The 119059-nt window shown below is 34.4% G+C and overlaps 3 protein-coding genes and 1 long non-coding RNA gene across 4 annotated transcripts in view; 3 read left to right on the top strand and 1 right to left on the bottom strand.

Annotated features, from left to right (window-relative positions):
• LOC128209718 (uncharacterized) overlaps positions 1-308 on the top strand; it is a 9684-nt gene extending 9376 nt beyond the window's left edge. The window contains exon 3 of the mRNA XM_052913886.1: positions 1-308. This exon is cut by the window's left edge and continues 1002 nt beyond it. The gene's annotated coding sequence lies outside the window, so the exon portion shown is untranslated.
• Positions 309-42495: 42187 nt separating this feature from the next.
• Positions 42496-45225, top strand: LOC128207958 (uncharacterized). The gene is made up of 3 exons (XR_008256788.1): positions 42496-42789; positions 43491-43575; positions 45090-45225. It is a non-coding gene; the product is annotated as an uncharacterized LOC128207958 (long non-coding RNA).
• Positions 45226-51619: 6394 nt separating this feature from the next.
• LOC128209463 (endoplasmic reticulum lectin 1-like) lies at positions 51620-75408 on the bottom strand. The gene is made up of 14 exons (XM_052913493.1): positions 75203-75408; positions 73881-73973; positions 73023-73103; positions 65098-65175; positions 63055-63127; positions 61946-62010; positions 61203-61426; positions 60104-60215; positions 58749-58946; positions 58380-58439; positions 57533-57642; positions 55698-55775; positions 54957-55035; positions 51620-54081 (listed from the first exon to the last, which is right to left on the bottom strand). The coding sequence occupies exons 1-14, from the start codon at positions 75323-75325 to the stop codon at positions 54007-54009; spliced, it is 1449 nt and encodes a 482-aa protein (XP_052769453.1). The 5' UTR covers positions 75326-75408; the 3' UTR covers positions 51620-54006.
• Positions 75409-75599: 191 nt separating this feature from the next.
• On the top strand, positions 75600-117359 carry LOC128207937 (transmembrane protein 87A-like). The gene is made up of 19 exons (XM_052911148.1): positions 75600-75732; positions 81221-81281; positions 86562-86653; positions 89393-89539; positions 95150-95188; positions 95806-96105; positions 96364-96463; positions 97940-98001; positions 98830-98950; positions 99346-99511; positions 100440-100533; positions 103568-103649; positions 105726-105830; positions 111421-111476; positions 111878-111981; positions 113161-113237; positions 113646-113704; positions 114004-114056; positions 114476-117359. Exons 1-19 carry the CDS (start codon positions 75637-75639, stop codon positions 114540-114542), a joined length of 1881 nt encoding a protein of 626 aa, XP_052767108.1. The 5' UTR covers positions 75600-75636; the 3' UTR covers positions 114543-117359.
• Positions 117360-119059: the final 1700 nt, after the last annotated feature.

The following is a 119059-nucleotide window of genomic DNA, read 5'->3' as shown; positions in this document are numbered from 1 at the left end:
AAGTTATTCAAGACAGTAAAAGTTTATAAAAAATACTTTTTTTCTAAAAAGCATTTTAGTATCAACTATCAACCTTGCTTATTCATGGTTAAATCATTTAAATGATGATGATGATAATGATAATGATGATACTATGTATAAAAATGTATTTCAAATGATATTATGAACTTTAGAATATTGTCCGATAGTAAATTGATGTGCTTGGTCCGATTCGATTGATTATCGATAGCAAATGAAGTCCGTTTTTGTACACTAGGAATCACATCGCTAAGAACGGTATAACAACGTCAGGACATCGTCAGAACATCGGCAAAATATAGCCAGGGGGTGGGGGGGGGAGGGGCGACGGTATGACTATTTAAACATACTTAAAAAGAGCTGCCATTGCGCTTCCCGTGTGAGCAACGCGACTACAGTGGAAGTATAACGTCAGTACTCCGGTACGGCTTCATTTATGTCGATAGAGCCCCGTAATGAATATGCGGCTCTCGGGTGGCCTCAATGTGTACCGTAATGGTAATGTGATACCGAAGTCCTGCCGATGTACTAACGCTGTACTACCATTCTTAGCGATGTGATACCGTTCTACTTCCGTACACCGGTAGTACAACGGCAGAACAACGGTACCACTCCGCAATAGCTTCAGTCAGCATATCGGTAGTGCAACGGCGTCTCCTTGGTATTACAGCGTTGACCGAAAAGAGGTATTTGATTGCACATCACCTCTTAAACCGGTACTACTTCGGTATTGCTACGTCCAACTGTTTTTTTTTTCAAGTGCTTTTCCGTCGGAGCCGATTGTTTTGCCGTTGTTAATTGTTATCTCCGGTGTAGTCCCGGCGAAATGCATCGGTAGTGTGTAACTGACACTTTACTACCTACGTAGAAGCCGTACATGATATCTAAAAGTAAGCATTTGCATGGGCACGGACCCAAGTAGTTATTCCGGAATCATTTAATATATGGCTTAGTGATTTGTGAAATAAGAATACCATTTAATCCGATAAAGGGGTGAGTTGACTATGTAGCATATATAGTAACTGTAAATGAGCAGTCTCTTTCCAACCGAGACTGCTGTTAATTTTTTATGTAACTTTGATAACATCGGTTGTAACGTCATCGTTGTAAGTTTTCAAATCTTTTCTGCTCTGGAAGTTTAATGGATACACTTGCAATCTGGCTGACTTTTCACTATATTTAAGAACATTGTTTATTGAACTTGTTTTTATTTAAACATGTGAGCATATATTAAAACATTTTACGTTTAGAGGTAAAACCGTTAATCACAGTTCTACGCTATTGGCCCATTTTTATATTGTGTGTTATTTTCCAAACTGTTTATATTAAGTTATATTGTAAAATATTAATTTCTTTAAATTAAAATGTGTTTGTTCGTTTTATTTTGTTCTATTTAATTATTCAACTTATATACAATTTCACAACATTTAATTGGAAATTGCTTTTTCCACTACATATACAAATCAAATTCTGTTATGGTTCTTTACAACGTGTTGCGAATATTTCGTTTGGCATTTGTATTCCCTCAATCTGTATTGTTACATTTGATACGTATACTTTATTAACCACATCACATAAATTGAATGGAGTTTACTATATGTATTTATACTGTTTTGTGTAGACACTGCTTATGTTGCCACATAAAGTGTCCTGATATGTTCAATAAAGTGTACTTGTCGTAGCCTCTTGTACATACACCTTCTTTGTATCCCCTTTTTGGTCAAATAAAACTATATAACAAGCAAATGCGTTAAATTAATTCCCCGCCTGATTAGGCAAAGTAGATGGAATGCTAATCAAAGGTTTCCAACAAAAACATGCAACACGGCTGCAGAGTGACGGATTGTTATGAAGATTGGATCAAATATGGCCTCTAGACTGTTCACAAGTATTTTCTAAGATTTTAACTAGTGACCTAGTTGTTGACCCATGTGACCTAGTTTCAAACTCATACAAGATTTCAACGGGGCAAATATTATTATTAAGCTTCATGAAGATTTGAGCGGATATATTGAATTTGTTTTTCCCAAGATTTCTCTAAGGTTTGACATAATGACCTTATTTCTAATAACAATTTGAACAAAGAAGTACCAATCAATACAATATTTTGTTTAAGATATGTGATCCACTTTAAAAATGTGGTGAGATTTCATCATGGGTATATTCTGTCCAAGTTCGAATAAAATCTGACTCATTATTACCATGATGAGGTTCCAGACAAATAATCTCAGATTTGACCTATTGTCATCATTTTTCTTCACATGCTGATTGAAGTTGATGAATAGTTGAACAGATCTAATGACTCTTCTGTGTTCTGAAGATGTTTCTTAGATTTGACCTTGTGAACTAGTGTATTTAGCAATGTGACCCACTTTACAAGCGGTTGAGATTTGATCAAGGGAAAATTCGACCAAGTTTGATCATAATCTAAACAATCTCTGCCAACCTATGATTCCGATGATATGGTTTCATACAAACAAATCTATGATTTGACAAACTGACCCCATGTGACCAACTGTTACGAGCGGTCGAAATTTGATCAAAGGGAAACATTCTGAAAAAGATTCTGTCTGTCGGACGTTCTCACATATCAGCCTCTGTTTGGTATTGTCCCGTTACTCCCATTATAAAAATAAACCAACTAATGCCCTACTTACACTAACTAGCCCTTACCAACAGGCACTATCTAACAAATTCATGTCCTATACGCTATGATGGATTTAGTACCCACTATATACCTACTATTTGTGTGTGCGGTATGACGGACAGACGGACAACACCAAAACCGTAGCATTCTCCCATATCCTTCGGTTCTGCAGAGGATATAAAATCCATAAAAGTGTTCACAATGTATATCTAAAATCTTATGACCGAGTTGTTGACGCCACGAATTAGTTTTAAACTTATACAGGAGTTCATCAAGGAAAACATTCTGATTAAGTTATATGAACATTTGAACAAATATAATGTTTCTAGTATATTTCAAAGTTTTGTCTTAGGTTTGACCTTGTCTTTGACCCCATGTGGCTCACTTTTACAAACGTCGAGCTATTATCAAGGGAACACTGTGAATTTTTTTGAAGAAATACCTACCCGGACAACACAAAAAAAACGGACGGACAAAATGACGGACGTACGTACAACGCCAAACGATTCCCTACTCCCAAAACGTTCGATTCGGCAGGGGCACATGACAGGTTTTATCGATTTTAGTATGCAAAGATGGCTTCCAAAATGATGAAAATGTCGTGCTTTGTGAATATTTTCAACTTGTCTAATGAGTTTAATGAATATATCTCTTGAATTACCATGATCACTCTTATAATGGCCCCTGCCCCTTCGAAGAAGCGGGTGTATAATGCTTTGCACATGACAATCCGTTTGTACGAAATTCGGTAGACAATCCTTGTCCGATTGATAACTAAAGAATGCTTGAATCTTTAATCTTTTTGGAAGGTAGGTTGGATATGACCCGCAGATGACCTCTTCTGACTTTAAGTTCAGTATGACAAGTGGCATTATCGTACTGACGATCAATACAAAAAGATTGTCCGATTTGTAATTTGAATATGCTTGGTCTACGTTGCTCAAACTTTGTAGATGTCAGTGACAAACTATTGATTATGATCTTGACAGATCTTTTGCACGATGTGTCCATATTGATTGATGGCGTGTGTCTGTATTTATATTAGCGGAAAATCCAACTGGCATCAATATTTTTCCAATGATTGAATTATGAATTTATATATTTTTGAAATTCGGTATCTATGCCAATTTCTGGATTTGAGGTGATTCGGCAAACGTGTAAGATTTTGTTTAGACGTTATTTATTTCCTTAATGTTCCTATTGTGTTACTCTTAATGTATTACTTATTGTTATTGCACGCCTTCATAATGCCATTACATTGCCTTTACTTTGGACTGAAGTGTTTAGGGACACATGTTACTCTATGGAAGGTTTTACGGTGCGATGATAATGACCCTTATACCCGCCTAACCCCCCAGTAAACGTATCAACAAAACAAATTTATTGAGATATTTAAAAGTACGTGTTTGAATGTGTAGTCTGTAAATGTTGTTTTGTGTTTTATCGGCATTCGTGAGCCCGTCGTCGAAGCGCGTATAAAAGACATTGTAGAATCCATTGTGTTTTATCGGCATTCGTGAGCCAGTCGTCGAAGCGCGTATAAAAGACATTGTAGAATCCATTGTGTTTTATCGGCATTCGTGAGCCAGTCGTCGAAGCGCGTATGAAAGACATTGTAGAATCCATTGTGTTTTATCGGCATTCGTGAGCCAGTCGTCGAAGCGCGTATGAAAGACATTGTAGAATCCATTGTGTTTTTTCGGCATTCGTGAGCCCGTCGTCGAAGGGCGTATAAAAGGCATTGTAGAATACATTGGATTAATATGTGTATAGGGACAATGACAAAAATAGCTGTTTGAATACAACTTCTGTGGTTTCAATTACCATGAATACGTAAATTCAATAATGGGTACTTAATGTAATTTCGATTTTTTTCACATGGGAAAAACAGTTATGAGTGTATTTCCCACTCTCCTCCATTTGATCGCTTGCTTCAGGCTCTTTTTGAGGTATACGGATGTCGAGTGTATTAAGGTCGGATTTCACTAATAGAAAAATCAGGATTTGAATTTCATTAATTAACACTTCAACCGTGGCACATTTGTAGTTTCGGAGAAGTTTAATCCAAGTCACGCCTTTTTATTCATAAGTAAACGTAAGTTGTTGTGTTCATGCTGAAAAACTTGTTACAAAGTGGCGACTTTGTTTGGTTCACCAAAACCACGTTGTTTGTGAGACAGAACTTGCCATTATAAGTCTTAACACAACAATATAAAGCACGGTTAATGTTGATGATATTGTGACGTACTGTGTTACGTTAAATGTGTACAATTACTGCATATATCAAGACCGTATAGTAAAATAAGTATCATTCTTGTTAGGTTGTGCACATAGTGCTTAGAGAGGAAGATTGCACTCTTGCATAATACAGTTAGTTTTGAATTGCTGAGGCAGGGGATCGAACCTTTTACATAAAGAATTGCAGTCATGTGCGTAATAGGTAGACAACAGACTCGCCACATTCCATTCTTTCCCGCTTTTAAAGATTTGGAAAATGCAAAAAGATGATTTAATCACGGTATTCTCTGAAAAATCTAGCTGTCGTACAGGAACAGATGTATTGAGGCATAAAAGAAACGATGTTCTTGTCAAAGATTGATGAAATTAACTACAATATTCAGAGGGTTCTTCTCGATTTGAGAGCATTATTATAAGCAAGTGAACAAACCATTAAAAAGAAGAATATGAAGCTCAAGCTTCAATGATTAGCAAAAATATTCTAAGCCTTCCTTTACGTTTTGAAAGGTACTCCACGCCAATAGAATTTATGGCTGCTAATTTTAGAATTAATGCCATTACGTGTCTTTTATTAAAGACAAACTTTCAGACACCTCTGTGTGTTGGGGTTTGTGTGATTAGTCAGACGGAACTAATTCGGTTACACAGAACTAATTAGGTTACACGGAACTAATTGGGTTACACAGAACTAATTATGTTACACGGAACTAATTGGGTTACACAGAACTAATTTGGTTAGACAGAACAAATAAGGCTACACAGGACAAATTGGGTTACACAGGACTAATCGTGTCACACAGAACTAATTGGGTTTCACATAACTAATTGGGTTACACATGACTAATTTGGTTACACAGAACTAATTCGGTAACAAAGGACTAATCGGGTTACACACGACTAATTGGGTTACACAAAACTAATTAGGTAACAAAGGACAAATTGGGTTAGTAATAAATATTAATGTATTTTATATAAGTTAACAATCAAAACAGTTTTAACACCAATAGAGACAATTCGATGATTAATCTAGAACTGCAGGTTCCTTCTTGTGTCTAGTGCAACTGTTGAACAAACCCGATTCATTGGACTGAAATGAAATATGATTTCTATCCCAATTTATATTGACTAATTGTGATTATGGAAATGCTGTTACGTACATCTAGGAACGCTTGACAAATGAATTTATTACACTTGTTCCTCATGTTGTTGATATTTTGAAACATTGTGTACATTTATAAAGAACTGCTGGAGGAACAATGGAGTTGAGGTTGAGGTCAGAATCTTAAATAAACATGGACGTTAGTTAAGTAAATCTGTTAAAGATATGTTTTTAAAGAAATATGATTCATTGGCATTAAGGTTGTAAACAAAAGTTTGAAATGTCATTACCAGTAAACAATGAGTATATTTGATAGTATTTTTTCACCATGTTAAGAATAATTATTTATATCAGTTAACCATTCATTAAATTTCATTGGTTTCCAAAGTGCTTCTCTATGAGATTTCCGAATAATAACATTGAAATGGTAATTATCATTATATCCGCTAAATACTTCATGTATTGTATTGAACATTTTGATAGTTGTTTTCAAGTATCAAACCTACTTAATAAATGAAGTGAGATAACACTGGTGTGTATATAATGTAAATTATTGGCCTTTATTATTCGACTAAGAAATTCTGTTTAAGGTTTTGCCTGTAAGCACATATAGGTTAATATATCTACAACCACTTAATTTATTGCATTGATACTTTATACAGTGATACTCAAACCTACTTAAATAATCAAGTTAGAGAACTCTCATATCATGTAATTTATGGCCCTTTATATTACTCGACCTAGACTGTTTGGTTTAGCTTTTGCATGTAATCACATTTAAGTCAATAGCTCAACAAAACATCATGTATAGCATTGGAACTCCATACAAGCGCGTATAACAATTAAACCTTTATTAATTAGTCCAGATATATAACATTAAGTATTATTGCATATTATTCGACAAAGTAATTATGGTTAAGGTTTTCCATGTAAGCACATATCAGTCGATAACTCGGCAACTTTTTTGACGTATTGCATTGGAACTATAAAAGATCAAATATGATTACTATACCTTGCATATAATGCAGAGTTTGCCCTTTTATTATTTGATTTAGAAATTCTGATTAAGGTTTTTCATTCAATATAATTTAACAGTGATCCATGCATTTTTCAATAAACTTTTGCAATTCTTAATCTTAAAAGCGGCGGAATAGTCGATCTCTGTGACAGCTTTTGTTTAAAGTTGGGTGGATGCAGCCAATGTTATCATAAATGATCTTATTAAAAATTGCATACTGTGCATTTTCAAAAGAATACCTTCAAAGAATTACAATGCCTATCGATTTTCAATTCATCGGATGTGATAATATGTCCTTAAACAATAGATCACGCTAAATATTTCAATAGAAATAACTGATCAATTAAAAATCATATACTAGTACACTCTAATTTTTGCAGATTTTTGAATGCAATCTTCATTGACCACTGAATTAAGGAAAAACAAAATTGTTTAAATTAATTTCATACAATATATTTATAAATAATATATAGCAATATATTGACAGTTCATGAAAAGCAAAAAATAACTTACTGTGTAGGTGCTTAACACGCAACGCTGAGCGCGCGCTCGAACCTACAATTTTATAGACCTGTTTTAAATGCACAGATATCAACCAACCCGAAATTTTCAGAATGCATACAGATTTCATAGACACCACAGGTTCTTTCATACGTATAGTACCGTCAATGTGACAAAGGTTTGAAACATTAATATGAGCGGCGGGTTAAAGCAGCGAGTTCTAGCACATTACCAGCCGAGTTCTAACACGTTACCACCCGATCATGGAATTGCTCTTAATACACTAATAAATTGCCACTATGTGAAATCAAATATTAGCTAGTCACCAAGTATGCCTTAAAGACATATATATAAATATTTCAAAGTCCATGCATGTACAAAAACCCATTTTCTAAGGTGGTGATAGCTTGAGAGTTCATTCGCACTGAGCGCCTGCAAAAACAACAAACAGCGCTATTACTAAATTGGAAGGTCTATTCGAATAAGGTACCCTCAGTTTCCAAACTTATCTGACGAGTATAAGCATAGATATGGCCATTGACTCAGCAAAAACATGTGTTTTTCAGAGTGTAGCACACCTTTCAACGTTTAAAACTGGTCCGACCTTATTTTGGTAGATATTCAATATTGGTCTTCATTGGATATAAGATTGATGTAGCCAATCGGATTGTGATTCTTACACTGAAGTATGATCAAATGGTTGATTACTTAATTATAGAATACCACCCTTGATTAATTTTCTTAGAGGGTCATTTTTGACGCAACTATGGGTAATAAATGAACGGTTGAGGTCAGTTTCAACGATTAAAATTTATCAGCCATCCGTTGAAAAATTACGCCTGCGGTCAATATTCAACGGGGTCAAAATTTAATGCTAATGTAAGGTAGCTGATTTCTACGAGAGAAAAAACTCAAGTGTTAATGGGACGTGGTATAATACAACAGGAAACTTCTTTTGGCCTTTGTCTATAGAATCCTGTTTCTACTAGGTCACGAAAATAACAACGAATATTCGAATGTACGAAGTCTATACCGAGTGTTTCGATTCAGAGTTATTTTGTAAAACGGAAAAAAGTAAACTAAATAATGAATCCAAACGTGTTATTTGTTTACTTTTTAAGTTTTCTAAATGCTTCTGCCAATACAGACAAAACTGAAAGCAGGGCAGTGAGTGTTCTGGAAATTGTGTCAACATCTGTTGAAATTGCCAATTTCGTTTACGGAATTGTTGACGGGAGCAATGACCAAGATACGACCTCTCCTGGAGATTTGGAAAAAGCAAAAAATGAAATAATCACTGCCTTCTCTGAAATAATAGAAGTCGTCCAAGCACAGTTGTATGGGAGCATAAAGGAAACGATGTCCTTGTCAAAGATTGATGAAATAAACTACAAGATTCAGAGTGCCCTTTTTGATTTGAAAGCATATATATTAGCGAGTGAAAATGCACAGATCGTTAAAACAGAAGACTTTGAAACGCAAGCTGCATTAATTATCGCAGATAATCCAAGCCTCCCTTCTTTTTTTAGAAAAGTCCCTTGCGAATGCAGATCAATCGCTGTTACAATTAATGACTACTACTTCTAAATGCAATATGTCTGGTATTAACGAATTTAAGGATTTCTTTTTCAATCTAACACAAACTGGCATAATAAGAAAATAAGGCAAAACAGCTCTCTTGAAACAGAATCGGAATGGTGGGACAGCCAGATTCGACAAATGATCGATTTTTTTAGACGAGAAGATTCAACGTGTAAAAGCAGATCCATACATTAATAAGAAGCGATATGGAGAACTTTGACAATATCAAAGAGTTATCAAATATAGTGCACCAGAAGTATGTTTGGTATATTATTGATGTATTTATCTTGCAACAAAAGAATGGTGGAGAAGAAATCTACATTGAGGGCAAGAAAACGAATATAATGACTATGAGTGTAATCGGTCTCCAGAAATACTTAATCTATATAGACAAACAAACGAGACTTAATGCCATAAAGTGTGTTTTATTAAAGACTCACATTCAGACGCCTCTTGGCGAAATCTTTATGCTAGACACTACATAAAACCAGGCGTTTTTTAATTGTGTGTCTCTGTTCGTGTGGATGTTTCTCGGGCGTGTATGTGTTCCGGTATTTTTGATTGACTTCGGCGTGTTAGAGTCCTTATCAATGTTTTACATTGGAATTGACATTAATTTAATACATAAAACAAACGGGGGTTACACAGACCAAATGCGGGTCACAATGATAAAAATGGGACACACATCACAAGTGTGTGTGGGGGGGGGGGGGCACACAGAACACAATGGGAGTCACACAAAACTTAATGGGTCACACAGCACAAATGGGGGTCACGTGGCACTAATGGGGGACACACATTACAAGTGGGGGACACACAGAACACAATGGATCACAACGAAAAAATGAGTGGTACACAGCACAAATGGAGGCTATACAGCACAGATGGGGGACACATAACACGATGGATCTCACTGAAGAAATGGGGGTCACATATCACAAATGGGATCACACATAACTCGATGGGTCAAAATGAAGAAACGTGTGTCACACAGCACAAATGGGGGACACACAGCACAGGTGGGGGACACAGAGTATTCTCATTTGCATATTGTTAATAAAAACAGAATGGTTCCAAGGTAAAGACCGTCTCTACGTGCAGTTATAACCTTTGATGTTTTTAATCTAAAAGTTAAATATTACTAATTCTGGAAGGAAACAATCAACTTAACAACAGCATGCGAACCATGTAAAATATTCTTAAATGATGTTAACAACATGTATACGAATCTAAATATTCTTAAAACCAATAAGTCAGCGATTAATAATATAACATAATTTATACTTAAATATGTAATGATATTTCAAATAAAGAAAATGTGTAACAATCATTGCGAAAAATCAATGTTCGTAATAGTTTTTCAATCTCACAAGAATCAGTCTTTTGATTCAGGGATGAACTCACTTTAACTAGTAGAACTTTATATGCAAGTAATCGTTAGTCATACTGATACCCTGGCGTGTGGGCGTTCATCTTTTGACAGCTGACAATGTTTGTAAACACATATATCAAGTTGTCCAGTATAAATAGTTGTATTAAACAATACAGGAACAAGTCCTGTTCAAAGGCACAGGGTCAACGCCAATTACACATAAAAGAAAACATACATTCACAAACCAGAAACACGTGTAAACATCACAAATGTTCACAAACAACACACTTCATAATTATATAATATATAAAACTATGGGTGTTTATATAAATTTATTAGGTACCGCCTTGTAACGGTCAATCAAATGCAAATTAAGTAGGGGATTACTCTAGTTAACCCAAAGCCACTTTAGATAGATGTCTAGAATAAAAATTACTCCAGATATTAATGATAAAGCTTTATAACTTAGTAAAAAATTCACTTTAACCAAATTGGTGACATTTGCAAAGGATAAGCCGTAAGGTTTTATACAAGTTTCTTTGTTTGCAATAGCTCGACATTTCCTATTTCTGTGGTTTGGTTCAGAATCCTGGTTCTCAAAAAAAACCTACGTACCTACCCTATTCGTTTTTGGAGATGTTAGTGGAAACAAAGTTATTTCTTTGGCCTTATTTCCTTATTTTCATTAAATATTATTTTGCGCACCGAATTATTCATAATTTATGTAATGATCTCAGTAATATTGAATTATTTTATTACATTTGCAATAAGACTATTATCAGTATCACATACTTGAAAAATATGTACAACATTTAAGCTATAATAAAAGAAAGTGAATGCATACTTAATACAAATCTAATACAAACTTTGTAATAAATATGCAAGGTATTGGAAAGTTTCCTAAACGTATTTTGATATTGGTTTGTTTGATGCTATTTCAAATCATGTTTAAATCACGTACACAGTACAAAGGAAGAAAGGGGAATGGGAATAAAAGGAAAATGCTGTAAAACTATCAATAAGTGGGACATAAAAAGGTAGATCTACTGCCATATGAGTAAACTTCATGACATTTGAAAAAAATACCCTTTATAAATTAGACAAATGTCATCAAATATTTCATGAACATGATTCAACCAAAGTTGTCTACATCTCTGTTCGACATTTGAAAATACCTGATTGGCATTACTTTTCACTTTGAGCGAGGCTATTCAATGATCACTATTAATAAAGCTATTTTATTTTGTGCCACCTGGAGTCTATTTTTAACTTTACGATGAGACCATGGCCGATGAATTCTTCCAAGCTTACTGTACGATAAATATAAACCACGACAACGTAGCATTTTGCTAGCGAATGTTCTACTCAGAGTCCACGGGAGACGTGACAAGAGCTTCCCAGATACCTGTCAATAACAGTATTATCATGACTAACGATCATGTGCATAATAGGAATATTTCAATTCAAACGCTACAAAGGAATACTCAGACCAAAGTCTGCACAAGTTATCGATGATAAGCCTTGAACAGAAATCTTAAGAACTTATTCAGACGTATAACCACAGGTATTTAATTACACCCTTTAACAAAAGTTTTTTGAAAAGCTTTCATAACTGAGTTTATTTTATTGAATGTTTGCTAAGTTCTGCAAACCAACAATATATTATCTGAAATTAGAATACCAACGGACACAAAATCGCTTCTGCATATAATTTACAAATAAACGACATAGACAGCTTTTTTTTATAACAAAATACAAATAAGGTCTACATTTAGCCATAATATTTAGTGATTGACCCGTTGGATACCTTTGTCTCCATTACATTATTAGACAAACTATTATATGAACACGTTAAGGTGCACTAGCTGATATATCAAATCAAGTACCTTTGCAGCTATCCCTAATAAAAACTAGGTAAATTAGCAGAAATACACTAGTATGTTAACAAATTAAAGTACATAAGCTGACATATCTAATCCAATTAACGTACATAACCAGACATGCATGTATAAATACAGGTACATTATCATTACATCATATATATGGCATCAGACATATATGATAAAATAAAGGTACATTAACAGCCATACCCAAACACATAAAGGTACATAACCAGACATGTTTACACAAAAAGTGCATTAGCAGACATTAATTGACAAATTCAGATACATTACCAGACAAATCTGGACAAATAAAAACAAGTATCTTCTATATTTTATCAAATATATTGCTTTGTGCTAACAAATAAAGACATTTCATTTTCATTCAAAGACAGCCCAGTACCTGGATATGTTTCCACAACTGAAGGGAACTTCAAAAAGACGACATTCTTGTACGATAAAACTGACAAAACAATGTCCTGTCACCCGGAGACTGTCCCGGTAGTTGCGGATGAGTACGTATGAATAATAGTTGTTATCTTTTTTATCAACACAATATGGCTTTATAGGAAGATTTACGTACACATTTTAAATATAATTAAAAAAAAATCTAAACCATTTGAAGAGTTTTCAACTATTCATTGTTTTATGTATACTTCCGTGTCCGCTCTGTATCCCTTGCATCACTTGGAGGATATTCATGAGACTCTGGTCACAACGTCCATACGATTGCTAAACTCACAATTCAGGTATGCAGGCTTAACATCAAGGTCAAAGTTCAACCACATTTTCATAGAACTTGTGTCCAATGTTCACTTATTGACACAACATCCACGATCTGCTCCATACCAAATGTCTTGGAAGGAATTAGACAATCATTTGTTTAAAAAAATCAGTATAGTTTCATACCGTTTAATACGCATTCTTTTAATTTACCAACATTTTTTACGATGCATGTGACTTTTCAGGGATCACGTGAATGAAGAAACAAAGAAAGGATTGAGCACCGGTGTAATTGTTGGGATTGTTTTGGGCTCACTGGGATTTATCGCTATTGCGTCTTATTGTTTTTGGTGCTGCAGAAAGATGTACACAAATTGTTAACGATGTTTGTACATTAGTATATAAGCCGTACACGATGTCAAAAAGGAACCATTTACATGGACACGGATCAATGACGTTATTTCGGAATTATTTTATGTAAGGCTTAGTGATGTGTGGAAATAGAATACTACATTTAATCCGATATAGGAGCGTGTTGACTCTGTAGCAAATAGTGTTACTGTGAATGAGCAGTCTCAATCGAACCGAGACTGCTGTTAATTTGTATATAATGTATGCTTCCGAGTGATCCTTTTTTCGAATGTATAGAAAGACAATGTGTGTTATTTTCCAAACTGTATACTGTATAAGTTGCTTGAATTATTTTTTTCTTTTCTTTTAGATATTTTTATGCTTTTGTGTGTTATTTGTTCTAAGTTGTAAAAATATTTAACGACGAGTTAAACTCAAATACAAGACAGTTCATTTGGATGTCCATAAAGTTTCCGTTCTTGTACATACGTTTTCTTTGTATCCTCTTTTACGGTGAAATAAAACCATAAAAATACGACTTTCAAACTATCATACTATGGTATACAAGGGAGAGCACGTATTAGGTTTTAAACGAATATTTTACTCTTCAATGATGGCGGCAAAAATGATAAAAACGCCGTGTTTTGATGGATATTTTCACCTATATTCATATTGTTTTGTGTGTTTAGTGAATATGTCCCTTTAATCACCATGATATTCTTTCGGGTATACATTCCTTTGTACATGTCGGTCCGTCTGTTTATCGGTCTGTAAACCAAATCTTTCCGATTGATAACTAGGGAATGATCGGTTCTTTGATCCTCAAACTAGGAAGGAATGTTGGTCATGATTAGCAGATGACCCCTGCTGTTTAAGGACAGTAGCTCAAAGGTCATTATCATGGTACCCGTGAACACAAAAATATTGATGACTTAGGCATGCTTTGGCCTACGGTCCTCAAACTTATTTGGAAGGTCAATCATGACCACCATATTACCCATATTAATTTGGAAGTCAGTAGGTCACAGATCACGGTCGCGTTGACCTTGAACACCATAGTAATTGTCTGTCATGCAAAAATGTGTTTATCTCGGCTCAAAGCTCAAGGTCACACTTCCGCGCGTTGCTTGGTCGCATTTTACGAGGCATACGTTACAAAAAGGCAAAACGTGAATAAAAAAATCGGCGCATTTTTTTAATATGATTATTCTTATCGTGAACTAAAAACATTTACCATTGAACTGTTTAGTATTTAATTAAAAACAAAAAAGTGGATGTCTCATCAAATGCTGAATACAATTTCAACAGGCGACATTCCATCGTCATCAGTATTTAGTTGAGAAGGTGACACTGATATTGTATTCTTTTTACGTTCTTCATCACAGCCCAGGTAAAACATCACATATATAAGGGCAAGCATTTAATCCAAAGTGATAACTCGGAGGAAGACTTCGACTACCTGCAATTCTAAGTGTAGCTTACGCTTCTTATTCGTATTTTTGGCTTTCACTTTCACTTCCATTCACTAATATTCAATCCCGCAAATCGAGTCTCGTCGATTTTAGATAGTGGCGGAGTCTCCCTTATTGTTGCGTACATTTGCGTCCGGACAACATCAAGTGTTCCGGAAAGCGATGCTATTATTTCTCTTTTGGTTATACTTAAATCTGTGGGAGAAACGGCGCGGTGCTCAGGCGTTATGATCTCATAAATCGCTGTTGACAATTACAACAGCGTTTGGGATAATTGGAAGAAGTTTGACCACGGTGTTTTTTCTTGGACTTTTGAAAATATCAATGATAAAAGGCAAACGCATTTTTAATCCATTTTTCAATTTAAGAAAGCGGTCAAGCAAATACACATTGTATTGAAGGGAATAAAAGGATATTTTCAAAATGATTGCAGAATTTGTCAATAGTCAATACTTATTTTGTATCTAGTGAAAATAATCAGATTTTTATGAAACCAATTTGCGTTAAATGTATTTTTGATACTTTAATAATGCTGTTTAAATTTACATTCAGCAATAACTAATCTTACATATAAAGTAAAGTATCACGCTGTATCACCTCGTGGCAGCTGTTCTTCCTGGCTAAAGTCACTTCCTGTTCACGGTTGTGGGTTTCTGGTAAAATATCACAAGTCAACCTCAGCCCTAGTTGTGACCAAAACTTATAAAGATAAGTATTTTAAATGAATTTCATTCATCTCTGAAATGAACGAGAAAGATTCGCAGCTTTGATAAACGCTCACATTTTGGTCACAATGCTGATATAAAAAGGTATGATGACGCCGCGCTCTTGGTTTTTATCTCAAATTTTAGAGTATGGAAGTATGTTTATTTGCGTGATCATTAGTTTATAACTGTTTCAGATAAAAAAAAGGAGGTAATATATTCTTTAATCAGTATTCAGTTCCTAAAAGTTGTACGAGTATATGTATTATGGATAAACATAACTACCGACAAACTGAGGATTTTACTTGTTCTTCAAGTGTATATATTTACACCTCAACTTCCATTCCTTCAATGAACTGCCTTTTTCGCAATTGCGTTTATCAATCGATGAACGCAACATCTTCGGATATGTTCGGATCGCAATTCATCCCATAAAAATATACATGAAACTTATTTATCGTGTTATTGTTTGTATTGTGTCAGCAGGTCCCGTAAAATATAAATCAACATTTGAGAAAGTGTTTATTTATTATATTTTAAATGTATTGTTGCCATAAGTGTTTCAATTTTACGTTTTAAAGTGATTCCAAGTGGTTGATCTTTTCCCGCGTTATTGTGAAGTCATTTGAAAAAATGTTTCCGGTTTCAGTCGGGTCGTTCTATTTACAAAATGGGATTACTGAAAGGTTTTCTTAAATGAAATGAAGTATTTTTTAAACAATTATTGAATGAAATAATAAAAAATTGGTGTAAATATAAGTAATGAATTGGGGGGTTGATGTCATTATCGGGGATATGAACGCACACACGCTTTGACCATCCCATTTGTGTTCATACCCCGATAATGACATTAACCCCGCAATTCATTCCTTAAATATACATACATGTTAAACATTAATTTAATTTTCAAATTCGAAGGGAAAGAAACACAAGGGAGACATATGTGTAGTTATTGGCATTTTAAACAAAAGTGTTGTTTTAATGAAGATTTCATGATAGATTGTATTGACAAAGTCGGTTATTTTTCAGATTTCATAAATTTTCGTTAGACTATATTTTCCAACGGTGAAAAAGGCAAAACAATATTTGAGTTCGCGTTTGGACTGACAGTTCCATGTCGTTTCAACCCATTTTTTTTGTCTCAATGCGCTCTATGTTTAGCAGAATGACGTCGACATCATAAAAATAGATTAGTTGTATTGCAGTCCGAGTATGAGTTCTTGCTTGTTCGGCTATTTCCGCGCTGTATTTCTGTATCCCGGCGTTTTATTTTTACAGAATATAACTATTTTTAGATCGTTATATTTATCAGATTAATGTTGGTCAAAATAATGGAGGCTCTGGTAGTAAGGTAACATAATGATATTCACTCTGAGTTTAGCCCAAGATGTTCCAGAAATTATTACCGACTGCAAGTGTCCAATCGCCTGCAGGGTTTGTTATTATAACCTGACGTGACACTGAAGCACGCTTATTTGTAATGGTGCATTTTTTATATTACTTTTATGAGATAAGAAACAAAAACGATTGTCTGAGTGACAAAATAGTTGTATCTCAGGTTTTGCGTGTATGTTCATAAAAGGAAATGGTATATATGATGTATTATACTTTCCTATCGTATGATATCTAATCAAAGCAACGAAAACAGTTTATAAACGATTGAAAGGGCATGCATTGTAACATTAAGTACATGCGGATGGGGGATTACAACGATTGGAGTGACGTTTACATAAACAAAATGACACAAGACTCCATAAAATAGATATAGATATGTTTGTTTCATCGTCCAATTTGTGCACAAGCGCTCTTGACCATCAGCACATTCTTCATTTTTATCTATGTGCCCTTCACCCACTCCCATTGTTCAAATAAAATTTGCAACTCTCACATATTTTCCCGCAGAAAGTCTTTCAGCGCATTCGCGCTTTGATTACCATACAGTTTGGAGCCACTCAAAATATTTTTTTGGATTTTAATTTCATTGTCTGGGAACAGAATTGTAAATTAAAGCAAAATACCTCTCGTCGCGCCTACAGCCTTTCAACGCCTTCAGTGCTTTCATTTTGGTTTTGTTGAGGTTAAACGCCCTATTGATAGCTCAATTAAAGGCGTTGTCAGTTCATATAAAATCTACATGGCCCCTTATCCAGTGCATTCCTCGGTTTCACTTCGCTTGACTTACAGCTTTCCGACTTCAGATATATATTATAATGGTTTGCCCGTCCAATCGTCTGTTCGTCCGCTCTCTTGCTAGACTGTGTTACATGTATCACACTAACTTTTTTCTAGGATCTAAATCAAGTGTATTGCAGGTCATCAGCTTTAAGGCCAGAACCCACTTTTGAAGTATATGTCACTTGTTCACTATTTTTTTTCTTCTTCGAAATTTGTGATATATGCAAGTGACACCTCATACATAAATTATTTTGTTTCGGTAATTTTGATTTAATAAACTAACTGTGTCAAAAATTTGTTTTTTCATTAATGTTTTTTATTTAGAAATAGTCATAATTGGTGTTTCTTATAGCAACGGAATACATCATATCGGAGAATACACACTCTTGATAACAACGTGTGCTAGTCAATAGATGAAGTAAAATCTCTTTACAGCTTATTTGGAAACACACACACACAAAACAAATGTTTTCATGTATTATCCAATCAGGGCAAATGGGCGAGTACTTTAGACATGGCCAGTAAAGTGAAGCAGTGCTCCTATTTCAGACGTAGAGCATATGCAGGGCTATAAATTCCACATCGTCACCGTGATGATTGCGTCACAATACGTTTCTGCTTATTACTTAATTAGGGAACAAAGTAATCACAAGGAACTGTAAATAGGGAGGAGTAAACACACAGCATGAGATACATAAAATTTCTGTATTTTGTAATCTTTGAATAAGAATGCCAAATATCAACACTGTGATTATATTGTTGTAGAGCGCATGCCAATGCCACAACTTTCCCCTGTACATAAAAAGGCTATACTCCGTAAAGTATCTGCGTTAAAATATCTATATTCAGTACATTACCACTGCGAAATTAAACCAGAAGTTCACAGATATCACTTAGAAGTTCTTAAAATGCTTTGAAACAGAGAATCTTGACTAACAAATAAAGAAACCCCTCAATTCAGATGTATGTTATTTGACGTTTACAAGCCAAATTATTAAAATAGTTAAGACACTTTGCCCGTGAGCTGTCTACTTTATATTGATGTATGTAGACCTGGACATGTCTATACCCGATTAACTGATACTTCATTGTGTCAATCTTAGTTTATATACTACAATAACAAGCCAAACCCTTACCGTCCCAGTGTTTACGTCTCACTTGTGCTACTTTATCCGGTGTACGGTGATTTAACGTGGTAATACACGTTAGTGTCTTTATGTCTACTTTACTGAACTATTTGCTTTTTTTTTTAAAAGATTCATTTTTCACACTTGCCAAACACGTTAAAATATACTCTAGGTTCGTGAGAATATTGTTCGCATCATGGCAAAACTATGAACGTATCTTTAATGACACATACATAAATGTATATCAAAAGCTAAAGTAATGCAAAAGAAATAGTTGAACACTGAATTTCGGCTAAAACTAGTTAAAGAAATGATGTTTGTTTAAATCGATTTAATACAAGTTAGTAATACTTATGTATATGTGTATAAAATATATGATAGGTTATTAAAAGCATCAATAAACTTTTTTGTATCATGAACGTTTTTACATCCCAAAGTCCAAGCGATTGAACGATATCGTTTTTTGATACGTAAAAAAATATAAAAAAAGAATGGAATATTTTGATAGTTTCAGGGGGTAAGAAATTTAAATTGTAAAATTATGTTGCTGTGCAATTGTAAGGTAGGAGATGATGATCTCAATTAGATAACCTACATCTTCATGTACTCCAGCATAGGGTTTTTAACACGCATCGAAATCGTAGGTGACATCTTTTTTTGACTTTTTGTCATTGAATTAACTCACCTTTGGTGATTTCATAGTTTTGTCATTTATTCTAAGTTATTGAAATGCTTACTAGGAATGTGAATACTTTTTACAGTCGGCTGTAAGGTAGCTGAGTTCTACATAAGAAATACACATGTTCCAATCGGACATGGTACCTGACAGCAATATACTTCTTTTACCATTTTTCGATAGAGTCCAATTTCTACAAGGTCAGGACAATAAAATAGAATATTCTAATTTACGTAATTTATTCTACCGAGTGTTTCGATTCAGAGACACACTGTTTTAATAGAAAATATGGATTTTAAAGTGTTATACTTTTTAAGTATTCTATATGTTATTGTCCAGGCCAAGAACACCGAAAGAAGAGCAGTGTATGTTCTGACAATTGTTTCTTCATGTGCTGATTATGCCAATTCAATATAAGATATTCTTGACGGAGAAAATAACCCAGGCACAGTCTCTCCTGAAGATCTGGAAAATGCAAAAATAAAATAATCACAGTCTTCTCTGAAAAGCTATCTGCCGTGCAAGCAGAGTTATATGGGAGCATAAAAGAAACGCTGGCATTGTCAAAGATTGATGAAGTTAATCACAATATTCAGAGTGTTCTGATCGATTTGGCAGCATATTTATCAGCGAATGGAACTGAACAGAGCATTTTTTTAAAAAAAAGAAGAATTTGAAGCACAGGGTGCATTGTACATTGCAACTATTCGAAGCCTCCCGTCTCGTTTAGAAAAGTCCCTTGCTACTGCAGATCAATCGCTGATACAATTAATGGCTGCTAATTCTAAATGCAATATGACTGGTATTAACCAATTCAGGGATTTCTTTTTCAATCTAACACAAACTGGAATAATTATTGAGCTTTCCTACAAGAAAATAAAGCACGGAAGCTCTCTTGAAACAGTAACGGAATGGTGGGATAGTAAGGTTCGACAAATGACCGTTTCTTTTGAAAAAAAAGAACATTTAAATTGTAAAAGCATGTTCCTTACATTACTTGAAAGCTACTTGGAGAAACTCGACAATCTCAAAGAGTTATCGAATACTGTGCACCAGAAGTATATTTGGTATATTATTGACGTATTTATCTTGCAACAAAATAGTGGCGACGAAATCTATATTGAAGGCAATGAAACAAATATAATGACGATGGTTGTAAACGGTCTTCGGAAATACCTAATCTTTGTAGACAAACAAACCAGAGCTAATACCATCAAATGTCTTTTATTAAAGAAAACACTCAGACGCCGCTTGACGAAATCTTTATTCTCGACACAGGTAAGAAATCAGTGTAACCAGGTGTTTTCAATTGTTTGTCTATGTTGGTGTGTTTCATAGTCGTGTATGTTTACCGGTATACTTGATTGGCTTAGGTATGTAAGCGTCTTCCTGGAGACGTTGTTACATGGCAGTGAACATTTTTGTAATACATAGAACAAATAGGGTCACTTAGCTCATACAACACACATGTTGTCACTCAGCTAAAGTGGGGTCACACAGCGCAAATGGGAGTCACGTAGAACACAAAATTTCACAAAGAAAAAATGAGAGTCACACAGAGCAAATTGTTTGCAACATAACAAAAATGGGGGGACAAACTGCACGAATGGATCAAGCAGAATATATCTATTTGGAGGTCACATAGTATAAAATAGGGGGAAACAGAACAATGGTTGTCAAACAAAAAATAGGGCCACATAGCTCAGATGCTGTCACTCAGAACAAATGGGGTCGCACTGACTTAAAGGAGCTCACGCAGAAAAAGCGGAGTCACACAAACCAAATGGTAGACACACAGAACACATGAGGGTCATACGGAAAAAATATCTTCACAACGATATCGGTCACACAAAACAAATATCTTCACAACGTGATGGGTCACACAGAACAAATATCTTCACAACGCAATGGGTCACACAGAACAAATATCTTCACAACGCAATCTGTCACACAGAATAAATATCTTCACAACACAATGGGTCACACAGAACAAATATCTTAAAAACGCAATGGGTCACACAAAACAAATATCTTCACAACGCAATGGGTCACACAGAACAATCGGGGTTATACTGACTAAACGGGGTCACATAGACATATGGGCGTCACACATACTAAATGGCATCGCACAAATCCATTGGGGAAAAACAAAACAAACTGGGGTATATGGTCACACGAAACCAATCGAGGACACACGAAAACATATGGTGGTCACATAGAAATTAGGATTTATATAGACCAGGTCACACAGAACAGGATGTCCACACAGCACAACTGTCAACAAAACGGAATGTTCACGAATTTACAATTGAAGCCGTAATACTATATCCATCAAAATATGTTTACCATATGCTTCTATTAAAACCTCCACGTCGTTTATACAAAATGTATCGGAAAAGAATGCTACAAAATGTCAATATATTTGCAAACCAAATGAAAATGCAGATTTAAAAAAATGGGTTTAAAAGTTGGAGGTGTAATGAGGACTGTTCCATCCATACATACAGATTGTTGTTTGTTGCTGACTGAATATGATGATATCAACAATAGTTTCAATCGGTATATCCAAAGCTTCAACTATATAGTGCTTAAATCTACCGCCATCTACAGCTCTTTTTATAGTAGTTCCAATTGTCTGCAACGCCTCTTAGAAGGTTATCACCAATGCCACCAGAGTTGGGTTTGTTTTGAGCAGAGACGATTAAATCATTCTAAGCTCTAAACAAGATGAATATAAAGTACCCCATGGAATAAAATTCCTCAACCAGATATCGACTATCAAATTCATAATGTAAAGATAAATAGACATTCAAGGGTGGTTTGGGGAAGTGTAAGCTGTGACCAATGTTGTAAATCGCATGTTATTACTAGATACTTTGTGTTCAGTTGCTATGATGCATGTTCAATATACTTTTAATCCGAGAGCCAACAATTTGCTTTATATCAAATGGATCAACGAAGTCGTTCTGTGGAGTCAGTAACATCTCTAAAGAGAAATAACATTCCTCCGAGTTTGTAACTAAATGTGTATACTCAGTTTGTTTCAAATGTTTGTTTTGAATCGTATTTAGTTTTTAGCAATTTGATAATCGGTCTAGGGTGGCCAAAGGATGGGCAAATTCCCTTTTATTTACCAGTAATAATTACTAAAGAACATAAGTATGTATACATTTGGCCAGTCATTCGCTAACTAATGTTGCAAATTACTCTCGTCTTTTATTAATTTATGCTTTCCAGTGGTTTATATAACTGTTTGTAAGATAAAGTTGATTAATCACTGTTTTAAAACAGTGATATAACATTCTGATATTAAACTGTTTGAAAATTGGGCACGTTTTGCCGTCCAAATACATCAACAGCGCGCACACAACTAGGACAAAATCAACGTTACGTGACGTTAACAATGTATTTGGCGCGCTGTTATGATTGTATGCCATTATGCCTGCTCTCGGGTTGACAATATCAATGTCACACATGCTGCCATATATTTATTTTATCATAACGAACAAAATTAAGTACATAAGTTTAAAAAAAAATCATTTAAGTTAACAAGTTTAACAAGGTAAACAATATATAACATAATAAAATAATTACATGTAGAACAAAATGTCACCGTTAATTATGCTAAAATACTTTCAAAAACTGTTTTTTACTGTATTTGTTTATGTTTACTTGCTGACAGTTCCTGTCGTCTGATGTTTTTGTGTATACATTGAATAGTGACGTCACTGCTGTATGTGTATAAGGGAGGCAATCACGTCATGATTTAGCTAAAACATTGAAGCAGTTATTTGCCATTATATAACATTCAAAATATCACTGCGGTCAAATGACCTGACTAAATTTTCGTTGGATCACGTGTCAAAAAGGTTGAAAATGTTTTTGATAGTCAAAATATCTCTTTTGGGTAATGGGGTTTTACCATTGTAGACAAAAGTGAGGTATAATAATGAAGCATATTTAGTTGACAGAAGAGTTGTTTATTTCTATGAGATATGTATAATATTTCATCTCGTGAGCACTGAAAGTTGATATTTTCACTCGTGGTGCAACTCGTGAAAATATAACTATCGGTACTCACTCAATGAAATATTATTGATCATTCATTAAATCAAACAATTTTCCTCTTTATTTTATCCAACTTATTTGTTCTATCAAATAAAGGATATGTCATTTTCATTCAAAGAAACCCTTGCACCTGGTTATTTTTCCACAACTGAAGGGAACATCAAAAAGACGACATTCATATACGATGAAGCAGACGAAACAAGGTCCTGTTTTCCGGAGGTTGTCCCGGTAGATGCAGAGAAGTACGTATAAATAATAGTTATTGTTCTTTAACAAAACAACTTGGCTATAGCCAGTAGTTTTTTTGTAAATATCCAAAGATATGAAAAAAACATCTCAATATTTTCCGTGGGTTTAAAAGGCCTCTCGTTATGTTTTTAGGGTCAAACATAATTTAAAAGAAAAAGTTTAATGTTGATCAACCGCTTTCAGCACTGTTATAATATTGCAGAAAGTGCTTAATCCATTCTTATTGTGGCATATAACTACCGTAAGATAACCAGTTAACGTTCGCGAATTGTTTCGCGATAATTATCTAGTCAACATTCGCGTTACCATTTTGGTAAGATAAATATCATAATACTAAAAACAGGCTTGAAAGTGCCCAGAACTGCCACCTATTACCTTTTTAAGCTGTACAACACTAACAGGTTAACTAGTTATGGTTTGCGAATTCCACTTAATAAGTAACATACTATCTGATTAACGTAATAAGATTCGTGTAATTACCACTAAGCTATAAATGCACTTTTGACTCCAAGACTCCAAGCAGTAACTGGTTAACTAGTTATGGTTTGCGAATTCCACTTAATAAGTAACATACTAACTGGTTAACGTAAATCGACAATTTTAACCTTGATTTAAAAAAAAAATGTCAACAAAATTATAATGATCGGTATTTTACTGTTTGATGCTTGACAACTTTTTTATTTTTTGTCTTGGAAAGAGCAAATTTTTGCGTAAATATCTGCAAACCAATGATATATGATTGCTGACAAAAAAATCAGATCGTAGATTTTCATATTTCCGTTCGAAAAGTAATGTTTTATGGCTTAAACCGTTACTAACGGTTTAAGAAAAATGCATAAACCATCACTTTTTGAACTTAAATATAAAAATCTGCAATCTATTGTTTTTGTCAGCAGTCTAATATAATTGGTTTCCATGGATTTTCGCAAATATTGGCTCGTTCCGAGTCAAAAAAATAAAAAAAAGTTGCTAACATGTTCAATCTGTGAGAGTGCAGCTTTAAGCTCTAACACTTGTGTCTAATGTCCACGTCATCGACACAATACCAACAATGCGCTCCATATCGCCAAACGTGAAATGTCTTTGAATATAATGAGACAAGCATGTGGGTAGGCATCTGTTTTGTTCCCAACAAACAACCGCCTAGAGTCATACTGTTTACGTTCATTATGTAAATTTTATTACCAATATTTACGATATATGTGTTGTTGTTTTCAGTGATGAAGGCGGTGAATCGAACGAAGGATTAAGCACTGGTGCTATTATCGGGATTGTTCTTGGTACACTGTCATTTCTCGCTACGGTAATTGCTGCTGTCCTTTGTTGCTGTAAAATGCGTAACGCAGGCTAACATAGAAGCCGTAGAAGCCGTACATGATGTTAAAAAAACAAGCAGTTTCATGTGCACGGATCAGTGTAGTTATTTCGGAATCTTAGTGTTACTGTGAATGAGCAGTCAAAACCGAGACTGCTGTTAATTGTATGTAATTTGTGATTCCGGTGAATATCTTTTTTTTTCAGAATGTAAATAAGGGCTGATTGCTCAGAGCTTTGTTAAAGATAACAACAGTGTAAAACGTCATCATTATAAGTTTTCAAATCGTTACTGCCCCGGGGACGTGTTCATGAAGTATCTTAAGTCATTGCCTTACTTAAGCCGATTACTTATTTTTCATAGTCAAATTAATAGAAATGTATAAATGTTTTAAACATTAAAGTATGTTGTTGTTGTTTTTCAATAACGTCATGAAAAATATATTTCTTGGAAATTCTTAAATTTTTATTTCATATGACTAAAGTGATACTAAAAATAGGAAAGTCGCTTAAGTAAGGAAATGACTTAAAACGTTTTATAAATACCGCCCATGGACTTTTAATTGATATACTTGTAATCTGCTGTTTTTGTAATAAAAGCTATGACAATTGTTTGCTGAATTTGGTTGAATTTTAAATATGTGAGCAAATAATCATATATTTCACGCTTAAAAACTAACAACGATTTCGTTAATCATGTTGTTAAAATTAATAAAGATCGGAACAATCGGCCCATTCTATTTTCCAAACTGTGTACTTTTTGGCTGTATTGAATTTCATTTATTATAGCAAACACATTTGTTTTTTTGTTGTTTGTTATAATTTGTTCTAGCATTTACGACGAGTTCAAATTAATTCTTCGACTAAAATTTACAACTCCGAATCGAATTGTTCAGTTGGATCCAATCTCAACTGCAATCATACTTTATAAAGGTAGTTCTTTAGGGATTCCAATGACAAAGATTAAAACATCGAAACATATATTGCAAGTTGAAACGGGATGATACATATATATATTGTCACTAGTCAAAGAAAATGTAATAACTGAAAAAGAGATATCGATGATGAATTTCATTAAATTCTTTCATGTACAGAATTAAATAATCCAAGAAATAAATTCATGTCCATGTATTACTACAATACAGAGCCTTAGACCGTGTAAAAGTCGTTTTAAAGACCAAAACATCAAATATTAAAACAATATTTTTTTTTAAATTTAGTTTTGAGGTTCTATATAAAGCAAGCATGGTACGTTTATCCTTGGGACATATGTACTGTTATTAGGAGTTGAGAAAGTTTTACGAAGGACGTTTTTATCCGATTTCTAATAGAAAAAACTATTTGCATTTTTTTCTGAAATATCTTTATACAAAATGAATATGTGTGTGTGTGTGTGTCAAAATAGTCAGTACTAATCAATCAACAATGTTTTGATGCCTTGTAGTGATTGCAGCTATTCTAAGAAAGATATTTGCATTTTTGTAACCAGAAAATTAATTAAATACACTATTTTTCATGATCTTGTATCTATTGTAACACTTCATTTCTTTTATTCGATACATGTGTTTGTTTTATATTTGTTCTATTGTGTTCTACTATTTACGACGAGTTCCAAATAACTCTTCGACTAATACATACAATTTTACAGATTTTAGGAGAAATGAATTGCAAACTGCTTTTCCCGATACATATACAAATTGAAATATGCTATTGTTATTAGCATCAGTTTGATTAGTTCATTTAACATTTGTTTTGTTTTAGCTGTTTTGTTGTGTACTTTATTTGTATACTTTATAGAAATTACCATTTCTTTCATGCTTTTCGATGAAATACGGTGAAATAGTTTTATCAGTGAAATAAGTCAAATAACAACAGTGAAAATCTCAACTTTAAGAACTACTTTTAAAATCCATTGTAAATACTACCCCTTCATCGAAACTTACGCAACACATTTGAACTAGAAAATGTTGCCAACAAATAATTTAAAATTTAAGAAAGGCTGTATTAGTTTAAATATAGATATATTTGGGAATCAAAATTATCGGTCATTAGAAAAATGGTAATCTTGTTTTTAAGCGTTTCCCTTGAACTTTGACGTTGAATGTTCGAACATATGTTTTCATACATAAAAAATAACAGACGAAAACAACTGTTCGAACATAAATAGGATTGTAAATCATCGTTTAAATATCATTTGAACTGTTTGTCGTTGTAAAACGTTATACAAGCTTCCAAGAAAATCTACACAACAATAAACAGATTCGCAATTGATATTTTACCCCATCCGTGCCTCAAAATTGGTCAACAACCTATCTCTTCTTTCTTTATCTGGAAAACGACTGTCTACAAGCGAATCAGACTGGTCTCTGACAGTGAGGGATGACTCAATACCCATATATCATGAAACAAACTTTAAAACTAAGAAAAATGTGTTTATCCAATGAGTATCCGCAACTGTTTTGCTAACAAGTTCGACTTTTCAAATTCTCATTCTTTAAATGGCGGCATAGTAATGCGGTCATGTATTAATTCTCTGTTTAATTTAAAAGTGCTCTCGTGCATTAACTGTTATAATTTGAAACATAGATGCATTAATAAAACATCATTGATTAATGTTCATATTTTTTGCACTAAACAACGAATGAATAAAAAACTAAATAAAAAACATCGGAGATCTTTTTATCCACGAACTGGACATAGAAAATTGACAGCTACGTCATCAGCTATAATCTTGAGGGAGGGGCGTCCCACGGGTAGCGGCGCAGAAAACCCTCCTTCTAAAAAGGGGGTATTTAGAAAAATAAATTCAAATACTAATAAAACTCAAATACTAAGCATACAAGAAACAGAACAATTGTTGATTTCAGTGTAAGATCGTTTTTAATTTCACTTGAGGTCATAGAAAAACTATTTTTGATAATATCACTATTTAAAAATATGTTTTTCTACGACACTCGTGAAATAAAATACGATCTTCAACAAAATCAACAAAAATCCTGAATGTAATGTAAATTTAATTGCAGTTTACTTTATAAAATATACTGTTTTGTATATATGCATTTCTCATGTTGTCCCACAAAGTGGCCTGAGATATTCAATAAAGTGTACTTGTCTTGGCCCATTTGTAAATATATGCTCTTTGTATCTAGTTTTCGTTTAAATACAAGTATATAACCAGCCAATTCGTTGAATTGATATCCCCCGCCTGATAATTAGCCAAAGTAAATGGAATGTAAATCGAGTGTTGGTGAAATTTTCCAACCGAAACATGAAATACGGCGGCAGAGTTGAACGTTGGATATGAAATATATGTTTGTTTTGCAATTGTTTGAAAAAAATAATAGTGTATATAGTGAAGTCTTTAAATTTGACTTTGTTAAATAGTTTTTTTTATTATGCGTGATCTAATTTCAAACTAAACATAAGAATCATAAGGGCGAACCTTACGAATAAATTTCATGAAGATTGAGTCAGAAATTATGAAAAAATATAATGACGGTAAAGTTGGAAGGTAGTTGGTAGTTGGTAGTTGGGGATTCGAATAATCAACTACTTACCAGTTGCCAGTTGGGTATTCAAATATGCAACTACCTGCTAGTTGCCAGTTGGGGATTCGACAAACACTGTTTTAATTCACTTTAATTGGTATATTCGCCAGTCGGATATTCGACCATTTCCAGTCGATTATTCGCGAATGTTCAACTGCAAACCAGTCAGTAGTTGGGGATTCAATTTATGTCTTTATGTATGGTTTTAAAGGTCACATATGGGAAATTAATCGCCAAATGTTTCTTTATGCATCAACACATATGTTTCTTTGCGACACACACTGTTTTTATTTACTTTTATTCGTATATTCGCCATTCGGATATTCGACCATTTCCAGTCGATTATTCGCGAATGTTCAACTGCAGACCAGTCAGTAGTTGGGGATTCAGATTATGTCTATATGTATGGTTTTAAAGGTCACATATGGGAAAATTAATCCCTAAATGTTTCTTTATGCATGCACACATATGTTTCTTTGCGACAAACACTGTTTTTATTTACTTTTATTCGTATATTCGTCAGTCGGATATTCGACCATTTCCAGTCAATTATTCGCGAATGTTCAACTGCAAACCAGTCAGTAGTTGGGGATTCAGTTTATGTCTTTATATATGGTTTTAAAGGTCACATATGGGAAATTAATCGCCAAATGTTTCTTTATGCATCTACACATATGTTTCTTTGCGACACACACTGTTTTTATTCACTTTTATTCGTATATTCGCCAGTCGGATATTCGACCATTTCCAGTCGATTATTCGCGAATGTTCAACTGCAAACCAGTCAGTAGTTGGGGATTCAGATTATGTCTATATGTATGGTTTTAAAGGTCACCTATGGGAAAATTAATCGCCAAATGTTTCTTTATGCATGTACACATATGTATCTTTGCGAAAAACACTGTTTTAATTCACTTTTATTCGTATATTCGCCAAACGGATATTCGACCATTTCCAGTCAATTATTCGCGAATGTTCAACTGCAAACCAGTCAGTAGTTGGGGATTCAGATTATGTCTATATATATGGTTTTAAAGGTCACATATGGGAAAATACACTGAATGCTATATACACAGAGAAATATATCGACTTAGTGCTATATATACTTTGGGCAGTATACAAAAAGTACGAAATACACAGAGTACTATAAACACAGAGCATTATATACACAGAGTACTATATACACGGAGTACTACATACAAAGAGTTCTATATTCCAAAACTATTATATACACAAACTACAACATACACAGAGTGTTATATACAAAGACTACTTTATACACATAGTTCTTTATACACAAAGTGCTATATACACAGAGTGCTGTATATAAAGAGTACTATATTCACAGAGTACTATATTCATAGAGCACTATATGCACAGAGTACTATTTACTCAGAGTACTACATATACTCAGAGTACTATATACCAAGTCTACTATATACACAGACTACCATATACAGAGTGCTGGTAGTCTACCAACTACCTTCCAACTTTACCGTCATAAAAATATAGCCTCTAGAGCATTCACAAGGTGTTTCTAACATTTGACCCTTGGTCTAGTTTTTGACCCCATATGACGTAGTTTCAAACTATACTTTCGGTTCGGTAGGAGATAAAAAAAGGCATCTTAAGTTTTGACAAGGTATTTTAGGGTCTTCATTATATAGTTGGCTACTGGACTTGTCCCCATATAGTTTCAATGTACCTTTTGAACTCCCGATTTGTAGTAGCCTAGAAAGGAACGATAATATATTTATGTTTGCGCATCCTAGCCTCTGAAGTTTAATTTACGTTCCAAGGAAGACTTAAGACAGGTTGGATTGAAAGATCTGGCTTTTATATTAAATGCCAGACGATTTATTAAAAAGCATGTACTATAATACACCAGTCACTGAGTACTACATACACAGAGAGTACAATATACACAGAGTACTATATACACGGAGTGTTATATACACAGATTACTATATACAAAGAGTGCTATATACCAAGTCTACTATATATACAGAGAACTACATACACTGGGTGTTATATACCCAGATTACTATATGCACATATTACTATATACACAGAGTACTATATACACATATTACTATATACACAGAGTACTATATACACAGAATACTATTATACACAGAGTACTATATACACAGAGTACTATATACACAGAGTACTATATACACAGAGTACTATATACACAGAGTACTATATACACATATTACTATATACACATATAACTATATACACATAAAACTATATACACATAGTACTACTTACACAGAGTGCTATATCCCAAGACTACTATATACACAGAGTACTGCATACACTGAGTAGTATATACCCAGAGTGCTATAAACACAGAGTACTATATACACAGAGTACTACCTACAATGAGAGTTAAATACCAAGATACTATGTACGCAGAGTACTATCTACATTGAGTGTACTACACCAAGAGTACTATATACACAGTCTACTACTTACACTGTGTACTACCTACACAGAGAGTACAATATACACAGAGTACTATATGCACAGAATTTTAAATACGAAGATAACTTTATACACTGAGCAATCAATACACTGAATGCTATATACACAGAGTGCTCTATACACAGAGAAATATATCGACTTAGTGCTATATATACTTTGGGCAGTATACAAAAAGTACGAAATACACAGAGTACTATAAACACAGAGCATTATATACACAGAGTACTATATACACGGAGTACTACATACAAAGAGTTCTATATTCCAAGATTATTATATACACAAACTACAACATACACAGAGTGTTATATACAAAGACTACTTTATACACATAGTTCTTTATACACAAAGTGCTATATACACAGAGTGCTGTATATAAAGAGTACTATATTCACAGAGTACTATATTCATAGAGCACTATATGCACAGAGTACTATTTACTCAGAGTACTACATATACTCAGAGTACTATATACCAAGTCTACTATATACACAGACTGCCATATACAGAGTGCTTAATACCAGGACTACAATATATACACAGACTTCTATATATGCACATAGTGTTATATACCAAGACTACAATATACACAGAGTGCTATATACCCAGACTACGAAATACACCGAGTGCTGTATACAAAGAGTACTATATACACAGAGTACTTAATACACAGAGTACTACTTACACAGAGTACAATATACAATGAGAACTATAAACACAGAGTGCTACGTACACAGAGTATGGTATACACAGAGTACTATAAACACAGAGTGCTTAATACCAAGACTACTTTATACACAAAGTACTATATTTACAGAATATTATATACACAGAGTGCTACATACACAGAGTGCAATATTCACAGGGGTCTATATACACAGACTACAATATACACAGAGTACTTTATACACAGAGTTTACTATACACTGAGTACTGTACACACAGAGTTTCATATGCACTGAGTGATATATACACAGAGAGCGATATACACAGAATATTATATTCAGAGAGTACTATTTACACTGAGTGCTTTACACACAGAGTACTATATACACAGACTTTGATATACACTAAGTGCTATTCACACAGAGTGTTATATACAAAGAGTACTATACAAACAAAGTACTAAATACACAGATTACTATATACACATAGTTATATTCCCACTGAGTGCTTTACACACAGAGTACTTTAGAAACTTTGTGCTATATACACAGAGTACTGTATACACAGAGTACTCTATACACAGAATACTATTTACACCGAATCCTACATGCACAAAATGCTATAAACACAGAACACTATATACACAGAGTTTGATATACACCGAGAGCTAAACACGCTGAGTGTTATATACACAGAGTGCTCTACAAACAGAGTGCTTGTACACAGAGTACTATATACACAGAGTTCTGAATACACTGATTGCTTTACACAGACTGCTAAACACACAGAGTAATATATAGACAGAGTACTATATACACAGAATACGAAACACATAGAACGTTATACACAGAGTACTAAACACACTGAGTCCTACAAACACAGAGGACTACATACACAGAGTAAAATATACACAGAGAACTACTTTTACAGAATACTTTATACACAGAGTATATGCACAAAGTCATACATACACGGAGTGATATATACACAAAGAACTACATACACAAAATAATACATACACAGAGTTCAATATACCAAGATAACTTCATGCAAAGAGCACTACTTACACATAGTAATATACACACATAGAACTACATACACAGAGTAATATACACACAGAGAACTACATACACAGAGTAATATACACACAGAGAACTACATACACAAAGTAATATACACACAGAGAACTACATACACAAAGTAATATACACACAGAGAACTACATACTCAGAGTAGTATACACACAGAGAACTACATACACAGAGTAATATACACACAGAGGACAACATACACAGAGCACAACATACACATAGTTCTATATACAAAGAGTACTATATAAACAGAGGTGCTATACATACAGATAACTATTTTCACAGAGTATTATAAACACAGAGTTCTACATACACAGAGTACTATATACACAGAGTACTACATACAAAGATTACTACATACAAAGAAAGCAACAAACACAAAAATTATACATGCACAGAGTTATACACACATGTATATACAGAGAGTACTATATACACAGAGAACTATATACGCAGAGTATTTTATACACAGAGAACTACATACACAGCGTACTACTTACAAAGAGAACTACATACACAAAATCCTACATGCACATAGTACTATATACAGACAACTACATACACAGAGTTCTGTTTACCAAGAATACTTTATACACAGAGCACTATATATACAGAGATAAATATACACAAAGTACTATTTACACAGAGTAATACATACACAGAGTACTTTATATACAGAGATAAATATACAAAAAGTACTATATACACAGAGTACTACATACACAGAGTACTACATACACAGAGTACTACATACACAGAGTACTGCATGCGCAAAAATGTAAATACACTAAAATGATAGTAACTAATGATAACTTGACTGTTCAAGTTGTGAACATGAAAAGACAACCACGATGGTGGAAACGGAATTTCTTTAGGGTTTGTTAACAGTCAATGAATAATTGAAAGATTGGCTGGCGCTTTTCACGATTATCACTGTCACGGCCATTATCATCCAGGTACTCAACAGTGTGACACAAAAAAGAACATCCAGCACGAGATGGATGCGTAAACAAAGTGGTATCAATTAGCCGTTTATTCAGATCTTAACAACGTTGTAAGCAGCATCAAGTTTAACTTTAAAAGTTCATATATTTAATGATATTCACATACATTTAATAAAAACATGTAAAGCTGAAACGCTTGTTTCGAACTTTACAAGAAAAACTGCAAATCCGAATGTGCCCATCAAGAAATAAAGCATTAAATATTTGAATGTTAACAACGAAGACTGTCACATAATTATTTAATTAAACGAAGTTTTGAATAGTTGGCCCAATGTTTGACATAGTAACTTATAAACATAGCTCTGAATAATCGGCCCAATGTTTGACATAGTAATTTAGGAATATAGTTCTGAATAATTGGCCCAATGTTTGACACAGTAACTCAGTAACATAGTTCTAGGTAATTGGCCATATGTTTGACACAGTAACTTAGAAACATAGTTCTGAATAATCGGTCCAATGTTTGACACAGTTACTCAGTAACATAGTTCTGAGTAATTGGCCATATGTTTGACACAGTAACTTAGAAACATAGTTCTAAATAATTGGCCCAATGTTTGACACAGTAACTTAGTAACATAGTTGTGAATAATCGGCCTAATGATGGACACAGTCACTTAGTAACATAGTTCTGAATAATCGGCCCAATGTTTGACACAGTAACTAAGTAACATAGTTTTGAATAATCGGCCAAACGTTTGACACAGTAACTTAGTAGCATAGTTCTGAATAATCGGCCATCTGTTTGACACAGTAACATAGTAGCATTGTTGTGAAAATCGGCCTAATGCTTGACACTGTAACTTAGTAGCAATGTCGCTCGGTAACCGAGTTTTTCCTCTTAGTTTCCTCTTTGAAAATGATGAAAATAACCAACTTACAGCGATAATCATTTTCGAGTCGAGCGGTATTTTGCTTCACGTTATAACCAAGTGTGACGTCACAAACCACGTGGTATGTCCACACTGTATATAATAGCTACCAAAGCGTTATGCACTCTGGTTATGGATGAGACTTAGGAAGACTATAGATTACTCTGATGTCACAACAAACGTATGTGGTAAATAAATACATTTTAATATATTTTTTTTTTAAAAAGTCCCAACGAAATATCCTTCCTGTGAGATTTCTTGGACTTTGGTTAATGAGAACCTCGATCGTGGTGAAGTGTGCTCCTAGGAGAACGATTGTTTGACCAAACCGCCGCGGAGCGAACGCACACACTTGTCTGTTGTGAGGTGTGTTTTTTTTACAAACAAGGGGCATAACTCAACAATTATTACATTCAGAGTTATGAGCATTGCTTTACGTGTGCGTACTATGTTTGGCAACATGTATACCGTGTTTCACTCAATTGTCTTGAACGTTTTTTTTATTTGAGGCCAAGCTTAAAGTATTTGGACAAAAACTCAGACACCGACGCCGCCGACAAAAGCTTTCGTTACACCTCGCGTCTTATCTTCAAATACAGAAATTATGGCTTTTGAAATGCTCACATTGTATACCGCATAACGTATTAATGTACTAGTCAATAATCATTGACTTATTCTGGATTTTTGTAACCATTCAATTTTGTATAAAAAAGCGCTATTATTTATTCACGTGTTTATTCGAGCAAAAGAATACGCTCGGCTTGTTTCAATAAACGAGTGGCATTGAAGAAAGTGTTGCGTGCATCCGTAGACGATGTTTAGCAAAAGAAGACCAAATTAAAGCGAAAAACTATTGTATACTTGGGCCAGTTTTCATTTGGTCTGCAATTGATACAAATACTTCTTCATGTGATTATAAACACTATACAATATGTGAAAATACCCCCTTACACAAAAAACACTTTGGGAGAGGTGGAGTGTCTATTTTATGGCATAAACGTATGGACAATTTCGTTGTACCTTTAAATATTGATGATGATAGAATTATAGGAATTCAGTTGCAAATTATGCAAGGAAAATATTTATTTATTTTTCAGGTATATCTCCCTTGAATAAATCACCCGATTGAATTTTATTATGAGTATTTAGATAAGATGTATGATTTGTATAACATGTACTGTGATAAAGGTATGCCTATATTTATGGGTGACTTTAATGTCAAACTAAATGCACATATGTTTAGAACTAGAGACCGTAGGTTATATAATTTTGTTTCTGACTGTAATCTGTGTGCCGTGAATTTGCTTGATACATGTTTTGGGTCTATTGATACTTATGTGTCTTATGACGACTGCGCTTCGTCAACCCTTGACTTCCAGGGTGAGGAATCACGTGACTTCAACGGGGTTCTCACATGTGTCACCACGGTTAAAACTGATGTAAACAAGCAAGAAAGTGACAATTATTACTAAATTACTTTTTTGAGAGAAAATATTGGAAAATATTTCTTAGCCTATAAAAGACTATACTATTTTTTGCTTCTACAAGTGTGAAATATTTTAGATTTACTTGTATTTTAACGATGGAATCCTTGGCCAAACTTTCGAATCGACGGGATTTTGTAGAACGATTCTACGCTGTGCGCGCCGTGATTCTTTGTTTTGTACATATTTCTTATTTATCTGTAATAGTTAAGATATCAGACATGCGTTAAAAAGTTAATTTTGCTCATTACTCTCATAAAACGAATTGTTCGTTAAATGTTAAATTAGTTTTTTAGCCTCTCTTGAAATATCGATATTCATAAAAGAACTAAAATAAATTTTACAAACAATTCGTTTAATGAATGAAATGAGTAAAATCAACATTTTAACACATGTTTGAGTTCTTAAATATTACTAATTACTAAGAAATGTATACAAAACGAAGAATCACGGCGCACACAGCGTTGCATCGTTCTACAAAATCCTGTCGATTCGAAATTTTGGCCAAGGAATCCATCGTTAAAATACAAGTAAATCCAAAATATTTCAAACTTGTAGAAGCAGAAAATAGTATAGTCTTTTTTAGGCTAAGAAATATTTTCCCATCTTTTCTCCTTTAAAAAGTTATTTAATAACTGTCACTTTCTTGCTTGTTTACATCGGATTTGAACCGTAGTGACACATGTGAGAACCCCGTTGAAGTCACGTGATTCCTCACCCTGACTACATTTGTATACCAGTTGAATTTGTTGATTGGCTCATACATTGCGAAGTGGCTGATGAGTGTTGTCTAAACATGTCAAGGCATAGACCTATTTTATGTTGTGTGAGTATTACGTGTGATGAGAGCCCCTATGATAATAATGCAGATTCAACGAATCGTATTAATTGGGAAAAGGTGAATAACGATGTTAATATGTTATATTTGTATAATAGTGCATTAAGAAATGATATTGAAGTACTTAATAACTCATTATTAGATTAACGGACGTTGATCGCTTCTATGAATAGTTATGTGAATCGTTGCGTCAAAATGCATTTAATAGTTTGCCTGTCAAAAAGTTTCGAACATTCTTAAAACCGTACTGGTGTGAAGAACTTACAAAAATCCATGACCATATGAAATTAACACGTGATTTGTGGTGTCGAGCTGGACGGCCTCGGAACTCCCAGGATCCAATAACGGCGCGTTATAAAACCGAGAAAGCATTGTTCAGACGAAGACATATATTTCACGCTGAACAGTATTTAATACTCCTGAACAATAGACTAGAACATTGGGTAGGAACAGATTCCGTCTATTTCTGGAAAACGATAAAAGCTAGGAAAGAACAATCAAAGATGAAAGTAGGAGACGGAATTATATTTAACGGTGTTACATATCGAAACCGTGAGGATATTGTGAAACAATGGGGCGAGTATTTCAAAACACTTTACATGCCGTCTGAAATAGCAGATTTCGAAACCGACTGGAAACAAATAGTTGAAGCTACTGTTCATCAAGCAATAACAGATATTACTCTTGACCCGGATGTTAGAGTATCACCGGAAGTAGTTGTTGAGTGTATAAAAGCTTTACCAACTGGAAAAGCCTGTGGTCCCGATGGAATTAGTCATGAACACTTATTATATGGCAAAGAGGTACTTGCACAAGCCCTAGCTACTTTGTACACTGCGATGCTGAAATTTGGCTACATACCTGCGAAAATGAAAGAAGGGGAGACCATAACACTACATAAAGGTGGAAACAAGAGGAAAGACGATCCTAACAATTATAGAGCAATCACCCTGTCATCTACAATTATCAAAATCTATTAATCTGTTCTGCTTAACCCCTGTAAGAGAAATATTATGGAAAAACTGAATAGACAACAAGGCGGATTCCAAGATTAGTTAGGATGCATCAAGACCAGTTTTCCACTGAGAGAATCTCTGCATTACGCAAAGGAATTTTCATCTCCAGTATATCTCTGCTTTTTGGACGCTCGACAAGCCTTTGATCGGGTCTGGCACGATGGGCTGTTTTATAAATTACTGAAAATGAACTTGGACTGCAATTCTCCCAACCCAACGATCGACGCGAACACTGTACGAGGGCGCCAAAAGCCGTGTGAGGTATCGGGGGCTCTTCTCGGAGGAACTTCCGGTACTGCAGGGGACCCGCCAAGGTGGCAATAGTTCTCCGATCTTGAATGTAATCTATATCAACGACTTGATTAATGAACTACAACAAAGTAACAACGGACTATGTTTGTATGACATTAATATGAGTGCGCCTACAGTTGCCGATGACATGGTACTTGTTTCCTTCTCGAAGACCGGCATGGACAAAATGTTACAAATTTGCTCAAATTACTCAAAACGTTGGCGATTTCTATATAACTCGAGTGAATGTGCTATTGTTGTGTTTAACAAATCAGGTGTGCTAGTACAATCTGTAAAACCGTCCTTTTCTTTAGGACACGACCTCGTCCCAACACAGAAGAAATACACCCATCTTGGTATTATTTGCAATGAGACTCTCTCTGTGCAGGAATGTGTTCAAGAAGCATGTACAAAACTACGTGGATCTTATCTAAATATATGCAGCAGTGGTATAAACCCTGATACTGTCAGTGCCAAAACCCTTAGGACATATGACAAGTCAGCGATCCTACCATAGGCCCTGAACGGGTGTGAACTATGGACTAATATATCAAAGAATGAAATTCAGAGACTAGAAGTTGCGCATAAGTTTTGTGTAAAACACATGCAAGGATTTCAAAGAAATGTTGCTACTAAATTCGTTTTATCTACTTTGAACATTACATCTATTGAAGTACTTATCGATTGTAAAAAAACTTCAATTTTTCGGTCAAATGTGCAGACTTCCGTGTCAATATTTAGCGAAGATCATCTTCAATAGTAGACTAATACATCAACTTTGATAGACAAACTGTAGGTTTTGTACCTGACATTTATCGCTTGTGCCAAAAATACCTTTTAGTCGATTATATAACGCAATATATAAATACTGGGCAATTTTCATCCAAGTATGAATGAAAAAAAAATCTATTAATAAAAGTGTGTTACTCCCAGCTAGACAAACTACTTTTGAACTAACCGTGAACGAAAATCGAGCAATGCAAAATATGATATATTTTAATAATTGTTCGCCACTGTGGATTATTGCAAGAAATAAACCCAAACTGCGATCAATCTGTAAGCAGATTCTAATTGATTTTGGTCTATTTGTGTCACGCTCATATTTACAAATTTGTAAATGCTGTAATTTAAGGACATACAATATTATTGTTCATCTCTTACTTTATTGTCATGCGAAGGAAGAGTACCGTAATTCCCTTTGGGGTACAATTTACGAACAGTGTGGGATCAACATTTTTAAGTCGATAATGACAATGACATGTACTGATCAATGTGCGTATTCATTTTCACTTAGTACCGATATTTATGATGAAAGCTTTGTCAACTATCCTGTCACAGTTGCAATAGTCAGACTCTTGCGGAGGGTGTAACTTTAGATTACTAAATAGCTTCAAAAACGGTTTTCACTATAAACTGTCTTAATTTTCGTTTTGTTTAAGGCAACCTTAGTGTTTACTTTGCTAGGCTATTACTAATCTGGACAAATGTGCTTTACTTGTATTTTACACAGAAAGCGCCATGTAGAGATTGTATGTAATACATCTTGAGTAGATGATTCTGAATAATTATCGTTCATATATTTTGCCAATTTAGACTACATCTGACTATCTATACATAATTGTATGTGCATGGAAGATGTTGGTTTTGAAAATGATTACTCGAAATGTTTAATGTTCGTAATCTCCATCTATATTATATCACAGTATTCTTTTGATGTTCGTGTTTATAATATCATCGATGTCTGTATATATTCTTTGTTACATCTGTATATATGTTAATCTCTTTACTTATGGAGGAATAAAAAGTATCTATCTCTCTATTCTATCCCAAACAATGATTCAAAGCACGTGTTTTGCAATTTGAAAGAGCATCTTAAGGAAGCAAAAGTATTAATTGTGGTAGAACGTTCTCTTTAAAAAAGAATGAAGCGAAATCCATTGACCTACTGATAATGATAATAATGGTTTGCTTATAGAATTTAAATTTTCAAAGCAGATTTTAACTAGAAGCGCCGCAATGCGACGAAACCAGGTTTTTGTTATGGGCAATCAGAAATTATAGCCAATTAATTTGTTGTATGACTTTACCTTTACTTTTATCAAAAATAGACATAACTGAAAATTACTGTTGGCGGAAACCATTTTTCTATTTTTAGTAATAGTGACCTTGACCTTAGCCCCTCCCCACTCCAAAGCAATTCCAAGCTAGCTCTTCACATAAGCTACCTACACACTAAGTTTCATCAACATCTATCAATGCTAACTTATGTTATTGGGCAGAAACCATTTTTCTATTTTTAGTAACAGGCGAACTTGGCTTTAGCACCCCCCCCCCCCCTCAAAAGCAATCCCAAGCTAGCTCTGTACATAAGCTACCTACACACTAAGTTTCATCAATATCTGTCAATGCTACCTAAATTTATTGGGCAGATACCATTTTCTATTTTAAGTAACAGTGACCTTGACCATTTTTCTATTTTAAGAAATAGTGACCTTGACCTTAGCCACTCCCCACTCAAAAGCAATCCCAAGCTAGCTCTTCACATAAGCAACTTACACACCAAGTTTCATCAATATCGGTCAATGTTAACTAAAGTTATTTGGCAGAAACAATTTTTCTATTTTAAGTAACAGTGACCTTGACCTTAGCCCCTTCCCCCTCAAAAGCAATCCCAAGCTAGCTATTCACATAAGCTACCTACACACCAACTTTCGTCAATATCTATCAATCCTAACTAAGGTTATTGGGCAGAAACCATTTTTCTATTTTTAGTAACAGGCGACCTTGACCTTAGCCCAACCCCCTAAAAAACAACCCCAAGCTAGCTCTTTACATAAGCTACCTACACAACACGACCGCCCGCCCGCCCGCACGCCCAACGACAACCTCATTCTAATAACCCGGTTTTCGTTGAAAACCTGGTTAAAAACGCTAGTTTTACTTGCAGTACCAGACCGAATGTTCAGGAAATGTGAAGCTAGACCGGGCCACAAATTCTCGAAAAAGAAGTGGCGAGTGCTGTACAGACTGAGATACAGGGTCACTTCTCAACACCTACATAGCTAACGGTACCGTTTCACATGTACCTAAACGACACGTCTGAAAAACGTACGCAATTTACGTTCACGCTAACATGAAATGTGAACAAAATGCTTTTAACAACGCTAACGCGTGATCAAAAGCTTAAAACGAGTTGGGTCATAATCATTTATTTAAAACATATGACAGTAAATGGTGTTGTTTTTTTTTTCGCAATTGGTAAAGATTAGTTTGAATCTGCTCCATCCTTTAGATAGTTATATATTAATGCGAAAACGCTTCCCATAGGACCGTAATCGTTTTAAAATTATAATAAAAATGCCTAATTGACCTTCGCATAATGAAGGGACGAATCAGATTGATGGTCGTGAACATGACAAGGTGTTCCTGCATGAAAGTTGGTGTTATGGAAGGAGCGGTGGAGAACTCAAAAGTCCAGCTGAGAAGTTTTGAAAATATACTGTGTAAGTCTACAAGTGACTAGCCCCAGCAGGCAAGTACTTAACTACGATTTATGCTTGGAACAAAAGAATCAATGAGAGACACAACGCGCAATTGGATTGCAAATACAGGTATATTTGAACAGGACAAACATAAACTATTCAACATCATGTTAATATTTTCCTATGTTCATTTTAAGCCATTGATTTATAAAGTAGTTAAGGGCAGGCAATCAGACATGCAAGAGTGGGTAGAAAGTCCCAACAGTAAAATACGGTGCATAACCCATGAATTGGATCGTTGAACCTGAAAATGAAATCCCAAACTAATTAATTATTATAATCACTTGAAGCAGTGACTTGATAATAGGAACAGGACAGATCGGACATTTAATTTAGACTTGTACAACGAACATCGACTACAATACACAAGTTACCTTATGAAAGTTCAGGGGACATGTTTTTTAAATGCAATTCCTACCAATAGGAATATCCTCAGTATGATCATTTTGACTATACTTACATTGTTTACTAGTATAACGGCTTTAAAAGTGACAATATTTTCGGAATGTATAGAAAACACTGGTGACGTTTTTCGTTATTCAAGCCTTTCGTTACAATCTTGTTCGACACTTTGCGCTCAGCGACCATGGTGTAAACTATTGTCTTATCACAGACGGATGCATCTATGCTCTCTTTACCAAGAAAACTCTGTTTTGGACGAGGAGAACCAGAATGATGGCAGTGAACATAATACGTGTGCCTACATTAAAAGGGAAGATTTGGAAGGAGCGGTAAGAAATTAGCTTACGTCGAATTCACAATAAGAACCATTCAGTCTGTTTCAACGTGTTCCGATTGTTTTATTGTAAAGCACTACTTTCAAATTTATTAGAACGACGTTCAATGAGTTTTTTTAACAAGGGATGACAATGCTTATTCATGTTTATGCAAGCACATGAATTGATTTAGGCATTGCAAATAATTATTTTTCATCTTCAATATCTCAGTTATGTGTTTACGTACACTGTATTACTATTTGTATCCCCTTGTTGATAACATGAAAACTTAAATAATGCAAGTAATAAAGTCAGTTCATAGTATTATATAACTGCGAATGCACATGATATTCAACCCCAGATTCTCCCACCCCAGATAAGTAAATCCAAATATTTGTCCATGCTTGAAATCCTTATCTTGCCCGTGGGCAAAGATTAAAAAGTACCTGTATGTTAAAAATACAATTCATGTATTTATTAAGCTGGGGTGGGAGAAAAGGCACTTTCTTGTACCAATATGGCTGCTCGTGAACGATAGTTCATCCAAACCCTCACGCTGGGACTGTTCTGCGGAAACTCGATAAGCCTCGTTTTCGCTTGGATTGGGATTAACCTTTCTAGCACACGGCCATGGAATACATTTATAATCTTAATAAAACTAGAGAATACTACTTTTTCAAGTGAACATACATTCGAAATTGATCATCAAAATACAGGAGGCCCAGCTATGTGACGCACTCTGCCCTTACTTAGATGGTCGGCATCTCCAAGTTTGTGCAGACAACGCCTGCTACGACCATGGTATTGCTTTTACGTTGTTGTTTTTTCTTGAAATATTCCTGTATAAACCAGTTACTATTATCATATTAGCCGATAAAGAAATTACGCTAGAGGGGGTAAAAAGCATATTATCCAGAACCATATCTTAAGATGATGTACTTCCGGCGAAGCAGCTTAAGCTCGGTGTCGAACTAAATTTTGGACGAATCAAATGTTGTTAATTAAGCGCGGTATTTAGATACACCGAAAAATAAAGTTTGATTGTTATTTAAACAAAGAGACACTTAATGAGTGTATTTAGTATAATAAACATTTAACAAAGTATCTTTTAATACTGAATGCAAGTATAAAACATACCAAATCAAGTATCTATGTCAAACACACAACATTCATGAAAGTACATTATCTAGTATTCATACTTAAGAAAAACAGTAGCTGCGTTTCTATTTTTCTTAACAACAAAAGTGCATTATCTCTAAATACGATGATAACATGACAATTACTTGCGTAAAATGTCATGCATATAAATGTTCTGATAATAGTAAAATGACCAAATTGAGGCAAAGACACATGTAAGTGGGGTATGTATGTGTCCAACATTTTGCTTCATGAAAAACGCTTGAAAACTGGTTACAAAACCGAATTGCCGGATACTAGTCCTTCTGTGTACAGTTCGCAAAGCAACATATACTATGAACTTACAATGGATTGTTATGACATATACGACGTGATATATAGAAGATCTATGACATTCTGATGTGATGGATTTATTTTTATTGGAAACGCTCTCTCTTTGCAATAACATTGTTTAACATGACACGCACATTTAGTTGAAGAAGACATCTATTGAAGTCTGTTACACATATCCATTTATATGTAAAAATGATGCGTATGTGGTGATAAAAATAAGATAGAAGTTTCACCTGATTTAAGAAGTGTACAGTAGTTCGGTGTTGAGTTCATATGCATCATAGAAGTGTACTACCTTAAAGCAATCGAGGAACGAAATTTTGTCGTTGGGGAAAAGGCAACATAATGTTCGCCGGGAAAAAAGTTCTAGCCGGATCAATTTATATGTTCTTTATGTGTTTTTTCCAAAAATATTCAACTGTGTTTTCTGTGCAACTTCAACATCCTTAGACGACACTTTATTCCCCGATTTTCGAAAAAAAACTCCCCTTTTCTTTAAGGAAAAAGAGAAATAAAAGTCATATTCACTTTTTGTGAACAAAACAGCCCGTCCGCTCTAGACCGGAAGTGACTTTTGCTCGTTTTGCTATGTTTTTTTTGTTGTAGTGCGAAGGTTTACCAGGCGTGTTTAATACTTGTTTCAAAAGACATTCATTTCATACAATAAAAAATAAAGAGTTTTACACTAAAAGCTCATATTTATCATTTATGCATTATGACTAATTATTCATTAATGTTAGTTGAACTTCTTACTTTAATTGAACAATTGATATATGTGCATGTATATACAATTATAAACACTTCATTTCCATCCGAGAGTAAACATCCTCTCTCATTATCACCAGATTGTTTGCCAATTGGTACTAATGTAAATGGACAATTGGTTGGCAATGTAAATACGGAGGGTGGCGCAAAGACAATCCATTGTGACGAGCCATATTGGCCGAGAAACGACGTGACGAGAAGCGTTTGCACAAAGGGACGCTGGACTCCTTTGCTACAATGTGACACTGGTAGTTTTATGTTGACTTTTAAACCCTCATCCCCAGCCCGCTGCTCTATAGATCAATTAAAAAACTGTATTCATAAAGAAATAATTGTCATTTAAATAATTGAACGAATATTTCGCATAAAACTCACAGTAAAGCATACAAATGATCAGGAAATTTACTGTCTTTCAAATCAATGCGTAACGCTTGTCTCGTACTAAAACTCATGTTATAAATGTTGCCATATCCAGTAGTCTAAACATAGACAGGGGTCGTATTCAATTAGCTTGGGGATAAAAGTAAACTCTGGCTGTTTTGATTTGACTATAACAGTAAATGGCCAATAGAAACACTCAGATTTCTCCCCTAAGATCAATGTAATTGGCCAATAAAAACACTCAGATTTCCCCCTAAGATCAAGGTAAATGGCCAATAGAAACACTCAGATTTTCCTCCTAAGATCAATGTAATTGGCCGATAGAAACACTCAGATTTTACTCATAAGATCAAGGTAAATGGCCAATAGAAACACTCAGATTTTCCTCCTAAGATCAATGTAATTGGCCAATAAAAACACTCAGATTTCCCCCTAAGATCAAGGTAAATGGCCAATAGAAACACTCAGATTTTCCTCCTAAGATCAATGTAATTGGCCGATAGAAACACTCAGATTTTTCTCATAAGATCAAGGTAAATGGCCAATAGAAACACTCAGATTTTTCTCCTAAGATCAATGTAATTGGCCGATAGAAACACTCAGATTTTCCTCATAAGATCAATGTAATTGGCCGATAGAAACACTCAGATTTTCCTCCTAAGATCAATGTAATTGGCCGATAGAAACACTCAGATTTTCCTCTTAAGATTAAGGTAAATGGCAAATAGAAACACTCAGATTTTCCTCCTAAGATCAATGTAGTTGGCCGATAGAAACACTCAGATTTTCCTCCTAAGATCAATGTTATTGGCCGATAGAAACACTCAGATTTTGTAATTGGCCGATAGAAACACTCAGATTTTGTAATTGGCCGATAGAAACACTCAGATTTTCCTCCTAAGATCAATCTGAGATGCATACTGAAATACTGCCTATTCATTAACTACTTTCTAGCTGTAGCTGACAACGTTTGCTGGGAGGGCGGGGCACCGTTCATGTTCTACGGTGGAAAGGTGGATATGACGAGAACAGGCAACCAGTGTCAGAACTGGATTCAGGTAAAAAAACGAACTACATATATTGACAAGTCGGGTATTTGAAATCGAACCGCTATTGATAAAATGAAAATGGTTATTTTGAAATTTATCTTATTTCGTATTGGATTGAATTCCGCCAAGCTGACGTACCTCATGTTTATGTTTTTATTTTATTTAAAGCAATATATACTGTTGCACGAAGAAGTAAACTGTCTCTCCTATGACTTGTGCACTTTTAAAACTTCATCTTCAAAGTATCTACTAAACTAAACGTACTCGATTTTAGGATTATCCACACAGTCATTCATACCATGGTGACAACAAATTTCCCACCGACGGATCGGAACTGGCAGCAGATAATTTGTGTAGGGACCCAAGCAACAGTTCATTTCTGTGGTGTTATACAATTGATCCAAACACTCGATGGGAAAAGTGCGATGTTCCTTATTGTTACGGTAGGTTATGAGTTTATCTGGTTGGTATTAGTCTATAGACTTTAAGATTTGGTTATTAACCGAAGTTCGGGCAGAACAATATTTAGAATATTCGTTATGTTAATGGCATATTATATTACTTTATACAATTCAGGCGCGTAGCTGTCTGTATGCAAATCCGCATTTGCCTAATAAAGTTTCGACAGATCTAAGTTTTTGTTATACTAAATACCCCGATTTTGAAACAAAAACCGAAGTGGGTAGGGGACGATGCTGTCCGTCAATAAACAAATTTCGATCTGCGTTATCCCAAATTGGCCATAGCTACGTGCCTGCAATGTGCATTGATCGTACAATCTTTAAACGTTTTGTAACAAGCACGGTCACAGAAGATAACTTAAAACATTTCGAACTGATATTTCAAAACCGCCGAAACCCTTGAAACCAAAACTGAAACTAGTTAGGTATCAACGAATACGCCCTAAGTGACATGCAAAGTAAACGTACAGTACTTGTGGACTTTTCGCGTTCATTCCCGCATTTGGAGCTAGGTTTTTCATTGGAGCTAGGGTTAATTCATTTCCTTACTTATTACAGCTTCACAAACATACCAATGGGTATCGGGGGTAATCAGCTTCTCTTCTCAGTTGAGTAACCCGGGGTAAGTAATAACTTTGTTCTGTTGTTACTTCCAAATATTAGAGCATTAACAATTAACCATCTCTCATTATTCGGATCAATACCGTTTGCATGCGCAGTGGCTCAACTCTTCCTTCTTATCCCATTTATTTGGAGCAATGGTTCCGAAATATAGATTAACAATTAAATACAATATATATTCAATTGTTTAGAGGGACTAGACACCAGATGATACAATTGCAAGAATAAAAGAAAAATGTCAAAAACTATTATACAATTGATATGGTTGTGTTCAACGCATTGAATCTTACTTACTGATATGACATATTTCTTGAGACACACTTATCGTTCGCAGTCAATGCGTATTTTTCCAATTTGAAGTTTGCTCGGTTTATCTTATACCACGTAAATCCCAATAAATTTAAAAATAAAAACGGTATATGTATCTATACTTATCATGTGACCTTCAAATGCTGAAAATACACACTATATAAACTAAAAACAGCGACAAAATATTATTTTATCCATGTAAAATGATGCATTAATTATCGACCTCATACTGGCATTGACAATGATAGGCTTGCTTTGCCGATAATGTTTTTGCCAATTTTGGTGTCTAGCCCCTTTAAGTTTAAAAGTTAATCGTTGTTTTATATTCTAGAAATGGAGCCAACCAGGTGATAGGTGAAGCCGATGTATATCCAGCTTATAAGCAGAGCAACCTGTCTTGGGCACCCTCATATGCCCATATATATGGAAGCCAATACATTGAGGTATCATGGGTTTTTTGTGTGCAGTATTATTATTGGATAATTTTACAAAAAGTGATTTCCCGTTGTATCAGAAACACTCATGAAAATATTACTTTCAATGAGCACGCCGAGTCTCGGTGAAATAAATTTAAATCTTTTACGAAAAAATAACAAATTTTCTGCGTCTTTTAAGCTACAAAATATGAAAAATATCAAAAGAATTGCCGTTAATTGGAAAATCGCGTGATATAAATAACGTCGTGACATTATGTTAATAACATCATTTCAAAAATAATTAGGTACAGGGTACGCTTTTGTTTAACAAAACGGAAAACAACATTTTCAAAAGCAGTGAAAATAGCAGCAGTGGAAATAACAGGCTATTTCACCGAAAAAAAATATTGTTTAGTTTCACAAAAAGTTATATCCCATTGACAAAATATTTTAGGTGAACGTTTATGAACAAGGACATGTAGTCAAGACTATTTCTTTCGTGTGAAATATACGACACACGAGTTTTGTATTATTACAGTGTGTGTATACCGCGTGATAAATTGCGTCATAAATGCTACGTCGGAACACAGGGGCAGGTTGCGTTGTTTTGACACACCTTATTGGAGGGGGGGGGGTAGTTAAATGTCACATAAGTGTTTTAAGAAACTAAACGCTCAATCAACCTTGGGTAAAAGACCAAAGGCGGGGCTCCGTTAGCGGCGTAGACTGCGCTATGTTTCATTTAAAATGGTGAAAAAATAGTCAAGTTATCTGTGTTTAAAGTCTTCATTTTAAGCAAAATATTGCCTTCCGACGCACAGGGGCAGGTTGAAGTCCTTATAACCTCGGGAAATATTTCGTGATAACGAACTTTCGGTATAACCGAAATACAAAACATATCTAGCTGAACACTAAATATTCGGAAAACAAAGTTCGAAATAACCGGAACATCGGGATAACAGAGTTCGACATAGCGAGTGTTACAACTAATTGGTTTGCTCCAGAAAAGATGTGAACATAATTGTGTTCACTAGGATCGCCGGGCGGATTCCCTACTTAAATCTAATTGTGGTAAAAGATAGCTATTCGTTCTCGTAGGGTTTTAGCTCAAGAGGTATGGAAGGGTACTGCACCCTGTCCTTTTTTGGTAGAACCCTTCTGCCCTCGTGGGGCCAGCTTTATAAAGAACCTTCTACCTTCATAGAATTAAATGCTTATGATAATAAAACATATTTTGTTTTGATAAAAGTTTAAAATATTATTAAAATTTCATACAAATTTGACATATTTTGAAGCTGAACCCTACTATTACTTCAGCTAAGCACAAGTCCTACGATATTTTTCGTTAAATTCATAATGCACAAATTCTTCAATGCCAGACACAATGTGCCGTTTTCTTCCTTAGTAATTCACACCATGTTCTCGTTCCTCTGTAGGTCATATATCCAACCCAAGTGCACGTTGCTAGACTTGAAATCTACGAAACCTTCCATGGTGGCGCTGTGTCAAATATTATATGTTTCCACTTCGGCGGAGCTCCAAGAATCATTTGGCAAGATTCTACCATCCAGAACATTGAAGAAGCGAGAATATTCAGTCCAACTCTTGTAAGAATTTCACTCATTATCAGAACATTGTACTACGTTTTGTTTTAAAGCTGCACTCTCACAGATTTAACGTTTTGACAACTTTTTTGTGTTGGAACGAGCCAATTTGTGCGAAAATGCATGGAAACCAGTGATAATAAGACAGCTAATAAAAAATCAGTTTGCAGATTGTCATATTAAAGTTTAAAAAAATGATGTTTTATGCATTTTCTTAAACCGTTAGTAACGTTTTTAGCCATAAAACATTATTTTTCGAACTGAAATATGAAAATCTGCGATCTGATTTTTGTCAGCAGTCTTATATCACTTCTTTAAAGATATTTACTTTTTGATGTCATCAATTCAGAGTGTTAAAATGGCTTAAATTTGTTCTTGCAGACCGGTTATTGTTTCTCCAACCAAATTCGTCTGGAGTTCACAAGCAACTTGCATCAGTACCAGATTGACGCTATAGTTCTTCGTGGATATCCATTGGGTTCATAAGCAACGGACATCCTTGGATTCCTAGACAATGTGCATCGATAAGGGCAACGTAGATTCTTCCTAAGTATTCATGGATATCCATTGTGTGGACATGAATAACCGGTGTCAAGAGTAGTGTTAATATTAGAAGAATGAATGTTAAAGTTTGCGACGTTTCAATAAATATTCAATGCCCAGAACTGCAACCTGTTACATTTTTTATTTGTACAACATTAACCGGTTAACTAGTTATGGTTTGCGAATTCCACATACATGTACTAAGTAACATAATAACTAGATAAGATTTGTGTTACCACTTATCTATAAATGCATTTTGGCTTTTAGCAGTAACTGGTTACCTAGTTATGATTAGCGAATTCAACTTAGTAAATAACTTACTAACTGGTTAACAAGGTAAGATCCGTGTTACCAGTTAGCTATAAATGCATTCCAGATTCAGGCGCTAACAGGTTATCTAGTTATGGTTTGCGAATTCCACTTAATAAGTAACATACTAACTGGTTAACGTAATAAGAATTGTGTTACCACTTAGCTATAAATGCACGTTATCACGTTAAAAAGTTATTATGTTACTTATTAAGTGGAATTTATAAATCATAACTATTAACCAAGGTAATAGGTGGCAGGTCTGGACAAGTTCAAGCGAATATTAACTAGATAGCTAGATAATTATCGCGAAAATTAAGTGGTTAACACGAAACAATTCGCGAACGTTAACAAGTTATCTTACGGCAGTTTCATGCCACCATCAGATATACCGTGTTTTATAGACCTTTCTTTCAAATTAAACTAGGTATCCTTCATAAGAATCATTGTTTGTGATATGCATTCATCCTTTGCGGTGAATTAGAACAATTGTATTAATTGTGGTACATCATATTTGGGGGGTAAGAGTGCATCTGGGTCAAATGAGTGAGACACGATAATGCATTTAAATTATAAACAATCTTTTTTGCACCAACCTATACTGTGCGCTGTTGATGCTTTTTTGCAGTGAAACAAAAGACATAACATGGTAATGATTACAGCCTGTATTTTGGGCCTTGCTATTCATATACCAAGTTTCAGTGAATAACTTGAATATTTTGAACTATTTATGAGTAATGATAACGGTTCAAGTGTCTGGCCAATGTCATCAAAATACCCCATGTGTTTTTCTAGACAGACGAGGTAAAAATAAACTGAACTGATTCTTCTTCAGCCGTTGTAGTACTTGAAACACTGAGTAACCTTACCTTACCTGCCTGAATCTTATCTTTATTATACATGCATTATATACAACAAATTAAAATTTCTCTTTGATCATTTATTATTTGTTTTTCAATAATATGTTTCATGACATACATATGCATCAATACTTCAAATGATATAATTATATTTTATACAGAGCTTTTACACTGAATATCTTGTTAACAAAAAGCCATATTCTTTAAGTATCCTTATGTTTATAAGAACAATATTACTCATGTATCAGAGTGGGAAAATATGTTTTTACTTCAGTTCAGAATTTAATAAAGCTTTATTCATTATAAAAATAAACTTGTGAATAAAATAGTTATATGTGTATGATTTATTACATGTAATCATATTAATAAAAAACCTATGTGTTGTGTACAGTCATTGATGTTTCTACCAGACAAAATGAACAGTTTTAAGCTTCACATGAGGATTTTCACTGTGACCTTGACATTTTCACTGTGACCTTATCATTTACAGTGACCTTGACATTTAAATACACATGGATTTCAAACAATAAATAACGTAAATGTAAAGTAAATGTTTATATGGTAAAAAGGCAAATAATAATGAAAAACTAATGTTTTACCATTATCAATTATTCTTTGAAGTTTATCAGAGTAATTCTAAAGAGATGCAAACTAACAAAAAGCATTTAAACTGGAATTTTACATTAAAAAGCATCTTCATACACTCTGAGTTAACATTTAAAAAAATAATAAAAGCATATTCGTACACTAACATAACATTAAAAGGTTAATAAAAGCATATTTGTAGTAAACCTGCATCCCATTTATTAGGAATATACTGATACAGTACATGTACACATATAACAAAACTTTTGCAGGGAGAAAAAAGGAAAATGTAACATGGTTTGAAGATTTTTCAATTATTTATTTTTTATTATGCTTGCTGTAAGTTGTATTACATTTTGGTTGTAACCAATTACCATTTTCCTAATTTCCCTGCAAAAGATCAACAAAACAAATCACAATACACCATATATCATTGAGCACAATGTTAAAGAAAAGAGCCATCACCAGGAATTAATGCAACCACCGTTTGGCTCACACATATCCAATATCTTAGAGTTTTCTGAGATTTCAAAATAGTTTAATTGGGCCTATTATTTTTTACTTTCTGTAACACTTCATATCAATTAATGCATACATATTTATATTTATATATTTGTCAATCTTTTAACAAAGGCCATGATGGCCCTATATCGCTTACCTGATTAGATATCAAAGATTTTTATATTTGTCAGTTATTCTTTTAACAAGAGGGCCATGATGGCCCTATATCACTCACCTTGTTACCTATATCAAAGAAATAATCCCTAGGGCCAGACAGGGTTACCATTTGAGTAGATTTCGTAGAGAACCTCTAGATAATGCTGTTTTTTTTCACAATACTATTACTCTAGCCAAAGCAGATCATTACAAGACGTTCAAAGTTGTCCGTTCATTATCAGGTGAAAAATATACTTCATCTGGTTGATGTTGTAAACATAGACATTTCAGCAATGTGTTACACAGCAATGTGTAAACATTAAGAAAAAGTGTATCACTCAAGCAATCAGGACCAAATTACTATTGATATAAGAAAACGGTGGTGATAATTGACTATAGAGACTTCTTCTTCTTAAAATAGTCCCTTTAATATGAGGTCTAATCAGGGTGAAGGTACAGAAGGGTAAAGCAACGATGGTTTTTAATGTCACAATGATGAACGAGTAACATAAACTCTGTTGAGCCTTTAAAGCAGCCAACATTTGAACACATTTAATATCTGCTATATTATGTACTTGTGAATAAGAATCATCTATCATTACCGGGTAATAACCGGTATGAATCATCGATGAAGCTACAAGTTAGGATTGAACCATGAACCCTCGCATCCAGGGTCCAGCATGCTAACCACACTGCCATAACCACAGATTCGATAGACAACACATCAGCAACAAAAAGAAAATAGGATAATAAAATATTTGAACGCAGTAAATATATATATATATTATTGCATTTGTAAGGAATGATAAGTGTCATACACCAACTTCTTCGCCTACCAGAGTCATAAGCCTCAGTTCATGCAAAGAAACACTAATGCATTCAGAATCAAATTGAACTACATGAATAAGACTAATGTTAATAATTCCTTAGATGCCAAATAAAAAGGTGTCACACTACATAGTTTAAAGATTATGTGAGCTATCCAGGCCGGTGAGCTCAGCTGGCAGTGAACTTGACTTGTGAGCAGACGGTCCTGGGATGGATCCCAAGATTGGCTGCATACTTTTCTTCTTTGTCTGTGAAAATCACTTCGGGCCAAAGGTGCTTCACAGAATTGCTACACATACTGTTTAAAATAATGATAATGTCAAAGAGGAAGTCAATGACAAAAATTTGACACACACAAATAAATATTTTTTTCCTCAGACTTCGATGTGATCCAATAATCCATTGTCGTCAGCTTTGTCCAAAATATCACAGAATAATGGAGATTCTACCTGAAATTACAATAAGGGGTTACAATACACCAGTTTCCTATACATCTGACACAATAAGGGGTTACATTACACCATATGACACAATAAAGGGTTACACTACACCAGTTTGCTATAAATATGACACAATAAGGGATTACACTACACCAGTTTGCTATAAATATGACACAATAAGGGGTTACATTACACCAGTTTGCTATAAATATGATATGTTACGTATTGTATATATGTAAATGTGTATATTTAGATTTTGAGACAATTTCCTTAATCAAAATACTTGAATCAGGAATTCCCTACGGCTTGACGGTCCCCTAATTTATAGCAAAGATTTCAACAACACCCTGCACTTAATAGAACAAAGAGAGTTAACAAAATTTTATAACTGTCATATGACTTTAAAAAATTTGTGCCAAGATTAAACACACCATGAAAAAAACTTTATTACTTGATTTATTTTCATATCATTGATATCTACAAAACCAAAACTTCCTCTATGTTTTAGAACATAAACTATTATTAATTATAAAGATTTTGAAAAAATCCACAAGAGTCGAATACGAAATTCCGGATCAAAACGCAGTACTAATAACCCTTTTATTATATATATATTACTTGTTAGATCACTTAAAAGCCACATGTTTTTATAATAAATTTCATTTTAACAACACACTATTTTGTTTTATGACGTCATTTTAACATTGCGCAACGATACTTTTAACGTAACGTCACAAGAGTGGAATACGGCCTTATTGCACTGAGGTGGGATACAGACTACCGTATTTTGCGACATATTATTACGTATTGCATGTGGATATATGATGGGTATTTAATAAAATTTAATACTTAGCAAACTCTTCCTTAAACAAATATTGACCTACCCCAAGAACATATTCACAAGGTTGTGGTTCCACTAAGTATATAGAGACTGCATGAGGTTGGTTTGAACCTTTTAAACATCTGAAATAGAGGGAAGTATGTTTATATAAACATTTATGGTTGATGCTATAATAAATGAACAAAGTTTACACTAACTATATGAAATTAATGTTTTAAGATACAGTAATACTAATCTGGTTGCAACGAGGATGTTTCCTACAATATGATATTTACACTCCTTCTTGCGATTGCTTCAATGAATGTTTAGCAAATCTTGAAAGCAACATCATCAGAAATCAGACACTATGGAATCCATGTTAAAGTAAAACGGTTGCTCTAATGACCTTTATTACAATTAAAGACATCAATGAAACAATTGACGTCATTGACGTCCTCGCTGTTCAGCTTATTTTCACAATGTTTCATCTCATTATTTTCAGGATATTGGTTGAGTCTTCACATAATTTATTTAAAATAAAAAAAGAGAGTGTTTATGTGTTTAAATATATTTCAAGAATGTCTGTAAAGAATCGCTCCATCTGTATATGAATTTTTCTGTGCACGGATAATCATGAAGTCCTTCGAAACTTATTACTTTTTTTTAATTGTAAGTGATATTCGTTAACAGTATTGTTGTAAATTTATGTTTTCTCAAAAAGCATATTGATATTGACAACAGTTAGTCAGCCTTCATTAAACACTTAAGATAGCTTTAATCAAGTCAAATATTTCAGTTCACTTACTTTAATTTGACCTCTACAAAACGAGGTTTTCCAGTCAGATCACAAACATCTCCATTAGTGTAATACATTGATACACTCCTGAAACAGAAGAAGTCATGAAATTTATTAACTCCTGAAGAAGAGAAGTCATGAACAATATATTATCTCCTGAAGAAGATAAATCATGATCAATCTATTAACTCATGAAGAATGTATTTCATGATCCATCTATTAACTCTTAAAGAAGAGAAGTCATGAACAATCTATTAACTCATGAAGAAGAGAAGTCATGAACAATCTATTATCTCCTGTAGACGAGAAGTCATGAACAATCTATTAACTCATGAAGAAGAGAAGTCATGAACAATCTATTAACTCATGAAGAAGAGAAGTCATGAACAATCTATTAACTCATGAAGAAGAGAAGTCATGAACAATCTATTAACTCATGAAGAAGAGAAGTCATGAACAATCTATTAACTCCTGTAGAAGAGAAGTCATGAACAATCTATTAACTCTTAAAAAAGATAAGTCATTAACAATCTATAAACTCATGAAGAAGAGAAGTCATGAACAATATATTAACTCATGAAGAAGAGAAGTCATGAACAATCTATTAACTCATGAAGAAGAGAAGCCATGAACAATCTATTAACTCTTAAAGAAGAGAAGTCATGAACAATCTATTAACTCTTAAAGAAGAGAAGTCATGAACAATCTATTAACTCTTGAAGAATATAATTCATGAACAATCTATTAACTCTTAAAGAAGAGAAGTCATTAACAATCTATTAACTCATGAAGAAGAGAAGTCATGGACAATCTATTAACTCTTAAAGAAGAGAAGTCATGAACAATATTTTAACTCTTGAAGAATACAATTCATGAACAATCTATTAACTCTTAAAGAAGAGAAGTCATTAACAATCTATTAACTAATGAAGATGAGAAGTCATGAACAATCTATAACTCTTAAAGAAGAGAATTCATTAACAATCAATTAACTCATGAAGAAGAGAAGTCATGATCAATCTAGTAACTCATGAGGAAGAGAAGTCATGAACAATCTATTAACTCTTAAAGAAGAGAAGTCATGAACAATCTATTAACTCTTAAAGAAGAGAAGTCATGAACAATCTATTAACTCTTAAAGAACAGAAGTCATGAACAATCTATTAACTCTTAAAGAACAGAAGTCATGAACAATCTATTAACTCTTAAAGAAGAGAAGTCATTAACAATCTATTAACTCTTGAAGAATATAATTCATGAACAATCTATTAACTCTTAAAGAAGAGAAGTCATTAACAATCTATAAACTCATGAAGAAGAGAAGTCATGAACAATCTTTTATCTCCTATAGAAGAGAAGTCATGAACAATCTTTTAACTCTTGAAGAATATAATTCATGAACAATCTATTATCTCAAGAAGAAGGGAAGTCATGAAAAATCTATTAACTCAAGAAGAAGAAAAGTCATTAACAATCTCCTAACCAGGTTGGTACCAATATTTGGAGTATATCAAGTGAGGCAAAGAATATCACTGTGCACATTTAAACAATACTTTCCTAAAGGAAGTTGGTGACTTGAAAAGTTTTATCAAAGCACTCATCCCCACAAAGCATTTTGCATTTTGTGTCCAAAAACTGATTCATCCAATCTGGGACTAGATATCTAACAGTATGAGAAATGGCTACAACAGCGTAACATGATGTTGTAGATTCATAACAAAGGTGTGACTCATGTATATACATGCGCGCTTTGTGAAGCACTCAAATTCTTAGTTGGCTGAGTTTTAATTTAGTGTTACTGTTACTCCAGCAGTAGTCACAGAAGCATGTGAGAAACAACCTACTTTCTCTGGCCGATGGGTTTAGGACGTTTCCCGGGGTTCTGTTGAAGCCAATTAAGGTGCTTCCCGCTGTCCCAGAGTCCAAGATAGATAATTGTGTCACCATTCTGGTCCTGTTGGGATAAATCTCATTGGTAAGAGCACAGATTAGGAAGTGTGAAACTTAAAAACTTTGGAAATTAATTAAATATTTCAATTAAAACTATGATGGATACTTGTCTGCCAGTAACAAACCTTTACTGACAAGAATGACAATGGTCACAATCAGGGCTTCTTAAATTATGAAAACTCAATATGTTTGGGCGGACATCGAGTCCATCCATCCCCTTACACCATAAAACAAGAGGCCCAAGAGGGCCTATGCTCTACTGGCATGGCTCTTGTGGTCATTTTCATTGGCATTTTTTTTATACTTTCAAGACCCATAATCTAGGCATGCATGGGCAGATCTGGCTAGTTTTCAAAAGGAACAGAGCTTTAATGGATATCTAAATACTGTACAAGTTTCATCGAGATACAACAAAACTGAAAACTGTATCGTGTTCACAAGAAATTGTTTACAGACACATGGATGCATGAACACACGGACGCACATACTACGTACACATTACCATCGCATAAGCTCTTCTGGCCTTTGGCCAGTAGAGCTAAAAACAAAGCTGTTTTTTATTTAATCAAGAAAAATATGACTTGCTTACCAAGTTTAAATTAAATAACATTTATGTTTTCTGAGTTATGGGATTAAGGTTTGAGTTTTTGCACGTTAAGGCTGCCAATGACAATGACGCCTAATATGTCAATACAAAAACAGACCAGCTAAAAATAAGACGATGTTTTTTACTTGTATTACCTCATGATATTGTTTGGCGTGTTTCTTGTAGCAGAACTCGTGTCTCCACCAACCTGTGCCCTGTAATTCAAGGATTAAAATATAAAACAGCCCTCATATATCATTGTATTGATAATTTCCATGATTTTTTATTATCTATTTTTTTGGGGGGGAGGGGGGGTTGATATAACTGTTATGTTGTCTGGCAATCCTTTTTTACATATAAGTTATCCGAGAATATTTTAGCTACCATTTAGTGAATTATTTTTTTATATATTCTGGGTAAGTCTGAACAGTAATTATTATTACATATCATTTGTTTTTAATTTTCACAGTCACAGTTGTGTTACAAGAATATTTATAGTAATATCATTTTCTAAATTAACGTACCCCATGGATACAATAATCTCCGGCCAGGAAGTCCCTGAGAAGTGACTTGTCTGCCTGCACCCCTATCTTTGTTTCTGGCCTGGGGTCGACATGCTGTGGGGTGGATCCCCCGGGCTTTGTCCCCTGGGGTTGGGTACTGGTGGGATGGGTCCCACCTTTGTGTGTGTGGCTGGGAGCGCTGGGGAATTCATTTTCTTCCTGGATAACATTAGCAGAGGTTTAAGTTTTATAAATGAAAAGACAAAAACATATATTAATCAGTTACTTACTTTAAGTAAAAGTAAGAAGAGATTAAGAAACATCTTATTGATTAAGAATGAGTGGATTTTAACCAGCAAGATTTTACTTAATATCTTCCAATTGACTAAGAATGTAATCACAAGCTGTATTCATGCATCTAGCGTTGCTGTTTGAATTTGGGCGCCCGTTTAACTATGTTGCATTGCATACTTTCTTCCATTTCAATGTATATCAGGGTACCCAATTGCATTGGAAAGAGTTTTTTAAAAGGACGACTAAAAAGATTATTTGTTGAATAGGATATTTTTAGACTTTGAAGCACTATTTCCTTCCATGTCCTTCCATTTGAATTTTTCTTAGTTTACAGTGATTTAAATAAGAAGAAAATCTACATGCTATGCCACTGCAGTATACCAAACATTTAATCATCGCCATTTTGGTATGAAAATGTTTGACAACAGATTCTCATGAATTTCAATTACACATCTGACAGTGGTTCCTATTATTTTTCAAGATTGTTGCTGACAGTAAGTTGTACATTCTTTTTTTAATGCAAATTAAAAACAATTACCACCAAGACTAACATACGTGAATTTAAATCACAAAACAAGAGTATCATTTAAACAAATAAAAACACTTTTAATATAATTATTTATTTTATTATTATTATTTTGTTTTCAAGGGCTTATATAAACACACAAATAAATATCTTCTGAATAATGTTAACAAAACAATGTACAATACGATAAATCAATGTGTTTTTGAAAAGGCAGAAATGATAATGGACAGGCAAATGAGTACAGGCTAATGAGCTGTTTCATTGGCTGAAAATGTAGGTTGTATTCTTGAATTAGATTTTGCTATGTGTTACAAACATTTGAAAAAGTCAAGAACATTTTTCTGTCAGACAAAAAAAGTCCCATCAGGTGACATTATAGGCTGAATGAAGGCAAGGTTCATCTGAAGGTCACATCCTTTTAACATCATATCAAAGTGATTTCATAGTTATTTTGATAACACTAAAAAAAGAAGGTAATCTTCCACTTTTCAGTAAACTGAAGAAAAAAATCATTATTTCTCTCTAAAAACAATATTCACTTCCCTCCAAGCCTTACCTGTTCAAGGGAGATTTCAGACTCGACTTGAATTTCAGTTAGCCGAGTGGGTCTTGTTGGAGATCCTTCGACAGAGTGACAGCTAATTTGGCTTACAGGAGGGTCTTTTGGCCTACAATGAATGTTACTTACATGAAATCGTATTAATATTTAAACTCGTTTTCAAAAATTAAATAATAAATTTTGCATACACTGGCCTATCAAGGAGATCCATCTATGATTCAGCTAGAAAATTCACTCACTTTATACAATGATTGCTATTTGTTATTTGGGCATGATTTTATATTTTTCATTTTTTTTCAAAGTCTTGAAAGTAGTTCTTCATAAATTGTAGCCAACAATGGTTGTGAAATGAGGCTTTTTAGGGCTAGTGGAGAATAGATTTAAACAAACAGCTAACACCAACACTTGCCTGCCATTGTTTTTCAGTTGAATAATGGGATAACGCAATAATTGTTAAAGCCATAGTTATTATCTTAGCTACACATGGTTATTATCTGTAGCAACTAGCCACAATTATGCGCGTTTAGGGAACTTTTTTAACATTTGGATATTCATTTTGTTTCCTAAATGCCACAAGTCAACTGAGCAGTACCAATGTAAAATATATTCTTCAACTGTTACTCCACAATACTGAACACTTCACTGTTAAATTTAAACACAAAAGTTACACTTTCATTATTATAGCCAATACCTTTTACTTATTACACTTAAGTGTTTAATGAAACACAAATAATTAGTTTAATTTAGATCGACTTCTGTCAATAACGCATCGCCATTTTGAAACCATCTAGCAGGTTCCCGTTATCTTTCAGCTCAATATACTTAGCGCTGGGATCTGTCATTCTTGGCTAGGAAAACATCAAGTGGGTTATGGACGCGTAGAGTCACAAAATAAAAAAATCGTCAAAGACTCTGAAGCGGCTGTTATGGACTACTGTAGGAACATGTTTATCAAGTTTTTTATGAATTTCTTGAAAGAATTTTAATACATTGCCACAGTTGAAGTTGCTTCACGATGCAGATGTCAACCCTGCTGACAACAACACCTTATACAGAATGAAAGTATCATCATCATGATAGTCACTACAAATCTTACTTGAATGCTGGATGTTGACACAGTACCGCGGTAAGTACAATGATGTCATATTCACAACTAGATGTCTCCTTAAGTTGGTAAATCTCGCCTCGACCATTTGGCTGACAGATATACATCACATGACTCTTTCTCGGCTGTCCCGTCACATCACAATTAGATCCTCCGCCCATCGTAACAGCGTAATATGGTAAATCAAGGCCATCCAATTTAATGCTTTTTATAATCTGTGAAAAATGTTAGAATGGTTAAACAACTAGTAATATTATTCATATAAAATGTGATAATAAGATGTCTTCAAATTGTGTTCAATATTATATTATATTTCAGTCTTTAGAAATACAAGCGGAATAAAGAAACTGTGCATTAAATTTTTTTTTTTTTTAAATAAACTCAGATATAGCATTTTGGAATGAAACAAATAAGGACATTATTGAAAAAGTTATGGAGAGGTACGTATATGTATCATAGTTACATTCAAATGTCGTATAATTGTCAATTTCAGATAAACACACCGTATATGGAATCATTGAATGACGCATTATAGAAATATTCACAGTTTTTTTATTGTTATAGTTTATATTTCAGGCTGAGTTTTACACAAGGATTAGCCTTTCCCCATAAGCAAAGATAACTTAATAGCTCAAATAGATTGACAGTTTAGGCATCTTTTTATAATTTGTTTTGTCTCAGAATTAGCTGATTTTGGAGGAGGAGGAGTGGGAGGAAAAGAAGAAGAAGAATACCTGTTCTGCTGATTTCTGTTTTTCTGGGACTTTCACATCTGTTTCTTGTGTCTCCTCTTTACCATCTGAAGAAAAACAATGGCAAATGAACGAAAAGAAAATTCTTTTCAGACACAATATGTGTAAGGCCATAACAAAACTAAGTCTGGTTCCAGTGACTTGTCACTGACCCTTAAATTTAGGTGCTGACCCTAATATTTAAAGCACAGTGGTTAGTGCAATCAACCTCACCTAGGCGCCCTTGGTTCGATTCCCGGCATGGGCGCATGTGAGTTTGGTTTGTGGTCACCAAGTCGGACAAGTGGGTTTCCTTTTGGTACTCCAGTTTTCCCACACAACACAAGACCACACTCTCATGTCACATCGTGCCAACAAGAGTGATTAATATGAGTTGCAATAGCTTGTTTCACAATTGTTGTAAATGTAAATAATTTTAAACTAAAGGCCAGTACATGAAAGCTTACAGGGTTTTATTAGAAAACAGAATAATAACTTGTTTTGGCCTCATGCTTTACTTACAAACTTGTACATTATTGGAATGTGTGATTTGTTTTTTTATTCATTAATTTATTCTCAGAATGGTACACAAAGTATACAGAGCAGTGTTATAAGAAGTGTGCAAATAAATAACAACTCTATTCACTTATACTCCCGCTGGTTATTGAACACTGTCCTTGACAACAAGACATGTTCAACATCTGAATCTTATTTTTACACTATAAACATGTACCGGTATGTAATTTCTTTATGCAGTATTCCTAAATTTTGACAAAACTTCTGCTAGCAAGCTTTGTACTTTCCCCCTTAACATAGAGGTTGAGGGACCTTTCTCCAAAGATAGAGGAAAATATGATAATGCATGTACATGTACAAACATGTTTAAACCTGTTACAAATACTAGTTATACATGATCATCTAACCACCAGGTGTAGAGCAAAATATTGATATGAAAAAGTGCACACCCATTGGTAAGATGACTCTTTCATAATGGCTTGTATTGGTTACTATGTTAAAACATGTTTAAACATGAAACATGCATGATTCACACTTACGAGAATTGTCTTATTTCCCAAATACCTTATTCTACAATTCTGGAACACTCGATATACCTGATTTTGTAGTTTTCTTATCTTCCTCCTTATCCATTCGTCCTAAGTAATATTCCTGAAGCTTGGGCTTTTGCTGAAGAAAGAAGAAGTCAATGTAAAGCTTATTGGCGAGATTTGAGATTGTTACAGTTCAAAACTTTGATAACATCACCATTTTTTACTTCATTACGATTCTTTACTTTCAATTCATAACAACTCTGGAAGTTTAAAATCATCAAACTTATAATAGTTCTCCAAGTCAGCAATGATGCCATTTACAGCATTGTTATCTTTATCAAAATTCTGCATTTACAGCATTGTTCACTATATTTTAAGTTCAGCATTTACAGCATTGTTAACTTTATCAATGTCCTGCATTTTCAGCATTGTTCACTCTATAAATGTCCTGCATTTTCAGCATTGTTAACTTTATCAATGTCCTGCATTTTCAGCATTGTTAACTTTATCAATGTCCTGCATTTTCATCATTGTTAACTTTATCAATGTCCTGCATGTTCAGCATTGTTATCTTTATCAATGTCCTGCATTTTCATCATTGTTAACTTTGAAATAGTTGTGAACAATCTGTCAAAACTCATTTTTTAAAAATAAATTGTTGATAGGTTCAGTCTTAACTCTATAATTATAAATGTTCAGCTGTCACTTTTAAATACTGTTCTGAGTTCGATCACTGGCCATAGCACCCAGCCTCCATCTTATGATTCATATATTAACTGACACAAGACCTGCTACCTCTCCAGGAAAGGGGCTCTTAAATTGCCATTTAAATCATAATAATTAGCATGTACAAACACAAACATTTATATACATAAATGGCTTTACTTAACTTTAAGCTAGACTGGCAGTCACCTATATAGACTCTTTTGTACAATATGTTTTTGCATGTGATGTCACTCATACATAAAACCCCCCAAATATTATGTAATACAAATAAAAAGTACACTATATAAAAGTCTCAATTATATGTAAATATATATATCTTTGCAATGTGCTTTGTTGTATAATATTTGTTAATATTGAATAATAAAATGGGTAAGCTGATGAGTAATAGGGGGGTGCTGCACCCTGCCCTTTTTGGTAGCATCCCAAAGTCCTCATGGAGACCAACATGTGCACCCTTTTGCTTTCTTACAACTCAATATAATCAAAAATTGTCTTTTTTTTTGTTTATGTTGATTAAAAATACTTATAAACTTAGAATATCTGGCAGTTAAAACCTAAAACTACTTCAATAAAATGCAATTCTATAATTTGTTGTCAAATACGATACGATGTGTGTCATTTCTCCCTGAGCTCCCTGTCCTTTTCCTGCAGCACCCTATCCTTTCCAAATCTAAGCTTATACCTATTTTCTTTTTTTATACTTCATAAATATATCAAACATTTCCAGTTGATAAAGCAACCTATGGCAATACTATATAATATTAAACATTATGTTATAAACTTTAATGTGCTTTATAAACTGCCTTAGGTAATGTACATGTAAACCAGATGGCAAAGGTTTTAAGGGCACATACAATGTAACTTTACATATAATAAAGAATGTTTAAGTACAAAATTAATGTAGTTAACATAAATGTACTTTTAACATGTCATTTAACTGACTTTTTCGGAAATCGTTTTTTCCGTGTTTGCCAGTAAATTCAGCACATCACATGTTGTACAAACAATGATACATTACCACATGTATTATGTTAAACATAAGGTTAACTTGTCAGAAAAAATATTAAATCATTTTTAAATACATATTTCACATGATTGCTATATATATCAATATCACCGTCAGATTTCAGTTTAATGACAGACAAAGTGAAATTTTAAAAATATCATAATTTTAATGAAATATCGTCTGCTTTCACTTAGAACACAGGTATATTTACCTCAGTAAATGATCACTATAACATATACTTAAATCATGCTTCCTAATGCAAATTAGCAGAAACTTTTTTATATTTATTTGATGGTCAGTGTGTGCTTAAATTTTGGAAAACCTCACCAATTTTGAGTTTTAAATAAAAACTATAAAATAAAAGTTCATTTTACCAGCCCTAGTTCCTTGTTTTCATGGTACTGCTTCACATGTTTGCCATGACATAGTTCATATGTCCAGTAACTTTCAATCTGAAATATGAGTAAAAAAACATGGATATGTTAGTAAAGATTTAAATTAAAACTTCCCTGCAAATTAAAGAACTGTCAGGGCATAGAAAAATGACACCTGATTTAAGGCTTCCAGTAATTGGTCCTAAATTTGTATTATAAGTATCTATCATGCGTTACCGTTACGGATGGAAAAATCCTACCCGAAGGCACGTGCGTAAGCCGGACCGGAAACACATGATTGATACTTTTTCTTGCATATCTAAATTTATCAATTTGTGGAAAAAATGATGTTGAAAACAAACTTTTGTACAATTACACCAAAAAGCACGTGCGATGTTGCTTATACCAACGTCATAGAGTGTTTTTCCAGCACTAGTCACATGACCAGAAACACATGTCCAGTCAATCTCATTAAAATCATATTGTGACGTTCACTTCATTTCATTACATAGCGTAACGTCGTGAAGCGTGTATTGGGGATCTGATTTTAATGAGATTGATGTCCAGTATGCAAGAAAATTTAATCTAACATATTTATCATATTGACTATTTTCTTGATGGCAGTGTTTCTCCCAGGGCCTCATCGGGATTTGATACCAATATCCCTTCAAAAGCCAGTGATTTTCTTCCACTTTTAAGAAATGTTGACGGGACCCTTTAACAGGGAAAAAATACCGTCAGTCTGACCAAAAGCGGAAAAATACAAACATGATTCATATAGTTATTTAACAAACTTATCGACATATTCATGAATGGCACTATATTGCTATGTTTGCTAATGTTAAAAGGTCAGTGCTCTTTCAAACACAAAACAAGAGGCACATCAGTGCGTGTGCTCCACTGGCCAAAAGGTTCAAGCAAAGACCACCTAACGAACATTTTCGTCAAGTTTCATAGAAATACAATCATCAATTTTTGAGGAGAAGTTATTTAAAAAAATTTTTTTACTTTAATAGCTCTGGCTGCCATGTTGTGCAGTGGACCGAAATGATTTGGGCAATTTGAGTAAAGGAGCACCAAACAAACATTTCTGTCAAGTTTTATCGAAAAAAGGTCATCGGTTTCGACGACAAGTCGTATAAAGTTTTTTTATTTTTTAGCTCTGGCAGCCATGGTGTGCAGTGGACTGGAACCATTTAACAAATTTTGGTTAATGACCACCCAAGGAACATTTCTGTCAAGTTTCATCAAAATCTGATCATCGGTTAACATTTAATCTGAATAGATTATGAAGCAAATATTTAACCTGAAAAAGAACTGATGAGATAGAATCGACTTGGTGTTTCACTTACACTTTTCGGCCATTTAAGTTACTAAAAATAGCTGTTTCATAAACTTTCAGAATGTCACTTAAACGAAAATTAATGTTCAGTCTATATATACTTTCCTATGTATAAATGTAAGGTTTTTAAATTGATCTTTTTGTGAGAACTTTATGCTTATATGTTTACTCATAAATTATTATTGTTTAAAAATTATTTAAAGATGCTATACGTGAAAAATTAAGACATTATTTTTTTTTCTATTAAAGGGAGGTAATTCAGTAGTAAAATGTAATCAAAGCTATTAAGCATGGCATTTCTTTTCTAACCATGTTGATATTATTACAGTCTATTCAAGCAAGATGCCTTTTGTTTTTAGCTCACCTGTCACGTAGTGACAAGGTGAGCTTTTGTGATCACTCTTCGTCCGTCGTCCGTCCGTCCGTCCGTCCGTCCGTCCACAATTGCTTGTGAACACAATAGAGGTCACAATTTTGACCTAATCTTTATGAAACTTGGTCAGACTGATCATCTCTATAAAATCTAGGTCAAGTTCGATATTGGGTCATCTGGGGTCAAAAACTAGGTCACTAGGTCAATTAGTAGAAAAACCTTGTGAACACAATAGAGGTCACAATTTTAGCCTAATCTCAATGCAACTTGGTCAGAATGGTCATCTCTATAAAATCTAGGTCAAGTTCGATATTGGGTCATCCGCGGTCAATAATTAGGTCACTAGGTCAATTAGTAGAAAAACCTTGTGAACACAATAGAGGTCACAATTTTAGCCTAATCTCAATGCAACTTGGTCAGAATGATCATCTCTATAAAATGTAGGTCAAGTTCGATATTGGGTCATCCGCGGTCAACAACTAGGTCACTAGGTCAATTAGTACAAAAACCTTGTGAACACAATAGAGGTCACAATTTTAGCCTAATCTCAATGCAACTTGGTCAGAATAATCATCTCTATAAAATCTAGGCCAAGTTCGATATTGGGTCATCCGCAGTCAATAACTAGGTCACTAGGTCAATTATTAGAAAAACCTTGTGAACACAACAGAGGTCACAATTTTGACCTAATCTTTATGAAACTTGGTCAGACTGATCATCTCTATGAAATCTAGGTCAAGTTCGATATTGGGTCATCTGGGGTCAAAAACTAGGTCAGTAGGTCAATTAGTAGAAATACCTTGTGAACACATTAGAGGTCACAATTTTAGCCTAATCTCAATGCAACTTGGTCAGAATGATCATCTCTATAAAATCTAGGTCAAGTTCGATATTGGGTCATCCGCGGTCAATAACTAGGTCACTAGGTCAATTAGTAGAAAAACCTTGTGAACACAATAGAGGTCACAATTTTAGCCTAATCTCAATGCAACTTGGTCAGAATGATCATCTCTATAAAATGTAGGTCAAGTTCGATATTGGGTCATCCGCGGTCAACAACTAGGTCACTAGGTCAATTAGTACAAAAACCTTGTGAACACAATAGAGGTCACAATTTTAGCCTAATCTCAATGCAACTTGGTCAGAATAATCATCTCTATAAAATCTAGGCCAAGTTCGATATTGGGTCATCCGCAGTCAATAACTAAGTCACTAGGTCAATTATTAGAAAAACCTTGTGAACACAACAGAGGTCACAATTTTGACCTAATCTTTATGAAACTTGGTCAGACTGATCATCTCTATGAAATCTAGGTCAAGTTCGATATTGGGTCATCTGGGGTCAAAAACTAGGTCAGTAGGTCAATTAGTAGAAATACCTTGTGAACACATTAGAGGTCACAATTTTAGCCTAATCTCAATGCAACTTGGTCAGAATGATCATCTCTATAAAATCTAGGTCAAGTTCGATATTGGGTCATCCGCGGTCAATAACTAGGTCACTAGGTCAATTAGTAGAAAAACCTTGTGAACACAATAGAGGTCACAATTTTAGCCTAATCTCAATGCAAATTGGTCAGAATGATCATCGCTGTAAAATGTAGGTCAAGTTTGATATTGGGTCATTCACGGTCAATAACTAGGTCACTAGGTCAATTAGTACAAAAACCTTGTGAACACAATAGAGGTCACAATTTTAGCCTAATCTCAATGCAACTTGGTCAGAATGATCATCTCTATAAAATGTAGGTCAAGTTCGATATTGGGTCATCCGCGGTCAATAACTAGGTCACTAGGTCAATTAGTACAAAAACCTTGTGAACACAATAGAGGTCACAATTTTAGGCTAATCTTAATGCAACTTGGTCAGAATGATCATCTCTATAAAATCTGGGTCAAGTTCGATATTGGGTCATACGCAGTCAATAACTAGGTCACTAGGTCAATTATTAGAAAAACCTTGTGAACAAAATAGAGGTCACAATTTTAGGCTAATCTTAATGCAACTTGGTCAGAATGATCATCTTAACATAAGCTAGGTCAAGTTCCATATTGGGTCAACCCAGGTCAAAAACTAGGTTACTAGGTCAATTAGTAGAAAAACCTTGTGAACACAATAGAGGTCACAATTTTAGCCTAATCTCAATGCAACTTGGTCAGAATGATCATCTCTATAAAATGTAGGTCAAGTTTGATATTGGGTCATCCGCGGTCAACAACTAGGTCACTAGGTCAATTAGTACAAAAACCTTGTGAACACAATAGAGGTCACAATTTTATCCTAATCTCAATGCAAGTTGGTCAGAATAATCATCTCTATAAAATCTAGGTCAAGTTCGATATTGGGTCATCCGCAGTCAATAACTAGGTCACTAGGTCAATTATTAGAAAAACCTTGTGAACACAACAGAGGTCACAATTTTGACCTAATCTTTATGAAACTTGGTCAGACTGATCATCTCTATGAAATCTAGGTCAAGTTCGATATTGGGTCATCTGGGGTCAAAAACTAGGTCAGTAGGTCAATTAGTAGAAATACCTTGTGAACACATTAGAGGTCACAATTTTAGCCTAATCTCAAAGCAACTTGGTCAGAATGATCATCTCTATAAAATTTAGGTCAAGTTCGATATTGGGTCATCCGCGGTCAATAACTAGGTCACTAGGTCAATTAGTAGAAAAACCTTGTGAACACAATAGAGGTCACAATTTTAGCCTAATCTCAATGCAACTTGGTCAGAATGATCATCGCTATAAAATGTAGGTCAAGTTTGATATTGGGTCATTCACGGTCAATAACTAGGTCACTAGGTCAATTAGTACAAAAACCTTGTGAACACAATAGAGGTCACAATTTTAGCCTAATCTCAATGCAACTTGGTCAGAATGATCATCTCTATAAAATCTAGGTCAAGTTCGATATTGGGTCATCTGCGGTCAATAACTAGGTCACTAGGTCAATTAGTACAAAAACCTTGTGAACACAATAGAGGTCACAATTTTAGGCTAATCTTAATGCAACTTGGTCAGAATGATCATCTCTATAAAATCTGGGTCAAGTTCGATATTGGGTCATACGCAGTCAATAACTAGGTCACTAGGTCAATTATTAGAAAAACCTTGTGAACAAAATAGAGGTCACAATTTTAGCCTTATCTTAATGAAACTTGGTCAGAATGATCATCTTAACATAAGCTAGGTCAAGTTCCATATTGGGTCAACCCAGGTCAAAAACTAGGTCACTAGGTCAATTAGTAGAAAAACCTTGTGAACACAATAGAGGTCATAATTTTAGGCTTAACTCAATTCAACTTGGTCAGAATTATCATCTCTAGAAAAATATAGGTCAAGTTCGATATTGGTTCATTCGCGGTCAATAACTAGGTCACTAGGTCAATTAGTATAAAAACCTTGTGAACACAATAGAGGTCACAACTTAAGCCTAATCTAAATGTAACTTGGTCAGAATCATCATCTCTATAAAATCTAGGTCAAGTTCGATATTGGGTCATTTACCGTCAATAACTAGGTCAATAGGTCAATTAGTAGAAAAACCTTGTGAACACAATAGAGGTCACAATTTTAGCCTAATGTTAATGCAACTTGGTCAGAATGATCATCTCTATAAAATCTGGGTCATGTTCGATATTGGGTCATCCGCAGTCAATAACTAGGTCACTAGGTCAGATATTAGAAAAACCTTATGAAGACAATACCAATGTGCAGTATATCACAGGTGAGCGATTCAGGGCCATTTGGCCCTCTTGTTACATAGTACCCATAGGTTCTGAAAAACAAGGAGCACTATTCCCAACAGAAGGATGTCACTCCCTATCACTGCATGAGCATCACAATAAAGAAATGTTTACTCAAACTGCAAGCTGCTCAATTGAAATAGGTATTTACCTCAAGCATACAGTTTTATAATGTGGCAAAATAGTCGGACTACTAGATTGTCATTCGGACTAGTAAAATATGCCATTATGCTAGTCCAACTGGCTAGTAGGTTAAAATGTTTTTCGTGAAGACTGCGGACGAGAAGTCCTTAAAGGTTTTTCTATTTTTAACTCTCGCAGCCATGTTGTGCAGCGGATTGGAACCATTTGGGCAATTTTGGTTAAAGGGCATCCCGATGAACATTTATGTAAAGTTTCATCAAAATCTGATAATCGGTTTCTGAGAAGATGTAGTTTAACGTTTTTTTTCTATTCTTAGCTCTGGTGCCCATGTTGTGCAGCAGACCAGAACTGTTTGGGCTATTTTGGTTAAGGACTACCCAAGTAACATTTCTGTCAAGTTTCATTGCAATACGATCATCGGTTTCTGAGGAGAAGTCGTTTAAAGGTTTTTCTATTTTTACCTCTGGGGGCCATCTTGTGCAGTGGACCGAAACCATTGAAGCAAATTTGATAAAGGACCATCCAAGGAACATTTCTATTAAGTTTCATCAAAATCTGATCATCGGTTTCTGAGAAGATGTTCTTTAAAGGTTTTTCTATTTTTTTGCCCTGGCAGCCATGTTGTGCAGCGGACCGGAACCATTTGAGCAATTTTGGTTAAGGACCACCCAAGGAACAATTCTGTTAAGTTTCATCAAAATCTGCCTATCCGTTTCAGAGGAGATGTCGTTTAAAGATTTTGCTATTTTTAGCTGTGGTGGCCATATTGTGCAATGGACCAGAACCATTTGATCAATTTTAATAAAGGACCACCCAAGGAACATTACTGTCAAGTTTCATCAAAATCTGCCGAACCGTTTCAGAGGAGAATGTCGTTTAAAGATTTTGCTATTTTTAGCTCTGGCGGCCATATTGTGCAATGGACCTGAACCATTTGAGCAATTTTGGTAAAGGACCACCAAAGGAACATTCCTGTGAAGTTTTGTCAAAATCCGCTTATCAGTTTCAGAGGAGATGTCGTTTAAAGTAAAAGTTTACGCATGCACGCACGCACGCACTCACGACGGACAATCTGTGACGACATAAGCTCCATGGCCTTCGGCCAGTGGAGCTAAAAATTGAGGGGGATTTTTCAACTGGTAAGGGGAAAATATTTACTTTTTCAGGAAGGGAATGGGGCTGAATTTCCGTACAAAAAAAGGGTTGAAAAACACCACTGCATGCAGAGCTGGATTTCAGAGAAGGCTTAATTTATGTCTACCATGCCTAATCCAGCAGGCACATGACATTTCATAATAGTTACGCAATACATCATGAAACTGATCTTAATTCTGCCTGCTGGAAGCTTAATTATCCATTCAGTGTTTAAGGTGTTAACCCATTGAATAATGGTGCTCCATTTAGTTGGGGTGTCCCGGGTTATGAATTTATAAGAGATTACAGTGCACCATAAAATATCTGCAAACTAGAAAAACAATAAATTTGAAATAACTGTATCATTAAAATCAAATAATGAAGATTTAATGAGTTTCCCAATATGAAATTAAGAAAATCCATGATGACCTCCATAGAGGTGGCTCATGTAGAGAAGTTGGACTATGACATGACTATGACGCAGTAGGCACGAGGCAAATAATAGCCACTTCCTGTGTTACCTGAGACTTTAAAATGATGCGGTCATGTGCCTACTGATGTATTGATGGTGACTCATTGTGACAACGTGTTAACATTTTGTTTCACCTATATATGTTGATACTATGTTAGGAATATTTAACTATGAAACTACCCGCTATTATTACCAGCCACAACATTTATTAACATCATTGTGTCTGAGAATCATTTTTGAGTGGGATTTTATTACACTTTGTGATCTTAAAAGATCTTGAAATATTTGTCAAATTGCATTATTGGTGAATGATATACTTAAAAAAGGGCGGACACCCCTCCCTGCCCCACCCTATTCAGTCTGACATCCCTTAAATAAATCCTAAAGGAAACCCTGCTTGATAAGGCTCAAAGCACATTAAATTTCTTAAAAATATGAAATGAAAATTCAATCAATACTGGTATGTAACGGTAATAATTGATGTTTCTTTTTTTTCTTCAATAAGTTTTAGTTTTCTTAGCAACCACCATCATTCTACACTAGCAAACCACATGTAAATGACTTTAAACTTACTATGTAAGACAGAAGCTATCTAATAATCAACAAGAGTGGGTCAGGCAATCATACTGGTTTAGATTTAATACCAAAGCTTAAAATATAATACATACGTGGGTCCGATAAACAAAGGAATAAAACAATTGTTACCCTATATGAGCATGACGACATAGAAAATAGGCCTTGGATTAGCTCATCTGGTGTGGCTCCATTATATGTTGCTTTTCTTGACTGCAAAGGAGAATGACTAATTTATAATAACATTTGTACAAGACACCAAAATGTTGTAATAGTCTTAACCTGGTATACATGTATATGTATAAGAAGGAGTGTTGTTTTTTTATAATATAAAAAAGTAACAATTTGGCATGGACATTTTACCATATCTTTAAACATAAGACAGCAGAATGTAATTCAAAACACATTGGTAATACGATGTTTGCAATTTAATTATAAACCCATCAAAAATCCAAACACAATACTTGTATCGCAAAAAACGGTCGTATTCCACTCTGCTGATGTCATGTCATATCAAGCATCATTGCACGTATTAAAATGATGTAATAAAATCAAAATAATGTGTCATCAAAATAGTATTAATCATGATACCATGTGTCTATTAAGTGGTTCAAACTAGTAATGAATATATATAACTGATCCAGATGTTATATTTGACTCTTGTGGATTTCTGTAGATATTGATTTCCCTTGGCTAGCGTGAAATCCAACTCAAATCCAACTTACCAGACCCAAATGCAGTAGTAATTTTATAACACTATCATCTACTTAAAATATCTAAAATATCTAGCCTGATGTCAGCCATGACTGCAACATTTCAAATTCGTAGGAATACCTGTAGGGGGATAGATCTAAGTGTCCAAGCTCTATATAATATATATAATGCTCCAGCTGGTACAAAAAATTATCAAGTTATCATAAAAAACACCCTCAAAAAAACACCTATCAGTTCACTGAATGAAAACATATAAAAAAAACCTGTTTTACTTACAGCATCAATGGAAGCCTGGGATTCAGGGATGACACACTGGTATTTTTCATAGGCCGCAGTTTGTACAGACACATAGTCAAGATCCTCATTCTCCTGTAAGAGACAGGGAAATATACATGTATCATCACATCTATAATTCAACAGATGATAAAAATTAGGGTCATAAAAGTCAAGTGTTTGGCTTCCGATCAAGTTCTTAAATATTTAATTAGAAATATATGATGTCATTTGTTTCTTTTCAGAAAATAAATATGTTTAATCCAATTGAGGTCAGAATCCATTCTAACCTGGTCAAATGCATCCTTAAAAAATGACAAAAAGGCCTGGTTCATATCAAGGGGTCCAACGTAAATAAAGTTTGCGGATTTTTAAGTGTGGGACATGTTCTATGCAGAACAAAATGGCAGATTCTTGGAGTATTTTGGTGCGTTCAAAGAATATTTCGACCTGGTAAGTAAGTATATCACTTAATATTGCAGTATAAATATCCCTACCCGGAGCCAGAGTTAAAAGCTCCTCTCGGTTATTTATGTTTCTAATATTTAGTCAAAATATACCATTCTTGGGCCTGTTTTAGCTAAAAAAAATCAAAGTGAAATTAGAAAATAATGTGACTTGAAACTGTGTTTTTAGTCAAAATATACCATTTTTGGGCCTGTTTTAGCTAAATTTTATAGTTTTTGCATCTATTTCTTTCTGATAGCTCGTTCACTGAACATGGGTACTATATAGACAGTTTTATTATGTTTAAACACCTTTGACGTTTGCCGTGGAAGGTTTATGCAGTGTTTGTTCTCTGCAGAATCAGAATAAGTGTGTGTTAATATAAGTGGTATTAAGACCAAGCTGTAATAAATGTTAAAATTTATAACAAAAGACAATTTATTACCAATACGAGCCTTTCCTGTATTTCCAGATACACATGTATACTATTCTAGAACTTCATAAAATCTGTGCCTTTTAAAATCATAGAGGCGATCAATAAACTTAATTCCTTGCATCAACAAAGTTTTAAAGAAAGGTTGCATGCTATTAAGTTTAATAAAAGAGTTATTCCAAAGTATTTGTTACAAGAAAGATTTCAGATTTTGGTTATCGATGTCCAACCTATGCAAGGTTTCTAAACCCTGATAGATGATTTCAATCTAATGAGGCAGTGACTTCCACTGAAGTAATGATGAGTGTTTACTTGATTGCTATCTTTAAATATATGAAGTGCTTTTCAATAAAAAGCAAAAAAAAGAATAATTATCATTTGTGTTACAATTTACCAGCAGTGAAATGCCAATGTCATACAAACTTCTATACAATAATACACATACCAATTTCAGCTTATCAAAGTCAATGGGACCTGCCCAGTTAATGGAATAGAGATCATCATCAGAAAATGGGTTAAAATCACCCAATATTATAGGTATAAGGCTTAGCAGAGCAAAATACAACATTATTTTATAGAAATATATGTAAACTAATCAAAAGAAATCAGATGACGTTGATGTATATGTAAACACTCCATGGGCGCAGCCATATTGTGATTCGGGAGTAAAGAGGATGTTATTTTGTTCATTTCATTGGATAAAATTAAAATGATTTCCAAATGTAGACCTGTAAATTATGTTCTCTCTATTACATAATTTGACAAACAATAGCTGATAATATCAATATTATTATCTTTCATGTTCGATTTATTTTATATGTTTTTCCACGTTTCAGTGTTCATTAACCCCGGTCCAGTTACTTGTCAAATCAGGAAAACATGGAATTACTCAGAGTTTTTACAAGTTTGGCTGCAGTAAGCCTAGTTGTCGGGTTTTCAGAGCCAGGGCTTTGGAAGAATACTAAATTTTCCCAGGTACTGTATGTAGATTGTATTCGTCCTCAGTTCAACTCTTATTAGGAAAAGCTATGTTGCGTCGGTATTGACTTACCCCACCCACCAGATAATCATGTAGCAATTGTGTAGCTCATAGTTAAAACTGTGTCTCTGTCAAAATGCAGTGCTGAAGAGACTGTAAGTTTATTTTGGCTATTATTGACTAATCTCATCAATCTGATAATGTAATAATGAATAGTAGTGACATATCAATGTAAGTTGTGATTCATTGTCGAGGAAATAGTCCAAATAATTGTACGTTGACAGATTTTTTTTAGATTTTTGATATGGCAAATCCTTCACGTACAAATTGTTTAGTATCAAAAGTGGGTAGTTGTTCCGATCAGGATTCAGGGTTAAAGCATATAGCGTCTATAAAATATCATAAAAACAAGAAATATTACCAGATAATGTTATTTTATATTAGTTCCGTACACATTTTTTTTTTATCCAACTTATAATTATGAATTTGACGGTTTTCTTCATTTCATTCTGTCAAAACATAACGATATATACATGAAGGGCACCTGCAAGGCTTCAGGGAACAGTTTTAAATCGCTCGGAACATTTCGGCCATGGCCGAGTTGTTACGATTGTATCGAGTTGTTCCCATTCGCATAATTGTTTTCTGTGTCAGTCAACTTTCGTTTTATTGGATAGGTAAACAACTTGTTTTAATGCATTAAATGCTTGTTTAGTGCAAAATAGCATTTCACTTACATGGTAAAATATGAATATAACTCTTTATGATTAATTTCAACCATAAAATACTTCACTTAAAACAATTTCAATATTTTTAAAACACCCCCGTTTTTTGCACATTCCCGTTTAGACGTTAGGGATTGGAAGAATCCCGTATAATACGTCTAATATTTTAGACTATCGAGGAAAGTGCACTCTGATTGTAATTAAATAGTTTTCTTCCTATATTAAACCTAAGGTCTTGAATTTAAGATCGAACTGTGTTGCAAATTGTTATGAATGCTGAAAATTTCAACTTGCTAAGTCTGAACTTCTCTCCCAGTTGTTTAGTTCACCCCTTTGTATTTGTTAGGAAAATGTAATGTAATTAATAAAATCTCTGTTTTCTGTATCATAACAATTTACTTTTTAAAGCAATGTCAGAGAGGTACATGTAGAATTGGGTCTCCAAGTCAGTAGAATGGGTTCATAAGCAGTAGAATTTCTAAATCGCTTTCATTTTCACAATGATGGATACATTGTAAACAAAAACTTGATGGATGTTACTATTCTAGATTTTCAGAAAATACGCATAGAATATGTCATGGTTCAGGATCTTGTCAAGTGTCAGTGTTTTGATTGTGAAACAGAAGGAATATTACGTCTGGCTAGTAGTGATGTTCCGATGATCGATTATAATCGAAAATCGATTGGTTGGGCCTGAAATCGGCGACAATCGATAGTATTTAGTTATAATCGATTATCGAAAAAAATAAAATATTAGTAAGTGTTCAGATGTTATCTTTAACAAAATGGCTGATGAAAGCCACAATGAGCAAGAAAATGAACTATTTTTTATACAACAACACTTAATAACTTCAATCATAGACTTAAGGATAATGTATATAATGATTAAGATTTTAATACTGTACATGAATAAAACTACAACTCAGGTACTATCTAGTATTTTAAAAACCGATTGTACTATCGATAATCGGTTATTTGAGTGGAACCGATCATCGATAGTAAAATTGCAACCGATTCCCAACACTACTGGCTAGTGAAAATTCTTTTAAAAGTTTATTTTTAGTATAGCTGCTGAAAAATCAATCATATTGTCTAACAGGTCTAGTGCAGAATGGAAGAGCAGACAACTGTAAAATTGTGTATGTTAATTTTCGCTCCAAAATGTTATAAAATTTTATACATTGATTGAAGATAATGCTAATTTATACCACTCAGTCTGCATGTATTATGCAAAGCCCACTCTTTACTTGAATAACAGTCATTATATGCCCCTTTTTCACATGAAAAAAAACAAACAAAAACAGATGAGCATTGGCATATGCTATGTTAAAATTTAATTCTATTTGTCATTTTCTATGTTAATTGTGATGAAAGCATATATTTCATGTCAATGTAACAAAACTTTTAAAGGCTTAAATAAAGTGTAAAAGTCTTAGATATATATATATTATAATAATTGATATAAAAATGCAATATCTTTTTCAGAAATGATTCAAGTATTAATAATTCAGTGATTCTATTTTAACTGCTGCGCTCGCTAAAAATCAACTCAACTTTTACTTGTACCTAAAAGTGTTAACACAGAGTTTAGAATTATAACCAGGTTATGCAATTGTGAATGTAATGATTTTTAGCTCTACTGGCCAAAGGCCAGAAGAGCTTATGCGATGGTATTGTGTACGTAGTATGTGCATCCGTGCGGTCGTGCGTTCGTGCGTCTGTAAACAATTGCTTGTGAACACGATACAGTCTTCAGTTTTGATTGTATCTCGATGAAACTTGTACAGTATCTAGATATCCATTAGAGCTCGGTTCCTTTCGAAAACCAGCCAGATCCGCCCATAAATGCCTAGATTATGGGCCATGAAAGTTTTAAAGAAATGCTCTCTATTTTTAGCCAGGTCTGCATGAGCGAATTCTATTTTTAGCCAAGTTTACATGTACATGTAAATTCAAGTCTAGAGTTAAGGGAGACAATTTGCAAGTCTAGGATTTTGAGAGACAATTTGCTTTTTGCTTCTGCAGTTGATTTTGTGAATTACTCTGCCTTGTTCTTGTTGAAAGCCCAAAGGCCATTTTTTAGCTTTAAGTTCTGTAGTTTGCGCATTTATCTTAACAAAATTGGTTGTGAATGTTTAAGTTATGCACCTGGTGTCATTACTGGCCACACCCAGGGTTCACAGGTTTGGTAAACATAAATCTGGAAAGATTTGAAAATCTTTTTGTGTGTTCGTGCATCCATCTCAGCACAATTGATTGTGAATGTTTGTTCAAATTGATCAATGTTGTCCTAGGATGCCCTTGACTTTGACCTTTTGACCAACTTTTTTTAACTTTTAAAACTACAGAAATTTTGACTATGAGTACAGTTTTGAAAGCATTTTTTATGCCCCCACAAAGTGGCGGTATATAGGGTTGCCCTTGTCCGTACGTACGTCTGTCCGTACGTACGTACGTACGTCCCGAAGATTGTTTCCGATCTAAATCTTGAAAACCGTTTGTCCAATCCTCACCAAACTTTAAACACATGTTTGTGACCATAATACAGTACACTCCACGCGGAACTACCACTTTCCTCGGTGACTCGGAGGCGTTTTTAATTTATCGCGGATTTCCGCCGAGTACGCAACCTTTTTCCTCGCTAAATTTCGCCGAGTTGCACCGAGTTAATCGTTTTCTATGGAGGGTTTTATTGCCGGTAGCGCCGGTGATCGTATCGATTTATTGACCTAATCGCGGAACTCGGCGTTTTGTGCATAGCTACTACAGTACATTGCTCTGTTATTAAATAATTATTTTTTTCAAAGTACCGTCAGTTTCTTTTTAAAAACAGTTATTGTAAATTTCCATATCAATTTTCATCAGCATCGTCAAACAAATGTTGTTTTTCACATTATGTAATTAAAAGATATACCATAGCGTGTATTTGTGTTTGTTATTGTCATCTTTCTCTTACTATATTAAGGTGTTGAGAACTTAATTAGATTGGAGTATTATGAAGGTGTTGAGAACTTTGTAAGTGTGAATATTTTTCGGTCATTCTTTCTTAATTTGCATTTTACCACTTATTAATTTATCCGTAGTTATCAATGGTTCTAAACTTATTCATTACGCATATAAGTGTAAATCCTTCATCAAGTTAATTAAATTCCCATTAAACACCATTGTATACATGCATTGAAATGAATAACACATTCTATCGGCTTCAGATCAAACAGTCTCACTGTGTGACGTCACATAACTCACAGTTTTACCCACGAGGATCTCATGGAGAGCATGTATATTGTTATGCAGGATTAATGTGTCTGAGTGGTGTTTTCGAATGTAACTTAAGTATTGCATTTCCAACTTTATTTCATCACATTAATTAGTTACCTATAAATCATTGAATGTGTTGACTTTTATTGATGATTCAATAAGTATAACTGTACATAATTGCTTCTTACAGTCTACAAGTGTGGTACACGTTAAACTTTATTGGCAGATCGTTTTACAAAAATGTCATGTCTTTGTTTTCTTAATCCCATGATTGCCCTTGCTGTTTATTTAATTCTCCAATAAATATTTCACTCTTCCTCTTTCTACATGCAATACATCGTTTAGGATGGTTATTTACTAATTAACTTGTCAACAGTTGCGTATACGGTTAGGTAGATAATCTTAGTCTGTTAAACTTGGTAAGTGTGAAAGTTATGATTGATGTCCTTTGGATGTCCTAAAATTAGGTACGCGAAATAAATTATTTTTATAAATAATTACTGGTGTAGCAAAAAATATCAAATAAATTAAACAAAATTAGATATAGTGGGAGATTCTTATCGGCTTTCCTCCGAGTTTCGCGGTGTTTTTACCTCCGAGTAACGCGGCGATTGTAATTATACGGTCCACTGATCAGCCTCGGTGGGTGAACGAGTAAAAACGCCGAGGAAAGAGGATTATGATCAATTGGATGTCGTGTCCGCGATGACCAAAATCCGCCGAGGAAAACGGAAAGTGGTAGTTCCGCGTGGAGTGTACTGTATCTTGATCAAGTTCGATAGTCATGGAAATCGCTTTAGTCATTTAGGAGTTACGGCTCTTTTTTGCCAAAAATACTTCAAAAATATACGTTTCCAATCTAATTCTTGAAAAGTATGTGTCCAATCCTCACCAAACTTTACATACATGATTGTGACCATAATATCTTGATCAAGTTCGATAGCCATGGAAATCGCTTTTGTCATTTAGGAGTTACAGCCCTTTATTTGCAAAAAAAGACTTGAAAAATACGTCCCGAAGATTGTTTCCGATCTAATTCTTGAAAACTGTTTGTCCAATCCTCACCAAACTTTAAACACATGTTTGTGACCATAATATCTTGATCAAGTTCGATAGTCATGGAAATCGCTTTAGTCATTTAGGAGTTACGGCCGTTTTTTGCCAAAAATACTTCAAAAATCATTATGGCTTATTTTCTGTGACAAAAAACCGAAGTGGGGGCATCCGTGTCCTATGGACACATTTCTAGTTTTTTGTCAGATGACTTTTACTTGGCACATATTAAAAGAGTTCATGCAACTAATCTGCTTACAATACTTTCTGGGCTCAGATGTTGAACGTGCTACGTTTTCAGGTAACCCAAACACAAAACATAAAGTATATGTCTGTTGCCTTTTACCCATACATACATGCTCTGGATTGATATGACCACAAAAGCCATGCCAGTAGAGCATAGGCCCTTTTGGGCCTCTTGTTTAATTTCCATTATTGTGCATTGCAGGATACAAACTATTTAGTTTTCCGGAAAAGTATGTACAAGACCACAGATGTCTATGTTACAAGTAAGTGTGTAGCATTAATTTAGTGATCAGATTAGTCCATAGAATACTTTTATTTTATTGTTGAAGTTTAACCTATATAATCATGCAAGCAGACATCGCGAAAGTTCAGAAAACTTCTGGTCATTCAGACCGACAGCCTCTGATATTTTGTCGGTCCGAAAGAAAATAACCTTTCAGCAGGGCTCTCACTAGGATGAATATTTTGGGAGAAGTGACTTCTCCCTCCAGCCAAATTAGGGAGAAGTGAGGAGACTTTTAGGAGAAGTGATACTTCACCTTCACCATTGTTAAGATTTGATCATTCCCGTTACATGGTATACTATATAATTGGATGTTTTTGTCCATTGGATACCTTTTTTTATGCCCCCGAAGGTGGGCATATTAAAATCTCACCGTCCGTCCGTCCGTCCGTCCGTCCGGCTCTGTAACTTTCCCTTGTATGGACAGATTTTAAAATAACTTGCCACATGTGTTCCACATACCAAGATGACGTGTGGCGTGCAAGACTCGTGTCCCTACATCAAAGGTCAAGGTCACACTTAGTGTTTATTCACAATGGAGTGCTGCATATAAGGACATATAGTATAGGTTGTCGTGTCCGTGCTGTAACTTTCTCTTGTATGGACAGATTTTAAAATAACTTGCCACATGTGTACCACATACCAAGACGACGTGTCGCGTGCAAGACCCGTGTCCCTACCTCAAAGGTCAAGGTCACACTTAGTGTTTATTCACAATGGAGTGCTGCATATAAGGACATAGAGTATAGGTTGTCGTGTCCGGGCTGTAACTTTCCCTTGTATGGACAGATTTTAAAATAACTTGCCACGTGTTTTCCACATACCAAGACGACGTGTCGCGTGCAAGACCCGTGTCCCTTCCTCAAAGGTCAAGGTCACACTTAGTGTTTATTCACAATGGATTGCTGCATATAAGGACATAGAGTATAGGTTGTCGTGTCCGGGCTGTAACTTTCTCTTGTATGGACAGATTTTAAAATAACTTGCCACATGTGTTCCACATACCAAGACGACGTGTCGTGTGCAAGACCTGTGTCCCTACCTCAAAGGTCAAGGTCATACTTAGTGTTTATTTACAATGGAGTGCTGCATATAAGGACATAGAGTATAGGTTGTCGTGTCCGGGCTGTAACTTTCCCTTGTATGGACAGATTTTAAAATAACTTGCCACATGTGTTCCAAATACCAAGACGACGTGTCGCGTGCAAGACCCGTGTCCCTACCTCAAAGGTCAAGGTCACACTTAGTGTTTATTCACAATGGAGGGCTGCATATAAGGACATAGAGTATAGGTTGTCGTGTCCGGGCTGTAACTTTCTCTTGTATGGACAGATTTTAAGATAACTTGCCACATGTGTTCCACATACCAAGACGACGTGTCGCGTGCAAGACCCGTGTCCCTGCCTCAAAGGTCAAGGTCACACATAATGTTTATTCACAATGGAGTGCTGCATATAAGGACATAGAGTATAGGTTGTCGTGTCCGGGCTGTATATTTCCCTTGTATGGACAGATTTTAAATTAACTTGCCACATGTGTTTGGCATACCAAGACGACGTGTCGCGTGCAAGACCCGTGTCCCTACCTCAAAGGTCAAGGTCACACTTAGTGTTTATTCACAATGGAGTGCTGCATACAAGGACATAGAGTATAGGTTGTCGTGTCCGGGCTGTAACTTTCTCTTGTATGGACAGATTTTAAAATAACTTGCTACATGTGTTCCACATACGAAGACGGCGTGTCGTGTGCAAGTGGGTTCGAATTTAGACTCGCATACTCGCAAAATGCGAGCGACATTTGGAAATTGCGAGTGACTTTTATTCAAGCTCGCAAAATTCTGCGAGTGGCTTTTTCTAGACCACAAAATGTTAAAAGGAAAGTAGAATAAACATGAACTTAATTCCGCTATGTAGTCGAGTGTAAACAGCCTATAAGTGGCATGTTTACACTACTGGTATAAAGAAGACAGTACGGAGTCACGCTCTAGTAGGTTTTCAAAAATAGAACAAATACGGAAAAGGCCGAGTTTTATCTCGAATCTTTCCGGGATGCTCCGAGGCGTGCATAATACAAAGTAAATACGAATGACGTATTTATCACCTAGCTAAATCATTGGCTAAATTTAGCGCTTTTGCGCACTATATGTAAACCCCATCATCCTTTAAATACATTTCCGCCCAACTGTCAAAATGAATAGACTTCGTTGATCGATATATTTCATGGTCCAAAGTATCCACGCTACATTTACTGTTGCTTTTTTATTTTAAATTTATTATTTAATTGTTTTTAATACTTATAGACTTAATGAAATCTGTAGCGTGCTTGTCGAATGGGTATTAAATTACCCGATGGCGAGGGTAAATATACAAAGTGAACAATGTCAAATTATTGGACAGCTTTGTTATCAAAAAGCTGCCAGCATCAGACGAGTCTTTCCATACCCCCCAAATAGAATAAGCCATCAACAAGTGCGAGTAGTCGAGTCACTCAAGATTGATACTTTTTAATATTCATAATATGTCTTAGGTGTTAATTTCTACTTTAATTAGACAATATTATAAGGGAATAAAGCAAATAATAAAATTGCAAGTTGATTTGTCATTTTGCGAGTTGCCTCAAAATGCACTCGCAAAATTTTGCGAGTGCTCCTCAAAGTTAAATTCGAACCCTGACCCATGTCCCTACCTCTAAGGTGAAAGGTACACTAAGTGTTTATTCACAAGGGAATTCTGAATATAAGGACATAACAGTGTAGGTTGTCAAGTATGGGTGGTATTTTTTTATGTTCAGAGGCAATTTAAAATAACTTGCCATATGTATTTGACACGTAAAGGCAAGATCAACTTTTCATGTACTGACCTTGTTCGTAGGTCAATGTCACATTCGGGGGCATTCGTCACATACTGTGACAGCTCTTGTTATTGATATGAAATAAACACAGATAATTATTACATATTTTTATTGCTAAAACTTTATTTTAAATAAGCACTTACAACAACTCAAAAGTGAAAATCATTTAAGCTATGTATGAACATTTCAAACAATGGTAATATAAGGAAGTTACATATATGAAAGAAAACAATGGTAATCTAACAGGGTTACATAAAAAAATACATTTGTTCTGTACTGCAGCTACAAACATCACTCAGAAATTCAGTAATCCTTTCTGACCCATTCTGTAAATAGAACGACCTGACTGTAACCGGAAACATTTTTTTTCAAATGACTTCACAATAACGCGGGAAAAGATCAACCACTTGAAATCACTTTAAAACGTAAAATTGAAACACTTATGGCAACAATACATTTAAAATATAATAAATAAACACTTTCTCAAATGTTGATTTATATTTTACGGGACCTGCTGACACAATACAAACAATAACACGATAAATAAGTTTCATGTACATTGTTATGCGATGAATTGCGATAGGAATATATCCGAAGATGTTGCGTTCATCGATTGATGAATGCAATTGCCGAAAAGCAGTTCATTTAAGGGATGGAAGTTGAGGTGTAAATATTAAGATATTAACCAGTTAAACTTGAACACAAATAACAGTTCACAGAGCTTCATTTGCCAGATTTTGCCCCAGAATATAGAATTTTAAGGTAGCCATTTTTTGACACTCGCACTTAATCGTAATGCAAATTCTGATTGGTCGATTTGTTGGCAATGTGTAATTTTTTAACCATTCCGGTTCCGGTTTCGTAATCGAATAACATGTTCCTAAGGATAAGATTATTGTTTGGAAAATTTGGAAATATCATTTAAAACATTCCAATGTTCATGCGAAATTTTATCATTTTAGCCTTTAAAAACATCGCGCGATAATATATTCACAGTAGAAAACATTATTTGGTAATGTATTGCAAAGGGAGGCAAATGCTGCATGGTGTTTGACTTAGTGCAGTATGCATTCCGACATCTGCACTACCGGAAAATGACATTGGATTCGTAAACAAATGGTTATTTGTCAATATCATTGATAAAAACGCAATTTTCTGTCAAACTAAATAAATTATTCTTACTTTGAGAAGTGTTTAATAATTGATAAAGATTAAATCTTCATTATTTTTTACATCTGTCCGTGAAAACTTTTGGTGAACATACCAAGTATGTACGTAAACTAATATTTACAAACACTCTTAGATAAAATTAATACACGATAAAGAGTCTCTATATACATGTAACAAAAGTTGGAATAGATAGTAGCAATCTGCAGGGATTTTCTTAAGCGGACGCCCGCTTGCCCGGGCCGGGTTAAAATCGCCGCGGACAAGTGATTTTTCAAAGCTGGTAGCCCGCCGGGCAAGTGAGCTTTCGTAGTGAATGGTTTCCGGTAGTTTTCTTTAATTTTTCTTTGGGTTAAAATATTTCCTAACTAGCGTATGTTAAACTGATTTTGATTGGTTATTGGAGTTTAGAAAGCTAATCAAACGAATTGTAACTTAAAGCGTTCATCGGACTTGGCAAGATGGCGGACGGAGACGAACTTTTCTCAATTTTCTCAAAAAGTAAAACAAAACTAAAGCCAAAAACAACCGAAAATGAAAGAATATTCCAGTCTTCCTGGTTGAACAAATATATTAACTTATGAAAACAATCTCATGAAATGTAAAGTTTGTACGAAATATGATGATGTTGGCTCTTTTGTTACGGGTTCAAACTTCTTTCGGAAAGACTCTTTAAATGCTCATGAAGAATCACAAGGTGATTGTAAAAATGAAAAGATAGAAAATGCAAAAAATCGACCAGAAAATTCCGAAGCATTGAAAGCATTAGCAAAGCTTAAGACAATTAATCAATTGAAATTCAAGTTCAGAAACGTTCACTATCTGTCAAAAAAATGCAGACCATTTACCGACTATGTTGATCTTTGTAATCTCAATAAGGCTTATTTCGTTTGAAAATAAAATGTAGCATTTAAGATCTTAAGTTATTTTTGTGTTTATTAATAAATATCATTGCCTTTAATACAGATTGACTAAAATGGTATACATATAAACATTATCAAAGATCGGGCAACCCAATTTCAGAGGGGGCAAGTAGATTTTCAAATTGACTTACCCCCAGGGCAAGTGAAAGTCAAATTGTTAGGAAAATCCCTGAATCTGATTGGCTTTTTATAATGTATTAATTTATCCTTTTCATAGATTCATGTATGCAGTATGCCTGTTAACAATAACAAATGTTTTGAAGATATTATTTATGAATTTATTCTAGTGAATAGTAAAGAATATCTATCCATATTTGCAGTTTCCTGTCCTGAAAATAAAGACGTGCACTTCACCATTAAATGGATTTTACGCTTCTCGCCATGTGCTGAGGAGTATGTGATGTTTGATGAGGTTTGCTTATTTAATTTCTTCCTTTTAGTAAAGTCTTTTAGATATTGGCTTCAATTAAAAACCCTTTTCAAATTATTATCCTCTAAAAGTTCGAATAAAATAAATAAATTTGGAGGTCAGGTACTGCTGAGGCCTAAAAAAAAGTTGTTTGGTTAGGGTTACAGCCCAATTTTTATGCCCCCGAAGGTGGGCATATTAAAATCGCACCGTCCGTCCGTCCGGCTCTGTAACTTTCCCTTGTATGGACAGATTTTAAAATAACTTGCCACATGTGTTCCACATACCAAGACGACGTGTGGCGTGCAAGACTCGTGTCCCTACCTCAAAGGTCAAGGTCACACTTAGTGTTTATTCACAATGGAGTGCTGCATATAAGGACATACAGTATAGGTTGTCGTGTCCGGGCTGTAACTTTCTCTTGTATGGACAGATTTTAAAATAACTTGCCACATGTGTACCACATACCAAGACGACGTGTCGCGTGCAAGACCCGTGTCACTACCTCAAAGGTCAAGGTCACACTTAGTGTTTATTCACAATGGAGTGCTGCATATAAGGACATAGAGTATAGGTTGTCGTGTCCGGGCTGTAACTTTCCCTTGTATGGACAGATTTTAAAATAACTTGCCACATGTGTTCCACATACCAAGACGACGTGTCGCGTGCAAGACCCGTGTCCCTACCTCAAAGGTCAAGGTCACACTTAGTGTTTATTCACAATGGAGGGCTGCATATAAGGACATAGAGTATAGGTTGTCATGTCCGGGCTGTAACTTTATCTTGTATGGACAGATTTTAAAATAACTTGCCACATGTGTTGCACATACCAAGACGACGTGTCACCTGCAAGACCCGTGTCCCTACCTCAAAGGTCAAGGTCACACTTAGTGTTTATTCACAATGGAGTGCTGCATATAAGGACATAGAGTATAGTTTGTCGTGTCCGGGCTGTAACTTTCCCTTGTATGGACAGATTTTAAAATAACTTGCCAAATGTGTTCCACATACCAAGACGACGTGTCGCGTGCAAAACCTGTGTCCCTACCTCAAAGGTCAAGGTCAGACTTAGTGTTTATTCACAATGGAGTGCTGCATATAAGGACATAGAGTATAGGTTGTCGTGTCCAGGCTGTAACTTTCTCTTGTATGGACAGATTTTAAAATAACTTGCCACATGTGTTCCACATACCAAGACAACGTGTCGTGTGCAAGACCCGTGTCCCTACCTCAAAGGTCAAGGTCACACTTAGTGTTTATTCACAATGGAGTGCTGCATATAAGGACATAGAGTATAGGTTGTCGTGTCCGGGCTGTAACTTTCCCTTGTATGGACAGATTTTAAAATAACTTGCCACGTGTGTTCCACATACCAAGACGACGTGTTGCGTGCAAGACCCGTGTCCCTACCTCAAAGGTCAAGGTCACACTTCGGTGTTTATTCACAATGGAGTGCTGCATACAAGGACATAGGGTATAGGTTGTCGTGTCCGGGCTGTAACTTTCTCTTGTATGGACAGATTTTAAAATAACTTGCTACATGTGTTCCACATACGAAGACGACGTGTCGTGTGCAAGACCCATGTCCCTACCTCTAAGGTGAAAGATACACTAAGTGTTTATTCACAAGGGAATTCTGAATATAAGGACATAACAGTGTAGGTTGTCAAGTATGGGTGGTATTTTTTTATGTTCAGAGGCAATTTAATATAACTTGCCATATGTATTTGACACGTAAAGGCAAGATCAACTTTTCATGTACTGACCTTGTTCGTAGGTCAATGTCTTATTCGGGGGCATTCGTCACATACTGTGACAGCTCTTGTTTTTTTTGTTTTTTTAGTTTTTCATTATTTTTTTCAAACTGACTATAAAAATGGTAGGGTCGGCGCCTATTTCGTAGGTAGGGTCGGGATACCCGAACCAAATGTATTTTTTTTTTAGGCCTGAGGTAGATGAAAGTATATATATTTTTAACTAGTTGAAATAAAAATGAATTACTTAGCTAATTTTACTTTGCAATTAGCTATTGATTGATTATGACTATATATTTTTACCTTTCATCTTAGTTTGCTTTATAAAATACAGTCAGTCAGCATGGTTTATCTGATTCTTTCTTAAATTGTTTAGTGCATGTATATGACAAGACTATGATATTTATATGAAATGGTATTAGAGGAAAAAAGGGACGGGATTGTGTTTGTTTTGGTGCTGTTGTTGGCATCTGTTAACTTCCTCATCGTTGTGTAAAACTTAAACCTTCTTAAGAAGATGATCTTTATAAGCTTTTAGCTTTCGATCAAATTCTTAAATATTGAGAATGAAATATATATTGTCACTTGTATCTTTTTATGAAATTAATATGTTAAAACCAAAACTTTAACCTTACCTTTAATCAAAAGCTGTTTAAGATATTCAACTGAAACTTGGTGCACATGTTGGCATAGACAATGCCCACGTTATAAAGCAAGGGTCCATAACCAGGCCCCAATTTCTCGAAACTTCTTAAGCTTAACAGGCTTAAACTTGTAGCTTATTTCAAGAAGTCAGAATACATACTGAAATTGATTTTTTATAAATAAAAAATGGTTAATTGTGATTATCATAAACATAACTCCTATCTTAAGTGTAAAAACTCTTAAAGAAGTAAATATTGTGCAAATTATTGGAAATCTAAAAAAGTGAGCTTAGCTTAATCCTGTTGAAAAGTCATTAATCTTATTGCATACCAATTGTTTTCAGAAGTCTCAGTTTGACCACCTTGCCAAGATTTATCTGGATGATCCCCAGAGGCAGTATATGAAGTTTGACTACCCAGAAGTCGAGTTTATAGCAGACACAACACATGCTAATTGTTCGAAAGATGGAGTCCATAAAGTGTACCTGGTGGTATGTACATGCAAGATTTGAATTAAGAGGCACACAATAGGTTGATGCCAAAAAAAGAACAAATGAATATGAGTTGTGTACAGATAAAAAAAATATTAGCCTTTAGGCCACACCAAATGGATGTTTCGTTTTGCATATTTACCGCACCTATTTTTTGAAAATGTAAAAAATGTTTATTTTCATGTTTTTTGGGCTGCTGCACATTTTCAACAGGAACCAAATTTTTGGGGGGTTATCAGCTTTATTGAAAGCTGCAATATATTTGTTTTTCTGCAGCTTTATAATTGATTTTCTGCAGCTTTATAATTTGTAAAAGTGATTAATGGATGCATAGAGTTTTATACTGTACATGTATGTCAACCTGTTTAGCAATGGTAACAATAAATTCAAACAAGATGGCAGCTTCCAGCATTTTTAATTTGTAACTTTTAACAGAGGTGAAATGTTGTTTTCACCCAAAAAGGAAAACTTTACTTTGTATATAAAAAAAAAATCAACAGTTCTCCAATCAAATACTTTTTATTTGGCTGTGAAATGTGTGTCATTATGATAAAAGCACAATTAAGTTAATGTTTGTGCAAGTATTTTAGTTTTACTATTTTTGCTCAAAAGGCCATTATCTGATTCATGTTGTCGTATACACTGGTGCACATTAAGGAACCAGAGTTGCCCTAACCAGGGTAACATTCTGTCTGTGCACTGTCCTATAAAACATTAATGACCTACAAGACTAATCAGAGCAGAATGGGCCTTGCCCTAGTGCGGATATAAATAAACTTAATAAAACCACCAAGGTTGTGTTACTCATGACTAGAATTTGACCTGACAGATATTTTTCATAGTTTTGTCTGAAATGATGTTTCAAATTTATTTTTTACCAAATACTGACAAACACAACAGATGCGAATAAAAAAAAAATTAAGCCTACTTTGATATTTGTTTTAGAAATTTGGTTTATTCTTATCTGTGCTTACTCAAAACCGATTAGTTATTAGTATGTATTGGAACATTTTTCCATTATCCAGTAGAGAATCAGGTCAAGATTGTGCTCAAATGGATTAAAGGGCAACAATATTGATTAATCTTTCTTATGTTATATTTTCCGATCTTCCCTGATTTCCAGTTTTATGAAAAATGATAAAATTGTATTTATTTATTTTTTAGGCTGGATTGCTTCTATTTGTTTTGGCAAAAATCAGAGGAATATATTTTAAATTTGGTGTGGCCTTATCAGGGATGGTAAAATTCCGGATTAATCCGGAATTCCGGATTTAAGGTCTCACGGATCGATTTTGAGATTTATGTAAATCTGTTGATTTTTTTCTGGGGGGGTGGGGTACAGGGAGCGATTCTAGCTCAGATCGAACAATATGGGTACGAAAGGTGAGTTTTCCGGAAGTGTAAAGCCGGAAATTATCGAACCTATTTACGTCTTGGCAGTCGAGCTATATGATTGGTTAAGCTATCATCGGGTGATTACGGAAATTACCGATGGGACTAGAAGACAGTATCCGGATATGACAGACGACGAAGACGAATAAACGAGTATTGGAAAAAAAACGACCACCACCAACTTCTAAAAACATTGATTCGTCGATTTAAAGGTATAGTTGCTATTTATTTTTAAGAGAAATTCCCGAAACGTTTCTTTTTAAGTTAATAGAATGTGATCAAACTGAGAATGGCTTTTGCGCATGTAGCAATATTTTGGACATCGCGATTCGGATTGTGTCATAATAATCGATTTTTATTTTACAAATTTTATTTGGCCGATTGAAGTTTACGCTGTTAAACCGTTTCTTTATTGTTCCCATAATGTTTGAAGCATTGTTCTCAATAAGAAGTGGCTGTTGACTATTTATAATGGAAGGTTCAAATGAAAATTAAAAAAAAATGAATACATATTTTGTAGTAGTAATATATATTAAGTAGGAGCAGTCAGTTTATTTTCTATTTGAGACAGTTTAACAAAACTTCTTGAGGACCCAGTTTGAGTGAGATTTAATTTCTATAGTTGTAATTTGAATTTCCAGGTATGTTGATGGTTCCAAAAGTCAGGGATGAACAGACACCTCGGCCAGTGCATCAAGTTGTTCTTGTCAATGACTGACAATTCAATACAGAGGCCATGATACTTGGATATATGGCTGAACATGACCTTCCATACTCCCTGGCACCACATGTAGTGAGTCTTACTTAAGACACTTGCCAAAGATACAAAAGCTCTCAGCGAATTAAAACTTCAAAGGTGTACAGCATCATATAAGATGACTTAGGGAGAGGCAAGTCATTTCAATGATGAACTTTTGGAGGAGTTAAGTGAAACTCGGTTTTGTTTGAACTTAGACAGGTCAACAAACACAAACTATGAGAAAACTGTTGCAGCTATTTTTGTGCTAGAAAGAAATAGTGTTGAGACATTTGGCATCCTTAAAAATCACAAGGGCTGATTCTGAATCAATTTTCAAGGAATTTGAAAGCCTGTTTGAGAGACTTGAACTGACGTGGAACAATCTGGACAATCTAATTTGTGTGCTTCTGGACTCCTGTAACACCATGAGGGGAAATGGTTTTGGCTTTGAGACCAGAATACGTCAACTTGTCCCTCACCTCATAGACATTGATGGCGACACAGTCCAACATGACCACAACGGCTCACTGCCGAAGCATTTACAGTCCCGTTTGGATATAACTTGGAATAATAATTAATAATATTATATTCTCATCAAATGTGCAGATAATGGAATAAATACGTTTTATGATATATAAAAATTGAATAAATAACACTTTTACAATAAACATTTGCAAGTTTGATAATCGATATGTTGTTCATTATTATAAATCAAACATCCCACAGTGTAGACTGTTCATACACAGGCATTTGATCATAGCCAGTTGAGTTTTATGGGAAGTGGACAACTGAACCAAAATGTCAGGTACATGTCTTATGCCTGTGACTTCAGGTAAAAAAGTAAATTTAACTTTGTTTGAAGACAAAGGTGTTTAACTTCACTGCTAAGATTCCTGATAATTGTTCTGATTGCGGATGTCTCCTGTTGAACATAATTGTATCTACCAAACCGAAAGGTGTACTCCTTGAACACTATTCAGGGATGATAACAGAGCCAAGTTGCCAATCCTGAAAATGTCTGCGTGGGGTTCAGGGGGCCGCCGAAGGCCCCCGATGGGTCCAGGGCAAAGCCCTGGTGGGGGGACAAGGGGGGCGAAGCCCCCCCCCCCCCCGAAGCTTTCCGTATTTCAGGGATTCTAATACCCTTTTTTGCCTTAGAATATTGTTCAAGGAGTACACCTTTCGGTTTGGTAGATATAATTATGTACAACACGAGACATCCACAATCAGAACAATTATCAGGAATCTTAGCAGTGAAGTTTAACATCTTTGTCTTTAAACAAAGTTAAATTTACTTTTTTTTACCTGAAGTCACAGGCATTAGACATGTACCTGACATTTTGGTTCAGTTGTCCACTTCCCATAAAACTCAACTGGCTATGATCAAATGCCTGTGTATGAACAGTCTACACTGTGGGATGTTTGATTTATAATAATGAACAACATATCGATTATCATGCTTGCAAATGTTCATTGTAAAAGTGTTAATTATTCAATTTTTATGTATCATAAAAAGAGTATTTATTCCATTTTCTGCACATTTGATGAGAATATAGTGTTATTAATTATTATATATATTATTCCAAGTAATATCCAAACGGGACTTAAATGCTTTGGCAGCGTAGCCGTTGTGGACATGGTGGAGTTGTGGACATGGTGGACTTTGACGTATTCTGGTCCCTAAGTCAGATTTTTTCCCCTCATGGTGTTACATGAGTCGAGTAGAACACAAACTAGATTATCCCACGGCAGTTCAAGTCTCTCAAACAGGCTTTCAAATTCTATGAAAATTGATTCAGAATCAGCCCTAGTGATTTTTAAGGAGGCCAAATGTCTCAACACTATTTTTTTCTCTATAGCAGAAAAATAGCTGCAACAGTTTTCTCATTGTGTTTGTTGACTTGTCTTAGTTGAAACAAAACCGAGATCCATTTACTCTTCCACATGTTCATCATTGAAATTGCTAGCCACTCCGTAAGTCATCTTGTATGATACTGTACACCTTTGAAGTTTTAATTCGCTGAGAGATTTTGTATCTTTGGCAAGTGTCTTAAGTAAGACACACTACTGTGGTGCCAGGGAGCATGTTCAGCCATAAATCCAAGTATCATGGCCTCTGGATTGAATTGTCAGTCATTGACAGGAACAACTGGATGCACTGGCTGAGATGTCTGTTCATCCCTGACTTTTGTAACCATCAACATAACTGGAAATACAAATTACAACTAAAGAATTTAAATCTCACTCAGACTGGGTCCTCAAGAAGTTTTGTTGAACTGTCTCAAATAGAAAATAAATGACTGCCTCTACGTAATATGTATTACTACTACAAAATATTTATTCATTTTTTTTGGTTTAAATTTGAACCAAACCAATTTTCATTTGAACCTCCCATTTTGGTCAACAGCCACTTCTTATTGAGAACAATGCTTCAAACATTATGAGAATAATAAAGAAACGGTTTACAGCGTAAACTTCAATCGGCCAAATAAAATTTGTAAAATAAAAATCGATTATTATGACACAATCCGAATCGGAATGTCCGAAATAATGCTACATGCGCAAAATTCATAATCAGTTTGATCACTTTCTATTAACTTAAAAAGAAACGTTTCGGGAATTTCTCTTAAAAATAAATGGCAAATATACCCTTTAAATCGACGAATCGATGATTTTAGAAGTTGGTGGTGGTCGTTTTTTTCCAATTTTCCAATACCCGTTTATTCGTCTTCGTCGTCTGTCATATCCGGATACGACCATCCGGATACTGTCTTCTAGTCCCATCGGTAATTTCCGTAATCACCGGATGCTATCTTAACCAATCATATAGCTCGATTGCCAAGACGTAAATATGTTCGTTAATTTCCGACTTTACGCTTCCGGAAAACTCACCTTTCGTACCCATATTGTTCGAACTGAGCTCGATTCGCTCCCTGTACCCCTCCCCCCTAGAAAAAAACTCAACGGATTTACATTAATCTCAAAATCGATCCGTGAGGCCTTAAATCCGGAATTCCGGATTAATCCGGAATTTTATCATCCCTGACTATTCTAAGGCAAAAAAGGGTATGAGAAACCCTGAAATACTGAAAGCTTCGGGGGGCTTTGCCCCCCTTGTCCCCCCACCAGGGCTTTGCCCTGGACCCATCGGGGGCCTTTAGCGGCCCCCTGAACCCCACGCAGACATTTTCAGGATTGGCAACTTGGCTCTGTTATCATCCCTGCCTTATAGATGTTTGTTTTATGAATCACTATGGCAACAATATCCCATCTTAACTCCAAAGTATCACTTATATTTTTTCTTACCTGTAAACATATCTTATAAATCATTGACTTATATGCTCTTTTATGTTACCGTAAACTGATTCATCTGAGATCAACCTTTGACAGTTCTTGAAAAAAATAAGCTTTTTCAAATTTAAGAAATTGAACTATTGAACTAAAGAAAATATTTATAACTTCAATCATTGTTTTTCCAGGATGGAATACCACCAAAGATGAAGAAACTGAACATGACAGTGAGTAATTTAGAGCCATAGATTTTGAAGAAACGTTGTTAGTGCGGAATGCTGTTGAATCAATCATGTTTTTTATTCAATGTTGTTCTTTCACTGACAAAACACCGTATTTCATCGAAAAGCGTTAACTTCTGTATAAAGGCTATTAACTTAAAAAAAAAATAAAGAAATAAAGAAATAAAAATTACCAACTATAAAAACAGTAAGGTCGGCGCCTTATTTGTAGGTAGGGTCGGGTAACCTGAACCAAGTTTTATTTATTTTTTGCCTGACTGATGTAGGAAACAATTTCAGTCTAGGCTTTTTCTGGGAGTCGCTTGCATGTACTCTATCCATGGGGCAATGTTGCCGATTCTTTTTGAAGTGTCATGGGGCAATTAATTTCTCATCAGATAGGGATCTGCAAATGTATATGACCTTGTATGGTAAAATCTACATAGCGCTAGTGGTATAAGAAACTATAAACTTATGGCTGATTCCTTTTGTTCCCCAAAGACATTGTGTGTTTTTTCCTGCTTGGTTGAGGTAGGTTTCTACATTGGAATTGGACACCAAACATAAAATGAATGTGGTATTGTCTGATGCTTCTCATTGCATGAATAATTATTCTTTTTTAGAATGTTCAATTGGTGACAGCAGACAAAGAAGGTAAAAAGGACAACACAGAAACAGACACAGATGAAAATGGAGGAGACGACAACGAAGTTCCACCTCCTGAGGACGCTGATGAGACTGGCGACGAGACTAATGAGGGTGCAGGAACTTCAGCATCCCAACAACCAGCCAAACCTGGTAGCGCTCAGAGAAAAAAGAGGGCAGATCCTGCTGCTGGTCAAAAGACAGACACTAAATCCACATCTACACCAGCCAAAACTATCTCGACCACCACACCAGCACCTGCTGTAACAGCTAAAACAGTGGGTGATTTATATTATGTCCATTTCCTTTAACAAACTAAACAGGCTGTTGTGTAATGGTATGGAAATATTTTCACTAGTTTTTTTTTTTAATTGAGGTTGTTCTTCAACCAATTCAATATAAATTTTGCTTCTTAACATAAATTGAGAACTTTGGCTAACTGACCGAATTTAAAAGATTAACAACAAACAAAAAAGCACTAAAAACATACGGTAACCATTTTTAGTCACTATTTATCTCCTATATTTTCCACAAAGGAGCAGCATTCAGCGATAGTTGGCCGCACATGGAGAAGCGGCTACTATGTTCTCATTCTGGAGTTGAAGAATCTGGAATCTGACAGCGAAAAGCCAACAGGTTCGTCAAATAATTTTAAATTGTGTAATTTTTGTTTCTAGCATTTAGAGATGTGTGCCTGGCTGAGTAGGGTAGAGAAATGAACGTACAATAGAATTATTCCATACAATTTAAAGTACTCAACCGTATCCACTTGGCTAGCTATAATAAATACATTATGGAAGGGTGTTTAGAGGATAGTTTTCATTGCGAATTGTTGTCCTTCATTTATAAACTTGGAACTTAAAATCAATATAAAGTTTTGAGAATGGGGACTCGGATTCCCTTCAAAAGGTTTTCATAAGATGTTTTATTTTCAAAATAATAATCTGTCTGAAAAATACAAAGGTGATGACGTCTGAACAGTAGTGATGGTCAGATGGTCGATCATAATCGAAAATTAATTGGTTGTGCCTAAAATAGGTGACAATCGGTTGTATTTGGTCATAATTGATCATCGACTGAACTAGCGAGTTGTTCTTCTTCTATTCTCTCATTTACACATTCGGAAGTGTTCAGATGTTATTGTCAGCAATATGGCTGAAAGCAACAACAACACTTAATAACTTCAAACATACACATAACATAAAAGCATTATTAAGGATTCCGAGTTCTGTACAAGAATAAAACTACAATTAAGGTTATGTCAGAAACAGGAATTGCACTATTGATAATCGGTTGCTTGAGTGGAACCGATTATCGATATTGAAACTGGAACCGACTCCCAACACTACTGGACAGACTAGACTATTACATGTATTATAATTTAGAAAAAAAATCTGCTTTTGGAAAAAAACCATTTATATAACACTGCTGACAAAAAATTAGATCGCAGAATTTTGTATTTAAAGGGGTTGTACTCCTTATGATGAAATAGTGAAAAAAAGAAAGAAAATTGTCGAAAACTGACATAAACTTGGTATTGATGTGAACATGCATTTAAACTTACTAACTGAAGTACCACATAGTTTACAATTAATTCATTTTTTGCAGTTTTTTCGTATTATTCCATCAAAAAAGATTACTAGGTATGTCTGCCTAGTAGAATTCATTATGCGTGATTGGCTAGTTGATGTTATCATGTGATATTACCAAGTTAGGTATATAGCTTATATATTCCAACCGTTCAGGGTAAGCCTTTGTGGCACAGTGGATACAACGCTGAACTGCAATTTTGCTGACAACCGTTCAAACACGGTCTCCAACTCAATTTTATTTTACATTTTGGTAAAATCATTGAAAATCTCTGACCTGATCTTTTGTTAGCAATCTTTTATCTTTGGTTCGCAGATATTTACGCAAAAATGTGCTCTTTACTAGACAAAAAAATAAAAATGTTGTAAAAACGATGAATCTGTGAGAGTGCAGCTTTAAGTAAACTTACATTTCTATGTTGATTTTTTTCAAACCTAGTTCTAAAGTATGAGTATTTTGTGAGTAATCTTGACATTAATGCAAAATAATGGTTTGCATAAGAATGTTTTAACTTATTTTCAGTTACCGTGGAAATGAAGGGAAAAACAGGATACATATCAGCGGTAGATTGGCCCCTGTTGATTGTAAGTGATGTGTTATGATCTTATTTCTAACCAGAACATGAGGCATACAATGTTGAGCCTAAATGAATTGGCAAGATATTGATACTTCTCTGTCCCAAATATTTTCATAATGTATTTGATTTGCTCAGTTTTAATTTATTTTATTAAAAAGTTGAACCTTAACTTTTTTAGAAAATGCACATTCAAATGCAATTTGGAACTCTTGCACTTAACATAACATTATGTAGCTCAGTACAATCATGTGTTATTCTAAGGGCATAACTAGAGCTAGTTATTGATGGCGAATCTGGATATGGATCAAAACACTGACCAATGTCTGGTGATATGGGAATCTCTCATTGCAAGCAAGCCTAAATTCTTACACTAGTGCTTGGCATCAAAAATTGTCAACAAGCCCTTCTTTTATAAAATTCAGAATTTGAGCAAGCCCGAAAAGCGTTTTACCAGTGTAGGGCTTGCTGGTTTGTGTTTATTCCACCACTGTTTGTAGATAGATACTCAGGTTGATGAGATATTGAAATCATTTATTACAGAAAAAAACAAATAGCATATATCAGAATTGATACTCCTTGGACCAAATTAATCAAGCGTAGAATTGTTTAATTTTCAATAGCATTACAAACGCTTTTAATCAGAATGAAGCAATTTCCACCCGATTTTCAAATATTTAAGGCCAAATTGTTTTCTATTTGAATCAATGATGATTTACCATTGTTACAAGCACTGTTCACATAGCACACACAATTGAAATGTTTGATGTCTCGCCCTAACAGTTGAAATGATTAATATCTTAAGTGTATAATAGAGTTGTTAATCCCTATTTCACAGTTTTACGGAGTGATGGGACTGGTTTACATCATCTATGGACTGGTGTGGATCGTCCTGCTGGCATGTAACTGGCGGGACCTCATGAGACTGCAGTACTGGATTGGGGCTGTCATCTTCTTGGGTACATCCTGGTCAATATTAGTCTTAAGGCGCCAGCTGAACAATTTGTCCACAAACTGACACGTTATGTTTTTGGCAAATTTGCGTTTTGTTTTTTTTTCCGGAAATGATCACATTATAATTTATAATATTGCACCTTGATCCAAACCCTTAAAATTAACCAGTTTTCTGAAGTTTTTTATGTTAAGCCAATAACTTATGATAGGGTGTTCAACAATCAAAAGTTAATTTGGTCACAAACTTGTTTTCCCCCATAATAATGTTGTTCTTCTCCAACCAAGACACATTCTTATGAAACGCTGCCATCAAAAATGAGATTTGTACACTCTTGCAACTGATGTCTTAAATGGTTATGTTTAATTTCTATTAAGTTTCTTTGACATTGTGTTACCACAGGAATGCTGGAGAAAGCCGTCTTTTACACAGATTTCCAGAGTATTGCCAACACAGGAAATCCCGTGTCAAAGAGCACGATAGTGGTTGCTGAGGTTGTCTCGTGTTTAAAACGTGCCTTAGCCAGAATGCTTATCATCATCGTTAGCGTGGGATTTGGGACTGTCAAGTGAGCCTCCTTTTTCTAGTATTCATTACATCCATGAAAAAAGTGCTATATGTACATCAACATAGTCAATATTTGCCTTTGTATGTATTTGATTCTTGAACTTTTTTTGTTCTATTTTTAGTGATGATAATATAGTAGAAATTAGTTGCCCCTTGAATGTTTGAGGTGAAGAAAAATAGTTGGTAATGTTACCTCCTTGTCTCTCACAGAACTGATTCAACAACTTAATATACATGTCTTGAAAACAGACAATTTTGGGGCAAGTGTCTGGAAACCAGTGAATTAAGACTGCTGACAAAAGATCAGATCAGTGTTTTACATATTCACCTTTAAAAAATAATATTTTATGCCACAAAACTACTTTTTCTTTAAGCGTAAGGTGCACTTTTAGCCATAAAACATTCAATTTCACACATTACTATAACAACTGCAATCTGATCTTTTGTCAGCAATTATAAATCACTGGTTTGCAGACATTTACACAAAAATTAGTTCATTCCAAGACAAACAATTAAAAAGTTGTCAAACGGTTCATCGTGAGAGTGCAGCTTTAAATTTTTTTACTATCAATGCTTTATGTACATGTGCATTAATTCATTTTGACACGCATCCTGAGAGCTATACTCCATGTTTAACCTGAGGACCGATTATATCTAAATATCTGCATCCTGGGCATGTGTTGTTTTTAATTGATAAATTAATTAAAGGTAATGCTTTGGAATCTGAGATATGTTCTGAGTAAAACATCATTATGAAATATGGTATTCCAAAGCAATACACTCGAGCAGATTTGAAAATAACTCCATATCAGTTCCGATCTATTTGTTAGATTATGAATTTCTGCTTGTAATTTCAATTATATATTAATCCAGAATAAAGAATTTCTGAGGTTATTTTTTCACAATCTGTGCTTGTTTTTTTTTTTTAGACCGAGACTTGGACCCACCTTCCATAAGGTTCTGTTTGTGGGCGGCCTTTACTTCATTCTGGGCTCCATCGAAGGCTGCATGCGGGCACTAAAGGTATGAATTCAGTTCAGATTGGAGTAATCAAGCATTTTGAAAGTTGCTTGCCCAATTTTTTTTTTGCTTTGCTGAATGTGCAAATTTTGGGGCAATTGTAAAATGTCTTGTTAGATATTTTTTTAATAGCCAAACCATAAAAGACAAAGAAAACAAACTAAGCTAGCAGTGTTGGTTTAGGTTATGGCTTTGTGTGTAGCTTGTTTTTGGACTTTGTTAACTGTTTGAATACATAGATATAATGTGTTCTTGTTTTTGACAGCTTGCAATCAAATAGCAGTTGTTGAATGGAAGTTATTCTAAATTAAAGGGACTAGACACCAGACATTCCCCAAATAGGCAAATACAGTGTTTTCCTGAAAAAGAGCCTAGAATTTTTGATACGAGCTAGTATAAAACCAATAATACATCACTTTACATGATTATTAGAATATTTTGTCACTGTCTCAGCTCGTTTAAAAATAGTACATGGTTACCCAGATTATAGTTTGTATATTTAGTATGTGAAAGTCACGTGATTAGGATAAGTACATATACCAATGTTTTTTTTAAGTTAACTGGTACTGACATGGAAGACAAACACAGTGAATTGTGTATTTGAAAAATTACTCTAAAACAGCGAAAGATACATGTGTGCTAAGATATGTGATACAGTAGTAAGTGAGTGTACACATGATATCAATTTTATGTAAATCTTTGGCAATTTTTTCTTTTTTTCTTGCAAGTGTATCATCTGCTGTCTGGTCCCTTTAAAAATTAAATGCAAATCTGCAGAATACTGATTGATGAGGCCTTGGTGTATAAATGAATTGCTTAGAGAATATGATTATTAATGGTAAAAACAAAACAGAAACTGATAGACTATTGGTATGAACAATATTGACATTGATGAAGCATTTCAGTGATTCAACTGAATAGTATGCGTTTAATTTCAAAAATAAGGCTATCTTTAAAATCATTTGTTTGCAGTGACTGGACAGACACCAAATTAGCATTAACAAATTGTATTAGCAAGAACAAAACAGAAATTTGCTGTTTGAGTTGGTCTATTTTTTCTGATTTAAAGAAAATAATTGAAGTATTGTCATAGTTCTGGTGTTGTTTTTATTGTCATTATACTTGGCATTGTGCAGAACCTTAAACCTTGACCATATCTCAGATGCATATTCCAATGAAACGTGGTTAACATGTAACCAAACACAATACACACTGATTTAAAGGCCCATAACTCTTGCTTCAATTTTTGTCCAGTTATGCTTTTTTTTCATACAAAAAGAAAAATATGAGTGTTGGCGTTGGAACTCATGGGGCTTTTGTTACTTTAAGTGATCACTTTGTTACCTAAAGAACTAATTTCCTACGTACTAACCTTCCCAATGTTCACTTGGAAGGGGGAAAGAAATTCTGAATCAGGCCACTAGAAACACAATGAAACTTACACAATTGTCTTAATTGATATGTGAGGTCAAGGAGTTAATATATCATAGCATACAGATGAGTTTGCACATTCTTGTCAATCTGTGGTTTATACATCATTTAGAATATTTTGATACATAAATAATAGCTTAATCACGCATTTTGTTGCGTTTTCAACCTTATATATCTTTCAACTTAGATGCTTTCAAGTTTCATTGTTTTTTGTCCCTGAATACATAAGTTTCTTCTTGGAAAAGGAGATAATAATCCACTGTAATGATTAATCAGTAATGGATCCAAAAATAAAACATAAACAGATATATTATTAAAAAGAAAACCAGTGTTTTTTTATGTTACATTTTAGGAAAGGGGGCGGGGTCTCTCTGATTGGAAAAATGCGTCAACTCCAATTTTGCCTTGAAATGATAAAAAATGCTGTTACAAAACAAAGAGGAAAGATAAAGGAATGAGGAATACACAAACTCTTCCATACATAAATGCTTTGGGGTCCACTTATTTGAAAAAAAGTATCAGTTTTAGAAATTGGAATGGAGCTGCAATTTGGCACCAACTTGTTAAAAAAAATCTCACTGAAATCATGGTCTAGCTATACCAGCAAGTTAATATTGCAAGCTTAAATATTTTAAATTTAAATTAAATTTATTTAAAGTTTGTTTTTGGAAGTGTAATGTCCAGGTTTGAGCAGTCATAGGTTTGGAAAAAAAGAGAATGTAAACTATCAGTTTGGAAATATTGTTTGCTTTTGAATGCTATACTGGAAAACAGCTCAGTTTTGTATTCAGTGGCCTTTTTTATGAAATTGATTAATACTTTGGTTTAGTCAAAGTTAGCAAAATTGTGATTGGCCAATATTGATTCAATTTTAAATATTAAAGGGACTATAGACCAGATTAGCACCAAAAAAGTGTTTTTTTCTGTAACGAATCTCAGGACAATTTTTTAATAAAATGTTTTACTCTTTGATATCATAATTGTAAAAAAAAATACCAAAATGTAAAAAAAATCAAGTCACAGACCGGGTTCAAATCTGTGTCGCAAAAATTGAATTCCAGTGTTTTATCCACTGTGCTATGAAGGCTTACTCTAAATAGTTAGAATAATTAAGCTATATACCTAACTTGGTAATATCACGTGATAACATTAGTTAGCCAATCACGCATAATGAATGAATTCTACTACATATACATACCTAGTAATCTTACAAAAAAAACTGCGAAAAATAAATTAATTGTAAAATACATGTATGTGGTACTTCAGCTAGTTAGTTTTAATGCATTGTACACATCAATACCAAGTTTATGTCAGTTTTTGACAACTTTCTTTTTTTTCGCTATTTCATCATACGGTGTATAGCCCCTTTAACCAATCAAATCATTGAAATGTGCAAACTAGCCAAAAAATAACCTTTGGACAATGTGTCTAAATGTTTATACAACTGGCTGCTGATTCAAAGTAATTTAATCAAGAAGAGGAAAGAACGTAGCAGAGTTAAAAAAATATGTCATAAAATGTTTACATGCATGTTCTACACATCTACAGTGCAAAATGCCATGGCAGTGAATGAATATTTGAATAGCTGTGGATTTGTTTTTTCCAGGCGAAGGCAGACCAGTCAAATGATCAGATGCTAGCGGCCGTGCCCCTTGCTGTACTAGATGCGTCGATTTGCTGGTGGATATCCTTTATTAAAAACATTTCATGGATTTGGTACTTTTTGTCATCTTTTTTAAGATGATGATTTTGAAAAATTCACCAAAAAATCTACCCTAAAGCGATAATTAATAGTAAGTTTGACCATGCCACTTGGACAAAAACCTGGGACCTGACATAGTATCTCCTGTGGTCATACTCATTTTCGTTTTGTTTTTTTATGGTTCAGAAGTGAAATAAAAGAAAAAAGAACCTACCTCCCCAACCCTAAAAATGTGAGTTGGGTATGCTTTCATCGAAAAATAATGGGTTTTATCAGAGTAAACTGGCGAAAAATGGTTAGGCTGGCGGTTGTATGGTCTTAGATAATAGTGTGTCATCTGGGGTCAAAAACAGGATATCTGGGAGTTATATTTTAGAAAAAGCTGATGTATTTATAAAATGTTCATTTTTCCTCATACAAATGGCATAGCCTCTGTTGATCTCCATGAAATTTGATCAGGTTATTTGTATGAACATATCTCTGGTAAGTATAAATATAGGTCTTTTTGGTTAATGAACTCGGTCACTAGGCTAAAACAAATCTTAGGTTTGCAAAATTGCATCGTCAAATAAAACATCAGGCTTTAATGCGGCAATGCCACATTGGGATCTTGTTAATTATGGTCTTATGCCAAGATTTATTTTTAATACAGCTTTTAAATTATTTAAAGCTTTAAAAAAACTGGATCTTCAGATATATTATGTTACTTAATTGTTGAAAAACCTGAAGAGCCATTACTGTAGAATAAATGCAAATGTTTCCCATTTCCATTAAACTATATTATTTATGTCTCCATTATGAATTTCTTTTAAAAGTTATGTAATAAGCCATCACTCAAAATCTGTTGTTTTTCGATCGTTTTTCCATAATCTGGTAATATATTTTCTTATATTTGTGCAAGTTTTGAACAGGATAATTATTTTATTGCTATTTAATGATAGATAATATTATTTTTGCTAGTTTGGACTATCAGCATTATAGCTATGATAATCATGATGATCTTCATATGTGTCGAAGGTTCCGGAATATAATCATCATACATAATATTTTGCTATTGGTTTTGTGTTAATTAGTTGATACGTTATAATTATTCAATGACTTAATTTTTATAATTTATTATCAATAGGCCCGTTGCTATTCATCTGAGCTAATTTGTCATTGAGGCATTAAATTACGCTATCTATAAACTAATGCTAAGTAGTATTCATACAGACTTGTGTATAAATTTACTGATATTTATGGCAGTTTTTGGCCTTGAACCACATTTTTTATAATAAATTTTACGTAGTTAATGCAAGTTATCAAAATGCTTGTCTGTTTTTTATGAAATGAGGTCTCCGTTTTGTGATTATCTTGGGTGTTGTCGTCATCAGTTTCATTTAAAAACTTGAAACATAGGCCTCAATTCACAACCTGTTCAAGATGTCCAAATGTTACTAGATACATGTGTTGCTTAGGACAATTTGCACATATACAGAAAGGCCTGTAACCCTGACTTGAATATGTGTTGAAGTGATTGCCCCTTTCTAAAATAAAACTGCAAAGGAAGTTTTGTTTACACGCAATGATTCTCTTTTTGTACTTATACCAGTTGTTTATAATTATTATTGAAATTTGTTTCATTGTGTTTCAACACATTTATCAAACATTTGTTTATTAAAAAGGTCATTATTTTTTTTTATTATTTTGTCAAATCCCAATGTTTTACCATATTGTAAACATATTTAATTGTGATTAATTGCCACTTATGAAATGAAGATCTGTATTTTAACTTTCCATAAGTGACAAATACTTGGAAGAGAAACACTTCAATATTTTAGTTAGTCATGCACATTGACACTTGTACAAGAATAGATAAACAGTTATTCCCTTATCCTAGAGTGAGTTATATCCCTTTTTTCAAAAGGCTAACATTAAAACATGCAAAAATATATGCATATTTAGAGTACATTGTCAAGTACGCTTTTAAATATATATCACTTACTTTTAATAGCCAACAAAAAATATAAATGCAGAAATTGAAATGAATACAAAATTTGTTTCCTTGACTGATCCCAGATATTCTCTAGCTTAATCCAGACCACACGACAGCTTAGATTGAGAAGAAATATCGTCAAGCTCAACTTGTACAGGCATTTTTTCAACACGCTCTTGTTTACAGTATTAGGTAAGTGTTTTTTTTCAACCGGTTTGTTGCTTTGTCAGTTCAAAGGTCATGATAATGTCATAGCCATGGTCTCACTTTTCTTGGAAACGTCATGTTATCACCTTATCTTTTTCCTTATTTATTCTGTTGTATTGAGATGACTTCATCGATGATGCACTGAAGAAAATTGTGGATTATCAAAATCAGACTCGCTTCATTTAAAATGATTATTAATTATAATATAAACAAGTCAGCATTCAACTGCGGCAAGCGTATTATTAGTTTAATAGAACGATCGGTGCACAGTCCTTTCTCGATACCATTTTCAGACAATTTGGCATTTTCCAAAATCGATATATTGCAATTTGAAATCATTTTGGAGGTTGCTAGTTTTAATTGTCCTTCTATAAATATTTCCAAAATAATTCCATGGAGTATGAAAGCATATCACATGGCCTCACTTCTAAATCCTGAAACATCAAAATGTTTTCAGTAGCAACATTTTCAGTATTTAATCTTGGTAATTTGATCACACATTTTTTTTACAAAATGCAGAAGTTACAATTTTTGTAGTTAAAATTTCTGAAGGTTGGCATTTTTGCTTCTCTGTGAGATGTCCAATTATTGCTCAACATTTCATTCACATGATGCAACACCATTTTCTCATAAGACTATTTACTCTGCATTTTGCCGATAAATGTGACTCGCTGTTTTAGTGATGTAAAAATTCTGAAATAGAAAAAATGCAGCTTCGGCATTTTAAAGTGAGGCCATTGATATAATGTTAACACCAGGTCTTTAATTTTAGTTGACATTAATGTTTTGAGGGTTAACATTACATGCTATCACCCACCATGGGATCTGATATTTATTTTATTATACTGCACAAGTATTTTGTTAAACATCAAGAATGAAGCCAATGTCAATGTTACGTCTGTTAAATGCATCCACTCAACGCAGATTTTCGACTGTATTTTATAAGTGCAAATTGCACCCAGGCGCTTAAGATGAAATCTATTTTTGGACAGCACACGAGGGTCGTTTTTAAAATTATCACATGAGACATTACTGGATAACTGATAATGACTATAAGTTATTTCATAAAGGCAAAGTCATATGAGGCATGATAATATTCATATCTGTTGCTTGTCATCAATTTGTATGAACTAAAAATAACGTTGTACAACCGATAAAACTCAATTTTCAATCTGCTTTTCATAATTATGTCTCCCCCTCTCTGGGGGAGACATATTTTTTTTGCCCTGTCCGGTAGTCCGTCAGTCCGTCAGTCCGTACGTCACACTTCGTTTCCGATCGATAACTGGAAAACCGCATGACCTAGGATCACCAAACTTGGTAGGGAGGTTGGTCGTGATGTGTAGAGGATCCCTATTGTTTTTGGGGTCACTAGGTCAAAGGTCAAGGTCGCGGCGACCCCCAATATAAAAAACATTTCTGCTCAAAATCTTGAGAACGGTTTGACCTAGGTTCACCAAACTTGGTAGGGAGGTTGGTCATGAGGTGTAGAAGATCCCTATTGTTTTTGGGGTCACTAGGTCAAAGGTCAAGGTCGCGGCGACCCCCAATGTAAAAAACATTTCCGCTCAATATCTTGAGAACGGTTTGACCTAGGTTCACCAAACTTGGTAGGGAGGTTGGTCATGAGGTGTAGAAGATCCCTATTGTTTTTGGGGTCACTAGGTCAAAGGTCAAGGTCGCGGCGACCCCCAATGTAAAAAACATTTCCGCTCAATATCTTGAGAATGGTTTGACCTAGGTTCACCAAACTTGGTAGGGAGGTTGATCATGAGGTTTAGAAAACTCCTATATTTTGGGGGGTCACAAGGTCAAAGGTCAACGTCGCTGTGACCTCTAATGTAAAAAAATATTTCCGTGCAATATCAGGAGAATGCTTTGTTCGTTTCCGATCGATAACTGGAAAACCGCATGACCTAGGATCACCAAACTTGGTAGGGAGGTTGGTCGTGAGGTGTAGAGGATCCCTATTGTTTTTGGGGTCACTAGGTCAAAGGTCAAGGTCGCGGCGACCCCCAATATAAAAAACATTTCTGCTCAAAATCTTGAGAACGGTTTGACCTAGGTTCACCAAACTTGGTAGGGAGGTTGGTCGTGAGGTGTAGAGGATCCCTATTGTTTTTGGGGTCACTAGGTCAAAGGTCAAGGTCGCGGCGACACCCAATATAAAAAAACATTTCTGCTCAAAATCTTGAGAACTGTTTGACCTAGGTTCACCAAACTTGGTAGGGAGGTTGGTCATGAGGTGTAGAAGATCCCTATTGTTTTTGGGGTCACTAGGTCAAAGGTCAAGGTCGCGGCGACCCCCAATGTAAAAAACATTTCCGCTCAATATCTTGAGAACGGTTTGACCTAGGTTCACCAAACTTGGTAGGGAGGAAGTACAAATTTCATGTCCATCATTGATTATTTCTCACCTACGACAATCTCTAGTTGTTTATTGTTGCTGTTGTCTTAAATTTTATGCAGAGGATGAAATATAATTTGAGTGCGTCTTACACAGTCGACTCTAGTTAACAATGCGAACAACGATCAGTCAAATGAAATATCTGTTGATTTTTTTTTTTTTTAATTAAAATAGATTGAGTTGAACTAGCAGCCTTTAGGTGGTAAATTCTGCATTAAACCACTGTGCTAAGTTATGCCAAACTGGCTGAACCTATTATATCATAACACTTTTTACATTTTCCATTTATGTCTAATTCAGATATTTTAATTCAACTTTAAACTATCTAAAATTATCTACTAAAATACATTTGATTCTTCATTTCTTTATATGAAATATGACAAAAAGGTTTGAATTTTGAAATAAGTTTACCGAAAGCGTCCATTTTCTTGTCCCATCCATAGACACTGGTTTTCTCTCAGTTTTAACCAGTTTACATGACTTGGTGAGGTGGTAAAGTACAGGGTTCGAATTTAGACTCGCATACTCGCAAAATGCGAGCGACATTTGCAAATTGTGAGTGACTTTTATTCAAGCTCGCAAAATTCTGCGAGTGGCTTTTTCTAGACCACAAAATGTTAAAAGGACAGTAGAATAAATATGAACTTAATTCCGCTGCGTAGTCGAGTGTAAACACCCTATAAGTGGCATGTTTACACTACCAGTATAAAAAAGACAGTACGGAGTCACGCTCTAGTAAGTTTTCAAAAATAGAACAAATACGGAAAAGGCCGAGTTTTATCTCGAATCTTTCCGAGGCGTGCATAATACAAAGTGAATACAAATGACGTAATCACCTAGCTTAATTATTGGCTAAATTTAGCGCGTTCGCGCACTATATTGGTAAACCCCATCAACCTTTGATATATTTCCGCCGAACTGCCAAAGTGAATAGACTTCGTCGATCGATATATTTCATGGAGAGCATCCTCGCTAATTTAATTTTACTGTTTCTTTCATTTATTTTTAATTTATAATTTTATTGCTTTGAAGACTTAATGAAATCTGTACCGTGCTTGCCGAATGGGTATTACCCGATGGCGAGGGTAAATATACAAAGTGAACAATGTCAAATTATTGGACAGCTTTGTAATCAAAAAGCGTCTCGCATCTGATGAGTCTTTCCGTACTCCCCAAAAAGAAAAAGCCATCAACAAGTTCTAGTAGTTGAGTTACTCAAGATTGATACGTTTTAATATTCATAATTTGTCTTAGGTGTAAATTTCTACTTAAATTAGACAATATTACAAGGGAATAAAGCAAATAATAAAATTGCAAGTTGATTTTTATTTTTGCGAGTTGCCTCAAAAAGCACTCGCAACATTTTGCGAGTGCTCCTCAAAGTTAAATTCGAACCCTGAAGTATAAAATATCTAATCACTTTTCCATTACTGAACTAGTGAAAACCAACGATTGAAATATAGTGAATGCACATACTGTGTTATTATTTACCTGCGACTGTTTCAATAAATAGCACAATACAAGAATCTCACAATAGTCCTGCAAGTTTGCAAGTGAATTTTTGTTGGGTTTCCAGCGATTAAAATCTGCCCAAGCCCGCCCAGGCAAAGCATGCCCGGGCTTGTTTAAAACTCTGGATATTGTCATATGTTTACGTCTTCTGGCTTGTGGGTTAGGATCTCATTACTGAAATGAAAAAATAGTACTCGAGCTGGTTCAAGGAAATCTGAATTTTGATGACTGAGTAATGCCAAAAAAAGAATCGTTTTTGTCAGAAACTCACACACTGGGTTTAACAACATGGGCATGACTCGTTAACATGAAATGATGATATAAAGTTAAATACAACAAAAGGGCATTGGCACCCAGTGGTATTCAATATTCAACTTAAGTTGATCTTATGGTCATACATCATTGACTTCATTCACTCTATTGGTCAGTTATTAATAACAAGTAATCTGATTAGCTACATCGTTCTTAGATCCAGACCAATATTGAAAACCAGTCCAGGCAGCTTTTTGTTATCTTTAATATCAATAATTATAACACAAGTCCAAATTTAAAATTAAAGCATTTATTCTGTTTTGTTGCTCAAAGTTTGTATGACCATGTCGAAGAAACTGTACTGGCTCCAATTTCTCGAAACTTAAGTCTCTTATAACAGTATTAAGCTAAGCTCACTATTTTTTGTTTTTCAATAATTTGCATATTTAATTCTTTAAGAATGCTGATAGGAATTATCTTCATGATAATCACAATAAACCGTTTTTTGTTTATCAACATTCAATTTAAACATGTATTTTGACTAATTGAAATAAGCTTCTTAAGCCTGTTATAAGCATAAGAAGTTCGAGAAATTGGGGCCTGAAGCTGTTGACTCCTATAAATGTTGAATAACATACGAATATCATACTTGGATGTATCTTAATTAATGAATTGAATGAGGCAAAAATTAAATATAATTTATTTGTTGTTTTGAAATTATAATTATTAATTTTGCTGTTTAATCATAGACAATTAGACGATTGATTCATCATATCTATATCAAGGCGTACAAATAATAGATTGTTTCAAACTTAATCTTTCCCAGGAATCTGCATACATCGAGATATTATCTGCCTTTTTTTTAGCTTGTCTGATTTTCAAAGAAAAATATGAAGTGTTGTGATGGCCTTGATGTGGTAGGTGTAGTCTTTTAGCTTGCAAGAATCTGCCTTTTCCATAACTCTAAACCATTGTAGATATTCACATGAAATCTGGTACACAGTTGTTGTTAGCGGCAGTGTGTGCTTCTGTAGCAAGAACAATAAACATGTAGCTTTAATCAATAATTTTTGTGTTATGCCCCTTTTTTACGAAAACGCCAAAACAGACCAGCGTTGGCAACCACTTGAGGTTCTCTTAAAAGGAACTGTTACGGTTGTTGTAACAATTTTTGCAATTTTACCAACTTTCAATCACTTCTCATCAGGACTGAGCCATTGTCAAATAATAACAGTCGGGATTGGAGGTTTCTGACAGGGGGGAGAAGAAATGAGAATCTTTGATCAATACTGGCCCTGGCCTCATCAAACAGTTTATAAATGTGTACAAGATGTGAAAGTTTATAAACTTTCATTGATAAAATTTGATGTTTTTGTTTACATTTGTATTTTTGTATTTTTCCAGCTGCCATAGTTTTCATGTTGTGGTCCATATTCCAAATTAGAATGAAATCCTGCATTGTAAGTATTGTTGGTTTAAACAATGATATAACAATTATTATTTGTCAGCAGTGACCGTCAAAATGTGTGTATAGAGATGCTCCCTAGAGTATCTTATAATATTAGTAAAAGTTTTACATTAAAAAGCAACTATGCAACATATAATATAAGATGCAAGTTTTAATTTGAGTTGCATTACATTGATTGTTATTTTATTGATAACAAAAATGCATTATCTATCTGTGAATATATGGAGTGAGCGACTGTCTTATGAATGCGTCTAAACCATTTATTTATCCTAGGCTGTGTTTGTCTAGATGCTGCAATTGGTTTTCTATTCAATAAGATCATTTTGCAGGCTGTTAATTTTTCTTCCTATACTGTTTAGAATCTGATGCCTAGGAATATTTTCCTGTTTTCAGAAATTCAACGAGTTGTGGGTTGATGAAGCCTTCTGGCACCTGCTATTTTCTGTAATACTCGGCATCATCATGTTTCTGTGGAGGCCATCGTCAAACAACCAGAGGTAGGGATGGCAAATGAAATTGTTCTGAAGCCTTGTGAGAGGGCCTTTAAATGTAATGATTATATATAACTGCTTTTCGACTAACTTGTGGAAAAATAAAATTTGAGATAATACCTACAAGTCCAACTGGGACAAGAAACTTGTAACAAATAAAGCTGTGCCATAGCTAGATTGTTGCAAGTATTTTCTTCAATTTTAGGCAATGTGTTTTTCAAAAAATAAATAAATGGGGTATTGTTATAGCCTAGGTGTTGTTGTCGTCATTATTAACTGAAACTTTTGGACACATTTTGCAAGAGACAATATGAACATGAACAGGAAGGCCAATAACTCTGGCTTTCATGATTGTTGAGTTACTCCCCTTGTTTGAATTAAAAGAACACAGTAATGTGCTCTGCTGTTGAGAAATATTTTGTTATAAGACTTGTCAACCCTTGCACAGCAATGTTGAAAGAATAATTGTAGGAGATCCCAGCATGAGGCCTTTAACATACAAACAGCCATGTGGGTCTAACAAGCAGACTAGCTGTAGCTCTTACAAACCAATGAAACCATTAAAATAATCTCTAATAAAAATTGATTTATATTACTATGTTTGTCCATTAAATTCTGCAACCTCTGATGAGAATATAAGTATCTATCATGTGTTTCCGGTACGGATAGAAAATCCAATCCGAGGGCACGTACGTAAGCTGGTAACGAGGCTTGCCGAGTTACCGGCCACGCAGCGTGCCCGAGGGTCGGATTTTTCGATCCGGACCGGAAAAACATGATTGATATTTTTTTTTGCATATCTAAATTTATCAATTTGTGGAAAAATGACGAAGAAAACGAACTTTTGTACAATTGCACCAAAAAGCGCGTGCGACGTTGTTTACTGACGTCATAGAGCGCAGTAATTTTAAATAACTAAAAATAGCATTTTTTACGATTATTAAATTTTCAATTTTAATTAAAAGTCTTGCTAACATATATATTTGATTGCGCTTTATTGAAATGGCATAATGTATTTTTCATAAACCATACAATAAATGAAATAAGGAGTGGCGCATTGTTGCGTGTTACTCATCTTACATGGGGTATGTAAGATGGGTTTTTCCAGCACTGGCCACATGACCGGAAACACATGTCCGGTATGCAAGAAAACTATTTTCTAACCTCACCTAATGTTGGTATCAGGTATGCCTTTTCTCCGCTGATTGACGCCTCTGACGATGAAGACGAGGAGGAAACTAACTTCAACAGTGACGCCTTTGGTATGTTAACCTCGCTAACTTAAAAGTTGTTTGGGAATCTCTCTTTGTACATGTAGGCCACACTCACATAAAGGCCTTTGTCGTGATTTTATACATCATTTTATTACCACTGTATTTAAAAATATTTGTTTAAAAATCATACGAACACTAATGCAAGTTGTGGCGTAGGTCACAAATTGTACATGTTCCCTCGTTATTAGCAAGACACTAATGATATTGATATGAAATCTGGAACACTTGTTATTAAAACACAAATAAATTAATAAAAGATATGAATATGTACCAAAAGCACTATCACTCTTGCTAAAATAGAAGTCAATGTGAAAAAAACCCACTGGAATGACTATTACAGAATTTATTGTTTGTCTTTTCCATCAAGAACAATCCAATTTAACTTCTTTCTTACAGATGTGAAAACAAGAAAAAAGCAGGCAAATGGCTCACCAAAAACAAAACAGACCACCATAGTAAGTTTTTTAGAACATATACAACATGATTAAATAAACTTGGAATTTCTTGAAAGAGTAAAAGAATTTCTTGAAAGAGTAAAAAGATGTTCTTAAAATTAAAGTTGAACTGTTTCCTGTATTTTGCATTCTTTTTGGAGAGGAAATGCGGAAATATTACAATATTTGAATAAAACATTAAAAAAAATCTGAGCATACTCCAATAATAAGAGTTTTATATATAATTAAGCTGAAAAAGTTAATCAAACTATTTCTAACATAGTTTCCTATAATTTATTGTTTGCCTTCATATATTCCAGGAGGACGATTTGAAGTGGGTAGAGGAAAACATTCCATCAACAATTTCCGACAAGTAGGCTGCATTCCTTGATATATTTTAGCAATGGGCTGTGAACTGTTTATAATAATAAAAATAGTACTCTTTTCAAAATCTGCAAACTTAAAACATTTTTGTGATAAGTATATGTTTTAAATACATGGCACTATACCTATTGCTATTGCATAAACATAATACTTAAAGTTACTAACATATGTTAGACCTGTGCAGCCACCTGTATAAAACTTTGATAAGTTGTCCACAGGTTATTTGTTTGCTAGTTGACTCATTTAAGCGATTTGATTGGTTATTAGTTATTATAGGATGAATATTGACCAATCAAAATTGGTTTTATACAATTGGCTGCTGGCTGCTGATACAGTGTCATATATTTGGAATGTTTTTCAAGGCTGACATAGTCTATGTATTTTATGTTTTACAAATGCTGTTTTCAGGGCCCACACCTTGATAGATGACTCAGACGAGGAAGTTGACAAATATGAAGTTTCCAAAATGCAATAACCTATTGATGTGGAATCTGTATTGACATCAAATATTTGTCCTAAGAGTGTTTTTATCTGTGATTTATACATGCGTATGTCCATAAACACATTATGTATGCCCATATACATACGTTATGCTGTGTAAACATGTATGCCTGTATCCAAATACGTGCCTGTGGACATGTGTACCTGTTTACATATGTATGCCAACGCCCATACATAAGCCTGTCTACATTACATATCCTATGTGCAGACATATAAGGCTGTGTACATATTGATGACCTCACTTCCATATTTAAGAGCTACAAAATGCCATGTTTTCAGAAGAAAATTTATTAGTATTTAATCTTGGGTTTTTGATCAGATGCATTTTTTTTTACAAAATGTTTAAATTACAATTTTTGTAGTAACAATTTCTGAATGTTCGGCAATAACACCATTTTCTCATTGGACTATTTACTCTGCATTTTGCAGTAAGATGTTGCTTGCCTTTTTGATTTTATTGATGTAAATATTCTGAAACAGAAAAAATGCAGCTTTGGCATTTTGAATTGAGGTCATTGATTTGAAAATGATTGTGTGTATACATATGTCTGTGTATATGTCTGTACAGATATACATCGGTGAAAATTGGTATGACTGTGTACACATGTATGTCCGTGCATACAAATCTCCATTTCATGAAAATTATTGCTGGATTCTGTTACATAGAGAGACAGTGACTTGTGCTCATTATAAAGGAAATTGTGTGTAATTATTCTGGACATTAATGACAATTCGCTTTGTCTTCAGTTTTTGTTGCTTTCAAGGTTGTGTAACAAGGCTTTGTAAATCACTGAAGGCTTATCTATTTGTGTTTTATCTGTTCCTAATCCAATTCTTGTAATCTGACAAAAAAACAACCTCTACTCTGTTATAGAACAAAGAAGTTAAAAATGTGTTGGCTTTCAATTTTGTTAACTTACTGAGGTATTACCTTTTACTTATGTTTGAGGTATTTCATTGATTGCATGATTTGCATCTCTTGTTTGATTGTTTTAAAAGATGGGCTGATATGTATACATGTATAAATGGGACCTTTGCAAGTTGAAGGGGCTGATATGTATACATGTATAAATGGGGCTTTGCAAGATGAGGGGGCTGATATGTATACATGTATAAATGGGGCTTTGCAAGTTGAAGGGGCTGATATGTATACATGTATAAATGGGACTTTGCAAGTTGAAGGGGCTGATATGTATACATGTATAAATTGGGCTTTGCAAGTTGAAGGGGCTGATATGTATACATGTATAAATGGGGCTTTGCAAGTTGAAGGGGCTGATATGTATACATGTATAAATGGGATCTTTGCAAGTTGAAGGGGCTGATATGTAAACATGTATAAATGGGACTTTGCAAGTTGAAGGGGCTGATATGCATACATGTATAAATGGGGCTTTGCAAGTTAAGGGGGCTGATATGTATACATGTATAAATGGGATCTTTGCAAGTTGAGGGGGCTGATATGTATACATGAATAAATGGGACCTTTGCATATTGAGGGGGCTGATATGTATATAGATAGGACCTTCCCAAGTTGAGTGGGCATGGGCTGATATGTATACATGAATAAATGGGACCTTTGCATATTGAGGGGGCTGATATGTATATAAAATCCGACCTTGTTGAGATAATTGTAATTCATTAATTTCATAAAAGCTGTTAGTGATTGTTTTCTTTTATTCATTATTTCATAGCCCCTTGTGATTTTTTTATGTACCATTATCTTATTTAAAGATGTTTGCTTTTCTGTTTAATACTTGAAACTACTGTTCGATGTCACCATCATTTTTTGTTTTTGTTTATTGTATGTAATTTTTGCAACAAAAAATAAATGCTTTGTTAGATATTTATATGTATATTGTCATTATGTATATATCTCACGGGAATTTAATTTCATTATGTAGTTATTTAAGCTTTAAAATTGTGGTATTTGAAAAAATAATCATTACCATGTTTAAAAATTTGCTCGTGGAAACATGTTGTTATTCAAATGATATTTTGTTTACTTCCTAACTTGTTGAGAGCGTTATATTTTTTTTTGGCCAACGAATTATCTCCTATTTTCGAATGGTTAACATAGAATGGGCGTTACCATGGGGATTAACTACAACACGATTCATTTACACACACGCTATTTATTGAACATTTTCTTCGACACAAGGTACAAAACGTCACTTGCAACCCGGATGATTAAATCGAAATACCGCAGGTTGTGGTTCCGTAACTGTTACCCAGCACTGAAATAACCTCATGTCAAACATGAAGATAAACAGCATGGCATTGAAAGTAAGATCATAATCCTCACATGTTTAATGAATAGTTTGGCTCATACTCGTAGTTTTGTAAACGTAGTTTATGCTATTTTTTTCTCTTTCACTCGCGTATTATGTTATTAAAGTTATGTTATTTATTCACTTTTATTTGTTTTTGCTTGAACCAGATATGGTACTATTCACTGCCTAATTAAATAGAATAATCACACAATGAATATACTATTTATCTGGGGGGATGTTAAGTTGTTCCTGGAAGGATTTAAACAAGACTATGTTGTTTTACTTTTAACCGTGAAGGGAAAAAAGACTTAACAGTAAGAATAACTGAATTCTATTATCGTTGAACCAGTTTTTGTCGCTAGTGTTCATGAGAATTGTGCTTCATGGATTTGAAGGTGAACTTTGCATATGCTGGTTATATGAGTGTAAATTTACTATGTATGCATAATCATACCTTTATACTACATTTGGTTTCATGTTCATGATAAAAAAAATGGAAATAAATGCAATAAAAAATATTTTGTGTTGTGTAATAATGTATTTTTAGCTCGACTATTCAAAGAATAAGGAGAGCTATATTACTCACCCTGGCGTCGGCGGCGGCCTCACACCTTGGTTAAGGTTTTGCATGTAAGCACCTTAAAGTCATTATCTCAGTGAATACATCACTTATTGCATTGCAACTTTGGATATGTATTCCCAACTATCCAAGCTACTAAATTAATGAAACACTTATTTGAATATAATGCAAATAATTGGCCTTTATTATTTGACTTAGAAATTCTGGTTAAGGTTTTGCATGTAAGCACACATAGGTTAATATCTCAGCAACTGTTTGAGGTATTGCATTGAGACTTGATACAATGGTACTCAACCATCCAACCAACTTAATAAACCAAGTTAGATAACTTTAGTTTGCATTTAATGCAAAATAATTGCCCTTTATTATTCAACTTAGAAATTCTGGTTAAGGTTTTGCATGTAAATACATTGTCAATAACTCAGCAAATATATCATGTATTGCATTGAAACTTTGGATATGTATTCCCAACTATCTAACCTACTAAATTAATGAAGTTAGATAATACTTTTTGGAATATAATGCAAATAATTGGCCTTTATTATTTGACTTAGAAATTCTGGTTAAGGTTTTGCATGTAAGCATACATAGGTTAATATTTCAGCAACTACTTGATGTATTGCATTGAGACTTTATACAATGTTACTCGACCACCCAACCTTCTTAATCAATCAAGTAAGATAACTCTATCTTGCATATAATATAAATTTTGTCCCTTTATTATTTAACTTAGAAATTCTGGTCAAGGATTTGCATGTAAGCACATATAGGTTAATATCTCACCAACTACTTGATTTATTGAATTGAGACTTAATTCAGTGATCCATGCATGTTTCGCCAAAACTTTTCAATCCTTACACTGAAAAGCGGCGGAAAAGTCGAGCGCTCTGTCTCTGTAACAGCTCTTGTTGAAAAAAGTACCGCCAATAGATTTGGATATTCCTCTGGGCACTTAAATACTTTTTTTTACCAACCAGCTATGCCATCTGCCATCAGACAATATCTCGAATTTCTCGAAAACCGCAATGCAGACAAACATTTTTGTGAAAAATTGCCTAATTCAGGATTGGAATAGTATTGGCTTTGTACAGTGCAGACCCCTATAGGCACTGTGCGTACTCTTAGTCAAACACTTTAAAGGTGCACTCTTACAGATTAAAAGTTTTGACACATTTTTATTTTATTTTTGTCTTAGAACGAGCCAGCTTTTGTGTTAATGCATGGAAACCAGTGATATATGACTGCTGACAAAAATAAGATCGTAGGTTTTCGTATAATTTATATATGTTAAAAGATGACGTTTTCTGCATTTTTTTTAAAGCGTGAGTAACGCTATTAGCCATAAAACAACAGTTTTTCAATGGAATTATGAAAATCTGCGATCTGATCTTTTGTCAGCAGATCTTATATCACTGGTTGTTAGATATTTACACAAAAATTCGCGTATTCCAAGACAAAAAAATAAAAATAGAAGTTGTAAAACGGTCAATCTGTGAGAGGACAGCTTTAAAAGTATGGTCCATTCATGAGCGTTCACCCTGACTTGATAATGTACTTTTCATGAGCTAAATAAAACAAACTAATCCCATTAAAGGCAATCCCTGGAATAAATATCAACCTCGAGACAAGAATTACTAA

Source organism: Mya arenaria, chromosome 11 (genome assembly GCF_026914265.1).
Source record: "Mya arenaria isolate MELC-2E11 chromosome 11, ASM2691426v1".
In the NCBI taxonomy this organism is placed as follows: domain Eukaryota; kingdom Metazoa; phylum Mollusca; class Bivalvia; order Myida; family Myidae; genus Mya; species Mya arenaria.
This window is presented reverse-complemented; position numbering and strand designations above follow the sequence as displayed.

What these genes read in the sequence shown, in the direction of transcription:
- LOC128209463 (XM_052913493.1), bottom strand. Translation starts at nt 75,325, where the DNA reads ATGTTGTATTTTGCTCTGCTAAGCCTTATACCTATAATATTGGGTGAT. An exon ending in TGTCGTCATGCTCATATAGG is followed by an intron (nt 65,176 to 73,022) that starts GTAACAATTGTT and finishes CTCATATTTCAG; the next exon opens with ATTGAAAGTTACTGGACATA. An exon ending in AAACCCATCGGCCAGAGAAA is followed by an intron (nt 55,776 to 57,532) that starts GTAGGTTGTTTC and finishes CTTCTGTTTCAG; the next exon opens with GAGTGTATCAATGTATTACA.
- LOC128207937 (XM_052911148.1), top strand. Translation starts at nt 75,637, where the DNA reads ATGGAATTACTCAGAGTTTTTACAAGTTTGGCTGCAGTAAGCCTAGTT. An exon ending in AGTATGTGATGTTTGATGAG is followed by an intron (nt 86,654 to 89,392) that starts GTTTGCTTATTT and finishes AATTGTTTTCAG; the next exon opens with AAGTCTCAGTTTGACCACCT. An exon ending in TCCATAAAGTGTACCTGGTG is followed by an intron (nt 89,540 to 95,149) that starts GTATGTACATGC and finishes TTGTTTTTCCAG; the next exon opens with GATGGAATACCACCAAAGAT.